The 129,158-nt window shown below is 33.3% G+C and overlaps 13 protein-coding genes, 1 long non-coding RNA gene and 2 other non-coding genes across 22 annotated transcripts; 9 read left to right on the top strand and 7 right to left on the bottom strand.

Moving 5' to 3' along the window:
• Positions 1–3,320: 3,320 nt before the first annotated feature.
• On the top strand, positions 3,321–6,176 carry LOC123919035 (NAC transcription factor 25-like). The gene is made up of 3 exons (XM_045971257.1): positions 3,321–3,870; positions 4,020–4,375; positions 5,358–6,176. The coding sequence occupies exons 1-3, from the start codon at positions 3,687–3,689 to the stop codon at positions 5,880–5,882; spliced, it is 1,065 nt and encodes a 354-aa protein (XP_045827213.1). The 5' UTR covers positions 3,321–3,686; the 3' UTR covers positions 5,883–6,176.
• A 2,510-nt stretch (positions 6,177–8,686) lies between these two features.
• LOC123916327 (serine carboxypeptidase-like 31) lies at positions 8,687–14,243 on the bottom strand. Its single transcript, XM_045967763.1, has 10 exons — positions 13,678–14,243; positions 12,534–12,647; positions 12,267–12,362; positions 12,025–12,117; positions 11,793–11,875; positions 11,029–11,328; positions 10,567–10,697; positions 10,094–10,189; positions 9,874–9,979; positions 8,687–8,986 (listed from the first exon to the last, which is right to left on the bottom strand). Exons 1-10 carry the CDS (start codon positions 13,985–13,987, stop codon positions 8,840–8,842), a joined length of 1,476 nt encoding a protein of 491 aa, XP_045823719.1. The 5' UTR covers positions 13,988–14,243; the 3' UTR covers positions 8,687–8,839.
• A 1,094-nt stretch (positions 14,244–15,337) lies between these two features.
• On the top strand, positions 15,338–16,262 carry LOC123914670. The gene is made up of 2 exons (XM_045965859.1): positions 15,338–15,557; positions 15,733–16,262. Exons 1-2 carry the CDS (start codon positions 15,338–15,340, stop codon positions 16,260–16,262), a joined length of 750 nt encoding a protein of 249 aa, XP_045821815.1.
• A 12,775-nt stretch (positions 16,263–29,037) lies between these two features.
• Positions 29,038–30,747, top strand: LOC123916367 (caffeoylshikimate esterase). The gene has a single exon (XM_045967820.1). It carries the CDS (start codon positions 29,302–29,304, stop codon positions 30,274–30,276), a length of 975 nt encoding a protein of 324 aa, XP_045823776.1. The 5' UTR covers positions 29,038–29,301; the 3' UTR covers positions 30,277–30,747.
• A 2,012-nt stretch (positions 30,748–32,759) lies between these two features.
• Positions 32,760–34,295, bottom strand: LOC123916366 (transcription termination factor MTERF6, chloroplastic/mitochondrial-like). The gene is made up of 2 exons (XM_045967819.1): positions 34,154–34,295; positions 32,760–33,981 (listed from the first exon to the last, which is right to left on the bottom strand). The coding sequence occupies exon 2, from the start codon at positions 33,973–33,975 to the stop codon at positions 32,968–32,970; it is 1,008 nt and encodes a 335-aa protein (XP_045823775.1). The 5' UTR covers positions 33,976–33,981; positions 34,154–34,295; the 3' UTR covers positions 32,760–32,967.
• A 30,702-nt stretch (positions 34,296–64,997) lies between these two features.
• On the bottom strand, positions 64,998–65,070 carry TRNAK-CUU. The gene has a single exon. It is a non-coding gene; the product is annotated as a tRNA-Lys (tRNA).
• Positions 65,071–66,368: 1,298 nt separating this feature from the next.
• On the top strand, positions 66,369–70,362 carry LOC123918062. Its single transcript, XM_045970000.1, has 2 exons — positions 66,369–66,969; positions 69,824–70,362. Exons 1-2 carry the CDS (start codon positions 66,688–66,690, stop codon positions 69,995–69,997), a joined length of 456 nt encoding a protein of 151 aa, XP_045825956.1. The 5' UTR covers positions 66,369–66,687; the 3' UTR covers positions 69,998–70,362.
• A 3,592-nt stretch (positions 70,363–73,954) lies between these two features.
• On the bottom strand, positions 73,955–74,713 carry LOC123914669. The gene has a single exon (XM_045965858.1). The coding sequence runs from the start codon at positions 74,711–74,713 to the stop codon at positions 73,955–73,957; it is 759 nt and encodes a 252-aa protein (XP_045821814.1).
• Positions 74,714–75,446: 733 nt separating this feature from the next.
• LOC123919023 lies at positions 75,447–77,682 on the top strand. The gene is made up of 2 exons (XR_006813007.1): positions 75,447–76,195; positions 77,404–77,682. It is a non-coding gene; the product is annotated as an uncharacterized LOC123919023 (long non-coding RNA).
• Positions 77,683–82,894: 5,212 nt separating this feature from the next.
• On the top strand, positions 82,895–88,016 carry LOC123914492. Of its 4 annotated transcripts, none has more exons than XM_045965691.1 (6): positions 82,895–83,284; positions 83,397–83,543; positions 84,909–84,958; positions 85,117–85,194; positions 85,444–86,047; positions 86,993–88,016. In XM_045965691.1, the coding sequence occupies exons 2-6, from the start codon at positions 83,397–83,399 to the stop codon at positions 87,581–87,583; spliced, it is 1,470 nt and encodes a 489-aa protein (XP_045821647.1). In that variant the 5' UTR covers positions 82,895–83,284; the 3' UTR covers positions 87,584–88,016. The 4 variants fall into 4 exon arrangements, with proteins under 4 accessions (XP_045821647.1, XP_045821649.1, XP_045821648.1 ...); XM_045965693.1 differs by having other exon boundaries at positions 82,899–83,284; positions 83,367–83,543; positions 84,909–84,952; XM_045965692.1 differs by having other exon boundaries at positions 82,953–83,284; positions 84,909–84,952.
• A 2,280-nt stretch (positions 88,017–90,296) lies between these two features.
• LOC123915711 (protein POLLEN DEFECTIVE IN GUIDANCE 1-like) lies at positions 90,297–97,327 on the top strand. 2 transcript variants are annotated; one of them, XR_006811956.1, is made up of 12 exons: positions 90,297–90,593; positions 92,739–92,878; positions 93,163–93,266; positions 93,794–93,882; positions 94,004–94,077; positions 94,797–94,947; positions 95,029–95,196; positions 95,660–95,757; positions 95,877–95,999; positions 96,165–96,233; positions 96,535–96,833; positions 97,049–97,327. XR_006811956.1 is itself a non-coding variant. In XM_045966920.1 (11 exons), exons 1-11 carry the CDS (start codon positions 90,440–90,442, stop codon positions 96,739–96,741), a joined length of 1,377 nt encoding a protein of 458 aa, XP_045822876.1. In that variant the 5' UTR covers positions 90,297–90,439; the 3' UTR covers positions 96,742–97,042. The 2 variants fall into 2 exon arrangements, 1 of the variants encoding a protein (XP_045822876.1); XM_045966920.1 differs by lacking the exon at positions 97,049–97,327 and having other exon boundaries at positions 96,535–97,042.
• Positions 97,328–97,834: 507 nt separating this feature from the next.
• LOC123915712 lies at positions 97,835–103,324 on the top strand. Of its 2 annotated transcripts, none has more exons than XM_045966921.1 (15): positions 97,835–97,973; positions 99,531–99,632; positions 99,745–99,852; positions 99,964–99,999; positions 100,217–100,327; positions 100,490–100,573; positions 100,645–100,763; positions 100,920–101,021; positions 101,325–101,441; positions 101,529–101,594; positions 101,787–101,853; positions 102,050–102,103; positions 102,270–102,365; positions 102,863–102,901; positions 103,005–103,324. In XM_045966921.1, exons 2-15 carry the CDS (start codon positions 99,630–99,632, stop codon positions 103,158–103,160), a joined length of 1,158 nt encoding a protein of 385 aa, XP_045822877.1. In that variant the 5' UTR covers positions 97,835–97,973; positions 99,531–99,629; the 3' UTR covers positions 103,161–103,324. The 2 variants fall into 2 exon arrangements, with proteins under 2 accessions (XP_045822877.1, XP_045822878.1); XM_045966922.1 differs by lacking the exon at positions 97,835–97,973 and adding an exon at positions 98,368–98,685.
• On the bottom strand, positions 102,596–102,669 carry TRNAI-UAU. The gene has a single exon. It is a non-coding gene; the product is annotated as a tRNA-Ile (tRNA).
• Positions 103,325–104,938: 1,614 nt separating the features above from the next.
• LOC123913870 (secretory carrier-associated membrane protein-like) lies at positions 104,939–109,969 on the top strand. 2 transcript variants are annotated; one of them, XM_045964765.1, is made up of 14 exons: positions 105,025–105,145; positions 105,290–105,351; positions 106,534–106,599; positions 106,725–106,847; positions 106,942–107,004; positions 107,289–107,322; positions 107,561–107,683; positions 108,499–108,561; positions 108,672–108,765; positions 108,906–108,951; positions 109,040–109,107; positions 109,234–109,282; positions 109,432–109,497; positions 109,603–109,969. In XM_045964765.1, exons 2-14 carry the CDS (start codon positions 105,295–105,297, stop codon positions 109,687–109,689), a joined length of 939 nt encoding a protein of 312 aa, XP_045820721.1. In that variant the 5' UTR covers positions 105,025–105,145; positions 105,290–105,294; the 3' UTR covers positions 109,690–109,969. The 2 variants fall into 2 exon arrangements, with proteins under 2 accessions (XP_045820722.1, XP_045820721.1); XM_045964766.1 differs by having other exon boundaries at positions 104,939–105,351.
• Positions 109,970–110,479: 510 nt separating this feature from the next.
• LOC123913871 (glycine-rich cell wall structural protein 2-like) lies at positions 110,480–111,485 on the bottom strand. The gene has a single exon (XM_045964768.1). It carries the CDS (start codon positions 111,174–111,176, stop codon positions 110,697–110,699), a length of 480 nt encoding a protein of 159 aa, XP_045820724.1. The 5' UTR covers positions 111,177–111,485; the 3' UTR covers positions 110,480–110,696.
• Positions 111,486–111,938: 453 nt separating this feature from the next.
• LOC123913869 (PAP-specific phosphatase HAL2-like) lies at positions 111,939–114,644 on the bottom strand. Its single transcript, XM_045964764.1, has 3 exons — positions 114,032–114,644; positions 113,167–113,836; positions 111,939–112,441 (listed from the first exon to the last, which is right to left on the bottom strand). The coding sequence occupies exons 1-3, from the start codon at positions 114,375–114,377 to the stop codon at positions 112,138–112,140; spliced, it is 1,320 nt and encodes a 439-aa protein (XP_045820720.1). The 5' UTR covers positions 114,378–114,644; the 3' UTR covers positions 111,939–112,137.
• Positions 114,645–129,158: the final 14,514 nt, after the last annotated feature.

Raw genomic sequence — 129,158 nt, 5'->3', positions numbered from 1 at the left:
GCAAGATTAGGAATTTTTCTTTGGGACTAAGATTTATAATTTCAGGTTCTGCCAATGCTTCAAATTTCTTTCAAACACTAAGTGTCTCTCTTTTGTATGCTATGGTATCACAAAGTATTGGACAAGCTATTAGTGCAATGCTGGTAAATAATCCAAAGTTGGTTGTTACATCTGGATCGCTGATTATGACATTACTTGTTCTAACTAATGGATACTTTATTCAAAATATGCCAGCATTTTTATCATGGATTAAGTACTTATCTCATAGCTATTATTACAATAAGCTCTTGTTGGGGTCACAGTTCAAGAATGATGACATTTATTCATGTGGTGAAAATGTTACTTGCTTAGTTGGGAATTATCCTACAATTAAGCATATTGGTCTTGATAAACAAGGTATGTCTGTTGCTGTCTTGGTGGCAATGCTTGTTGGCTATAGAATTATTGCCTATTTTGCCCTTATGGTTCGCATGACACGTAATTAAGGATTATATTCTAGGCGCAATAAAAAAACTCCTTTGGGGGTTGACACATTGAGTTGAGTCATCCCTTTCGCTCGCTCTTGTTGTGATTTAAGTGAGATTTTTGAATTCTATATATGTAATTCCAATACGTATTTTGTACTATATAAAAGTATACGTCTAGATAAATTATGCCGTCTGAAAATATACATTTGAAATATGTGTGGTTTTTTCATAGACAAGTATATTTTGGGCCATATATATACTTACAAGAATGGTCTCTAGTGGTAAAGTTCTACTTACATCTACATAAGTTCTGTTAACCATAACTTCCTAAGCCCAATGTGATCTCTAGTGGTTTTTTCTTGAGCTATCAATTTTATTGCTTTCAAAAGAGGGCATTCTATTGAGTAGTTGAGCTATCAAATCCTATAAAGAGAGGCATCTAATTTGCAGAGGATTGTTCTGCATTTTGATTTCTAAGGCCTGCCATGTCAGCAAAAATGAAGATTTTAAATCCAAATGGAAGTTGAGACAAAATTTTCAATGTATATCGAGATATAAAACCATAGTGCTTTCTAGAAAGATAATTGGAATATAATCAGAAATAAATAAATGATTGTTTTGTTGTGCCTCCATTAACGTCATGAAGGACAGGACAAATGGTGCAGATGGATGCCACTTATGTGTTCACGTAAGCCATGTTTGGAATTTCGGCTCATGGTTAATTAATATACCATATGTTGCTTCTTTTTTCTTTTGACCGAATATACCATATGTTGCTTGAGAAACAATTAATTGGTTCTATACTCACACAATTGTCTTCATTCTTCTGCATATTATATAGGCCTCTATTCTTTAGTTTCTTTTTATGAATGTGACGGTTCTGTTCTTATAGAAGAAAATTAATCGATCTGAGGAAAAATGTTGTATGACTCGGTTTTCCGCATATGCCATATTGCACGTTTGACATGTGTTTGTTACATTACTTTTTGGGAATGTAAAAGCTAATGTAATTGTCACAGTCAACAAACATTGAAAGTTCAAAAATGAAATATAAAAAATGACACATATTAAGATATCTTAATATATAAATTATAAATTTAATAATGTAATACCTTTTTCTTATAATAGTCACAGGCTATAACATATGGGAGAGTGAATTTTCTCCCATTAAGTTTTTCTCGAGTTTAATATAAGTTTTTTTATTGGAAAATCAAAAAATAGAAAATATGAAAAATTAAGATTTTAATAGTGTTGATCAATACTACTCCCTCTCCAAGGAATGGTACACGAGACTTTCATTCGTACACAAACTAATGACAATTTTTAAGGATGTAGTCGTTAATGGAGAGTACGTTTGATACATGCCTAAAGAACCTTAGTGTTGGGTCATCACGAGGGGGCAGCCGAGGATCATCCACATTGGGCTTAAGAACAACTCTACAAGTGAGTTGAACACCACACTCTTCTTGGATATGCTCCCCCTCAAGCGGAAGCTTTCTTCATCCTACACTTGTACCGCCGTAAGCCACAAGCCACACTGCTCCACGGGACTCGCCGCCTGACCACCTTTGTCAGGAAGACTTTCGATACAAGGAGTCAGTTCAACCCTTCGTCAAACCATCGGCTCTGATACCACTGTTGGGTCATCACGAGGGGGCAGTCGAGGATCATCCACATTGGGCTTAAGAACAACTCTACAAGTGAGTTGAACACCACACTCTTACCCAAAACCTTAAGGTGTTAGGTTTATGGGTTATCTCACTTATAAAGTGTTCAACCTCCACTTTTCTAAGCAATGTGGGACTTAACCACTCACACTTGCCACAACACTTGGTTTTGATGTGGAAGAATTGGAGTGATAGTGAATGTGCAAATAAACTTGAATGAAGTGTACTAAATAATTTATGCAAAGGCTAAGTAGAGCTATGTAGAACATGTCATGCACGAGTTCAAAAAATATTACAAAATTAACTCCACTCGTTATGAGATTTTTTATTGAATTAATGGAACATACTTTAAAGTCTTCTAATCGTATGGTTACAATGTTTTTAGTTGTTTTAGGCCACGAGGTAGGTACGTAATAGAATGATTTAAAATTGTTATAGGAGTCATTGATGCTACACATGTCATGTTTAGTTAGTGCTAGTGAACAAATCAAGTTTATCGAAAGAAAATAATATCCGACACAAATAATATGAATAATATGAATGTATGTGATTGAAATATTTGTTTCACTTTTGAATTAGCTAAGTTGGAATGTACTGCTCTTGATTCCTGTGTTTTTAATCAAGCTCTTACAAATATGACCTTAGTTTTCCACATTCTGCTCACTTTTGTCTACCTCTAGGGTGTGTTTGGTTTTCTGAGCAACTCACATCCAATGTGAACACATTCTCTCACGCCTAATATTATTGGACTTTGTGGGTGGATATAAATGGCGAGTGGCCCAATAACGGGTGGCTCAGCAGATCTTGGAGGGACTTTGATATTATCTTAAAATTAGGAGTTGGATCTAACTCAATCCTACGAAACCGACCTTTAAGGTGATGATTATCTTTTACTTATAAACTGTTATTCGGACCAACTTAAATCCGATGTGAGACTTCTTAACAAAACATCCATAAATGTTGAGAAAATTATTATTATATCCAAAATCTTCAACTTATTTTTAATCAAAATCATTTCTACAACTATCAAAATCATTTCTTATCACCTTATAACCTAAAATCTTCAACTTATTGTTAAAGCTACTATTTTTCATGAGAAATATATGAAAGCACATGCACACGTGCCATGAAGTCTCTGTCTAAACAGTGGATGTAGGGTATGTGTGATTACGAGAGGTGATGCCTTGTTTTGTTTACATAAGAAAAGCATGACATCCAAACTATTACATTTCCAAACTCCCCCAACCCAACCTTTGCTTTCCCACAAAACCAGCCTTCCCATCCTCATTATCGTTTCATGGTCCCCCCCTTACACATGTCACATGATCTCATCCTTCATTCTCCATCTGTTACAAAAACCATCCTCATCCCCATCCCTTTTTTCATCCATCATGCATACACTACATGCATTCCACTCTTCCCAATAATCCTTTTTTTTTTACATAAACGATAAGAGTTAAGACCATACAAAAAGCTAAAGAAAAGTTCAAACAAAAAAGTTATGCATGAGACATAGAAATTTGATCAATTCATCATCAAAATCTCATCGATCATGGACAGTACAGATTCATCATCATGTTCTCAACATCCACACCTACCACCAGGCTTTAGATTCCACCCAACTGATGAAGAACTTGTCGTTCACTACCTTAAGAGAAAAGCTGCATCAGCACCTCTTCCAGTAGCTATCATAGCAGAGATTGATCTGTACAAATTCGACCCATGGGAACTCCCAAGTATGAAACTTTTTCACACCCAATTTCATCTTTTCATCCATTTATTCAAACCCACTTCCTAAATTTTTCAGTTACTTGTTTTGCATATGAAATTTTGAACCTTGTTTTAACTTGAGATATTGTCCTGTTTTTTTTTCCTCTGTTTTTAGGTAAAGCAACTTTTGGGGAACAAGAGTGGTACTTTTTCAGCCCAAGGGATAGGAAATACCCAAATGGGGCCCGGCCCAATAGGGCTGCAACTTCTGGGTATTGGAAAGCTACTGGAACTGATAAGCCTATATTAACATCTGATGGGAATCAGAAAGTTGGAGTTAAAAAAGCACTTGTTTTTTATGGAGGGAAGCCACCAAAAGGGGTTAAAACTAATTGGATTATGCATGAGTATAGGCTTATCACTGATCACAATAATATTAGTAATAATCATCATTCCTATAATGCAAGTTCAAAAACTCCACTTCTGCCTTCTGATCATCCTCCAAACAATAACAAGAAGAATTCTTTGAGGGTATGTATGTATATCACCACACACATAAATGCATTTTTTTTTTCTTTTTTCCACTAGTATTCGGTTCGCTGGAACATCTAATCTAGTTCGGGGTCATTTCTGGCATTAATTGGTTCCAGCTCTTTCCCGATCGCATTTGCGAAAATCAAACTGTGGTTCTCCCTACCATGTCGAATGTCATTCACCAGACCAACTAAAGATTAGTTGCATTTTTTGTGTTTACATAAATGCATGTCATGTACATTTGTTTCATTAATTCCAGTCCATCAAATTATATAGTCCCTCTGTTCATTTTATCTTCTCTTTTTCCTAAAATATTTTTAAGTATTTATCATCTCATTCTACTTATTTCTATGCAATAAATAGTTAATTTTATTATTTATAAAGGTCTTAATTGAATTTTTGCCCCCCTATTTTACATGTTTCACGATTTTGATCCCCATTTAAAAATCAAACATTCTTACCGCTGTTTTTTTTTTTTTTTTCAGTTTTGCCCCCATAACCCCATTTTGTCATCTAGAAACGCTAATGCGTCGCATTTTTTAATAACTGACACATAAAGCGTTGATGTGACAATACATATGTGATAATACATGCATTTTTTAATAATCAACACATATGTGATGATACATGCATTTTTTAATAACCGACACATAAAGCGTTGATGTGACAATACATATGTGATAATACATATGTGATAATAATGTTGCATTTAATTTTGAAAATGATGGATAAATATAAACAATTTTTCGTACAAACTAACAACCAAAAGAGAAAATAATAGTCACAATGTCGAAATTATTAGGCTGTCTACTTTTTGTGGTTACCCTGCATTCAAATCCAATATTTCTCAATTGTGTGCGAGTTTTTGGGAGGTGCTTTTTACTTCATTTTGAAAATAAAAATAAAAATACTTACTATATATATATATAAAGAGTGACACTAAAATATAGTATTTGATTAAAATATATTGGTTTTGTAGCTTGATGATTGGGTTTTGTGCCGAATATACAAGAAAAGCAACAGTAGCACCATGCCAAGGCCACCACTAATGGATCAATATGATAAAGAGCTTTCAATGGAACATACATATAATATGCAACAAAACTCTAAACCTCTTCCATGTTCAAGAAGCACAAGTTATGGACTAGAAAATGATGACAATTTCTTTGATGGAATCTTAGCAACTGATCAAGTAATGCAAAATGGTTGTGAAATAAACTCAAATAAGGTTGATCATAACAATGAATCATTCCCTATGAAACGTGCACTAAATGCATCATCACAATTTTGGCATGAAACAGGTTCACCAGGGTCATCTTCTTCAAGTAAGAGATTCCATGGAGATCTTAATAATAGTGGCAACAACAATATTGAGGAAAATAATTCATTTGTTTCTTTGCTTAGCCAGCTTCCACCAAACACAACTTTTCATCAAAATTCAATTCTTGGAGATGCAGGTGTAATGAGGCAACAATTTCAACTTCCGGACATAAATTGGAACTAATTATTATATTATATTATTTATATAGCTAGCTAGCATGGTTAATTTGGCTTAATAGTTTACACATACCTTCTTTAATAATTGATTCATGCTAATCTTACTATTGTAATCATTGATATACAGAAAAAGGAAAACACAGGACTATATATGTATATTTTGAATTTGAAGATTACAAAGTTACAATAATATATTAAGTTGGTATAGTACTCCCATGATCAAATATTATGTTTGGGAAGAATTAGAGGGAAGGATTCGGTTAATTAAAGTTGGTTGTCAGCTATAAGTTGATATATACTGTGCAGAATATTCTGAGTTTAAATCTATGTTTTGCCAATAAACATCGATTTCATTTACTATTTTATTTATGATTTAAAATATTGTAAAGTTGTCTAGATCAAACCTGAGTTTCAACCAAGGGCAATGCCATGCCTATTTGGTTACTATTTTAAATACAAGATTGTCAGGAATTGGTTCAAACATCATGTTGTTAAGGCAAGATGTACTATGACGAAATTTTTCAAAATATAATAAGAAAGATATTTGGGTTGTAGTCAATAGCATAGTCTCATATCATTCTTCCATGGTCCAGACACTTTACCCCACCAATAAACATCATATGATCCGTCAAGTTTGCGGGCATTTTCCACTATAAAGCTTTATTAAAATCAACGGTGATGGATCTTCTATTGGCAATCCTTGTTTTAGAGGTCTTTTGAGAAACGATAGGGAAATTGGATTCTTGATTTTTCTGGATCATGTGGTAAAGCTTCTAACCTATTGCTGAACTTTCAGTTATTTGCAGAGGTCTTTAACTGACGTGAGATATTGGATATCGGTCAATCGTGGTGGAATCGGATTCTCAAGCATCCTTGGATGTTATTGATGATTTGCAACATTGTTTTCTCTCGTTAGGAAACTCTCTTCTTTTTCTTGGGAGGTTTCTTTTAATCATACTTTGAGAGAAGACAACGAATGTACCGATTGATTGACCAAATTTTGGACTACTAATGTCGAATCTTTGAAGATGTGAACTTCTCCTCTATGCATTTGGATATCATCCTACTTGCGGATACCTCCGGGGTCCTTAGGCAACAGATTGGCTAGTTTTTTTTTTTTTTTGTTTGTTTATTGTTTTTTATTTCCTTTTGATGAAAAAATTTTTTTAAAAAAAAAGTTCTGAGAAGAAAAAAGAAATTGACAAATCCAAAAAAAAAATTAAAAAAAGTCTTAGGGCTCGTTTGGCCCAGCTTTTTTAGAGTTTATGCAACCAGCTATGCAATATAAATTAGGTTTTATGGTATTTTATAAGTTCACACTAGTAAAAATTGTAATTTTATAAGCTATATTATCATAAACTACCTTGACAAACTTATAATAATATATAAAAATTGCATAAGCTGTTTGCATAAGCTCTAAAAAAAATTGGGCCAAACAAGCTCTTAGTACTATTATTTATTGTTAAAAAGTCTTTTAAGTCTATTAGACAGACTTATTTAAATAAATATGATAAATACTTTTTATTACTATTATTATATTAAATTTTATTAATTTGTTCAATAGTTTTAATTTATTAGTCTATGTTAATATTTTTTTTTTTCACATTTAAATGTATTATTATAATTTATAATTGAAATATGATGTAATAGTCAAACTCTCAATATCATGTTAAACATAAAATGAGAGTTTAATTTCATTGTTCAATTAGTCTATTTAAATATAAATATGATTATTTATTTAAACTCGTTCATAATAGGTTTTATGTTCCCATAAGTTTAACTCAATTGGTAAGGACATCGTATTATATATACAAGGGTCGGAGTTTGAACTCCGGACACCCCACTTATTTATCTTATGGGTAAAAAATTTAGCCATTAGACTACTTAAAAAAATGTTTTTTAAACAGCTCTGCCAGAGCATACCAAATTTTCAAAACATCAAATAATAGATTACAAGTTAGATTTAGGTCTTAAATTTTTTTATATGCCAAACTTAAACCTTATGAATCCTAGTTTGGTCCAGTCTTTTCTCACTTCTAGTCTCAAGCTACCTAATTTGTTGGATTAGGCATGGGAGAAAAAAAATGTAAGAGGAACATATAATGATAGTTTTCAAGTTACATAATTGTGGTTAATGATAACTCTCTGTCTAAACAGGTATTTAGAGTATTTTATAGAGTTTTTTCTTAAAAGTTATGGCTCAATTTAGAGATTTTTAGTTGAGTTTTGTATAGAGTTAAAAATAATCGAGAATGTGTTAAAAGTGTACATGTGAGGTTTTAAATTTGCATAAAATAATCTAAACCACTCAAAGCAAAGCAAATTTCAAACCCCTAATCCTCTATTATCAAAACCAAACCATAGTAGAGGTCTTAAATGGTAGTACAAAGAAGGTGGAGGACCCTATAGCTAGGTTGATCTTAATTCTTAAGCTTCTTTTTTCGTCCAAATTAGAGTTCTAGCTTAGCTTTTTCCCATTCTTTTCCCTTGCTAGTTTACTAAATAAAATAAATAAGGTTTACTAGGCACACCCCTTTAAAGTGATTGCACCTCATTTCTCTATTTAAATCGTTTTACTTCTTGCACCTCATTGTTGTACCTTTATTATTTTTCATTATTAATTTGATACCATTTTAATTTTATGAATATACTTCATTAATATATTTCACTAAAGCCAATTTTTACAATTATTATGTGAAATAACATATATCGAACCTACAATAATAAGATATTTATAACCAACCATACACGACTTGTGCGAATGCATGAATATTTTACTAATACTATCATGTAAAGAATAAAATAAGATGATGATTTAGTAGGCCGGGAGTGAAACTCTTTTATTTATTATCTTAATAATACTTGGCATTTTGACAATATTAGACTATTAGCTATTGCTATGTAATAGCAAAATTTTCATATGGGGTGACAAAGAGCACCCAATATGATTAATTATTCTTATTCTTATTTTGTAGAAGGAGGTGATTCTCCATGTAGAAAGGAGGTGAAAAATGCAAGTGAGTTGCTTGGTTTAAAACATGGAACTGCATGACCAGCTCCTCTAAATGTTGCAAATGTAAGCCCTTGATATTCTTCATACCATCCACTAACCTGTTTATTAAGAAGGAACATACCATTAATTAAAAAGTGAACAAAAATATAATAAAAGGTATCTGATGTTACATATTCCCTCCGGTCACTATTAAGTAAATTTGATTTTTTCTTTTTACATTAAAAAATTAATATATTTAGAAAATAATATGGACGAGATAAATCACTGAAACTTCTAAAAAATAGCCCGTCAAAGCCCATTTCTATAGTTGGGCTGGATTCCATCTTATTATTGACTTTTCTTCTTAAAAAGGCCATTTAATATTGATGTGGAGGAAAAACTATTTACACCCCCTTTTTCCATACAAGCTAACATATTTTTAAAAGATTATTTTCACTGTATGAATTTCGTCAAAAATAAATAAATCAGACTGTATGAATTGTCTTGAAGTTTATTTTCACATAGAACTTCTAAATCATGATTTTTTTCTCATCTATGCATTTTGAGCCTCAATTTTGATGACGCGGTAAGTGACATGTTATGTGACAACTCAGTTGATGATGATACACCGTCTATATAAATGGATTCTTATTTACATCTTACAATAATCTATATCCCAAAAAGACTCAAATTTTATATAAAACATTGCTTAGGTAGATTCTCGCTAATAACTTAATTTTATATCATTAACTCAGTGTATCACTTGCGAAATCATAAAAAATGAATCCCAAATATACAAAATTACAAACGGAAAAATGTCAAATATTTTGAAAATTTGAGGGACCAAAATCATAATCATAATATCACAAAATATAGAGACTAAAACTGCATTTAAGGCAAATGGTATGAGGTTTTAATAGCTTTCCCTTGAATTAGTGCAGATTAAAACTAGATTTTTCTTGTTCTTGAAAAAACAATTAAGTCAATTTTCCTTCAATATTCTTACCTCATTTTCATGGTACCAAGGCCTCCATGGTTTAGTAACTGGCAAAGCTAGAGTACTTAAGCTGTACCTAGTTGAAAGAACTGGTACTCTACCATCTGTGTCTCCACTGAACCATAATCAACAATTAACAATTCATATGAAGCACAAGAAATGTTTAGAAACTGCTTAAACACATGACTATATATGAATTTGAGGTTTGATAATATTCAATTATATTTACCTGTAAACCCAAATCCTAAGTCCTGCTGAAATAAGTTTCTTGTAAATTGGTATAACTGATGGTTTTGAATCTGCCCAATCATTGAATATCTTGTTGCTACATTTAATAATTAAATAAAAAATTGTTTAGTAAAGGATAATAACATTAAAGTGAAACATAAAACAGATTAAACACATGTAACCAAAAAAAAACCAGATTAAACACCACTAAATTCTTGACACATTGAGTAACACTTTTTTGTTGTTAAAGAATGTTTTAAAACTCAAACCGGACATCGAATCACAGAGGTTTTGGATCATTGTTTAACTACTTTAAAGTTCGAACAAGATAAAACCACAGACGAACTACTCGGATAATCAAATAGTACACAATACCGGTTTATGGTTCAACTTATTGAATCGTCTTGTTCGGTTTGATTTTAAAAAAAAATGTTCTAAAGTTGTGAAAAGAAAATGAAAAGAAGAGAATATTACTTGCAAATACTCCAATTCTTTAGATTGTGACCATCACTAGCATGAAGGGCCTTCTGAACATCTGGTCTATTATAAAAAGCTTTCGCATAATCATCCAAGCATGGGTCATAACCACCCATCATTCTAGGCATCTAGTCAACCACATCAATATAAAAGTGTCAGAATATATTATAGTAAATCGGAAAAGGATTTTGCGAGTAACTGCGTTAGCACAGGAACTGACCAGGACTGTCCGATCTAAAATGACAGGTTGAAATCTTAAACTGTGAAAAATCATAGAAATTTGTACTACATATACATCTGCAAAGAGTTTTATGCTGTCACTCAATTATAACTGTTAGGTCATTAGACATATTAGACTTTTATCATAATTAAACTCGATAGGAGTAAAACTTTTTACACTTGTGCTATTTGGATAACAAAATGTTTTGCATGAATTGTTAACATTTCCAATAAACTCACCATTTTGGATGAACTTTTAGATGAACGTTTGGTGGAAGTTTGCATTGTTTGACCATTTGAACGTGCTGTAGAGGCAAAACAGACAGAGGTATAAAGACTATAGATATCAATTTCATGATACTGTTTAAGTACTTCATCAACAGCTTGATCACAATCTTCATTTTTCCATGGATCACTACTATTAAAATCACAACTTTTTTTTATTGTTTTATGTGTTTCATCAGATATCACAGCATGACTCCAAGCATAATCAACTAGTCCCATCCAATCCTCAGCATCAGATGTTTCAGGGTTACCTAGCTACAAAACAATAATAATAAAAAATAACAAATAATTAAATATATTATTTCCTTCCTTTGAAGCACAGATACTCCTCAAATTAGGTGTGTTCCGTGTGGGATACCGAGACACTAATACTTATAATTACAATAAATTGTGTCTTTTTTTAAAATTATTGTCAGTCTCCTTATCGTATCCGATGTTCATGTCTCTGTCCGTGCTTGATATTTTCCTTCATATTTATGTTAATTTGTAATTTTGTAATATCTACTAAGTTTGAAAACTAGTGATCACAAGTACAGAATTTGTTGCTTTATAAATATACTTTAGATTGTGGTGGTGGAACATGATGTGGATAAGAGGTCAATTTTCAAAACCTACTAAATGCTGACTACATAGAAAATATTCTTAGTAAAAAAATATTCTTTATGCCATGAATTTTATTTAGCACATGGTTTAATTTTTATATATTATGTGGGCCATACCAAAATACCCTTGAGATCAATGTAAAGGGATGGGTCCTTGTTCCTATCATGGATAAGTTCAGCAAGTTCTGGTACATACTTTCCTGAAAATATACATTGATAAAATAAATAAAATTAATCACTATTTTTTATTCGAAGCGACAATGGCTGAATCTCGGTTAATCGTGACAGCAATGCCACAAAATTACTATTGATTAAGAAGATTTGACTAAAAAATAAATTATTTACTGACCTGCATAACTCTCCCCTGCTATGTAAAATGTCTTAGTTCTATATGATGGAAACTTGAGGAACCAATTGTGTAGAAAATTGTAAGCATCATTAGCTGTTGTTGTTAGAAAAATATATAATATAATTTGTCAGAGATTTGCTTTGCTTTGCATAAACCTCAAATAATAGAAAATGTAACCAACAACATTAAAGGCATGTTATTTTATGCAACATAGTATATAGATTTATAAATTAAGTAATGACCTGTTAAATCATCACCCAATTGTTCATAATCACTGGTTGTATTTGAGTATGAAAAGCCAACTCCGACAGGAGATTCTAGGAATAACATGTTGGCTTCTGCAACATCACATATATATATGTCAATAATTGTTAGCATCAATTAATAATAATAATCCATTTTGTAGGGACAAATATTGGAGCACTAGTTGTGGTTCACCAAAACAGAATTTTTAATTTATATTGGCATAAAAAGAAGTGAAGTTGTGGTCATCATATTAATATTAGTACCTTTGTTCCATGAGAAGTTATTAAATTTAAGGCCTTGTCCATCATTATTATTATCCACTAAAAATGGACCAATCTCTTGTGTTGCTCCATATCCTACAGAAGAGCACCCAGGACCTACAACAATATATCATCTTGTCACCTTAGCAGAGACCATTTAATGAAATTACCACTGTTTTAAAACTGTCCGTTTGGTATGAAGGAAAGAAAGTGGGGGAAAAGAAAATTACGCAAATCAATGAATGAATTTGGACTAAAGTTAGTCTAGATTCATTCATTGGTTTGCATAATTTTCTTTCCTCTCACTTTCCCTCCCTCAAACCAAACGGACCAGATTACATGCCACCTTAAAAAAAGTTGAGTAAGATAAAATAGAGATTATGACAATAAGTTAAAAAAGAGTAAAAGATTTCAATTTTGTCTCTCTTCTGTTTTTTCTTAAGGCCTTACTTTCCACTTTTCATAGTAGAAGTTATTTTATTTGTTGATAAGGACATGCTTTCTCCAGACACGGATTCATTGCTGTCAAACAATGGACATGGATTCACTGCTGTCAAATAATGACACAGTTTGATGCATGAGATTTGACGGTTTTGATTTATAAAATACAATTTTATAAATCAAAATGATCTCAGCCGCCTCTCAGAAATCGAACGGCCTCAAATCAGTTACAGCACCCTGCTGTAATTGTGGGAAATCCAATTCCACTTTCTCATATATATATTATACCTATGAGTGAAGTGAAATGCCATTTGGGTTTGTGATGTTTAATTATTATTATTATACAAGGGCTAGCTCCTAAATTTTGAAGATATGATATATAGTTTAAATATAGTATCTTACAAATTATTTGATAAAAATTCCATGCACTCAACTTCTGTTTTGACAATTGTCTATAAAATCCAAATGATGTTAACTTTTTTTACATAGGCAAATGTTAGTGATTATTTTGTTAAGAGGGTCGAAAAAATTTAACGGTTGGAATCAAACTATGAATCTCCTTTTTAATACTCTTTCAGCGTCTCAACTCATACCACTAGACTTCACTTTCGTAAAGACAAATGTTGTTAACTTGTTAATTATATGTCAATCAAAAAGAAGAAGAAATTAAGCATAAATAAATTGATTAATTAGTATATATTTTTACCTCCATTAAGCCATAACACCAATGGTTTCTCTTCTGGCTTAGTCATAGCCTCATAGAACCAATAAAAGAGTTCTCTTCCATTAGTTTCATTGACAGTGACATAACCAGCATAGTGCTTAAAATCTACCTGAGGCTGACCAGGCAAATTAGTCACAAGATCACTACCATTATCACTAGAGCTTCTCAATTTTCTTCCACCACCATAATAGTGTCTATGTGATCTAGATGAAACAGAAAGCTTAAAACATAGTACAAAGAGTAAAATAACCAAAGTGTATAAACTCTTTAACTTTAATACTAGATTATCCATATTGTGGAAGAGAATGAAAGATGTTTGTTCCACTTTTGATTGGAAATATTGGTTGAAAGACAAAGAGAAGTAGATGGCTATTTATACTAAGTTAAGGGTTCCACTATGCCTCATAATGGGTAGAAATTTAGGAAAAAAGGAGATAGGATGAGAGAGCCCTACCTGGCAACACCTTTAATTTTAGGTCCCTTTTTGAATTTGGTTGGTTTAAGATGCTGTATGACGTTTGACATGGATTTTAGGTGTAGCTATTAGCTTCTAGACCATATTCATGCATGCTTGTTTATATGAGTGATCAGTGGAACCACCATCATAACTTTGAGTGATAATATGGGTTGTTGAACATTGATATATCATGTTTTTGACCATATCCATAAACATATATACTTGATTTACATAGATAGATGTTTGAGAAATATTTTAGTAACTAATCTATAAAGTTGTATTAAGAATTGATTTGATTATATTAATCTCTTTATTGTATATACATTCATCTCATTTTACAAATGTTTTATTTGTTTGGGTTTGATAAATAAATGTTTACCCTACTCTTTAATTTTGTTTGGGAGTTTGGTATTAACTCAAGAAAACGAGGTATTCAGAGTTCGATCGCTAGATAAATAAAGTCGATATAAAATTATTTATAGATACATATATCTGATATGATTGAATGTTCCTATATATCCAAATAGCTAGATTCGATAGATAGATAGATATATCATGTATTGGAACTAATAAGGTTTTCACATTTTTCTTTGGTGCAAATTTATCAGAACCAACGTACATATGTAAGTGCCATGAGGAAAAGAAACATAAAGTACATATATGAATACTCTTTTCTTTTCCTTTTTTTTCACCCCAATATCCGATCAACTAAACCGTCGGGATTCGAACCCATTACTTTTTAGTTATATTTCTTTATATACTTACCACTAAGTCATATCAATTATGTTGAAACAATATTTTTGATTATAAAAAAAAACATTATGTTGAAATAATTTTGTAACCAATAAGTAATCAACATCATTTAACTACACATTTTATTTTTCTTTCTAGAAACAAAAACCACTTTTTCCATCTACAAGAATCAAATATGTTACTGCGTTTTTTTAACCTTTTTTTAACCTTTTTTTATAGAAAACCCTTTTTTTTGTTTATACATATTCATTTTTTTTACTAAATAAAAATCATCAATTAAAAACACATCAATATATAGTCTTAAATCATCTACCTTTCATCTATATATATATATATATATATATATATATATATATATATATATATATATATATATATATATATATATATATATATATGAAGTTTCACGTGTTTTCTGTTTTCATTGCCAATATGGATCATCAAAATAGAGAAACTCAACTTGCGCTACGTTGTTTAAAAGGTTTTCAGAAAAGGGTTGAGGAAAAAAAACCGGGTCTTTTCTTTCTTTATGGATATAGAGGAACCGGAAAAACATACATTTTGAGAGCTATGTCTGCAGCATTAAGAACAAAATGCGAGATTGTTCTAACGGTAGTGTCAAGTGGGATAGCTGCTTTGCTAATTCTTGTAGGTAGAACTACACACTCAAGGTTTGCAATCCCTATAAATGTTCATGAGGCATCTTCGTGTGAGATACTACCAACAGATGATTTAGCAAAACTGATTCGTCGTGCAAGGCTAATCATATGGGATGAAACACTATGATGTATAAACATTGTTTTGAAGTCGTTGATCGTACTTTGAAGGATATACTACAGAAAAAGAAAAAAAAAACTTTCCATTTGGTGGAAAAGCAGTTGTTTTGGGTGGAGATTTTCGTCAAATTCTTCCTGTTATACCAAAAGGAACAAGACAAGAGGTTGTTAATTCCACTATATATTCTTCGAGATTTTGTGAGGTGCTTACATTGACAACTAGACTACAGACTGGCAGTTCAGATTCTGACATTGAAGATGAAAAGAATTTTTCAGACTGGATTTTGGGTATTGGTGATGGAAGTATTGGGCAATCTAATGACTCAGATATCACAATACAAATACCACTAAATCTGTTGGTTCCTAACTTAGGTGATCCTCTTTCAACTATTGTTCAGAGCACTTATCCAGATCTATTGCACAATATGAATGATCCAACTTTTTTTAAAGATAGAGCTATATTAGCTCCTAAAACATGTTGGTATGTATCTTCCACGGTCAATTTTCTCCCATGGCTAACTATATGTTGCAGTGTCAATAATAACTTCAAGGAAAGGCTTGAAAATATTGATAACCGATGAAAAAGGGGAAGACACGGACGAAACTGGAAATGTGGTTTACAAAGAAGTTTTCCATAATGTTTAGTAGTTAATTTGTAAATTATTTATCTATATCTATGTTGTACTGAATATTATTATTTTTATCATCACTATATTTTGAGTTGTTTTTATTTATTCTTTTTGCAATTATTATATTTTTTTTAATATCATATATGCTGGTGTATAAAATCCGTGCAATAGCATGGGCCGTGACTAGTTACTTATAACATATAATAAGATATGATGAAATTAGGACTAATTGGGGCTACCTATTTGTTTCATGTTTAGAGTACTAAGAGTGATAAGATAAGATATAACCAATCAAATCATATTACTCTATCTTATTCTATCTCTAGTAGGAAGTAGAATTTAGAAACAAAGGGAAGGAATACTTATAGAAAACACTCTGAAGGCAGGTCAGTATAAGCTTAGAGTGGAGCTCGAGATTAGAGTGAGACATATCTTGTGAGGTTGCGAATGGTTGTATATATACAAATGGTGTAGAATCTGGCCAAGGGATGTGATATTGAGTTTGGTTCAAACCAAAAGTCCAGTCCATAACAATTACCGTGATTTAAGGACAAAATTTTCACAGCGCGCGATTAAGCTGTGACTAATCTCCACCAAGAAATAAGTTGGACGTACATAATGTAGATTCTTCCCTCTAAATCAGGTTTTTTTTTATATGCAAGAGTTGGAGATCAAACATCTGACAATGGTCAAATCTCTAGCTACATCAATTTATTGTCGATATATATTTAATTAAACTTTTAATATATATAATTGAGAGAAATATAAAACAGTTGGTACCAAATCTCATACTCTAAATCTATTTTCATAGGCAAATGTCACGGAACAAACTCATAATCACTTGCTATCAAGAAACTCAAATTTCATACTATTTAAATAATTCATTATTATGTACCAAAACATAATAATAATAATTCATTAATGATTTTGTAAAAAAGAAAAAAAAATTCATTATTGATAGAGTTTATATTGTCATTATCACATCATATATTTACTCAATGCTTCTTTTTTTTATTTTTGGTTTTCACCACACCACCAGTATTCGGTCTACTAGATCGCCTAATCTAGTTCAGCGGTCAATTCTAACATCAAAAGGCTTCAGCTCCCTCTCGATTGCATATTTTTTATTTATTTTGTCAGTACAAAATTAAAAATTGGGATCCTCTCTATTATTTTTTTCTCTAACTATTTATCTCTCCATTATTATAGTTTTGAATAATTTTCAAATATATATTAAATAATTAAACCTATCAAATATCACATTATTGCATTTATATTCTCATAAAACATTAGTAACGAGTTACTAACGACAAAATGGAGAGAATAAAAAATAAAAGTATCTTTGACTCCAAACTCAACTCTTGTATTTTACAGAATATAAATCATATCCTATCCTATATTATGACAATTAAATTTTTAAATGGACCCTCAAAGAATAAAGGAAAATGGAATCTAGGAGAAATTTCAAAATTATACATCACTAATTAGATTATTATTATATTAAAATTTGAATGATTGCACAATATCCATCTTTGCTTCTGCGTTTTTTTGCATCCTACTTTTCATATTCTGCGATCAATCCATTAAATGGTTTCCAAAATTTGTTTATTTTCTTACATTTGGAAACTATATTCCATATGATGTAAGAGTGAGTAGCGTATAATAATGGACACACCTGTTCAATACTTGATGGGAGAGAAGGAGAATCAATTGCCTGTAACTTTGACCTTAAAGCAATAGTTAGCAAGTCCTTATCACTTGTATTCCTTCTTGTATTATTTTCATAAGAGACAAATGTATTAACAAAAATTTGTATATTGTGCACCACCATATATGATAAAAGATAAAATAGGATATAAATAGGATAAGAATAAGATAAGATATATGTATAATATAATTGTTTTGTCACGTGTCTGTTAAGCAGCCAGTGGATAAGGTAAAGTTTTTTTAGTGAAAATTGTTTTTTCGTAAGACTTATGGTTATTCGTGTACTTTTTAAGTAAGAGAAACTTGTTCTTTGTTGGAATATGTAGAGGTTTGTGAGGAAAAACCGAGTTGGGTCGTCTAGAGCGTAGTTTGACTGTTTTTTCTTTTTAAATGGAAAATATAATATTATATAGGGTAAATAGGGTTTTATCCCCCTACAAAATGGGTGAATTTTGCATTACCCCCTGCAAAAAAAAAAATTTGTGATTACCCCCCTGTAATATAAAGATTCATTCAATTACCCCTCTAATTCGCCAACTAGACATGGAATTTTTTTTTTTATGATGTGGCATGCATATGTGGATTTTCTTAGAATTTTTATTATTATAATTATTCCAAATCATTGTTATTTAAAATAAAAAAAATAAAAAAATCTTCATCTCAAATCCCACAAATTTTTTTTCCAAAAAACAACCTTCATATCAAATCTCAGGAAGCAACTTTCATCTCAAATCCCTAAATCGAAAAAAAAAAAAATCATCATCTCCACAATTCCTCCAATTCAAACTCTTCCTCCACCTCCTCCATAACCACCACCACCAACAACAAACCTAACATAATCAACTTCTTCATCCCTCTCCTTCCTGGTCTCTACCTCTCACGTGTTCATTCCTTTGATCTTGGTGAAGGATATGAGTTGGGTTAGCAATTACAAGTTCAAGAAAAATAACAACACATGTTCTCCAAACATCATTAATTCTGATTTAATTTTAATTTTTTGGAAAATCAACAAACAACAAAATTGAGAGTGATGTTGCAAGGAAGAGAGATGCAATTGGTGGGAAAGAGAGATGGACGACGACGGTGGTGGTGGCTGGTGGTGGAGAATGAACTGTGGGATTTTATGTTTTGAGAAACTTATGAGTTTTTTTATGGTTTTGGATTTATGAGTTTGAGATTGAATTGATGAGATGAAATTTAAGATTGAAGATGAAGTTCGTTGTTGTTGTTTGTTCTTCCCATGAGAGTGGTGAAGATTGTTGATGTTTCTTGCTGTTTGTTTTTCCCCTTTTTTGTTTTTTATTTTTTTTAAATGACATAGCTCAATATGTGGCAAAAAAAATTAAATAAATAAAAACAGTAAAAACAGAAAAGCCATGTGTAAAAAAAAAGCCACGTATGGTTGCCATGTCAGCAAAATTAAGATTCCAAATCCATGTTGTCAATTCAGGGGGTAAAACAAAGAATCTTAATATTACGAGGGGGAATCACAACTTTTTATTTTACAGGGGGTAATGCAAAATTCTCCTATTTTGCAGGGGGTAAAACCCTATTTACCCTATTATATATACGAAGAAGACAAGAAAAAGTCCAAAGGACAACAGGAAACTAGATGTACACACAACTGCTAGAAAAAAGAAACACAAAAAAAGAAAACAAAGAAGATCGAAAGGATCAACAATGAGAAGAAAAACAAAACTGACACTCCAAAAAACAAAGAACGCCGCAGCACTTCACGCATGAGAAGACATGACTCCCCTTGAAGAAATGATCAACCATTAAGGCAAGACATACACCAAAAGGACCTCTAACCAACTAGGATCACTAAAACTCAACCCCACACTCCAACAGACTCTAATATGGTTCAAGCACAAAATAGGGTGCATCCCCCATTTATAGAAAAAGGAACATAAGGTGCCAACATTTTCACCCATAAACCATTTCCAAGAAGTAAGTTTCACCTTATCCACCAGATTCTCGACAGAAAAGATTCCCTCTAAAAGATTACATTGTTTCGAGAGTTTCAAATAGTTCACACAATTGCATGTCAGATTAACAACCACTCAATCTATTTTTTCTAGCCACATCGATGTCTAAAAATATCTCCAAAAGCCCAAGAATATCTTGAGGAGGCACCAACTTAAAATCCAATCAACTAAAAATATCATATCAAACTGGTGAAGTTTTACTACAAGAAACGAACAAAGAATCACCAATATCCCCAATGACGTTGCGATGACAGAGATTCTAGCTAATCGAAAATCTATTTGAAAATACTTGCAAGAAAAGGTTGTCACTTTTGAAGGAGCCCAAATTTTTCATACTTTTGCAAAAAAAAAAAAAAAAACTCACTTCCTCAATTCTGAAACACGACAAATAACCAAATAAACAGACTTTACCAAGAAACAATAAATTGAGTCATTTTATCAAAAAAAAAAAAAAATTGAGTCATACTTTCAAAACCAAGAATCAGTTGCTCTTAAGATTGGTTATTTATGGCCCTTTTATGGCAATTTATGTGTGGTACTCTGTATATTTATATATTGATTTATTTATCTCACTTATAAAATCTTATATCATGTAGTTTACATTATCTTAAGTGATTCTCGTATTTTATGCTGTCTTTTTATAACTAAGAGACATGTTAGTTAAAAATAAAAATTGATATAATTAAGAGCTATATTATGAACCAAATAAATAAACTTATAACAAATTCTCTCATATTATTGTAGTTTTGGTCCTATTTTTAATTACAATTTGAGAGAATTAGTTTCCTTATTTTAATATTTGACAGTTTTGATCTTTCAATTAAATATTTAAGGCCCGTTTATATTAGACTTATTTTTAAGCTTATGAAAATAATTTATGAAAATAAATAAATTTTTATATTAATTTATAAATTTTCACTAAAAATTTGAAAAAAAATTTAAGCTTATGAAAAAATTGTGTTTTTATAAAAATTTTATATTATTTTTAAGCTTATGAAAAAATTGTGTTTTTATAAAAAAAAAATTATAAATTACTTTGAAAAACGTATAATAATATATAAAAATTTATTTATTTGCATAAACTATTTCATATTCATATAAACTAAAAAATAAATCAATTCAAACCTACTCTTATTTTAAAATATACGTCATAGCTTATTCTCACTCTACCACTTAGCAAGAAGGGAAATGCATGATAGCATATATTCCAAAATGGTCGTTTCTCTATAAGAAAAATAAAAAGCCAACACTGCGCTTTCAAGAATCTCATCATAACAAAGTAGAAAGGTGTGTGATTTTTGTGGCGAACCTTGTGCGTTATGACTCTTGAACTAATTGGGGAAACCTAAGTGCTGTTAGGAATGGAAGAAATAATATCAACTAATTGATTGATTGTTGAAGAATGACTTGGATTCCAACTTTATTACTAAGTTCAATAATTAATGGAATTTACTGAGAGATGTACATGGGTCGGATTAAATTAAATTTAGCCAAAATTAAAATTCTGATTATATAAGAAACTTTAAATTGATCCCGGAACCAAACCGTTTAGTGAGTCGGATACTGATGGTAAAAACCACCCAAAAAAATGATATCTCTTTTTTAGCATAACTATTTTTGAAAGACTCGAAGGAGATGATCAGATGATGCGTTGAAATTATAAAGTACCGAAAAGTAATGTGTTTGTCGTTTAGAATATACACGCATACAACTTGTTTTAGAAATTGAAGTATTGAACCTTGGACTTTTCTCTTTTATTTATCAAATGGAAAAGGCAAAACCTTTGGTATTAATATGAAAAATATTTCAAAAAATCATAGCACTACCGTGTAAGAGGGTCGGTGGAATTTTTTAGTCTGAATCCAGTTATATTTGAAATCCAATTTTTGATAAGATTTTATTTTGAACTCGAAACACATTTTATGACTCAACTCAACCTATTTTTTGGGTTGGATTGAGTGGGTTTGACCGGATCGATTGGGTTTGCCCAACCTATACACCCCAAGATTTGCATTTTCTTTTTTGTAATTAATTAATTTTTTTCTTTTACCTTTCTAAGTTCTAATTGCCTTTTTGGAATTTAAAGGATTAATGTTATAAAATAGTTATAACAAAAAAAAAGGACAGATGTGAAAAACCAAAAAAAAAAAAGGACAGATGTGAAAGCAAAGCTAGCTAGATTGGTAAGTTTATCTGATATGAGACATTTAAAACAATATTACGTGATGGTGTCGATTCTTAGTTCTTACCTCCATACTCAAGTAAGTGGGCATGCATGTTGTGACTTTTAGAGTTTTAGGTAATGAAATGATATATGAACTATAGCCATAAACCAAATTATACCAACCAGTCAATAGGGTTGCAAAATTTAAGTTTGAGAGGTCTTAATTTGCAATTAATTAATCACATTAATTTTTTGGTAACATAAGGAAAGAGATATCTTTTTTTTTTGACAAAAACATAAGGAAAGTCGCATTATTGTGCAGTTTTGCCTTAAAATATACTCCCTCCGTCCCAAAATATAAGTAAAAGTGGGTCAATGAAACTTGATGTATTTGGTTAAAGATTTGGACCAAATACATCCACTTTTGGTGACCAATTTTTACTTATATTTTGGGACGGAGGGAGTATGTTTCTACCTCATCTGCATCGTGGGATAAACACAACCGCGAGGTGCATCAATCAGGAAGGCTGGCGTGCATTTTCATTCGAAATATTGTGAAACTGTTGGTGTAGTTTGTGAGGCGTTTCTTCGCCCATGATATAAAAGGAGCATATTTTGAGTAGTTTGAGATATTACTAAAAGAAGTAACTCTTAGAAAACTTAAAGGATAAGGGTTGAGAGTTTTTTTGGTGAGATTTTAGGGTTGAGAAACACATCCTAAATACATTGGATAGCGAGAATTTATTTGAGGAAGATCTGAGTTTTCTCTCTTATTTTCTTGAGTGTTCTTCTTTGAGGTTGAGAGAAAGGGAAATTGTAAAAATTGGAGTTTGTTTTTTGTGAACTCTTGAAGCTAATTTCTTGCAATTCTTTTATATTTTTTGTAAAGACTCGTTTGTGGTAAATCAGAGAGTTGTTTTCTCTGCTTTTTTGTATTATTTAGATTCATTGTCGGGATTTTTCCGACATATATGTCTAGATTTGTTTTAGGTTGAATATTTTATTGTTTGGATTGTTTAGTTTAATTTGGTTGTTTTATTGTTTGTTCCACTTTGTTGTATTTGATTCACATTCGCTTAAAACATTTGGATGGAATCGCAATTGAATATCAGGTCAACATAGATTTTTTTTCCCTCAAGTTTTTTGGGAGTTTGGGTGAGCATGCAACATATCCACCAAAAACTTTTGAAGATATTAAGTTTACGAGGCACCGATCTCTTATATCAAATATTTTACAAATTTATAAGTGATTTAGGACTAACCACTCACACTTGATCCCAAGAATTTCCTCTTCAAGTGTGAGACATCATCTTCTATATTTGATTCAAACTCCAGGATCCAAGTTTTGCCTCATCACCAAGCCGAACCAGGGTGTGTACCACTTGTTGGATAATTCTAAAAGAGCATCAGAAATAACTACGAATCAATGCTCTAAAACCAAAAAAAAACACATATATTTTCACTCAAAATATTATGACATTAAGTATATATGTCACCTCCAACATTATAAGATTCATAAACGCGAAAGAATCCAATAAAATGGAAACATTTTCATGTAGTTAGATCATTATGTAGGTAATGTATTATCTAATATGATCCAATGTAATGAGATTTAAATAATCCGATTATAATCTCACATCTTACATTAAAACTTTGATGAGGGCTCTTGTACTCAACAAAGCATTTAGCACACATAATTAACTTCAACATAAGCATTTGTTGGCCAATAGATATCCACCTATTTCAAAGTAAACTCATTTTTCTATATTAATTTATTTGTTGATCGACTCAGCACCACTAATTAAGAACGATAAATGTAGAAATTTTGTTGCAATCTTTGTTAGGCTCAATGGGCAAGTAAATAGTAATCTTAATTGTTTAATAATATATTTCAACATAAATAAAATGTAGATATTGCTCGTGTGGGGAAACTATGGCCATTTAACTCGATGCATAACGTGACACGTCTTTGTATGCTAACTAGACACTACATATGATGATCAGTATAATTTCCTTTTTCATACAGTAAATTACAAAAGAAGTTCCATTTTTGCAAGAGCCAGAGCATTCCATATTTGGTTAATTTAGTGATAGTCTCATTGGCTCATAAATTCAATGATATAAAAATTATTAATGTTTTAGTTAAAAATAAAGAGAGAGAAAATATACACCAATAGTATAATTTACAATGTCAATCAATTATAATTAACTATATTTTCCACCATATATCATTCCACTTAATTTTACTTTCTAAATATGACAAGGAAGGTTAAATCATTTTTATTGGTTGTCAGTGTAAAATTAATTTACACTAACTATCATTTGAACTAAAAAATAAATTGAGGGGAAAATAATTTATGTTTAAATATATTTAATTATATAAAAGTGAGTGTAAAAAAAAATGGAGATTAAAAATCAATTCTAGAGGTAAATATTTGATTTCTTGTTTTAAGTTAGAATACATTCAAACATATGTTGTAACAAATTTTACATTTCTAAAATAAATTTTGGCTCCTCTATAAAGAAAACCAAACATACAATAAATTTGAATTCATGTAATTAATTTTCATGCTATGCATGTAGTCGGATTGAGTGGTAATGAACTCCGGCGGATTGGCATCTTTAGTGGGTTGTTAGGAGTTTAAACTCCGACTATTACATGTGAAGAAAACTTACTTGAGAGAGCATATAGCGTGCTTTGTTGGCTCAACGGTTAACAAGTTTTTCAAAGAAAATTAGTATTTTTTAAATGACCTTGAATAATTTGTATCGATAATATGTTATAAAATAAATTTTTTAAAAAATTATTACAGTAGCTGTAGTAATTTTAGGCTTTGTTGTGACATTTATTTTATTTTTACGGATTTTTTTACCGAAAGTAATCATATTTGAAACATTGTGAGAGACTAAAACTTTTTCTAAGTTGTAATTCAATCATTTGTATAGAGAAAGTTCGTTCTTTATTTAAAATAAATTGTCACAAGTAGTCTAGTAGTTAAATTGACTTTTTATATCAACCGCATATTTTTTTTATCCGGTAGTGGCTGAAATTTCACTTTTTAAAATGACTAAGTGAAAGTATCAGGATTCGAGCATATTATAGATAATATCCCTACTAACTCAGAGGAAAGGTATCAACCACGCACATATTTACATATTTTAGATCAATATCCTTATAAACTACCAACTAAATTGTAGCTAATTAAAAACGTTTTATATAACCACTAACATTTTGATTATAAAAACATTAGTAATTTAAATTAATGTGTATAATAGGCGTTTGTTTTGACTTCTAAAAAATCAGTTAAAGTTGCAGCACTAAATGCATCCTAATAAATTGAGCATTGTGCATTGAAGTATGAACAGATTATAACAGTCAACCTTTACTTCATGATTAGTTCTAGATCAATTAGTACAAGCCTAAATTATTTATTTCCATGCACTCACTTCTCTCAGTTCGAAATTCTGAAGTAGCTAATAGACGTAAATGTTAATTCTAATACCAGTTAACTGTTATTGCTAAAAAATAAGAGATCATAACTATATGTTTAATTTTAAAATTATTTTTGGGACTTAACAAACTAGGGTCCAAGGAACCTAACAAAAATTGAAATTTTTGTCCTCCACTTAACCACAAGAATTTTTATTTTCATTTACACAAGTTGTCTAAAATACAAAATAAATTTTTGCCTATAAAATATCGTATAAAACAAAATTATTCAATACCTTAAACTTTATTTTATGGTGTACCTATTCTGTATAACACTTATATTTTACGAATTAAATGAATCAATAGTATAAGTTTTGTGAACTTCTTGATGTAATTGTTCTATCATTATCAATGTAAATTTTATTTTACATTTCTTTTATTAATTGTTAAAAATTGGGACATCTTTATCCACTAAGTTCTCAAGAGAAAGAAACTACAATGTGAATATTCTTACCAAACTAAGAACTAATTATAGATTTGTCAAAAAAAAAAAAAAAAAAAAAAACTAATTATAGAGAAGTGATGAATGTGCATGAGGAGCTATCTTATCTCTTTGAACGTCGTTAGCAAATGTAGTTTCTTTCCCTTTTACTTTTCTTTACCTCTCATGTTAAAAAAGAAACTTCTTTGGTATTTCAGTCTTTTATATCCAAAGTGTCACTAAGCATTTTAGAACACAAAAAGTGAGTTCCATTCTCTTCCTAAACTAGTGACATGACGATCAAGATTGTATACAAAGTTAATTTTGGAAACTTTTATAGGTACATGGCAATGCAATCCACCACCATCTAAATTAATTGGGAATGATATATTTTTCAAAATCAAAGTATGACTCACCCTATACAAAAAGTACCTTATAGCCAAGGTAGAGACCATTTAGCATATGGTACTATTAATAGGCAAATGTATAAAATCAACACAATTTCTTTGTCATCACAAGTTTAATTGGAAAAAAAAAAAGTATAACTAATATATATGTCTCTTTTTGAATGGTTGTTAGACCAATTTGAAACACGAAAAGACACATTTTGCACATAGGGTGGGGTAAACTGTGTGTGAGGATCATCATTGACTAAATAGTAGTGGAAAATCAGATAACCCTCTCTTTCACACCACCACTCTTTTGTCTTGATTTGTAGTATAATCTAAAATACATGTAATTGATTACACTTGACTTGAGAATATAAAGTGCAAATTAGAGTGGAACATTTTATGGCATCCTTTAATTATTCTAAAGTCAACAAAGAATAGTAATGCTACTAGCTATTTATACCAACTTTTGTGGTAATACTTGTTTTGATGAGAACTTAATTGTGTGGTAATAATAAGTGAATTAATTAGCTCTTCTTAAGTTCAAATAATGTTGTTTAACAAAATCCATTGATCAAATGGTAAACAATACAATTGTGCATAGTGCAAGATCATTTCAATTGTAAATATCAAAGTCCTCTTTGATGGCCATCACAATTCACATCATGTTTTGATTTTATAGTGTGTTGGTGATTTTATTATTTTAGTTAATTTGAGACTATGTATTAGTGATGATCCTATAGATCTATTAACAAAGAATTTTAAATATAGAAAAGTTATACAGGTGTTGGCGTAGCCGACGACAAAACTTACACTATAAAATAAATACAATGAGAGATTAATCTCCACGGTGATTGTCGTTGGGTCGCTAATAATAGTGTCGGTTAGACGCCATAATTGACGATAATCACAAATATAACGTCTAAATAAGCTAATGCTATTTAACGTTGATCATTTACATATTATTATCTATATCATCATGTAGTGTCAACTTTAAGCGACACTATTAGCGCTAGCCACAACTCCTGCACTAGGTCAATGCTTATAGTTAGCGTTGTTTTCCTTTGCTGCGTCGATTATTGGTCGTCGCTAAATCATGCATTTTATTGTAATGTCTCTCTCAACTAGCTTTGGTCTCTTCGAAGGAGAAGAAGAACAATCACTTATGTTTCGCGTTTGTAACAAATAAGTCTTTTAAGTTTTTTAGGTAACAAACAAGTCTTTTAAATTTTTTAGATAACAAATTGGTCCTTTAAGTTTCTAATTTATTGCATTGTTGTCTCTCCAGCATCTGTTACAAAAGTGCTGACATAAATAACCGTTAACTTAGTGAGGTGACATTGAAGTATTGAACACTACTTGTTATTCGGAAGCCAAAATGTAGTGTTCATTACCACCTCACTAATTAAGTTACTTCAGTGTTTTTGTAACAGGGAAAAACTTGAAGGATAATGGTACAATAAATTAGAAATTTAAAATATCTATTGTTATCTTAAAAACTGAAAAGACCTCTGAATGTAGTTATATTTACCCATCAAATATAACTTCCGATATAAACTCAAAAAATCATATATTTTTTAGATAAACTCACCATGTCTTCTAAAAATTTACTTCAAAATGAACGTAAGTTTTGTAAAAAGAAGAAAAAAAATTGAGTTGTTTTAATAGATAATAAAGATTCAACTCAAACCGCACATATAAACGAGTTTCTATCTCGTTAGTTAGTAATATAATATGCAAGTATTTATTGAGTCTTGCAATAAAATCCATGACCCTAATTAGCTGAGACTTAATTCACCTAAATTATTTTTCTAAAACACACACAAAAAATATCCCGTAAGAGTAGCCGTAACTACTAAGGACATTATTGTAAGAGGTATGATTTTCCGATCTTTAATTCTCTATTTTATCACATTGTGCGAGTCTAGCCACTGCCCCAGTAGTAGTATACGTGTGAAAGTAAAAGTATGTGTTTTTAGAAATGTGGGGTGCGAAAATAAGCATAGCTAAAGTGATAAGTAAATCTGTCAAAATAGTCTGGGCTATCGGGCCGGTTCATTGGCCCTATATTTTAAGATGGGTTGGGATTCAAAAAAACATAGGAAAAAACTATCATATTTCTGGGCCGATCCACCGGGTCAATATTTTTTATGGGCTGGCCCGTCGGACTTATGGAATGACCCACTAAAAAAATAGTTTCTTTTTTTTAAAAAAATAGTTTAGAAAAATATATTGCATCCTTAATGGTTATCATTCTTAATGACAAATTTAAAATTTTCCCTAATTTTTGTTTGGCATGACCCATTCTTTCCTATTATTCCTTGTTAAAAGAACTTTAACTTTCATCAAAGCTTCGTATCTCAAACTTTCGCGTCAAATGATTTTGATCCAGCTTTAGAAGTTATTGACAAAGAGTCGAAGGATAACGATGATGATTTAGTAATGTTAGAATTTCCTCCAGTTGCTAATACAGAAAATATTATTGAGGGAGACCCAGATGAAAAAAATACTAAGAAAGAAAAGATAAATACATCAGTTATGAATTCATGAGACTCACTCATTTGATGAATAATAATTTATGTGATACGTAGTTTTACTGTCTATTACATTTTTTTAAAATAAAAAATAATAATATGAAAATTAGTCAGATCGGCCTATCAAGCCACATAGACCGTTACTAATTGGGCCGGACTCAGTTTACCAATTCATGAAGCAAACACGCCGAGCCACTAAAGCCCATTTATATGTGTCGGGCCATCGGGCCGAGACGGGCTGGCCAGATCTAGACTGATAAGAATTGAGTGAAGCTGAAGCACAGTGAAATTTTCTCCAATGGAAGAAGAAAGAGAAGAAAACCAAACTCTTCTTCAATCATCTTCCTATCCCTACTACTGGGGCTACACACCAGAAGAACAATTCTACAAACAACAAAAAATCACATCAACAAAATCATCATTCACAACACCAAGAGGCCTTACTCTCTTCACAAGATCATGGCTTCCATCTCTCACAACCCCACCACGCGCTCTCATTTTCATGATCCATGGCTATGGCAACGATATCTCATGGACCTTTCAATCAACTCCAATCTTCCTTGCTCAAATGGGTTTCGCTTGTTTCTCTCTTGACCTTCAAGGTCATGGTCATTCACAAGGTCTTAAAGCTTTTGTCCCTAGCGTTGACCTTGTTGTACAAGATTGTCTCTCTTTCTTCAATTCCATCAAAAAAGATGAAAAATTTATTCGGTTGCCTTGTTTTCTTTATGGTGAATCAATGGGTGGTGCTATTTGTCTTTTGATTCATTTTGCTGATCCAAAAGGGTTTCAAGGTGCTATCTTGGTTGCACCCATGTGTAAAATTTCTGATAAGGTTAAACCCAAATGGCCTATTCCTCAGATTCTTACTTTTTTAGCTAAGTTTTTTCCAACTTTGCCTATTGTGCCTACTCCTGATCTTTTGTATAAGTCTGTGAAAGTTGATCATAAGAAGGTTATTGCTCAAATGAACCCTTTGAGGTATAGAGGGAAACCTAGGTTAGGGACTGTGGTGGAGCTTTTGAGGGTTACTGATATTTTGAGTAAGAAGCTTTGTGATGTTGAACTTCCTTTTATTGTGTTACATGGTAGTGCTGATGTTGTTACTGATCCTGAAGTTAGTAGAGAATTGTATGAAGAAGCTAGGAGTGAAGATAAGACTATTAGGGTGTTTGATGGGATGATGCATTCTTTGCTTTTTGGAGAAACTGATGAGAATGTTGAAATTGTTAGGAATGATATTTTGAAGTGGTTGAATGCTAGATGCAAGTGAAGAATAGTTTGTGTGGCTATAGATTAACATGGTTCTTGTGCTGTGATGAAGTGGAAGATTTGAAAGGTTGTTTGCAAATAGTAGTTTTTTAAGTTCTTCATTGTATTGCTATTGGTTCTTGATTGATACATTCCATGAAATTCCTCAATGAGGATGAATTAAATTGATGGTGTATAGTATACACAGTTTTTTTTTATCAAAGATATTATTCTTGGAAAGACAGGAGGTGTTGTTTTGTACTAAATTGGTGTGAATATTTAAGTTTATGGTTTGGGACAAAAAAGGGCATGTTCTGTGTTTTGGGTGAGTGGTTTGTGTTTAGATAATATTGGAAATGAATATGTTCTGTGATTGCTGTCCTAGAAGAATCTGATGCTGATCTTACTAATGCTCATTTGAGACAAAAAGATGTAGTTTGAGGTTTTGAGTTGAATGATTCCTCACAACTTGAAATCTCACATAAAAATCTTATATTTACATTGTTCTGTAGAACTCTTCTTTTTTTGTGGATTTTATGCAGAACTCTTGTAACTAGTAATTAAAACTGTTCGGAACTTCGGAACAATAGAGAACAATAATAATCCAGAAAATGCAGCACTACCAAACTGTTACTATTTGAGTTAGTACTTTATAATGCAGTTGGATAGTGTAGAAGGTTTTAGTTGATAGTTAGAAGATAATAACAAGTAGTGTGAGGACTTGAAGCAAGAATAGATTGTATTTCCCTAAAATTGGATGCTATTAGAAACAATTAGTGATGGAATTGTAGTGTTGGAGTTGGAAACAATTAGTGTAATGTTAGCAGCATGAGACAACAGGCAACAGTTTAGTATGTGAAGCCTTCAATGTTAGTGACATTCCACCTAAAAAACTTGAATATAATTGTACATAAGTTTACCTGTTTATAGGTGTAAGAGATATATTCTAGATACTACATTCCAGAATTTTTATAACATTTCCTGATATATATGCTATTGATTTATTCTATGCATTAGTAAAGTATTCTATAAAACTCTATAAATGTGCATCATTACTTAACAAGTACTAGTTATTCTATAAATTACCATTGCATTCTAGAAATGTGCATTATATTTCAACAAACCATTCACGAATGTATTTGTACCATAAACCACCAAACTCTTAAAGATTGACTTAAAAATCCGAAAAATCATTTTTTAAGAGCATTTTACGCCCAGTCGTTGCAGGTTTGTGTCCAGGCGTGGAAGACTGGCGCCGAGAGCTAGGCTCAGTTCTGTCTTTTTTTTTTATTAGGTGCTACCGGGTAGCCTAGCCTAGTGTATAAAAATCTGATTTTTTTTTTTCCCTGTATTTTTAGGACTGAGATTCTCTATATATATAAAGGCATGTTAAACAAGAATTCAATTAGGGGAGAGAGAGGGGGGTGTAAAAAGGAATTCAATTAGCAACAAATGGGTTTTTCTTGGTACTACACTAGGATTGAGCAAAGGATCGACGAATCACTGAAGGTTGATTCTTATAATTGATTTTAAAATCTCTTTGTAACGAAACTTTTTGAATTAGTGGAATGGAACATTGATGACCATCTTTGGACCAAATTGGATAAACAAATATTGTCTGTTATTTCTTTGTTTTTATCTTGCTTTCTTCGTGATTATTATTGTTTACTTAACTATTGGTCGTTACTAATTTTGCTCCACATATACATCAAAGTATCGGTGAGTTTTTCAATCAAATTCACACTGTATGAAATTTAGGTTCATATACAATTTCTGAACATTGTTGAACCCCATCTTTGCTGCCATGTAGCTACTGCTCTCTACAGCCTATACAAATGTGAGAGATTAAACTACAATTTCCAGGTCAAAGAATGTAACATCTTATTTTAGCTAAAATACACCTCACATAATCTTCATGTCAAGGGACACTGAAAACCTTGTTACTTATATTAAATCATCCATTGTTAGAAAAGTATTTTGTTTCTTCTGCTGTCATCATAAACCAACTTACGATGAGCCTGCCCCGAGTGAAATAATCACTAATCTGAAATAAAATTGTAACTGTTTTCCAAAAATATATAAATCACATCATGAACAAATAATATAAATCATCAACTGTCGTGCAGCTCTCACAACCAGTACCATCCCCCCGAATTGCAGATGCAACCATCGTTCACTTCTTTAGCTGCAATGTAAAACAGATTTTCTAGCATTGGTTCGTGCAATGATATATTGATTTAGAAACAGTTAGCCGGTTAACAAAATATGTGTCAGGTAACATGTCACGTTTGGACGGAAAATCATTGTTATGAATAACCTATTAGGCAGAAGTGTTAAGATCCAACATCTTGACTAGCAAACAAGGGATAGGGATAAAGTACTTCTAATAAGGACTTGTGCATTGCTGCTTACTACTTGAGTTGGATTTTGAAGTTGAGTTAGAAGCAAATTATGAGCCTGTCATGTATATCTGATATTCATTTGAATCACCTACAATACAAATACTCAACCAAAAAAAATTGTCTTTTTAAAAAGTAAATAATAACTTTGGAATAACCTATCATCTTAGTTACAACAGACATGAATTTCAATAAAAGATCAGAGACATACAGAATCACAACAATTTCAATACATAAGGTACTCCACATGAGAGGAAAGAAAAGCGAGTCGACTAATTATGAAAATCATAAACAAACTAAAATAGTGATGAGACCTAGTTACTCAAGGCATGTCCTTCTAACAAGCCAAACTTCAAGTGAAACTTCTTCTCATTACAGTCCAGCATTTCACTCAAGCTGCAATTCAAATTCCTCTTCTGTAGGAGTTTGTGCCGCGACACTAATTTTTTCTTCAGGCCATGACGAAAGAAGCATGGATAATCAATGATTTCATCGACTTCTCTCCCCATTACATCTACTAAGAACTTGATCCTTGGTTCTAAAGAATTTCGGATACTCTTGATCAAAACAGGAGGAAAACCAACTACCAAATCAACTATCTGTCGCCCTTGAAACCCACAGTTCTTTAAATAATCGTAATTGTGTACCAAGACCTTGTTTGCGTCTCTACTCAAAATCGACGGGAAGTTCAAGGCCAGCACTTGAAGATCCTGCTCAGTCAAACCAATTGACTTCAGAAACTCGGAAGTAGGGCGAAGCCTTTTATCAACACTATAACCCATAATAAACGGGTCCTTGACCATAATTTTACCAATCATTCCGTCTTTATCAAGACCAATGCTGGCAAGGAATTTCACAATTTCCCTCATCTTTATCTCAATGCTGTAACTAATAAGCCTAGGGTTTAACAGTAAAATTTTCCCGATTTGTTTTTCGGGGACGCCTAATGCCTGAAAGAACGCCAAAAGGGGACAAAGCTTCTCTTCGACACTATAAGAGAGAATGTGAGGGAACTTGGCTATGGCAGATGCAACTTCATTAGGTTTTGTTGCAAGTGTGTTGAGACATTCAACCATGGGGAGAATTTTCTCATTAAGACCAAGTACAAGAATCTTAGGACATTTTGAAACAATTGAAGGAAGTTTCCTTTCTAGAATGCCAATGGTTTTCAAATACTCCCAATTCTCATCTGCTCTTTCGCGATGCGCCGTCTCGAGACGCTTGCATTTTTTGAACATTCCTTGTATGATGTTATCATCAAAGCCTCTATCTTTGAAAAACCACATCATGTTACTGCTGTTATTGCCGCTACTGATTTCCATTTCACTCTAAAATTTATTCATTGAATTTAGTTTGCATAATAACATAATATGATTATAATTAACTCATAATTCAGCAGAGTACTCAAATAAAATGTTAAATTCCATTAAAGCTTCCACATGATAAAATAATAAAAATAATTGTAAAAAGAAAAGGAAAAACAGAAATAGAAATGTTTACCAGAAGGGTTGTTGTTACATGGGAGCAGCAGAGGGAGGACTCACAGTCATAGCGCAACTGAACTGAGAGTGGAGATGAGATGACAAAGAAGAAGAGGATAGATAGAGTGTACTGTTGTAAAACATATTCCTAATCCTACCCACACACGACGTCGTTTAATCACAATTGAAATAAGTTAAGATTACTTTGCATTAGTTTTTTACCCGTTGAGGCATTAGTTTGGTAGAAAAAAAAATATTTTTTTTATAAAAATAATCACTTTTAATTGTTTTGTATATGTTTATTACAGATTTTTAAAATAATCAGAAGCTAAGAATAATCAAAAAAATAGCTAAAAATGATAAGCTACTAAGAGTAGCTTATAAAATAATTTTTTTTTTTAGCGGAGATAGAAAAGAAATGTTAAAAGAAGAAAGTTATTTGTAATTAAAAAAATCACTTTAATAAGTTGTATCCAAATAAACTAAAGATTATTTTATTTAAAAAAAGTGTTTTTTATTATAATAAACAAACACAAATTAAATTCAACTTTTTTAAAAATCTCTAAAAACTAAACTCTAAATTATTTTACATCAAAATCACTATTTTTTTAATCTGTAACAAACGGACCCAATGTCAAATAGTTTTTACGGGTTTGTTTCTTATTGATTAAAAAAATAGTAATTTTGGTAGTACTTAATAATTTAGAGATTAATTTTTAAAGATTTTATAATAGTTGAACTTATTTTGGGTTTTTTTGTTAATAAAATAATCTTTAGTTTGTTTTTTTAGCTGATCTTTAGCTTACTTGGATATATATGTAAAAATGAATTTTTTAATTACAAAATAACTTCTACCTTTTACGGTAACATTTATTTTCTCTCTCCTTTAAAAGAATCTATTATTTGAAAATCTTTCTCATTTTTAACTGTTTTCAGGTTTTTTCTAAATTTTGATTTTTTTAAAAGATTTGTAACAAACAGATGCAATATTTTTAAAAGTGGTTATTTTAATAAATAAATAAAAAAGTGAAAGTATATTTGTGGTTTTCCAATGAAGCTAAAAAGTGGTTTTTTGCTTATATAAGTCAGATACATTAATTTGTTTATACTAATACATTCGTCTTTCAATGAACTTTTTTTTTCATTTCACCGTCAGTTTAATCTGGTTCGAAGGTCAGTTTTGATATCAAATTGTTACAGCCCCCTACTAGTCGTAGTTGTGGAGGATTGAACTGTGGTCCTCCCTACCAAGTTTAGCAGCGTCAATCGCCACTGAACCAACTAACGATTGGTGTTTTTCAATGAACTTAAAATGTAATTTCTTTTTTATAATAGTGACCGGAGAGAGTATCATTTAACAGGGCCGATTCCGACAATTCAGAGGCCCGTGTCGAAAAATAAAAATGAATTCCTAATAAATAAAAACGCACAAAATTTAGTATTTACAATGAATAACTATCTATTTAATTTAACATAAAAAAATAGTCAATCATCTTTATAACAAACCTAAAATAGTCACTCATCTATTTATTTTGGATCTTATTATCTTCTTTTAGATTAAACATACACATATATTCTTCTTTTAATTTTTTGTGATTATTTAGATTGGACTATATCTCTACCTAAAATATAAACTTTGAGATCCTATTTTTGGAGGCCCAAGGCTATATCCCTGTTTGTCCACCCTTAAAACCGGGCTTGTCATTTAATTATTCCAAAAATATATATATTGTATTTACTATTTAGTTACTTACTCGGTCTACTTTTCATCAAAGTGAGTGACCAAATAGAGGGACCAAATCTTTATCTATGTGTTTGGTTTTGCGGTGGACAGAATTGATTTTGACAGAATTGAGTTTGACATAATTGATTTTAATAGAATTAAGTTTGATAGAATTGATTTATGTTTGGATATATTCATACAAAAGTGAGTTGAACAAAGAATTTGAGTGTAAAAATCAATTCTAGAATGAGAAGCTACAATTTCTAGCTTCAAGTAGAATCCATTCTGGAGGCAGAATAAATTCTACTTTTGAGGAACCAAACAAGTCAGAATCCATTCTACATGTCCAGAATCAATTCTGGCTACTCCAGAATTGAAACCAAACATACACTATGTCTACACAAGAATTAAATGATAACATGTATATCACCTTAATTATAGACTCGCTTACATTAATTTTCTAATGAATATAAAAAGTGGATATTTGCTTATAATTAAAATTGGATAAATTAATTTGTGAGTATTTGCTTATAATGGAGTGAGCAGTAGCTTCGTGCTAAGTGATTATCATATGTTTGGTAAATGCATGGAATTCATAAATTCATGCATTATTTAGGGATATCAGACTTGTCTGATAAAGAAGGATATTGGACTTGTCCAATAAAGAAGGATATCAATGGTAAGTTCCTTGATAAAGAAGATGGTACCACATGCATTAGTCGTGTCTAGGTTGGCATGACATTGAATGTTTGGCATTAGTCGCATTTGAGTAAATGTGCAATTATGTGTTATGTGTTATGTGAGTTCTTTGTGTTGTCCGAAACGACGTGAAACTATCTGGTTGTGTATTTGTGAGTATGTGTTATCTGGTGTATTACTTATTGAGGCATGTGTGTGAGTTAGTATACGTGATAGGTTGAATATAGGTGCGTTTCTATATTCGTATGTATGTGATTATGTTTACTAACTCTCTACCTATTTGTTATGTGCTGGACCTTTGGGGGTTCAGGTATTCAGGTCGTGGTTTCGATCGAGCTTTAGCTGTAGATCGTTTTGGTGTGGAGCACTTTTGGTGAGGAGCTAGTGTAGGCTACCTTTGTATAGTTTTGTTAAGTTTAGTTGGGCTGTGATGTATATTAGTGCTCTGGTATTTTGTAACATCGAGTCGGGGATCGTTTGTATTCCGTCGTATATCGATGCGAACATCTTAACTTATGTTTTATGCTAATGAATTATCTTTTGAACTATCATGTTCATTGCTTTGAAAATCCTTTATGTAATGTTTTCCGCTGCGACGTTTCGTGTCATGTGCACGATCGTTTTATAAAATGTTTTTCGTAGCTGTCATACCCTAATTTTGTCCTACCCTTTTCATAAATTATTTTTCATCATATTTTCACATATTCTCTCATTTTCTTTTTATATTTAATATTCAAAATCTAAAAAAAATGTTTTTATATAAAAATAAATAAAAACAACACAACAACAGCTTGCTGTTGCTGCTGCGTGCGTCCATCCCCCTTAGCACTTCTTGTTTACTTTTTATTTTTATTATTATTATTATTAAAAAAATGAAACAAGAAGGACAGCACAGTGCACGTTCCCTTTCCTCCATGAACAGTGCTGCGCCTCTCCCTACTATGCTGTTAGCCTTACTCTCTTTTTCAACTTTTCATCAAAACCATGCTGAATCTTCACCAAATTCACAAGCAAGCATGAAGGACCAATCACTTCATTTCTTCTTTTATCTTTGCAAAACCAAATTTTCAGCCAAAGCACACTTTAATCAACACTCAAAATTATCCAATGGTCATAGGCATTGATCAATTGATCCTATAAATTGATCCAAACGAATCAGAACAAGAGGAGGACGATTTTTGAGAGAAGAACAGAGAAGGAAAAAACCAAAAAAAACTCATCTTTTCATCACTTTTCCAAAAGTTCGAAATCCATTAAAACCACCTCCAACCTTCAGTTTTCTTCACCCAAATCACTCCAAACACCTCCCTAAGCTTGAAACCACAAGAAAAACGAAGAAAAACCATCAACAAAAGCTTACACAAGGTTCAAAAATAGCAAAGAAAAGAGTAGGTGTTAACCCACCTAAGCAAGCTTCAAAACAAGTAGGTTTCTAAACGTTTTCTACTCATAAGTACCTACTGAAGCTTTTCCAACCTTTAATTTTGTCTAAATCGTACAAATGTAGATTTTCAAATTTTTTGGGTTTTAAAGTTTCGAACTTTTTTTGAGATAAAAACACCTTTTAAAAAATCTAAGTTTATATTCATGATCTACGCATGATTTCGAGCGAAATGGTATATAAACTTTTGATTTTTGGTCAAGAATTGATGATGTTGTGTTTGGCCGTGAGCTTCACTTGAAGCTTTCATGGCTTCTTGTTGTTGATTCTTCAACGTGAAGAAGGTGAAGGAGGTTGAAGACGATGACGTGTCCGCGCTTCATTGGCTCCCTCCCAAGTTTAAAACATGTCTGTTGGATCTGGTGAAAGGTTGAGATCTGTTTGATTATTTTAAAATCTAAGCCATCTGATGAATCAGAAAGCCCAGATCTGTGAAGCCTATCCCGCACCCTGATCCTGATGACACGCTGAATCATTTTTGTTCTGCTTGTTTTTTTGGACGAACTGGGCTGGGCTTGGTGTTGCAGCTTTGCTATTGCCTCACCGCCAGATCCCAATTTACACCCCCAGCGGCGGTTTATTTATTTTTTAGTGCTTATTCATATAAGTGCTTATTCAAATAAGAGCTTGTTGTCTATACTTTGTTAGCTTGATTTGTTTCTTCTTCGTCTTGCTTAAATTTATTCAATACTTAATCACTAAATAGAATGAAAAAGGAAGGGACTGACGTATGACTTTCGCTACCCGGATGGTTTCGAGGCCCTGACGTATGACTCGTGTCTCGGACCATTCTCATTCTCAAACCTTAAAACACATAAAAAAAAACATCTCTTAATCTTTTCTTTTGATTTCGTTAAATCAAACTAAAACGACTTTAGATTAAAAGGATGAAAAAGAAAGGACTGACGTATGACTTTCTCTACCCGGATGGTTTCGAGACCCTGACGTATGACTCGTGTCTCGGATCATCCTCATTCTCAAACATTTTCACAAAAACTCATAAAATCAACTCAACACATTCAAACCTTTTTCACTGCCCTCGCGCGCAGTAAAAGTAAAACCCTTTTCATAAAACGGGTGACGTTTTCGTCCTTTCTCCGTAACACAAACCACGCTTAAGCCTCCAAAGTGCGAGCATACAAGCAGCGTTTAAATACGAGAATGCGACTTAGACGTCATGCGTCTAAAAAACAACCAACCCACAAACATTTTTACCCTGAACTACGAAACCCTGATTTTCCCATTGCACCTGGGAATACGTAGGAGCGAGATTCAACATCTTGTCGGGCACAATAATAAAAAACAAAACTTTTTCTCTTGTATCCATAATCATAATAATAATAATAAAAAACAAACTTTTTCTCGATGAAGCAAGAAACGAGTAATCAAGCAAATATTAAAAAACACGTTAAAGCAAACAAACATTTCCCTCTAAAAGGTTCCCGTTGAGTACAACGGATGTGAGGGGTGCTAATACCTTCCCCTCGCATAACCAACTCCCGAACCCATTTCTCTACCCCTCAAGGTTTTCTCGATATTTTCCTTTCCCTTCTTTGGGATAAATAAAATTCGGTGGCGACTCTGTTACTTTTCGAGTGTTCACACTCGAGGTTTATTTTTCGCGCCGCGACAGCTGGCGACTCTGCTGGGGAAAACAAACCTTTTGAGAGTTAAGCCTAATTTAGGGGGTTTTCGCTTGTTTGCTTTAACATGCGTTATTTATGCTTTAGCTTTATTGCTTTGGATATTATATTGCATATTTGTTTGAATATTATCTGTCTCTTCTGCTTCGTCTCCTTTCTTTTTCCTTTTTACCACTTGGGCCGGTTACTTGGTTACTGAGTGAAAAGTCCTATACCCGGACTTGAGGAAAACTTAAGACACATCGGGGGTTGATTGCTAGCTCGCCTGACGTATGACTCGAGGGTTGGCATGATACTCCCACTTGGGGTAGATTCGTCTTAGGGATATCGGTTCGCCTGACGTATGACTCGAGGACCGAAACGTTCCCTGGATGGATCCGTGACCTTGGGGACCTTTTTAAAAAACCTATGACCTTGAACCTCTGTTTAAGAACCGAGTCGATGGTTGCGTTATGTTGACCTCCCCGGTTGATGTACCAACTTCACCTAGAGGATGTTTATCTTTAGTAGATGTTTGTTATGAGCCGTTGCAACACGAACATCATCTCCTAAAGATTTATCTATGAATTTAGGAACGGTGTCAAACCTAGAACAAGCATGTGAGATTGGGATGGGTTGCAGGTAACTCTGAGCCGTTGGCCTTCAAAATTTACACCTAATCTGTTACGGTTCGCTTGATCTGCTGCATGGAATACTACTTGCATTCATGCATTCGTAACAATAATCATGCATGTGCATTTTGGTTTTCAAGGAACTAAACAAACACTAGTTACATAAGCATAAAGTTTTTCAATCATGGGAAGTAAAAGTTTGAATTTTTCTTATATCCCGGAATGCTTATGATAACAATTTGTCTACGGTTCACTTAAACCAAAATGACTAAAAAAAGGAATTAAAAATTTTGCATGCATTTTCATTCATAAATTGCATCTCATTCCATTCGTTCATATAACCAGTCATATTCCTGACGCCGGTATTTGACAAGAAACGTCTCAAGACTAGTCATGGAGAATTGGCAAGACCAGCACGATGCTTTGAAGGGCGAGGTAGCACAATTGACTGAAAAATTGGACAAGGCTCTTGAGTTGTTGATTAATCTGAACAAACCAGCGCAGCCAGTTGTGGTTGAAACCGCGGTTCCCGCACCCCAAGGAGGAACTTCAGCAGTAAACAGTCTCCTCAGAATCGGGTATACTCCACAGAATCGGGTTGAAGTTCAACAGTCTCCTCAGAATACCCAGACTAGAGTCCCTCTGGTCCAACAAGGTTTTGTTTCACAACAAGAGAATCTGGATGATCCCAGAAATGCTTATCAGAGTCTAGGGTTATTTGATGATGTGCCAAAGGTTAATTCTAATGTTCCTCAGCTGGAGGAAGCTCGACAGAAATTCAAGGCTATTGAAGACCGTCTAAGCATGATGGAAGGTGGAGGTGACCCCATAGACCTTGCAAATATGTGTTTAGTGCCAGACTTGGTGCTTCCGCCAAAGTTTAAGGTCCCTGATTTTGAGAAGTATAAAGGTCTTAGCTGTCCAAAGAATCATCTGATTATGTATAGTCGGAAGATGGCCTCATTTGCTAAAGATGACAAACTCATGATGCATTGCTTCCAAGATAGCCTCACTAGGGCATCACTCAACTGGTACATGCAACTGGAGGGGAACCGAATCCAATCATGGAGAGATTTGGCAAATGCTTTCATTAAGCAGTACCAATACAACATTGACATGGCTCCAGATCGTACTCAGTTACAAAACATGTCTCAAGAGGAGGGCGAGTCATTCAGGGTTTATGCTAAACGTTGGAGAGAGTTGGCTGCACAAGTACATCCTCCACTCTTAGAAGCCGAACTAGTGGACATATTCACTAACACTCTACAAGGGGCGTATTTTGAAAAGATGGTTGGCAGTGTTTCATCTGGTTTTTCTGATATGGTGAAGATAGGTGAGAGGATTGAAATGGGGATCAAGAGTGGTAAGATTCAAGCCACTGTGGGCAATCAATGTACCTCAAAAGATCTTGCAAACAGTTTCACCAAAATGAAGGAGGAGGAAACCAATGCTGCCACTCCCAAAAGAAAGGTCTTTGATCTGATTCCTATGTCATATGGTCAACTTCTTCGATATCTAGTGCACAATGGAATGGTAATTCCCAGGGCTCTAAAACCCATGACACCACCGTTTCCGGCTTGGTATGATGATAAAGCTAAATGTGAGTTTCATATGGGTGCTGAAGGTCATTCCATTGATAATTGCATAGCATTCAAACATCTAGTGCAAGAGCTCATCGACGGGAAGGTCTTGACTTTCAAGGATGGCAAGCCAAATGTGAAAGAGAGTCCGCTGCTAGAGGCCGTCTAAAAGTTTAAAGGTTGCCAACCGGTCAAAAGGGAATCAAGCTCAAGGATTGATTATCATTAGACTGTTTTCATTTTTGTAATTTTCCTATTTGCAAGAGTTTGATTTGTGTTTAAACTTGTTTATTCGCAATAGTAATCATAATGGAATAATAATGCATGTTTTGAATTAATCTTTTCATGTCCATTCACTTTTCTCTTCTTCTCCACAAAAGCAAAAATATATATTTCACTCATTTCATTCATTATCGAATCTGTTTGAACAAAGATTGGAGGGAGGATGACGAAAAACGAAATAACCAAAGTTGTTATAGTATGCTTTCGGATAAAACTTTGCTGATGATGTAAGGCATTGTTTCAAATCCCCGAACACCGGAGAAATAAGGAAGATAATCCGTAGTCACCCCTGTTGAGCCTAGAAGTTGGTGTTTCTTTCTATTCGAAATAACCCGCATTTTTAACCCGGGGCAGGGTAGTGTTCAGTTAATTCGGCCATGCGTTCGAGTTTCAAGAGAACAACATCTCATTCGAGGATCAATCACATTTTCTTCCTTGAACACATCACATGACGTCAGGGGAATAAAAGAGAGTCAAAAAGAGAATTTGTTTTCCTCAACCATTGTCGAGGCAGTCACAATTTCCAAATAAAAAGAAAAAGAAAAGAAAGCCCGCTAAGTCAAAACTCAAAAGGACTTAGGCAAAAATTAGGGATTACAAACAAAAAAAAGCGTCACCAATGAAGTCAAAATCATGTGACCAAAACAAAAAGTAAGTGACTGTCACGTCAAAGAGCATCATTGACCTATAAGCCATCGTATCATCACCATCGCGTTTCCAAAATCTCTTGGAACATGAGAGCATAGTTTGAATTAACTGGACGTAGGACTGAAGAACATCATGGAGAATGGGTTGGGTCTAAAATAAAATTTTGAGCCTTATATCCTTTTATTCAAAAACCGTGAACCAGGCCACGTTACAACCCTCAAAAGACCTAATTGAAGTAAGGTTTATTTTGAAAGCATGCGGTAGCAAGGTTGTGTTAACCTGACTATACATCAATTACATCAATTACATCTCAATCTTAATTTCAAAACTAGCATGCACATTGCATTAGAATTACTATTTTGAATAAACAGGTTTATCTGCAAATCAGCACTTAACAATAAGGAAGTTTCAGCTATGAACGGTCACCAAGTGATCAGCAAGAAGTTATGTCCAATCTGGGGCAACTATCTTGAAACTTCAATCAACCAAGAGGCACATTCCCTAGAAAGGTCATTCAGTATGAGGAAAATGATCCAAGATCATATCTTGGCAAGCTGCATCAAAACCCAGGTGTTCAAAACCTAACGAACTGGTTCAAGATGTTCCTAATTAGGGGCAAACCACCTTGGGATCCTGACAATCAAGAGTGAACCCTTGTGACTAGGGGCACCTGAAGATCTCGTTGGTCCGGCCAAAACATTTCAAAAATGGGGCAATCAGGGTTGCACCTCCAAAATGCCAGTTTGATCAAAGAACATACCTCCTAGAAAAGGGGCACCAACATCAGTGAGTTGGCTAATCACTTCAAAGACGCAATTGACTGGGGCAAGACAGGTTACACAGGGGCAACTCCTCCTCATACCTTCAAGGCGGCCAAGCCAAATCTAGCATACATCCGCAACTGTTGAGTCCGGAATGGGCGTCGGGATTATGTTGACACAACATCAGGCCACATTTCTACAAAAAGCCTTGAACATTCACCGGTTCTAAACCAATCCTCACCCACTGCAGGGGCATTCATAGTAACATGCAAATCATCGCATTAATCATCTTCATGCATTAATCATGTCATTTCATTCTAGCAAATCGACATCACGCATTAATCATGTCATTTCATTCATATGGTATGCCCCATACCACAAACTCAATAACCTCGAGACTAAACAGCAAATCAAATATCCTCAAGCAAAAGTCCAATTGTTATTGGCACCCATTCAAAAATCCAATTGTCATTGGTATCCCATCAAAAGTCCAATCGTTATTGGCACACTTCAAAAATCCAATTGTTATTGGTACCAACCCAAAAGTCCAATCGTTATTGGCACCAACTCAAAAATTCAATCGTTATTGGTACCAACTCAAAAATCCAATCGTTATTGGTACCCAGCAAAAAGTCCAATCGTTATTGGCATCCACAAAAAATCCAATTGTCATTGATATCCCATTAAAAGTCCAATTGTTATTGGCACCAACTCAAAAATCCAATTGTTATTGGTACCAACTCAAAAATCCGATCGTTATTGGTACCCAGCAAAAAGTCCAATCGTTATTGGCATCCACAAAAAATCCAATTGTCATTGATATCCCATTAAAAGTCCAATCGTTATTGGCACACCTCAAAAATCCAATTGTTATTGGTACCAACTCAAAAGTCCAATCATTATTGGCACCCTGAAAGTCCAATCGTTATTGGCACCAACTCAAAATCCAATCGTTATTGGTACCCTTAAAAGCCCAACCTCGTTTGGCACCACCCGCAGCCTAATCACTGTTGGCAATGTTTAAGCCCAATTGTCATTAGCACCTACTCCGCAGCCTAATCACCATTGGCACCTGTTTAAGCCCAATTGTCATTAGCACTCACTTTGCAGCCTAATCACCATTGGCACCTGTTTAAGCCCAATTGTCATTAGCACCCACTCTGCAGCCTAATGCCATTGACACCTGTTTAAGCCTAATTGTCATTAGCATCAGTTCGTAAAAATTCAATTTCTACGCATCCCAATAATCATCACATGCACTAGTCATGCATTCCACTTCATGCATTTCATTACATGCACCAACAATGTGCCCAACAAACAAAGACATATCATGCATATCATGAGTCAACAAATTCATCTGCGTTAACTTTGCATCTTTAGGCATTAAAACATGCATAAACATTCATTGCATCATCCAAAGCATGCATGCATAAAAGCAGATTCGAAAGGTTTCTCCCCGCAGAGTACAACCTTCAGTTTTCAACCACAAGCAAGTTGAAGTCACCTTTTCCCCAGCAAGTCTGAATTGAAAGATGTTCAGCTTTCTCCCAGCGAATCTTTTGAAGAATCCTTAGACAGGACATCTTAAAAGCACATCCCCAGCAGAATCTCCTGGAAGAGCATCACCTCATCAGAAAGGATCAACCTTCGGCAAAAATGGCTGAACAAGATTATCTTACCCCCGGTGGGATCTCAAGATCACCTTATTTGCAAAGCTCTCGAAGTGGAGTATCCAGTATTTCAAAAGCTTTCAAAGGAAAGTGGAGAACAAGTGTTAGGTTTCGAAACTTACCAAGTGAAGTGGCGAACAAATTCAAAAGTTGGTTGACCTTCAGCATGGGCGGCTGAATAAAATCAAGCAAATAGATTGACCTTCAGTGTGGGCGGCTGAATAAAATCAAGCAAATAGATTGACCTTCAGTGTGGGCGGCTGGATAAAATCAAAAGAAGATTGACCTTCAGCGTGGGCGGCTGAATAAGATCAAAAGGGATTGACCTTCAGTGTGGGCGGCTGAATAAGATCAAAAGTTGGTTGACCTTCAGCATGGGCGGCTGAATAAAATCAAGCAAATAGATTGACCTTCAGTGTGGGCGGCTGAATAGAATCAAGCAAATAGATTGACCTTCAGTGTGGGCGGCTGGATAAAATCAAAAGAAGATTGACCTTCAGCGTGGGCGGCTGAATAAGATCAAAAGGGATTGACCTTCAGTGTGGGCGGCTGGATAAGATCATTTTCAAAGATTGACCTTCAGTGTGGGCGGCTGAATAAGATCAGAAGAAGATTGACCTTCAGCGTGGGCGGCTGGATAAAATCATTTCCAAAGATTGACCTTCAGTGTGGGCGGCTGAATAAGATCAAAAGGGATTGACCTTCAGTGTAGGCGGCTGAATAAGATCAAAAAGGATTGACCTTCAGTGCAGGCGGCTGAATGAGATCAAAAGAGGATTGACCTTCAGTGTGGGCGGTTGAATAAGATCACTTACTTTCAAAGATTGACCTTCAGTGTGGGCGGCTGAATAAAATCAGGATAATCTCTACCTTTGGTATCCAGCTTTCAAGGGAGGTAGATCTCATTCTCTATCATCTTTGAACTCATTTTTTTCCTTGGAGCAAAATTAGGGCATTTGTATTTAATTACCTCGCACCACAAGAATATGAAGACAATGATGTCATTCATACTCATGGGTCCAAGATAATTAAATAGGGGCAGCTGTCATACCCTAATTTTGTCCTACCCTTTTCATAAATTATTTTTCATCATATTTTCACATATTCTCTCATTTTCTTTTTATATTTAATATTCAAAATCTAAAAAAAATGTTTTTATATAAAAATAAATAAAAACAACACAACAACAGCTTGCTGTTGCTGCTGCGTGCGTCCATCCCCCTTAGCACTTCTTGTTTACTTTTTATTTTTATTATTATTATTATTAAAAAAATGAAACAAGAAGGACAGCACAGTGCACGTTCCCTTTCCTCCATGAACAGTGCTGCGCCTCTCCCTACTATGCTGTTAGCCTTACTCTCTTTTTCAACTTTTCATCAAAACCATGCTGAATCTTCACCAAATTCACAAGCAAGCATGAAGGACCAATCACTTCATTTCTTCTTTTATCTTTGCAAAACCAAATTTTCAGCCAAAGCACACTTTAATCAACACTCAAAATTATCCAATGGTCATAGGCATTGATCAATTGATCCTATAAATTGATCCAAACGAATCAGAACAAGAGGAGGACGATTTTTGAGAGAAGAACAGAGAAGGAAAAAACCAAAAAAAACTCATCTTTTCATCACTTTTCCAAAAGTTCGAAATCCATTAAAACCACCTCCAACCTTCAGTTTTCTTCACCCAAATCACTCCAAACACCTCCCTAAGCTTGAAACCACAAGAAAAACGAAGAAAAACCATCAACAAAAGCTTACACAAGGTTCAAAAATAGCAAAGAAAAGAGTAGGTGTTAACCCACCTAAGCAAGCTTCAAAACAAGTAGGTTTCTAAACGTTTTCTACTCATAAGTACCTACTGAAGCTTTTCCAACCTTTAATTTTGTCTAAATCGTACAAATGTAGATTTTCAAATTTTTTGGGTTTTAAAGTTTCGAACTTTTTTTGAGATAAAAACACCTTTTAAAAAATCTAAGTTTATATTCATGATCTACGCATGATTTCGAGCGAAATGGTATATAAACTTTTGATTTTTGGTCAAGAATTGATGATGTTGTGTTTGGCCGTGAGCTTCACTTGAAGCTTTCATGGCTTCTTGTTGTTGATTCTTCAACGTGAAGAAGGTGAAGGAGGTTGAAGACGATGACGTGTCCGCGCTTCATTGGCTCCCTCCCAAGTTTAAAACATGTCTGTTGGATCTGGTGAAAGGTTGAGATCTGTTTGATTATTTTAAAATCTAAGCCATCTGATGAATCAGAAAGCCCAGATCTGTGAAGCCTATCCCGCACCCTGATCCTGATGACACGCTGAATCATTTTTGTTCTGCTTGTTTTTTTGGACGAACTGGGCTGGGCTTGGTGTTGCAGCTTTGCTATTGCCTCACCGCCAGATCCCAATTTACACCCCCAGCGGCGGTTTATTTATTTTTTAGTGCTTATTCATATAAGTGCTTATTCAAATAAGAGCTTGTTGTCTATACTTTGTTAGCTTGATTTGTTTCTTCTTCGTCTTGCTTAAATTTATTCAATACTTAATCACTAAATAGAATGAAAAAGGAAGGGACTGACGTATGACTTTCGCTACCCGGATGGTTTCGAGGCCCTGACGTATGACTCGTGTCTCGGACCATTCTCATTCTCAAACCTTAAAACACATAAAAAAAAACATCTCTTAATCTTTTCTTTTGATTTCGTTAAATCAAACTAAAACGACTTTAGATTAAAAGGATGAAAAAGAAAGGACTGACGTATGACTTTCTCTACCCGGATGGTTTCGAGACCCTGACGTATGACTCGTGTCTCGGATCATCCTCATTCTCAAACATTTTCACAAAAACTCATAAAATCAACTCAACACATTCAAACCTTTTTCACTGCCCTCGCGCGCAGTAAAAGTAAAACCCTTTTCATAAAACGGGTGACGTTTTCGTCCTTTCTCCGTAACACAAACCACGCTTAAGCCTCCAAAGTGCGAGCATACAAGCAGCGTTTAAATACGAGAATGCGACTTAGACGTCATGCGTCTAAAAAACAACCAACCCACAAACATTTTTACCCTGAACTACGAAACCCTGATTTTCCCATTGCACCTGGGAATACGTAGGAGCGAGATTCAACATCTTGTCGGGCACAATAATAAAAAACAAAACTTTTTCTCTTGTATCCATAATCATAATAATAATAATAAAAAACAAACTTTTTCTCGATGAAGCAAGAAACGAGTAATCAAGCAAATATTAAAAAACACGTTAAAGCAAACAAACATTTCCCTCTAAAAGGTTCCCGTTGAGTACAACGGATGTGAGGGGTGCTAATACCTTCCCCTCGCATAACCAACTCCCGAACCCATTTCTCTACCCCTCAAGGTTTTCTCGATATTTTCCTTTCCCTTCTTTGGGATAAATAAAATTCGGTGGCGACTCTGTTACTTTTCGAGTGTTCACACTCGAGGTTTATTTTTCGCGCCGCGACAGTAGCGCTCCGGCTACTTATCTTTAAAAAGTTTTTAAGATCACGTTTTTAAGGGTAGTTAGTTCGGGGTGTTACAATAGTGGTATCAGAGCAGGTCGGTTCATGTGAGCCATTAGGATTTTCTTTCTCTTGTATGAAGCATGTGTTGGGTACACTGTTAATACATTCTAACGTCAAGTGGTTAGATGAGGTTGAGATCATCTTTGAAGCAATGGGTTGTTCTGAGGAGAACAAGACTACTTTGGGAACTTATGCCCTTAGAGAGGAGGCAATCGTTTGGTGGAGGAATGTGAGACTCAGGATAGGAGTGGACGGTGTTGCCATCGTTTGGGAAACTTTCAAAAGGGAATTTTTAAGGAAGTACTTTCCGGCTGATGTGAAGAACAAGAAAGTGATCGAGTTCATGGAGCTCAAGCAAGGAAATTTATCGGTCGCCGAGTATTCGGCTAAGTTTGAAGCGTTGTGTGTGTTTAGTCCACACTACAACACGGTGGGAGCCGAAGAGGATAAGTGTGTCAAGTTCGAGAGTGGACTTCGTCCGGATATCAAGCTTTTGATTGGATTTTCTGAAATCAGAGATTTTCCGACCCTTATGACCAAGGCAAGGATTTGTGATGAAGATAGCAAAGCCAAGACCAACTACTATAAGGTTCTGAATGATAGGAAAGGAAAAGGTTTGGATCGTGGTAAGCCGTATGAGAACAAGGGCAATGGAAGTGGAAAGAAGAAGCAAGGAAGTGGAAGTTGTTACAAATGTGGAGAGCGGGGTCATATGTCATATGATTGCCCGAGGAAAAGCGACAAGTGTTTCAATTGTGGACAGTTTGGGCACAAGGCCGATGCTTGTCGGGTGAAAGTGTTTTGTTTCAATTGTGGCGAGGAAGGTCACAAGAGTCCGGTATGCAAGAAACCGAAGATGCCGCGTTGAGGGTTCGTTCTCTGTTTTATCTCTTAGGAAATTTCGAGGGCGAAATTCTTTTAAGGGGGGTAGAGTTGTAACGACCCGATTTTTAGTAAATCGATATTTTATATATTTGCATATATTTTGGGTTAGTGTTAAATATTTATTTACGCGACCTATAATTATTTATCGCGAACATAAGTTTGTGAGCGAAACCTTTGTCGTGTTAGTGGGCTTGGGGCGTGTGTGAGAGCTTAATGGGCCTAAGCCATTGGGCTTGGTTCATGACCATTAGGAAGTGGTATAAGTAGCAAGTCAAACCAAGGAATAGTATCATAACTTGTTTTTCATGAGAAGTTAGAAGTTGTAGGCTTAGAAGCAAGAACAAGCTAAGCTAGGGTTTTGGCTAGAAGAACTCGAGGAAGGAGAAGAGATTTAGAGGCCAAGAATCATCATTCAATCTAAGGTGAGAGTGGTTAAGCATAAGCTTGGGTGATCCAAGAGAGGGGAGGTGTCTAGCCTCCATTCCCAAACTCTCTCACCCAATTTCTTTGGGTTTTGGGTGAAATTTCTTTATCATAAACATGTCATTTTCATCTTAGTATGCTTAATGAACATCTAGGAGGGAATATGTATATGTTTGATGATGGTTTTGCATGTTTATGCAACTTTGCTTATTTTGCAAGAAATTGGCATGATTTTGTATGTGTGATGTGTTTTGGTGTTTGTGAATGTTAATACATGTATATATGTATGGTATATACATGATTGATCACTTGTTATGCATTTATAACATGTTATAATGTATTTTGGATGGATTTGAGTGTTAAACCGCCTTTGGAAAACTCAAGAACAGATATTTTTCTGGTGTAGTTCGCTAAGCGACCAGGAGTTCGCTGTAGCGAACATGTTCGCTGAAGCTCGCCAATGCTCGCCATGAGCAGGTGACTTCCTGGTAAGGTTCGCTATGTCTCGCTAAGCCCTCGCTTAGCGAAGGCCTCAGTGACAGCAATTTTTGCTAATGTTTGTAAAGTGTGTGTATCCATGTATTTGGTTTCGTTTTGGTTTGGAATTATTATATGTTTAATAATTGTGTTGTGTAATGGCATTTATATAAAATGTCAAAGAAGTATATGTATTTTTGTATATCGGGTTGTCCGATAAAGAAGAATATCAGTTTGTCTGATAAAGAAGTTTAATGGATTATGTTATCCATGTAGTGAGCAGTAGCTTCGTGCTAAGTGATTATCATATGTTTGGTAAATGCATGGCATTCATAAATTCATGCATTATTTAGGGATATCAGACTTGTCTGATAAAGAAGGATATTGGACTTGTCCAATAAAGAAGGATATCAATGGTAAGTTCCTTGATAAAGAAGATGGTACCACATGCATTAGTCGTGTCTAGGTTGGCATGACATTGAATGTTTGGCATTAGTCGCATTTGAGTAAATGTGCAATTATGTGTTATGTGTTATGTGAGTTCTTTGTGTTGTCCGAAACGACGTGAAACTATCTGGTTGTGTATTTGTGAGTATGTGTTATCTGGTGTATTACTTATTGAGGCATGTGTGTGAGTTAGTATACGTGATAGGTTGAATATAGGTGCGTTTCTATATTCGTATGTATGTGATTATGTTTACTAACTCTCTACCTATTTGTTATGTGCTGGACCTTTGGGGGTTCAGGTATTCAGGTCGTGGTTTCGATCGAGCTTTAGCTGTAGATCGTTTTGGTGTGGAGCACTTTTGGTGAGGAGCTAGTGTAGGCTACCTTTGTATAGTTTTGTTAAGTTTAGTTGGGCTGTGATGTATATTAGTGCTCTGGTATTTTGTAACATCGAGTCGGGGATCGTTTGTATTCCGTCGTATATCGATGCGAACATCTTAACTTATGTTTTATGCTAATGAATTATCTTTTGAACTATCATGTTCATTGCTTTGAAAATCCTTTATGTAATGTTTTCCGCTGCGACGTTTCGTGTCATGTGCACGATCGTTTTATAAAATGTTTTCCGTAGCGCTCCGGCTACTTATCTTTAAAAAGTTTTTAAGATCACGTTTTTAAGGGTAGTTAGTTCGGGGTGTTACAATAGTGGTATCAGAGCAGGTCGGTTCATGTGAGCCATTAGGATTTTCTTTCTCTTGTATGAAGCATATGTTGGGTACACTGTTAATACATTCTAACGTCAAGTGGTTAGATGAGGTTGAGATCATCTTTGAAGCAATGGGTTGTTCTAAGGAGAACAAGACTACTTTGGGAACTTATGCCCTTAGAGAGGAGGCAATCGTTTGGTGGAGGAATGTGAGACTCAGGATAGGAGTGGACGGTGTTGCCATCGTTTGGGAAACTTTCAAAAGGGAATTTTTAAGGAAGTACTTTCCGGCTGATGTGAAGAACAAGAAAGTGATCGAGTTCATGGAGCTCAAGCAAGGAAATTTATCGGTCGCCGAGTATTCGGCTAAGTTTGAAGCGTTGTGTGTGTTTAGTCCACACTACAACACGGTGGGAGCCGAAGAGGATAAGTGTGTCAAGTTCGAGAGTGGACTTCGTCCGGATATCAAGCTTTTGATTGGATTTTCTGAAATCAGGGATTTTCCGACCCTTATGACCAAGGCAAGGATTTGTGATGAAGATAGCAAAGCCAAGACCAACTACTATAAAGTTCTGAATGATAGGAAAGGAAAAGGTTTGGATCGTGGTAAGCCGTATGAGAACAAGGGCAATGGAAGTGGAAAGAAGAAGCAAGGAAGTGGAAGTTGTTACAAATGTGGAGAGCGGGGTCATATGTCATATGATTGCCCGAGGAAAAGCGACAAGTGTTTCAATTGTGGACAGTTTGGGCACAAGGCCGATGCTTGTCGGGTGAAAGTGTTTTGTTTCAATTGTGGCGAGGAAGGTCACAAGAGTCCGGTATGCAAGAAACCGAAGATGCCGCGTTGAGGGTTCGTTCTCTGTTTTATCTCTTAGGAAATTTCGAGGGCGAAATTCTTTTAAGGGGGGTAGAGTTGTAACGACCCGATTTTTAGTAAATCGGTATTTTATATATTTGCATATATTTTGGGTTAGTGTTAAATATTTATTTACGCGACCTATAATTATTTATCGCGAACATAAGTTTGTGAGCGAAACCTTTGTCGTGTTAGTGGGCTTGGGGCGTGTGTGAGAGCTTAATGGGCCTAAGCCATTGGGCTTGGTTCATGACCATTAGGAAGTGGTATAAGTAGCAAGTCAAACCAAGGAATAGTATCATAACTTGTTTTTCATGAGCAGTTAGAAGTTGTAGGCTTAGAAGCAAGAACAAGCTAAGCTAGGGTTTTGGCTAGAAGAACTCGAGGAAGGAGAAGAGATTTAGAGGCCAAGAATCATCATTCAATCTAAGGTGAGAGTGGTTAAGCATAAGCTTGGGTGATCCAAGAGAGGGGAGGTGTCTAGCCTCCATTCCCAAACTCTCTCACCCAATTTCTTTGGGTTTTGGGTGAAATTTCTTTATCATAAACATGTCCTTTTCATCTTAGTATGCTTAATGAACATCTAGGAGGGAATATGTATATGTTTGATGATGGTTTTGCATGTTTATGCAACTTTGCTTATTTTGCAAGAAATTGGCATGATTTTGTATGTGTGATGTGTTTTGGTGTTTGTGAATGTTAATACATGTATATATGTATGGTATATACATGATTGATCACTTGTTATGCATTTATAACATGTTATAATGTATTTTGGATGGATTTGAGTGTTAAACCGCCTTTGGAAAACTCAAGAACAGATATTTTTCTGGTGTAGTTCGCTAAGCGACCAGGAGTTCGCTGTAGCGAACATGTTCGCTGAAGCTCGCCAATGCTCGCCATGAGCAGGTGACTTCCTGGTAAGGTTCGCTATGTCTCGCTAAGCCCTCGCTTAGCGAAGGCCTCAGTGACAGCAATTTTTGCTAATGTTTGTAAAGTGTGTGTATCCATGTATTTGGTTTCGTTTTGGTTTGGAATTATTATATGTTTAATAATTGTGTTGTGTAATGGCATTTATATAAAATGTCAAAGAAGTATATGTATTTTTGTATATCGGGTTGTCCGATAAAGAAGAATATCAGTTTGTCTGATAAAGAAGTTTAATGGATTATGTTATCCATGTAGTGAGCAGTAGCTTCGTGCTAAGTGATTATCATATGTTTGGTAAATGCATGGCATTCATAAATTCATGCATTATTTAGGGATATCAGACTTGTCTGATAAAGAAGGATATTGGACTTGTCCAATAAAGAAGGATATCAATGGTAAGTTCCTTGATAAAGAAGATGGTACTACATGCATTAGTCGTGTCTAGGTTGGCATGACATTGAATGTTTGGCATTAGTCGCATTTGAGTAAATGTGCAATTATGTGTTATGTGTTATGTGAGTTCTTTGTGTTGTCCGAAACGACGTGAAACTATCTGGTTGTGTATTTGTGAGTATGTGTTATCTGGTGTATTACTTATTGAGGCATGTGTGTGAGTTAGTATACGTGATAGGTTGAATATAGGTGCGTTTCTATATTCGTATGTATGTGATTATGTTTACTAACTCTCTACCTATTTGTTATGTGCTGGACCTTTGGGGGTTCAGGTATTCAGGTCGTGGTTTCGATCGAGCTTTAGCTGTAGATCGTTTTGGTGTGGAGCACTTTTGGTGAGGAGCTAGTGTAGGCTACCTTTGTATAGTTTTGTTAAGTTTAGTTGGGCTGTGATGTATATTAGTGCTCTGGTATTTTGTAACATCGAGTCGGGGATCGTTTGTATTCCGTCGTATATCGATGCGAACATCTTAACTTATGTTTTATGCTAATGAATTATCTTTTGAACTATCATGTTCATTGCTTTGAAAATCCTTTATGTAATGTTTTCCGCTGCGACGTTTCGTGTCATGTGCACGATCGTTTTATAAAATGTTTTCCGTAGCGCTCCGGCTACTTATCTTTAAAAAGTTTTTAAGATCACGTTTTTAAGGGTAGTTAGTTCGGGGTGTTACACACACACAAATAAAAAAATTTAAATGTAAAATACATCATGAAACATTATTTTAACATCTTTTCAATTAGCTTATCAAAAAAAATAATAATAAAATAAAAAAACCATCTTTTCAATTAATTTTTTAAAACTTTTGTGTGTGTGCCTAACTTAAAATTATTTAGGTATGTGCCTAAGCAAGTATACCTCATTCCAAGCATTTTATTTAGATAATTGACAAATTCAGAAGTGTTAAGATCCGACATCTTGACTAGTGTTAGAAATAATATAAAACCATTGATATGACTCTATCCTAACACCTTAAGGTTTTGGGATAATCGGTTATTTGACATGGTATCAGAGTCTATATGACTAAATGGTCTAGAGTTCGATCCCCGCTCCCCTCACTTTCTAATTAAAAAGTGGAATTTAAGCATATGGTAGGTGGACCTATGCATTATCCACGCTTCAAGCCCATTGAGCTCTTGCGTGAGGAGGCGTGTTAGAAATAATATAAAACCATTGATATGGCTCTATCCTAATACCTTAAGGTTTTGAGATAATCGGTTATTTGACAACTAGCAAACAAGGGATAGGGACCAAGTACTTCTTATAAGGACTTGTGCATTGCTGCTTGCTTACTGTTGTTTGTAATACATGTTTTAGCATTGTTGTTTAGCAAGCTTATTAGCCATTATGTTTAGTTAAAGCTTAAGCTTTTAGGCAAGATTGGCACGAGTTGAACTTTGGCTTGGCCTATCAGGTAGGCGCAAGTTGAGCTCATCCGTTTGTAACCAACTTTTTTGAATTTTTGGGCTATATAAGCTTGATCATTCTAAGGGAATAATACACAACACATTTATTTCCACTATAATCTCTTAATTCTCTCTTCAATTCTTTCATTCATTTTCAATTTCTTCAACCCCAAGAAATCATATATATCTGATATTCATTTTAATCCCCTACATTAATACAAATACTCAAAGCAGCTTTAATTGTGGCACAAATATTTAAAAGCAGTACTTGAATACGGTCTTCAAGTGTATCTCTCAAACACAATGGTTAGTATATCTCACTCCAAATTTCAATAGTATTTCATGGCATGGTAAATCTAGAAATGCCTTGATGATCTCAAGGGGGGTATAGTACTACAACTTTAAAAATCTCAGGACAGAATGGACAACACTTTGTTCAACAGCAGAAGAACAGAATGACAACACTTTGTGACTTAATCTACCAAGTCCACTAAATAGTTCTGCAACAAATATTCTCTTCCTGACTGAACAAAAATGAAAACATTCATACAGGGACACTCTCACTTATTCACTCTTTTTGTTAGAGTGACCAAGTGAAGTGACACTAAATTGACACATCACTAGCATTTTCCATTACATAAAAATGCTAGTGTTTACAAAACAAGAAAATACTACTATTATTCATTCATTATACAGTAAATAAATAAACCATGAATTTCAAAAATGAAAGTAAAATAATTTGTATAATATATTAGAAGCAACCAACTGCAGAGCTCATCTTAATTCTTAACCCTTGAAAAAATTAAAAGGCTAATGTTCTACTCACCGTCTGTTTTGGATGGTGTTAAGAATAATGGTGATTAGTTAGTAGCCATTAGTTAGTTAAACTTTATATTAGTTTGATATAGTTTGTTATTAGATGGTTATAGGATTGGTTCCGAGATTTTGAAGGCCCGAGACAAATAATAAAAATGACTCTAATAAAAAATATATTAAAAAAATTGCATTTTAATTTTAAAAATTAATTTTTCAAAGAAATAATAAAATATAATTTCTTTTTTTAAAAAAAAGTAGTAAATTACTTATAAGCCATATAGTAATTCTTTTTTTTACTAATGCCATAGAGTAATTCTATTTATAGAAAAACTCATTCCACACACTAAAATCTTAACACACATGTGCAGACCATTAGACCAAATGACATTTAATGATCTTTGTCCTCCGAAAAAAATACTTAAGACCAATGTTTTAAATGATGGACTTGCAAAAAAAAAAAATTGAGGTCCCAATTTTTGAGAGGCCCTGGCTAAGGCCCTGCTTGCCCTGACCCAAAACCGATCTTGAATAGTTAATTAGTTAACTCCTAAATATCTCTAAACTATGCAAGTCTTAACATATGGTTTTATGCAAGTCTTAACATATGGTTTTGTCATTTACTATTATTTATACATACAAATGTCTCGTTGAGTTAAGAAGTCTGAGTCTTATCTAGCACTAACTATATATCTTTAGCTTCAATTTTCAAGTAATGTGAAACTTTCTTAATTGTAATCGTCTAAATTTAATATTTTCTTATCGTAGAGAATCTCAATCCATCATCCAACTCTCTTGAATTTAACCTTCCATATTTTATCTCATTATTTTACAAAAAAGAATATGGAAGAAGACACCATTCATTAATTAAAATTGTCCTCCCAAAAAATATAAAGATTGCTTGGTAGGTGATGTGAGGAGTACAAATATTAACGTATAAAATATTAGACTTGACTATCGACTTATTTGCTATTTAAGTAGTAGATCTTGATTTTAACAAAATAAAAAATAATTTTTATAACATTCGCAATTTAAATAATTAAAAATTAACGGGACGCACCAGGAGAAATTCTCAAACATAAACAGCCGAAGCCCACACAACACATGGAGGCCCTCCATGTTTACAAAAAAGCCCAGCCCCCAGCGTTGCTTTTGTCTCGTAATTCATTCTAGTGGTTGATAATCAAAGAAAAATGAGAAGCTTTTGCAACCATAAAAAGAAGAGAAAGGTTGGTAGCAACAAATTAAAGTGTTGATTGTTCACGTGAGCCATGAGCTCAGAGCCTCAGACCCAAGCAAGCAGCAACACAACACGGCTTACCTTGACCGTGACTTAACTTAACACGAGCCAGCCACTCTGGCTGTAAGTGGTCCCACACGTGCGCGGTAACTAACTCAAAGATAAATCTTTGCACGTGTGAGGTGTGGCATGCAATGCAATGCAATGCAACATGCAGGCGTGAATGCTTCACATCATCGGCTCCGGTCTGTTAGATAATGATGTGTGTCATCAGTGATGATCTGATGTTGTTGACCCCTGTGACTTTGACCGTACACGACATTAAATTAACGGTCAGGATTTTTTATCATAATCCTTGCCGTTCATATAGGAGACAATCTCGAGGAAGACATCATGTTGGGTTGGGTTGCTGACTCAAAACCCCGACATACATTGAGCTACAAGCCTACAAGTATTAGATATTGGAGGGTGGATTTGGTACGAAGAAAAGAAAGTGAAAAAACAAGAAAAACACGAATATTAATGAATGAATTTAATTAAATCTTAAGTTTATTAATTGATTTTCGTGTTTTTCTTCCTTCTCACTTTCTTCTTTTTAATCAAACGGAGTAGCAACTTGCTAAGTGTTACTACTTACTAGTAGTATGTCTATTTTGTTTAATCGGATATCCTTCTTAGGATCTGTTTGATTTAAGAAAAAAAAGATGGAAAGAAAAAAAAAACACGAATTCCAATACATGTATTTAGAATCAAATTCAATTTTTAATACTTCTACTTATCATTTTGAAATGAAAGATAATCAATAAACTATTTAACAAAAAAAATGTGAAGAGTGACAAAATTAATTAACACTATTGTATTTTTTGGTTGAATTCTCAAACTCAGGACCTCTAAGTCAAATTATGATTTTCTTTTGTCTACTCATCCAAATGTTCTTAGATCTATTGTGATTCGGTATTTGTGTGAGCAAATAAATTCTTCTTACTCATTTTTATTATTTTGAATAAGATGACAAAAATTTGTATCATTTTTATTTTTCATTCCATATAAAAAATGCAATAATGTGAGGAAGACAAGGTACATGTGCTCGGTTTTTATATAATTTGATTTTATAAACGTTTCCATTTTCTTTGAAGAGAAGGGAGGGGAACATAGAAACAAGGTCGGTCCTAAATTTTCATTTTTAAATCTATTAATGATTTGTTCATAAATTAAAGTTTTCAAAAAATGATTTTCAATAGAAATGGAAGGGGGGCTATTTAATATATTTTATGAAGTACTCCTTCCGTCCCATAATATAAGCAAAAAAAATATTTTCACGCTTATTAAGAAAAATAAAATATGATAATTTGAAGTATGATTTTTTGTGTTTTTCTTGAAATAAGTTTCATTGAAAGATATAAAAAAAAAATTATTGGTTATTGATTATGGGGAAAAGAAAAGAGAGTAAATTAAATGCAATTTACATTTAATTTTTTGAGAATAAGTAAAAGTAAATATTGAAAATGACAAAAGTTTGTTTTTTTGCTTATAATTTGGAACATGAAAAAATGATTTTTTTCTTGCTTATATTATGGGACGGAGAGAGTAGTAGATTACAAATAAAATTTTAACAATTTCAGTTTAAAAAGATTTAGTTTGAATCGATTTCAATTTGAACACTCTTAGACAATACGGGTTAAGCTGACGGTTGAATAAAAATGAATGCGGAGATAGGCCATAAATATAGTTGTTAGCAATTTATGATGGATTGATTATAATTCAGAATCTCGGTCGGATAGTCGATTCATGTGTTAGGTCAAGTGAGAAGTCAAGTGAACGAGCCCTATTTTTCGATAATGCAAGTTCCATTCGCAAAGCCCAAACCAAAAGCGAGTAGACCACTATCTATGTATTTTTGTGAAGTTTTGACTTTAACTAAAAACTTGCTTCTTATAGTAGTGCTTCAACTTCAAATGTTGGGGAGAGAAAAATGTTTTTAGACTGGGTTTTAGGTATTGGAAGAATTGGTAAAATCAATGATATAGATCCTGTGTTTTTTTTTTATGTCCAATGATGTAATGCCCGGGTCTGACGAGGGCGGGGAGTGATTGTCGGTGCATGAGGCATGACAATTAGCAGCTTCTAGGCAAAAATTAATCACATCGGAATGAGAGGGATCCTGAGACCGTGCAGATATGAGATTGCATGGTTGAAGGAAGGCATATAAAAATTGTTTGGTACTACCTATATCAACAAGATGCATCTTCTTTTTGGTAGCTCATTCGATAAGAACTTCACAGTTAAGCGTGCTTGACTCGGAGTAGTCTTTGGATGGGTGACCTTCTGGAAAGTTTCTCGGAAAGCGTGCGAGTGAGGACAAGATACGCTGAAAAGACTCGTGTTGGTTTGTAGGGTTAGTCGAAAATGTGTAAAGCCTTCTAGGATGTTACAATTGGTATCAGAGCATACCTCTCCAGTACGATGTGGTTCGAGGACGAACCAAGCGGAAGCTGGTGGGCATGTAACGCCCGGGTCTGACGAGGGCGGGGAGTGGTTGTCGGTGCATGAGGCATGATAATTAGCGGCTCCTGGCAGCTTCTAGGCAAAAACGAATCACATCGGAATGAGAGGGATCCTGAGACCGTGCAGATATGGGACTGCATGGTTGACGGAAGGCATATAAGAATTGTTTGGTACTACCTATATCAACAAGATGTATCTTCTTTTTGGTAGCTCATTCGATAAGAACTCTACAGTTAAGCGTGCTTGACTTTGAGTAGTCTTTGGATGGGTGACCTTCTGGGAGGTTTCCCGGAAAGCGTGCGAGTGAGGACAAGATACGCTGAAAAGACTCGTGTTGGTTTGTAGGGTCAGTCGACAATGCGTAAAGCCTTCTAGGATGTTACAAATGACAATCCTCTATTGAAAGCACTTATATGAACTTTTTTTGTAACATCCATGATATGTCCTTTTTTTCAAATTGGGGTGTTTTTTCAAATTAAGAATGTCGTCGGTGATTATTTGGGATCAATATTGCTATGGGATTTTCTCACAGTTTCCCACAGTAATCAATTACAGTCATTCAATTCAAATCAGACAGTTCATATTAAATACACAGTTAAATAATCTGATCTGTTGATTCAAAACGGACGATCCACAACTATAATTGTTGTTGGGAAAAACAGGTATAGAGAAAATAAAAGAATGCAATCACAACACAAGAATATAACGTGGAAACTCCAAAACCGGAGAAAAATTCACGGTCGTTGTCAAAACCGACAACCAGAGAATAAACATTATGTGAAAATTGTTACAACACATAGACTTCAGTCTCAACCACCCAATGCCCTAGTACACCGACTCTCTCAAAAGTAAATATTTGAATTACATCTCAAATAATCTTAAACAAGAGCATAAGATAAAAGAAAAAAGACACAAATATAAACTTAAAGTGTTTACAAGTGCTACTGTTTGGTGTGTTGAAACAAGGAACTTGAGGTCTTTATATATAGCATTGAGCTCATCCACTCTTCACTTTTCTAAGCAATGTAGGACTTCTGAAATATAATTTCATTGACATTTTTTCCTTCATTAGAAATGTGGGACTTACATTGCAATCAACTCCAATAATCTCCACCTTGATTGTAATGGTCTTCAATCTTCATTGTCTACACCCACAATCATTGTCTTCACCGACAATCATAATTCTCATTGTCTATACCGACAAATTAAATTATCATGCTCCACCATAAAGAGTACACTACACTTGGAACTAAACCATCCAAGAATTTTATTTACTTGGAACTAAATCATCCCAAAATTTTGCTTCACTTGGAACCAATTCATCCCAAGAATTTCATCTCGAAACCTTGCTAAAAATTTATGGTGCAACTTCCATGTTGGCTTTCTCCGAAAGTTCATCATCAGCCATCGAGATAACTGCATACCTTGCATCAATGCCAACCAATGCCCGCATGCAGCACGCTATCATCACACACATTGCATCCATGTCAATCGATGCGCATGTGCCACCTGAACAACTTCAAACTACTCTAGAACCATCTTCAGGCCATTGTTAGGTTCCAACAATTCCAGTTTAGTTACATCACCTAGTAAACCTTGTTTCACTAGTCCAACTAAACTCATGTCACTAGCAAGTACCCACCCGAAGATCCATAACTTAATCAAAACATGAGAATCACCACTATTAACCGATGCATAACCAATAATAGTAGAACTATCTAACAAGTATCTACCTACTATGTATGCATCAAAGTTCAAGAAAATACCTCGCATCGTGTTAAAAGAAACTCACTCATACCTTGAACCTTATAAGTTTTCCCGTCTCCAAGATGAACAACTCCACCTTCAACTAGCTCTAGGGATTCAAAAGTATTTCTTCTTCAAACACATGTGATAGGAGCTTCCAAAGTCCATGACTCAACACTCTACCGATTCCCAACTTCCACTAGCACCTCCGCATCCTCATAATATGTTGTTGTTTCAGATGTAACCCGGATATTCTTAGCACCGTATCTCTAGACTGATGTCGAGTATTATTACCACCCGCCTCTCCATGTTGACCTTGTGTAACCCTGATTGCATCAACACATCCTTGACTTGATTTTCCACAAGTAAAACATGATTCTTGCATCAATTTTCTTTAGCCTAAACTTCACGGCGGACTCCCTACTCTTGAATCAAACCAGAAGCTCTGATGCCAGTTGTTGGGAAAAATAAGTATAGAGAAAATAAAAGAATGCAATCACAACACAAGATTATAACGTGGAAACTCCAAAACCGGAGAAAAAAACCACGGTCGTTGTCAAAACCGACAACCAGAGAATAAACACTATGTGAAAATTGTTACAACACATAGACTTCACTCTCAACCACCCCATGTCCTAGTACACTTCACACTCTCCAAATTAAATATTTGAACTACATCTCAAATAATCTTAAACAATAGCATAAGAGAAAAGAAAAAAGACACAAATATAAACTTAAAGTGTTTACAAGTGTTACTGCTTGGTGTTGAAATAAAGAACTTTAGGTCTCTATATATAGCATTGAACTCCTCCACTCTTCACTTTTCTTAGCAATGTAGAACTTCTCAAATATAATTTCCTTGACCTTTTTTTCTTCCTTAGCAATGTGAAACTTACATTGCAATCAACCCCAACAATTGCATCACACAGTCTAGAAATCCATTTCTTATTTGTTCGTTCTACTCCTCACGCGGTGAAGAAAAAATATATATAAGCTTTGATACCCCACAAACAACTAACTTATACATTAATGCACTAAATATTGTCAACACTCCAGAATTTATAAACACAATTACACTACTTCAAGACTTCAAGATTATCTTTCACACTTTATGATGTAAAAATTTCTTATAATCCAGTTATATTTTTATTTTTTTAGGCAGCTTAATATAAGAATAACTTAATATATCCATCAACGGAATCCACACATCAGCAGCATAATTTAAACTAAGTTCTTGTAAGATTTGCTCAGAACCCATATCAATTGAAACATTAGGTTTTTTTTTTATAAGCAAAGAAACATTAGTTGACAATAATCAAAGTAGGAGTATATTATTAAAGGACCTGTCTAGATAAAGTTACACTATTCATTTTTATCTTCTTCCATTTTTATATTTATAAAACACACTATTAAAGGATACTAATTAATACTTTTGAAAGAAAAGAAAAAAAAATGTATTATTGACGGTTGGGTGCTGGGCTTTTATGCCAAGAAGTCACAGCTAAGATGTTGTTTGTCCTTCTTTTATTTTTTTTATTTTTTTTTTTTGAACGGCAAATATATTATTAACCAAGTCTCTGCACAAGATGAACAGAGACTGGTATAAAAGTAACTACATAACAAGGCGCCGTATATAAGCGGAACGCCAAAATATAACACCAAAGCAAACACCACCTAAAAAAGGTCCACCTCCTATTCCCAAAATCAGCAAGGCACCCCTTAGATTTCAGACCACCAAAAGACACCAATCCAGCCACAAAAGTTGCCACTAGATCGACTCTAACTCCCGATCTCGAATAAAACATGACCGGCCCATCAGAATCCAAAAAACAGCTTCTTTTATTATAACTAACAGATACTAAAAGAAAAGATGCAAGTGACATTTTGTGTTCGGATATGATGAAGAAATTAGCCACTAAATTTTATTAAAGTATATGTCGAGTTCTGATTAGACACAAAGTTTGAATAATTGAGGCTTTTAGAGGCAGAAAATTCATAGGCAATTTTTTTTAATCACACAAATTAGACATGAAAAATATTATTTTACACTATAATAGAAAAGAAAAGGTCCAAATCATGATCATGATCAAAAGTAAAAAGATTCATGTGTCGAGAGAGACACAAATAAATAAAAACTAAAATGATTTGATTAATTCTTTTTTAAAAATTATTATATTATATCATCTTTGTACTTTTGTAGTTACTCAATTATTATGCACACATTTTGTCACTTTTTATAGTAGGAAAAGAAAAAGAAAATAACTAAAGCTAAGCACCCTTGGGGAACAAGCTTCCCCCTAATGTCCTTTAACAAAAATGAATTAAACAAAAGGAAAAGAAGTAGTAGTATCTAACACAATTAACGAGAACGAGGAGGAATGACCGTGTATGATCTATTTGGTAGGAAGGAAAGAAAGTATGAAAGAAACAAAACACGAAAATTAATAAATGAATATGGACTAAATTTTAGTTTAAATTGATTCATCGGTTTTCATGTTTTCCTTCCGTCTTACTATCCTTCCAACCAAATGGAGTTTAAAAGATTAGTACACGAATTAGCTTTACAACTTACAAGAAGCATGCAAAATATGAACTCTTCAACATTGAGCATGGAGGATGGAAAATAACCTCTTCCACGAGAGGTTAAATGAAAGTTAACCCATGAAACTTATTAGCCATATCTATGATGGTTGCAAAATCAAACTCAAATTTAAACTGCGAGAAGGACATCAATCAAGATGGACTAAGACTTTATTTGATAAAAATAGCAGATAGCTGATAAGAATTAATTGATAGCTTATAGTGTATATTTGATGGTTGATGATTTATTGTCAAAAAATGGTTATATAATATACAATATATTTCTTTTTAGATACAATTTTTTTACAAGAGATATGTTGATTTTTTCATCCTGTAACTTATAAGTCCAAAGTTTGTATTGTCAAACAGAGCCTAAGACCATGCCAAACAATCGTCATCTCATTCAAAATAGCAAGCATGCTAAAAGCCTACAGTAAAAAAACAAAAAATTATCCACGAAGCTTAACTCAACTAAAAAAATATTGTTAGGTTAGACGCCATAATCAGGATTCGAACCTCTGCTCATCCACTTGTGTGTGTGAATTTACAATGATTATTATCATTTCAATTATTTAAAAAAAAAATATGTAGAAAAGATATTTTTAGAACATTTAAGATATTTGCGTAAAAAAAAAATAAGACATCGACTGCACTATTTAATTTCCAATTATATCTGTAGAATTAGTTTCTTAACATAGGCCTCAAGTTCTTGTAAAAAAAAAAACATAGGCCTCAAGTAAACTTTGTTAGCAATTTCCTTTTATAAAAAAAAAAAGTAAAAACAAAATTATCTCAAAAAACATATCGCCCACCGTGGGGCTCGAACCCACGACCACAAGGTTAAGAGCCTTGCGCTCTACCAACTGAGCTAGACGGGCTTTTTAAAAACACATGAAAAGATGAATGTTTAAACTTTCAATATATTGCTTAAAAAAAAACTTTCGATATATTGAATGTATTATTTTTAAGTTTTTTTTTAATCAGTGTTATTTTTAAGATTATATTTGTACATGCCTTATTTTAGCTAAATAGAGAGTATTATCTTAAGTGAATCGATTCGACTAAAATCAAGTTTATGTTACAATGATAGTTAAATTAGAAAATTGATCTCTTAACTTATTTATTGGTTTCATATTTGGTCCATTAACTAATTAATGTTACAAATTGATCCATTATATTTGTTATATTGGTAATTTTCGTTATATTTTGCAAATTTGTTATTGTTGCAACTGTTACATGGAGGATCATTATCCACTCCATATGGAATCCGGCTAATTCACTTCAGTTGAGGGGGCAATTTGTTTATAATCTAAAATTTTCAGGGTGCATTTTGCTTTTAGTTTGTTGAATTTAGGGACTGATTTGAATATTTTACAAGATTATTGTTGTTGTTGTGGTGGTGGTTAGAGTTGCTGCCGCAACTATTCCCTCTCTCCACTATTTCCTTTATGTTTTCTCCCTTTCATTCTCTCTATTCCGCCTCTCTTCCTAGTTTCCTATCTTATTCTCGGACTAATTTGTTTATTTCACAAGGATGTTGTTATTATTGCAACTGTTCTCCATCTTTTTCGGCCGCTCTCTTTTCTCCTCTCTCTACCCCCACCCCCGCTCTTTCTCTCTCCATCTCCCTCTGTTTCTCTCTAACACCCCCCTGTTTAGACAAATTAAATTTCAAGTTAATAGGCATCACATGTACTGTTAACGATCATGTCATCATCGCAGACTGAATCAACGAAAGTAGGGGGCAACTTCACATATGCCACTCAATTTATTTGACATTTCAAAAAATTTAAAGGGATATTTGACAAATTTTACGATTTCAAAAGGGTATTTTGCTATTCACTATAAATACTCCCTCCGTCCCATTTTATAAGAATTTCTTTGACTAAATGCATTATTCATATGTCTTATTTTGATCGTATTTTTCTAAAAATATATGAATGTAAATATTAGATCTTGTTTGATTTGTTTCGATGTATATTTTTAAAATATCAAATTTCTATAATTTTTAGTAATATAAAATTAAAAATATTCATAATCAAAAATATGTATTGACATACATGCGATGGTCAAAGAGTTCTTATATTTAAAGAGTTCTTATATTTTGGGACGAAGAATATAAAATCAAATATACATATAGACGGTTGAAAGTACTCATAGGAAGTGGGGTAAAAGGGCAACCCCAAAAGTGGAAGGAAGAGTTGTTTCTTTCTTGTTTTTATTGTTTTTCACAAATATAAAAAAAGGGTGAGAGACATACATACATACAACAGAGTATTCCTATCCAAATTCCAAAGTTTTTCCCTTTCTCTGATATACACCACTACTACTTTTTCATCCTCTTCTCTCAATCCAAACAACACAACCTTTAGTACTGTCATAGACAATTACTATGTTGGAAGTACTTCACATAACCCACAAATGGTAACAAAAACAACAATAACAACATCATATGATTCATAGCATAACCAGAACCCTCAATTTAGCAACAAAAAATGGCTGTTGAAGAACACAACAACAATGAATGGCCACCAACAGGTTCACCACTTGACCTTCACAGAGATGAACATTGGACTAACTTTGACAGTTCAGTCAATGCTGTTTCCTTTGGTTTTGTAGCTACTGCTATTCTCATTTCCATGTTCTTAGTTATGGCTATTTTTGAGAGATTTCTTAGACCCATTTCACCTCCTATTTCACCTTCCGGTCGCCGGAGCCACCGTCACGTTGAGTCTCAGATAGGTTCCAATGGCAAACTCTCTTACCCATCACCCAAAGTAAGTTATCACTAAAAAAAAATCAATTTTTTTATCTCTAATTTGGTTCTAGCAAGTGATGAAAGTAGAAAGACTTAAATTTTTAGTGCTACTAAAAGTGGTTTCTTTTTCTATGATTCCCAATTTTTTATTTTATTGTTTAGTGTCAGATTTGTTTTTCTAGTTTAGCTGACAATGCTGTTAATTTTTTCTCTCCCCATTTGGTTGGTTGTTTTGATTTCTTAATAAGTGATTATCTTTAACTGACTTACTTTAAAAAGTTGTTTTTTTGTTGTTGACTAATTTTGTTGTTCTGTCAAATATAGTATGTTTCTTCTCTCAGAATGCTAGATCTAGTGTTTTTCTGAGAATTTATTGTCTTGTTTTGTTTCTGTTTCTTGATGAAATTCTCTGACATGTTTAATTCAATCTGTATTTATATTTGTTCAGTGTCTTCCTTATTCCTTAGCATCTCCATGCATATTTTTTAATGTTCTTTGAAAAGTTTTGAGCATTTTCCATGTTCATTTGGAATCATGGTTTCCCACTAGAGGTTTCTTTAGTGTAGCTAATTGTAAAAGGTTGTTACTTTTCTCTTATTTAATTTGTCCAAACCTTCAATTATTATGCATTGTTTTGCTTTTGTGAAATTATATAATAATGGATTAATAGTTTGGTTTCATAATTAATCTCCAACTTTCCCTTGAAATAGAAGCTAGCTAGAGCACATATCAGATCTGAATTTAGCAATGGCTCATGATAAATCATTTTTTTCCTTCTCTTTCTAATGAAGTTTTAACTTAGTTTGTCCACACCCTATTGGTATTTTTCAATTTGCACGTTCTGTCAACAATCTTCATCATCAAAATTTATGATGGAACTGTAATTGTCTTCAAGTTTTATGATGGAGGTGGGAGTGGTCCTCCTTGCAAAGTTTCAACTTAACAATTGGTCCCTAGCCATAAGACTAGTGATATTTATTTGTACATCTTTTTGTGGTTAGTGTTGAGACCCACATTGTCCTTTGGTTGTTCATTTGCTATAGCACCACCTCCATTCTTTGATGATTGATACCGTGTACGGTTGGTCCATGTCTGTGATTATAGACACATGGTCAACTTTTACGTGCTAGGCTTATCTTTTTTTGACGAGTATGAATCGAACTCAATACCCCACCTATGGTTTACAACACTCATATACACACTGCGCACCAACCACTTACGCACTAAACCGTGGTGGTAACTGCCAAACTTACTCCCCCCGACCTTAATTATAAGCAATTTTCCACTTTTTAGATTCATTGGATAACTAATATATCTGACCTTAATTATAGACCAGATACATTAGTTCTTCGATGAATCTAAAAAGTGAAAATTTGCTTATAATTAAGGCCGGAGAGAGTATCTGCTAATAGAGAAAGTAACCATATGATATATTTTACTCTTTATTTTATGTATTTTTCTTGGATTATACACAGCTTTTAATATTTTAGTTTTTAGTTTAGTATCCTATAATGAGCTAGTTCTATGTAACTATAGTGTTGTCTACCCTATGCCATTTCATTGGTGGAACACCTTGGACCTACCACCTTCTTATCCAATCTTTGTTCAGTAGAAGGGCACAACTTGATAGTTATTTGATAGTTGATTAGGACATTGTCTGTAATGGGTCTGTTTCTTTTATCTTTAACAAAATTATTAATGATTCTTTGGTATTGGCCAATGGGATTTGGCAGTGAAACACTTCTCAATCAAACTATATAATTTAAGAGCTTATTTGTTTGGTATTTACATCACATTAAAGGATCTTAGTCCAGTGTTGATGGAATACAGATTAAAAAATATGAACTTTGAGCAAATGCTCCATGCACTTAGAATTTCTACAAGGATTCTTTTTATTGTTTATGACAATGATACTACCTAGAGATCATGTTGGATTTCTTTTTCTTATTATAAAAAATGTGATATAAAAGTCCTCTCGACATTATTACTGTAACAAATCATTGCCCGGTAGTAAATTGGATTAGAAAAGAATCACATAGGAAAGTAGAAATATAGAATGCGGATCTTGATTCGGTATATCTGAAACTGTTATTAATTGATGGGATGCGCCTTTATCACTATCTTGATAACGTGGTGACTTCAAGCTCATAAATTTTATCGCTGTAATGTTTGAAGAGTTAAAACTAGCCTGTTAACTATAACTAAATTGTGAAAGACAGAAAGCTCTCAATGTGTTCTATATGCGCAAAACGTTGACTTTTTAAATCCAAAAGCAGTTATATTGTATATTTTATTTCTCTGAGCCATATGTTTTAGATAGTTGCATTTAATATCTGGTGTATTGCTGTCGAATTTATGATACATTGTTTATTGCTTCATTTCATTTGATACACAAGTGAGGGCTACTAGGAGTAGTTTCTGTGCATATTGAATCTCACTGTAAACTTTGATTTTTGTTGTTGATTGATGCCATATATTTCATTAGCTAGATCTTGGTTCATATGTTTAGCATCGGTTCAGTTGTCCGAATCTTTGCAGGATCTTAATGCTCTTAATTAGCTAAGCCTGATTGAATATTTAGCTAAAAATTTGTAGGGTCTATTTGCATATTTAAGCCTAATTTGTATCACCACGTAGTTCGCTTCATCTGTTAAATAGTCTAACCGTGATCGATTTCACGTGGTTGTTATCAATAACATGTTTTATTCTATAACACACAAGGTTGTCGTGTGCTGTTGAAAGTCATGGCTTTATACACACTAAGCAAACAAAGAAGCAATTGTTGGTTTCCTCTATTGTTACAATGTTCAATGGTTTGTCAAGTCCTTGTTAGTTGTGTATTAATTTCATCCTGGTTTTTCTACACTCTGCAGATGACTGTATATTCAAGTGAGGTTTCGGTTTTAATGCCTGGAGATGTGATTCCTACATTCATTGCTCACCCTGCTCCGTGTTGTCCAGAACGGATTTCGTGGCCTTCTCATCAGCATAACACGTTACCTTGTTCGACTTCAAACACTAGGCCTAATATGACCAATGAAGTTTGAATGTGACAATGTTCACCATATTGCATCAAGGGGTTTATATGCATTTTCTGTGAAGATCAAGGGGTTTTTCTTCATTCCATTTTTACCTTGATGAATTCTCTTAATAGTTTTTCTTACATGTAATATAGGATTTAGTTTAGATTTTGCAATTGAAGCACAAGATCAATTTCTGTCTAAACTTGCTTTCTTAATTTTGATGATGCTTTGGAAGCATTTTCTTAATGATGTAAATCTCAGTTATCAATAGATTTATCTTGTATGAGTCTCCTCTTGCACACTATATATAGTATTGTGAAGAAGGCATCCCATGTACTGTACTTCGGTTCCTGTCAAGTGTCGTTTAAGGTTATGAGCACGCACTTCTTAAAAAGTCATCGAGTGTGCCAATTTATTTCGGTATAATAAAACGAGTTTCATTTACCAATATATAAATGTTTATTAATGAGAAGGAAAAAAAAAAAGCAATTAATGTTTTATTGATATTTAAAAAGACCAATAATATGAGATAGATGGAGTAAGGAAAATGCTTAATATCACGAAGCCTTTTTTCGCGACAGAACACGAATGTGGCGGCAATAACATTAACTTTGCCCTTTTGCTTCTTGTTAGTAGTTCTCTCCTCAAATATGAAAAACACCGAAAATAAATGTAATGGTCTTCTTATTCTCGCCGAACATGAAATTAATTTTGATATTCTCAAGTTCTTCGACAAGCATTTTCTCGACCTATCAAACTCCTCCTCACTACTAACTCTTCTTGCAATCATCTTTCTTATTAATGAAAACCTCCCCCTCTTCTGCAACATTGCTATTTCTTTGAATTCTGTTTGAGCCAGTATTTTCTTCTCACTCGCCTTGAGTGTTTCAATCCATGGTTTTTATAAATTGGGGTCCCGGTTACAAATGTGTTTGTTGCTATTTCGGTCATTGTGATTGCGCATGTGAATCGCACTACGAAATCATGGGATGGTTACTCTGGATCTTTTTTATCAGCAATTTCTTCTGTTGCAGCTGCATGATTAGTTAGATACTAACTCATGTTCAAATTTTGACATAGTAATCAATGAACTATGTTTTGGTGTAATTAAAGTCTTTCTGTCATGGTAGTCTAGTCTCAAAAAGTGTTTTAAGTTTCTCTAAAAGCTTCAGATGTTTTTGCTTCTTCTAGCTCTTTCATTACTTGTTAGTCATATGTATGATCTAAAAAAGGTTTCATAAGTAAAATTTGACGAAGAATTGTTCTAGTAAAGATTTGAATTTGAATTCTGTTAATGAAAACGTCTTGATATGAGTATAATACGGGTATGATTACTTATTTAGTACCATGATTTCTCTAAAATTAGTGCAGTAATTATAGAGTGGGACTGGCCCGGAAGGAGCAGGCCACCACCTTAGGCCGCGCAGATATGTTTACTTAACCTAATTGTATATAGAAATTATTTTGGTCATCACAAACCTCACTCGTCACTAACCTAAATTTTTTTTAGAAGATTCGTCGTCTTTCGGAGGGACACCTAATGGAAGTGCTCTAGTTCAGAAGATTCTTCGTCTTTTGGAGTTGGATTGGGAGGTGGTTGTGTACTACTCTTATCGTGAGGCAAACATGTGTTTGGATGCACTTGCTAGTATGAGGTGCTCTTTGGGTTATTGTACAAAGTTTTATGATAATTGTCCAAGTCAGTTAAGTAGCCTGTTACTTGCTGATATGTTGGGGATTAGTGGATTACTACCCCTAATATATATATATCGCTATTTTTTTTTTTTAAAAAAATCTTCATATTGTTTATACATTCAAAACTTAGAGTAAACATAAATCAATAATTTCTTAAAAGAAATTGAGGTTGAAGCAAACATTACTCACACTTCTTTCTCTTGATTTCAAGAGTGTAATAAAAACCATAACCCATTTGAATTTCAGTGGAGGCAGATATTGACGAATTTCTCCAAAGGTATGAAAAACATAAAATATTATATTCTATAGTGTCCACCACACCATGGATACCAAGTTGGTGCTTTTATGGTTTTGGGCTCAATTTTGAACTTAGAGATTTGAGCCTCCAGACATTCCTTCTTTCTACATGATTGATGGCAGATAATTTATTTGTCTCTTATTATGCTTCAGAGGAATGAACCTATGAAAGAATCCAAATTTTTTATTTTATTTTTATATAGATGGCACTCTAAAATATTATTCAAACTATAATCCCACCAAGATAAAGCAGCAGTAACGAATTTGATATAAAAAAAATTAAGGACCACTATATTGGTTGTAAACGGTACAAACATAACATGGGTTTCCCTCCATCCTCAAATCAAATTCAGTACTAACACTTATCACATTTGCTCAAAATTAATAAGCCTCTTAAGTAGTTTATTTATGGCATTTTTACTAGTACCATTGTTTACGTTAAAATTAACTAATGTGCAGTTTTTAAGCCATCTACATAAAAGAGATAGAATAAATAGTTAAGACTAGATGTGAATGAAAAAAATAATGAAGTGAGATATCTATTTATACCAAACATGATTCAATTTTTTTAAAATAAATGGGATATAGCCGTTGCAGTTCTCATTTATACCATGTGTCAATTTGTAATCGTTGGTAAACAAAGCAATGCCTTGCACTGTAGCAACGATGGATTGCTTTGAATTATCCATGTGCTCCTGACATAGAGCGTTGCTTTTCATGCTAAAAAACACCGATGTGTATGCTCTAACAATACTTTAGTTTTGAAGATTCTACTCCCTACACTCACCATATCTAGCCCCATACCCCCACAAATTATGTCAACTTCTAAACTAGTCCTCCAAGTATTTTAATTAAAACTCCTATTGTAAAAAAAACAAAAAACATTTAAAAAATAATCCTGAACAATAGTAAGTGTACTTCCTCCCTCTTAAAACTAATAAAATATAATAAAATTAAGAAATATTAAGGTTTTTATATACAAATCAAGAAATATAATAAAATTGTCAAAAAGATATATCACTTCTATAAAATTAAGCTTATTAACACAATAACATGTGATGTGACATAGATAGTAGATGTTTGATCACTTGATGCGTGATATTTGGTTATTGATCGGTGCATATGAAAACTAATTTCTCGAAGCAACTTAAATTAGTTTTTGCAGTTGCATGCGGTTAACAAAAATAAAATCAAATGAATATAATGGTGTTACATATTAATTAGGGTAAGTGAAACAAATCTTTCATCAATCAATGCATTTATAAATTTGTTTTCGCCATTAGATCAATAAATCTTATTATCGGATCAAATGATATGTGATATTTTATTCCAATGAAATATTTGTCTCATTTGTGCTTGTCAAACAAAATCAGAAATCAAAGAACATACTGGAACGATGTATTAAAATAAGATTCATTTATCCTTGTGAGCTTAGCTCAATTATTAGTGACATTGCATTATATATATATACCAGAGTCGGGATTCAAATTCAGACCCCACTTATTTACGTTAAGAGTAAAATTTCTAACCACTAATATTATTTTTACACATCTTTTGTTGCTAAAGTGAGCATAGAGAATAATTGACAAAGTTAGAAATCATGGATTAATAATTTTTATGTTATTTTATTAATTATCAATATATTCGGTCCATTGGACCGCCTAATCTAATTTGGGGTCAGTTTTAGTATAAAGTTGTTCCTTCTAATCCGCTCCCAATCATAGTTGCGGAGATGATATCGTGATCCTCTCTACCAAATTCAGCGTCAATTATCACTCGACCAATTAACCATATGTCAAAGATGACTTGTGAGTTGTGATTAATAATGGTAACAGTAATAGTATTTACACCAAAATGCATTAACTCCAAAGATCTAACAAGGTACAGAAATAAATATAAATCACAATCAGTCACTTTCACCCGGTCAACGGTGGCTAACTGGTGGCGCCACCACAACTACCACCACAATCACCGGAAAATTTCAGAAACCTATATAAAAATAAAACATTCCAATGACACCGATGGATTTTCCAGCGACTCATTAACACTAAACCGTTTACTCTCCATTGCCGGTATCTCCGTTTGCCGGCGACCTTTCTCCGGCAACACTGTTCTCGACCTTGCAACCGGAGCTCGATTCGTTTTTCTTGCAGACTGGCTCCTACCCACGACTGATCTAGCCGCAACGGTGTCGGCTCGAGTGACCGGTAACCGAGACCGTCGGAAAGAATACTCACCAAGATCTCTCCGGCGATGTATTCCGTCGTTGACCATTTTCTGACCCACTTGCTCTCTGCACTGAACAAATCTCGCAGACCCAAAATTCCTTGAACCATGAACCACCGTTGTAACACTTCTGTCGTCAATATCACCGGGAAAGGAACAGTTTTTAAGCAATTTGATCGGAGAACCGTTGACCCTTTTGCCGGTTTTTTCTCTGCTAGCTATTGGCATTGTTGGCATGGTTTTTCTTAACCTGCAAGATTCTGACCTATCATGGCCTTTGTCAATGGACAATGTTTGTTTCTTCTGATTAACCTTGTCATAGGCCTTTATGTTTCTATATGGCTTTAGTGGTTCTGTTTTGATAGTGTTTTTTGGGTTCTGTTTGGGGGTTTCTAAAAGCACTTCTTTTACTTTTTCTTCCTCTAGTTGAAAGTTTGTTCCATTTGTTTGTGAAGATTTTGGTGGTTGAATTGTTGCTACAGAAGTGGTTAAGGCTTTATTACTGCTTACACAGCAACCCATTTGGTAAAAACTGCTGAATCAAGTTGAGGAAAGGTTTGTTAATGGTTTTGAGATTGGGATTAGGATTTTCTCAAAGAGGTAGTAGTAGCATTCATTATAGAGTATACTGCATTCTATAATTAGAGGGGGCATATAGTAATGTTAGTTGAAAAGAGTGTGTGTTTTGGTGAGTGTGTAGGGGGGGGGGGGGTGCATTTATTGGGACATTTCTACTAGAATTGGGGTGAGCAAGCATAGATTTTGACAGAGTCATACTCACACACCAAGGCATTAAAAAGACAATAAAGAGTGATAGGAACTTTGGTTAGAGTGAGAATCGAACTTACATCACTCAGAAATAGTGCTTTGTAGTACTAACCCCTTGTGCTTCCAAATGGTGGAACTTTGGTTAGATTTAGACAAAAAACAATTCAACTTTTTCTTAATGGAATTAACACTGGATGCCAAACTGTTGTTTTGTTTTATTCACCTTGCTCTCTCCCAAGTGAATGCAGGGTTTTAAAATAGAGAGAAATGATATTTTGATGTCAAATGGAGGTCTTTTGATTTTCATGTATATTTTTGGTACAATTATATTAGTAGTTCTTTATCTTATTTATTTATAACAGTTTAATTTTTTTATTTTATTTTTTCGTTTAAATTCTTTATCTTTTGTGAAGCGCACATTAAATCCTTCTTTACATTTTTTATTCAAAAAATACTGATACATTTTGTGATATTTTTGTGAAGCGCACATATAAGTTCTTTATATTTTGCGATTTTTTGTGTGTGCAGAGGATGATGTAAGTGGAGCTGTGATATGTGCCCCCTGCAAGTTTCTATGTGATATTAAGTTCATATTAGTCTTGTTTAAGAAAATTTATCGGTTAGCAAAACTGTTAAACTTGTTTCTAGTCACACTTGTGTTATGTAAAATTTAGCAGAGTCACAAAGATAAATCTATGCAATGTATACTAAATTGTTATGCAGATGAATTAACTAAAGTATGCAGAAATTAATTAACCTCATCAGATTTTTTGGAATCTCTCTTCTCTTAGATTCTTATCATGAATTAATGTGATTTCTAATAACACATCATAAAGTCAACACAAGGTGTTGAGGAAATTGGTAGGTCCCAGATTGCAAATTTGCAACTCATCATTTGATTATTTCCTTTCATGAATTGAAAAATGAGCTATTCATGGACCTCACATGATCCTTAGTTGTGTGAACAACAATTGCTAATACTTTATCTACTCTATAAACAACAATTTTCAATGAATGAAAATAGAATTGGAAGTTGGAACCAAAGTTTGAATTAGTCACTGTGTAGTGTGTTGTAGTTAGCTGTCACTTTTGGATGTCTCTTTCTATGTGTACATATACTTGACTCATTTTACATGGAGTTTGGTTGATCAGAAGCTTCTCTTTTCTGTCTTTTTTCACTCATCTTGGACCCTTCCTGCATTTATATCTAGTTTATCTGACTATGATCTCTAAAGGGTAAGTTTTCCTTTATCAAATATACTCAAAGTTTATCCCTTTTTGTCTCCTTCTTTTGGAAATTTTTACATGGAAGTGATGATTTTACAGATTTCTCATATTTTAGCTATTTGCATTATGATGTCTATAACTTTTGAGTAAACACTAAATTTAGTAACTAATGTCTCAAGTATGTGAAATATGTTTAGTTAGTATCTGTTGAATAGATGCTACTAAGTACTAACTTAACTGACAAGTTTCCATATATATTAAAGATTAATTAGGGGAGAGAGTGATACTTTACTAAATTTGAAATTTACTCCTAAACATTTTTCTCTTATCGTGATTAATTATGGTTCACGGATGCAGCAATCGGTAGCTTGTATGTGGTTCTGAGGTCACCTGCATTCCCTGGTGTTTTTTTAGCCAATTTCCTTTTCTTATAACTTGGCTCAAAATATTATCATTTTGATTTTCAAAAAGAATGTTACATTGAAAACTTTTCTACTGTAGTGTCATTTCATTATAAATAAGATCTTCCAAATGGATTCTGAAATGATATGCTAGGATTATCCTTTTTCCATATGATCAAAGCATATTATTATTGTAACCAAACAAGCATATTATGATTGGCTTAGATTCTTTGAATCTAGTGGAGGGTAAAATGTATTGATTCCATTATCTCTTTTCTACTAGATCTCTTATTATAGCAGGGATTTTGCAGAAAAGATGGGAATCCTTTTAATACTGCTATTATGATTTTGTCAACAGTTGGTTCATTCCCTTTACCTTTATTGGTATTTTAAGTATAAGAGTCTCAAATTAGTTGGAAAAATGGATGTTGGACATTATATAAGTGAGACGATCCATAATGCCTTAAGATTTTTGGGTCAAGATGTGATGTCTAAGTCACTTATGTGATTGCTCAAAGCCCAATGTGATGACACTGGACCACTTCATGACCCAACAACCTTTTGGTATAGCTCCTTCAAAAGAACACACGCCTAGAAAAGTAAGAAAAAAAATCATCTACTATCAGATTTTGGTATACCAGATAAAAAAATCCTTTTGGTATACGTGTCACGCAGTTTTTGATCTCACTGCCGGATCTCAAAAGAATGGTAGAGATTGTTTTGAACTGATTTTGTTTTGTGTAATCTGAACAGTTCGATCTCAGATAAACAGCCAAATCAAAAATTGCATGTAACCGCGTTATTTTTCTATTGCAGCGGGTCCTTGTCCTCTACTATCATGGAAGCACTGATGCCTGTAATTTCTAGGTGGTCTTTCAAATCTAAGAATAGTTTGAACATGTCCACATTGGACTTGTGGAAAGAGGTGAATAACTTTGAAAGATAAGGCAAGTAGTGTATGCAAATGCAACCGTAAAATTACTATGTTAAACTTAAATAGTTTTCATTCATGTTTCCGTTATAATTGGGATAATGTTCATTAAGCGCAACTCTTTTCGGTTTTGTAACTTTGTTAAATAAACTTTATATTCTTCATTTTGTTTCTGTTTATGAAGTGTCTGCTATTTTTTTGTCGCATAATCCAATTTGCAGAGAAGGGGGAGTGGTGCATTTTTTAATGCTAAAAATGATGAGTGATAGAAATTTAGCGAGTGTACTAAATAGTCGTCAAGTAATAAAATCAAAGTTTGTATTCACATTAATTGTTTCAATTTTGACAAAACAATTAAATTAATTTAGGATTAATAATTAAACTGCAAAGGGGGGAGTTTAACTTAGTTTGGATTTTTATCATAAACTTAGAAATAACTTGGATTCAAATCAATGGAAGAGAAGCGATTGGTCCTTGTTGGTTCATCTAATTACTACTTCTCTTGGTAACTTTATGTATGATTACAAATTGCTCCATTTAGTTTCATGGTTAGATTAAATCTCAAGTGATTATGCCCAATATCTTGGTAACATAATCCTCTGCATTGATCATCGATTCCTAATGTCTTAAGTAATCTATGATCAATTGAGGATTACAGACTTTAATTTGTTAAATCTCAATTAACAATATGAAATGTCTTAAGTGAAAGTCAATTGATTAATTATTCCTAGATCGATGATTCATTCCTATCGTCATAGTAAAACAAATCATTGAAATCATCATATAAGTAGCTAATTCATATAAAACACTAAGCATAAAGAATAATCAAAGAAACTAACTTCGTAATTCATTGATCATATCAAATGATAATCACATTGTTCAAGAGAAATAATAATCAGAATTCCCTAAGGACCAATCTTGAAAATTTAGTTACACATAGTAAGGGATTTGGTTTTTTTTTTATAAGCAAACTTTGTATTAATAAGGAGTACAAGGAGTACTCAAATCCTTACAAATACAATAAAATCCCTTAATTGTTCAGTAGACATACTAAGGGATTCACACACCAATCATAATAAGAATAATTACAAAATTTTCCCGAACGCCCAATAAACCATAACCATGAAATGAATTTGATTTGGTCAACCAATTGAACGTGGTTAGCAATAGCTCCCTGAAACACAATGTTATTACGAAGTTTCCAAATGCACCAAGTTGTAGCAAGTCAAATAAAATGTCTTACCTTTACTCCCTTTTTGTCTTTCAAAATGTCTCCAAAAAGAATTAAAATGCTTCCACCCTTCACCCTCATAATTATACTCATAGCACAACCAACAGGAAATGGAGCTCCACACTTGTCTAGTGAAATGACAATTGTAAAAGAGATGTTTGCAATCCTCTAAACAGGGACGGACTTAAGAAGGGTGCTATGTGGGCCTATGCCCCCACTTTGATGTGGATTTTTTTTTTATATACTGCTACTATACATATATATTCCATTATATAAGAAATAAATTAGTAAATAAATTTATAGCAGTCTACACTCAGGCCCACACTCACTTGATCCAAAACATCCATAAATTCAACTCTCATATTTACCTTTTTCTCATGTCTTCTTCTACTGACCAGCGACAACACGGCAAGTGCCGACGGCAACACGTCATTTTGCCACCGTCAAAACTTCTCTGTTCAGCATCGTACACTCCCTTGTTCAACATTCCTCCATTTTTTCTTCTCTTTCTCCATTGTTAGATCTTCTAAGAGGTAAACCCTTTATTTTACTTTTTTAATTTAACTATAATTCTTTAAGCTTAATTCTTTCTTATGCATTCATTACTTGTTTTATTATTGTAATCAAAACTGAACATATATTATCACCTTGTTGAACTTGAATTTGTGTTATCGGATGAAATTCCATTGTTAGGGTTTTTTAGTATTTGCCATGAATGAAAATAGTTTTAATTGTGTCATTTTTATTTTACTTCTAGTTCTAGCAATAAACAACAATGGAGAGATTTTTCAAAAGAAAATCATCAGAGCAATCATCGACTTCTAGGTTAAGGACAAAAGAATTTCATATTATCATCCAAGTGATAGAGATTAAATTAGAAATGGTTGAGGAAGAAGGAACAGATGCAAATCAAAAGGGTGATGCATTGAGTTATATGCAATCTTTTGAGTTTATTTTCATATTGCACTTGATGAAAAATGTTTTAGGACTTACTCATGAATTATCTTAAGCATTACAAAGAAGTGATCAAGATATTGTAAATGCTATGAAATTAGTCAAAGTGACCAAAGAGAGATTACAGGCCATAAGGGATAATGGCTGAGATTCTTTGCTCAATGATGTTTCATTATTTTGTGAGCATAATGAAGTTGACATTCCAAATATGAATGATTTATTTAAACCAGTACAAAAAAAGTCAAAGCGAAGAATGGAGAAAGTTTCTAATTTATATCATTTTCAAGTTTAATTGTTCTATGAAGTGATTGATCGACAAATTCAAGAGTTGAATAATTGTTTTACAGAAGCGAATACTGAGTTACTTCTTTGTGTAGCTTGTTTAAGTCTGAGGCATTCATTTTCTGCATTTGATAAGGGAAAATTGGTTTGTTTAGCGCAGTTTTATCCTTCAGAATTTTTCCCGATCGAACTATTAGCACTAGATTGCCAGCTTGAGAATTACTTCTTAGATGTATGCTCTGATAATGAATTTTCAGAATTAAGGGGGATCAACGACCTCTCTATAAAGCTAGTGGAGACCAGAAAACATGTTGTGTACCCGTTGGTATATTTACTTTTGGAATTATCTCTGATGTTATCGGTGGCAACTGCAACAGCTGAAAGAACATTCTCTGCAATGAATATTATCAAGAATCGGTTGCGAAATCGCATGAGAGATGACTGGTTAAATAATTGTTTAGTTACTTATATCGAGAAAGATATTTTTCTGGATGTTGAAAAAGAGAAAATTATTCAATATTATTAAAATATGAAAGGTCGTAGAGAACAATTATGATGTATTTTTATGCCTTTGAAAGTGTTATATTTATTTAATGATTCAATTTTATAGTGACCCCACGACGCAAAACTTCTGGGTCCGTCCCTGCCTCTAAATCAGTAAAACAAAAAACACACGTTACATCATGAGAATTGTTTAATATACCTCTATATGCTAAATCTGCTCTTGTTGGGAGTTTTTCAAAAATTAATCTCCATCCAAAAATACCAACTTTTGATGGAACATCATTCTTCCAAAGGGACTCTAATGCTGTTAACGTATTCTGGTTTAACTCGGACACAATCCTACTGTTCAGCAGAAAACCATAAACGGATTTAACAGAAAAATACCTGAATTGTCCGGTATCCAGCGCCAATTGTCCTGCTGATTTTCTACTATTTCCACGCCAACCAGCAGCTGCCGCAAATCCAGCAGCTCTACCTCCTCCTCTGATATCAAATTAAAACACCAATTCCAATTCCACATTCTATTCGCACTACTACCAACCAACCGCTTAGCAACCTCAACATATTGATCGAATTTTTTTGCATATAAATTTGGAAACAACTCTTGAAGAGGGGCAGCCCCTATCCATTTTTCATTCCCAAAGCCAATTCTTTTCCCATCTCCTAGAACGCTACTGACATGTTTTGGAAACCAAACATCGTCTTCTATTTTGCCCACCTTCATCATATCCCTCCACCAAAACGAATCCTTAACACTAGGAAATACACCACCCGACTCAACAAATTACGTAAATGATTTCCATAACGGAATTTCAATAAATTATACCACATCGCTTCCGTATCTACCACACACCTCCACTTCCACTTGCTCAAGATTGATTAAAAATTTCCAAATTTTTCACCCCTAAGCCACCCTTATCTTTTGGTAAACAAATATGTTCCCATCTAACCCAACACAATTTTTTTTCATCCATTCCTCCACCCCACAGAAAATTGCGTTGCAGTTTTATAAGATCATTGATAACTCCTTTAGGAATTAGGAGGCTTAAAAAAGGAAAAGAAATAAAGCGGCAAACTAGAAAGGACCAAATTTATCAAAGTAACTCTACCTCCAATTGATAGATGACGTCCATTCCAACAACTTAGCCTTTTTCTCATCGACTCCACTACCGGCTTCCACGTGATCAACCTTCTCGGATTGGCTCCCACCGGCAATCCCAAAAATTTAAAAGGAATTGTTTCAGCCCTACAAAGAAAAAAGTTGGTTGCAGCCTCCACGAAATACTCATCAACATTGATCCCATAAAGGTAACATTCTAAGGTAATAACGACTAGCTCAAGAAATAATCGCTTTAACAAACTTATGGACAACCATATTCGTTTGTCGTTTAACAAACTTCACGTTAAAATTCGAATTTAAAAACAAAATACTTTGAATATTATATATAAGGGACTTATTTAAAAAGTTTAAATTTCACATTCACCATAAACTTAGGTAACACTTATTTAAAAAGTTCAATTTTTTTTTTTATCGATTTATTTAATTTATTATTTGACCATGATTTTTTTTCTTCTTTTTTTGAATAAGTTTGTTTACCATTATGAATTACTTTATTTATTTTAATTAAGGGACATCGTTATTATACTCTCATGTTCTTTCTTAAATGTCATTTTTTACCACTACACATATGTCAATGCAGAATTTTGATCAATAATATTTTTAATTATGTATTGTTAAAAGAGTTTTTCTATCATGTGCAACTTTACACATGTTAATAAGTTCAAAATAGTAAGTTTGCATTGGAATTTGTGAATTTCATATTAAATGTTTGATTTTTTAATAAATAATTATTGTTTTTCATTAAATAGTTTCTATTTTTGGTTACTTTAACATGTACAATATTGCACATGTTAGACAAACCCTTATTAAAAACTATTCGTCGATACAAATTGAATAGTATCTTACTCCTGTATGCTAACATTTGTTTTATATATTAATAAAAAATTATAGTGAAAGTAAATTATATGAATAGCGCACAGTAGTTAGAACTTAGAAGTAACACTTAAAAAGTATTTTTTCAGTCCTTAATATAAGATAAATATAACTTTTTAAATTAATTAAAAATTTACGTTAGATTTTCAATGAATCCAACAACTAAATTTTCTCTTATATTAAAAACCGAAGAGAGTACTGTATAGATTGTAATCATCACAGATCTGTTAGATTTGTGTATACATCTAGATCCAACGGTTTTAAAGCCACATAACATAGGTACAATCTCATCCATTCCATAGTTTGAAATTTTAGGACTCCATCCCTTCCATTGGACTAAAGCGCGCAATCTTTAAAGACAACATTCATTAATTAAAGAATATATAAAGCCAAAAGCAACCATCAAGACCATAATCGTCATTTCACCAAAATATCCCCAAAATACTATAAAAAACTACGCTACTATACATACAAAAAATGCAAAAAAAAAAATACAACATTTTTACATTATTTATTCTCTATCATCTTTATCGTCCATCGTTTAGTTTTGTCCCTCTTATTACATCATTTCGTAATTTCAATTTCAATTTCAATTTCAAACCTTTTCGTGTCCCTCTCCATCTAATCAATTCCTTCAACCCCTCTTACGCAACCACTCAGTAACAGACAAAAAATCAAACTTTTTTGTTTTGGGTATAATAAAACCCACCCAGAAATGAAGAAACCGCATTTCATCTGAATTTTCCGTCGGGAACATGTTTTTAAGGATAATCGGAGAAGGTGGTGGTTTTTAATTTACGAGGTTAGTTAGTGTGTTTCTTTAACGTTAACCGGGTGCGTAGGATAAGGAAGTTAAAAATAGGAAGTTTTTTTTTTTTTTATAGTTTTAATCGTGAACGTACACGTGTACGAAGATGGGAGCGGAAGTGATTGTGAATTGGGGTACGTGGGAGGAGCTTCTTCTTGGTGGTGCTGTTCTCCGACACGGCACTCGTGATTGGTCCGTCGTCGCTGCTGAACTCCGAGCTCGAACCCTTTCTCCATACGCTATCACACCCGAGGTAATATTAAATAAATAAATATTAATTAAATATTTTCCATTAGTATAATATTTTTGAATAAATATTTTTATTACAATGTTTTAAAGTCAATTCAAAAGTAATTTAATTTAATACTATTGGTTCAATTTTTTGGAACTGTAGTACATTATTGTATTGCTGCATAGTCTTGATTGACAACTCATTGAACATATTCATTGTTTAGATTATTCTAGTAATTGTAATTTACTACTAATTAATACTCCCTCCGGTTTTATACGATGAAAAAATTTACTTTTTAGATTCATCGTAAAATTGATGTATATAATGAATCTAAGAATTAAACATTTTTTTTATATATACAACCGGATGTAGTATTATAAGAAAAAAAAATCACTTTCTAAGTTCATTAGAAAATTGATGTATCTAGTTCATAATATAGGTCATATAATGAAGTTAAAAAGTGGTATTTTGCTTATAATAGTGACCCGGGGAGTATTGATTTGGCTAGAATTTAATAAAAAAATGTGAATTTATGTTTGGACTTTAGACCCACCTTTCTGACTGGAACCGAAGAATGTGACACAAAAACTAATAATAAATGGAAAGTGCATGCATATGTATTGAATATATAGATAGTTAAAGTAATGTATGATGTATGGAACAAAAAGAGTTATATTTGGAGAACATGTTTTGTGTATGAATTGGGTATGGGTAGTGTATTCACGTGGTGTTAATTGTTTTGGTGTGCTACTTTATTCAATTTGTTGCATTTGTTATTGTATATGTATCATTGTATCATATGCATATGGTTGTTAAGGTTTTATATACCCTTTTGTTCAAGTATTTAATAACTGCCAAACCTCTCTATTGTAAGCACATGGCTTGGAGTTCCTAAAAGACATGTTTTTGTTCTATAAAATACTATTCTTTTTTGGTATTAATCCTCTGGTTCCCAGGGGAAGGGGTTCCAGTAATCCAGAGAGTTCGGATGCAAGGTAAGTAAAGTCTGGTCAAGAATTTTTACCACCAAGAGTCGAACTCGGTGTAAAATACTACTATTCTGCAGTTCGGTTCGGTAAAAAACCAGTTTGGTTCAATTCGGTTTTCCAGTTCGGTTTAGTTTTATGGATTTTTGCCCACCCCTAGTATTATGCAGTGTAACAATTATAATCATAGTTTAAGTGTAAAAATTGCAGTGTCTATTCTGCAGTTCAGAACTTCTAAAATGTTCACATCACAGTTCATGAAGTTAGTATCACATATATTTAGGTGCTGTAAAACATATACCTAATTTACTTTGTTAGGTTTACTTTGTTCCTAATTTATGAACATGTATGTCTTTTGAACTGTTGAATTTATTTTTGACGGGGAATCATCATTTTGCAGGTTTGTAAAGCCAAATATGAAGACATACAACAGCGCTATTCAGGGTGCACGTAATTAGAATCGTTTCTTCTCATTTAGTTTTGTTTAAATTTTGCCAATTTGGCTGTACATTTTTTTATAGTTTAGATTTAATGAGATACCCTCCAAAGACAGCATAACACTTGTATACTATATCTCATTGTATTATATGATAACATGATACTCTTAGGGCTTGGTTTGAGGAGCTTAAGAAGAAAAGAGTAGAAGAGCTTAAGAGAGCTTTGGAGAAATCCGAAAATTCAATTGGGTTAGTTGCATAACTATCTTCCTCTTTAAGTTGAGATTCTGAAATAAATGTTGTCTCAATTTCTTCTAGTTTTTTTATTGAATGAAATGTCCACCAAATCTATAGGTTGTTGTACACACTAGATACTTTTTTCTTTTCCTTTTTTGAACGACAAATCTTTAGGTCAGTAATTATTCAGAAGACTTCTATGCTCCACTGTTGGACTGCCATTGGTTTGGGTAGAGTTTACGGTAAACATCTTTGTTTCAGGTCTCTTCAATCAAGGCTTGAATCCCTTAAAGCTGACAAGAACGAGAAAAGAGATGATTGTCATGTTGAAAACGACTCAGTTGAACCAGAATTACGCGTTCCTTCACAGAAATTGGAGAGAGTCGAATCTTCCACCAAAGAGACGTCAAAGGACGGGCTCTCTGCTGGGAGTTTTACACATCAAACCGAGACAAACTGGTCTCATGAATGCCAAGTTCCAGCAATGTCTTCTGAAGACATGGAGATTACGCCAGGTGTTTCAGGGTCTACTGAACATGAGAAAGTTCTGAATGTAGATAAGTTGGCAGATACTGTATATGAAGGACAGGGAGGGTGTTGTAAAAAACGGAGAGGGAAGAGAAAGAGGAAGGATTGTAGCAGAAATATTAATGAAGCGAGTGTAAGAGAAAGTGATTTTTCAATTGATGTGTCCAGGTTGAAAGAAAGTTCTACCAGTAACTGTGGCGAGGTTGTTAAATCTTCTGGTATAACTGAGGAGAATACGAACTTGAAAAAGGATGAAATGAAAGATATGATGGAGATTTTAGATTCTGTTATGGAAATTAAAGGCGCTTCTTGCTTTACTCGCAAGCATGATAGCCAGGTATGTGTAAAAGTTCCGTTCTATCCTCTTTAGTTGGTTTTTCAGTTTTTATAGCACAATAAATCTTTTGATGGTAGGTCCACTAGGTTCTTAGGATTTGCATTTCTTTTTTTTTTGGTTACAAAGAGGGCATAAAGCCCAGAAAAAAGAGAGATTACAACGCGACTATGCGCGGAACAGAGATTCCTAACATAGTATATTAGCAGTCACCGAGTGATTCGTCTGAGGACGACACTCCTCAAAATAGCGAGTTTCTTCACATAATGAACACCCCTCGTCTGCGAGAGCATCAGCACATAGGGTGCTTTCCCTAAACGCATGTTGCACAACCACCTCCCAATCAAGTTGCATAAGCTACCAAATCCGATTTATCAAAGCCCCTCCTGAAACGTCATCATTGATTTTACGCTTCAATGCCTCCACCACCACAATGCCTCCACCACCGCATTTCACCTTTGGAAGAAGAATTCAGTGTTCAATGAATTAAACAAACTAATTTAATGTTATTACTTTTTACTACTATGTTTCTATATTTGGATTGAAAATTTGGATTGAAAATAATTATCATCCACTAATGTCGATGATTATAAATTCCAACTGTTTTTTATTGTAGATTTAAATATGTTTTTTTATCATGCAAATATAGGATTTTTCTTCTTTTAGTTCTTGCAAAAAAATACTTCCTTATTGATTTCAATAATTTTCTTTTAAGAAAATTCCCTTTTATTGTTGATTTGAATCTTTGTTTATTTAGTGCTGACATGACTAACAGAAATATGTCATTGCTGCTACGTACGAATAATAATGCTATGTGCTATTAAGTAAAAATGAAAGTTTTCATTTTATTCCTACTTTTGAAATTGTTTACCATTAAGCAAAGTAGAGATTTGCTGCAAAGAATGGCAAGTAACATGATTTGATATGCACAAATTTTTTTCATAGCAGAAGCGAGCAAGGTACAGGCAGTTAATCCGAAGACACATGGACTTCGACACTATAAGGTCAAGCATTAGCAACAAAAAAATTAATTCAAAGATAGAACTTTTCAGAGACATGCTTCTACTGGCCAACAATGCTTTGATTTTCTACTCCAAGAACACTCGTCAATATAAATCTGCGCTACTCATGAGAGAAATTGTCACTGAAAAACTGAGGGAGAATGGCACGGTTTGCACTAAGAGTGACATACATGCACTGAGGGAGATTGGCACGGTTTGCACTAAGAGTGACATACATGCTGATGTCGACTCTAACTCTATGGTATTACCTGTTCAAGATCCTCCTGTGAAAGTCAGAAGTGTTCGTTCCGGTAACCGAAAGATCGATGTTGCAGAGACAGCTGATGTAAGCAATCCTGTTTCTGGGCTTTCACATGTAGCCAAGAAGAAGCCTAGTAGTAGTAAAGAGGATTCTCCATCTTCAGCGAAACCCTTACACATCAAGAAAGCTTTTGGTGGACCTAAAAAAATTGAACCTGCAACTCCAACTCCAACGAAGGAAACAAAGGAAAAGAAAAGAAGAAGATTTGGCTCCTAAAAGACCTCTTTTTGTACAAAGGTTTTGCATGCATTCGGGGTGGCTTTTTGTTGTGACAGCATGTGTTTCAATGCAGGAAATGCAGATGGAGCAAACTGTTCCATCCGTTTGATTTTGCGTCTTAACATTGCATCAAATACTCACTCCGACTTTTTCATTAGACTTTCACAGCGATTAACTTTCATGCAACCGCAAGGAATTTGGACAGGATTCGTGATGGAACGTAACTACCTCAAGCATGTTGTTAAATGAAAAATAGCTCTAGATTACAGTGACTTATCTGCAGTAGGTAGTTTTACTTTGTAGTTTGTAAATGTGAATTTTTGTTTTTGCGACAAGCATGTTGTTTGTACTCCATCTTCATGTTTGCTTGTGCTCATTTACAATTTCTTAACCAAGCTTATTGAATATACTCTCATTGTCAATGGACAAACAGGAATTTTTAGCATCATACATAGATGCACTTTTAACAACAGATCTGTAATTGGATAAAATTTTATTTTAGTCAACTAAATATTCACTACTATAATTAATGAGGCATATGATTATATATTTTGTGACAATGTTAAGCAAATAAAAAAATGTGAGGCATTGAAAGCACTAGCAAACTTATTTAAAACTAGTAACATTTGGATTCTATAAATATTGCAATAAAAAAATCTGTACTAGGAGGCAAGATATATGTCTTTTTGGTTTTTTATGCCATGTCTGTTTGGGTAACCCAATCAATGATCTCATTCAAATTACTATAATACCCCAGTGTTTTTTTTTAATATGAAGAAGTCACAAACATTACTTAAAAACGTACAAACATGAAGAAGTTATGTCTTTAACCCAGCCACATGAGTTGTTCAACCTAATAATCACAATAACTAGGACCGTCCAAAAAAAATTTGAAAATTGAGCTCCTAACCGAAAGAAACACATTTTAAAAAGAGTCATTTTCTATTTAAATAATATAAAAACAAATACTTATAAATAACATCAATAACAAAAATGAGTGATATTCTAATGAATAACATCAAAAAATTGTGGAGAAATGAAGTAGAATCAGCCAAATATTCTGTGTGATCGTAACATTAATCTCTTAACAAGTTGGAACCAAGCACAAGAAATGAAACAAAAGCAAAGCAATATTCAACCAACTATAGCGGGTACTAGGTGGTCCAAATCATCTATTGGAAGGTATAAATGCAATATAGATGCATCCTTCTCCACTACTCTCAATAAAGTGGATATAAGAGTATGTGTTAGAGATGATCAAGGAAGTTTTGTACTTGCTAAGATGGAATGGTTCTCTCCATCAATTACGATACGTGGACATTGGTGAGGCATTGGGACTGTTGCATGCCATGAAGTAGATTCAAGATTGACAACCGGAGCATGTGGATTTCGAGCTTGACTCACAAATTGTTGTAACTAAATTTCATAGTAAGAATAAAGATGAGTCTGATCTTGATGATATTATTAAGGACTTTAGGACCATGTTTAACACACATTTTAGAAACTCCCGAGTCGAGTTTATTAGGAGACAAGCCAATGAGGTCGCTCATATATTAGCAAGAGAGGCCACATCCCTAGCTAGTTTCCACATTTTCATTGATGTTTTCCTTTGTATTCGTGATATTATTATGAATGAAATTGAGTAGATACTTTACGTTAAAAAAAACATCAAAATACAACTTCTAGCTAATATCATTATTTGAATTTTTTTACATCATCATGTTTCTTCTCCACGCCACGAACGCTGCCAAGACTTTTAAACCACATAAATTAATACCCTTCCATGCGCATATCAATCAAAACAACGTCAAGAATAGCATCCTAGATGCCACTTATCAACCAATCTGGTCTGTCAACTCTTCTATTTTATTCATTTGACGAAACGAAATGATATAATTAAAATCACCAATTATACACCACGATAAGTTAAAGACCTGAGACAATTGTTTAAAAATAATTCCACAATATTTTCTTCTACTACCACTCGAAAATCCGTAAAAACATGCAAGACGCCAAATATCTCGTCTTAAATCAGCAAACTACCCCCGTGAACATGATTATTATAAAAATTGATAATCTGAACAATTATAATGCTTGTGCCAAAACACTACAATCCCTTCACCATCCACATTAATAAAACAGTAATCAAAGCCGAAACCATAACACAATTCTTCACTTTTCTATTCTTAAAACAATAATTTTTTGTAATTATTGAATAAAATAAAGAGAATAACTTTAATCTTTGACCATCTATTTAAAGGATTGAAGACCAGTGAATCAATTTATCTTGATTTTAGCAAACAATTGAAAAAAATAATTAATATTATAAAAAAATGATGTATATCGATTGAGACTATTTTCTTTTCTTTTCCTTAGACATTGCACATTTAATAGGAATGAATAATACTCTCTTTGTACCAATATAGGTAGTTTTTACGCATATTAAGAAATATAATTAATGTTGTATGAGAAAGAGAAATTTTGAGTTGATTTACAAAATTGTCCTTTATTTATGGTATTGAAAAAATAAATTGAAGAATTGAAATAAGAGAGTAATAAATAGTTAAAAGTATAATAAAACAAATAACATTAAATGTTTCATCAGTAATATAAAGCGACTTATATTATGGTACAAATTTGTTTCGAGAGTGATATATATTGTTTTACTGAGAGAGTAATAAATATGCAAACTTTGTTCTTCTGTGTCTCAACACCGTCAACTTTATTCAAACTGGAAAAAGTAAATGAAACACCGCAGTTCAGAGAAACCACCGCCGCGATCTCAATATTCCCCGTCGGAATCAGCTAACTTCCACGAGCTCAATAGTGACGTGTCACGTGCATTACAAGAAGATGTCTAGCTCTAAACAGCTAAGACAGAGAAGCTTCAACACTGACGGCAGTTTTGGTGATTCGGTCGTTACAGCCGTTCATGATAGTTGCGAAAAGGAAGGTAGTTCTGCAGAGCCGTTAGAATTGAAGCCTCTCTTGACGGAGGAATTAACTTGTAAGTATAATCAATGCTCATGCGCTCTCTCTTTTCACAAACTTTAGCTTGAAAAATATACTCTATATGTTAATCAATGAAAACTATTTTACTTCATATATTAATCTAGAGTTCGTATTAGGGGTGATATAGTACTAGCTAGCTACTACTATTTATGTCTTTGATTGATTATAGGATAAAAACATCAGGAGAAAAGAAACAAAAGTTGACATAACAATATGTTTGGTAAGCCCAGATTTTGAGCTTATAGCTTATAAGTTCATATGTTAATAAAAGACCTGTTTGGTAAATGTTTTTCAAAAAGAACTTATAGCTTATTTTACTAGCTTTATAGCTTATTTTTCAAACGCTATTTCAAGTAGTTTATAACTTATCATTTTTTCTTCCAATTTTATCCCTGCCATCTTACTTGAAAAAAATTAAATATTAATTAAACATATCTTTTTTATGTCATTTCATACTTATAAGTTAGTTCAACCGCTAATTTTACCAAACACTACAAATTCAAATTCAATCGGCTAGCTTATTTGCTATAAGCTCATCTGCTATAAGCTATTTTTTACAAGATGATTCTTATTTTAGCAAAGGTAAATAAGTTCATTTTCTTTCTTTTCATGACACCATATATAACCACACCCTAATAAATTTTTTAGGGTGCTGCAAATGATAGGTGATGATTATGGGGTGCCAACATAGTTGGGATGTCATGGTTATCATGTGATGCTTATGCACGCTAATGTTTTATAAAAAAAAAATGACACCATATATAACCAAACAAGATGTCAATTTGTATCTGCAAGTGGGGAAACCCGTTGGGACTGCCTATTCGAAGCCCTGCGAGTAGGGAACTTTTCTCCTTGGGGATGAGGGAGGAAGTCCTCCCAAGGGTGGGTGGTTTGGGGATGGAGATCATACCTCCCACCCTGCGGGGGACTCCGTGCCCTAGCAATTCACTAAAATAAACGACATTTACATTTTTCATTTGTTTTATGAATTATCATTAAATTTTAAATTATTTTACTACCAATTTAATTTTTTTTAAAAAAATTATGTTGATGGGTCTTTGCAAAGACCATGGGGATCCGTGGAGAATTCTCCCTGGGGTGGGGGAATGAGGATGGGGAACTTTGGATGTTGGGGACTAGGTGAGGGCGAGTACTCCCTACCAATGTAGTCAGGTTCGAGATCCTACGTAGGATCGGTAGGCTGGTTGAGAATCGTAAGATCGGGATCGTAGCTCGATTCGTAAGATCCTACTCAAGGGTAAAATTGTAACTTCACATACATACATATATACATAAACACAAAAAAATATAATACATGAACAAAATAAACTTAATTAATTAATATTTCTTAGACATCATTCTAAATGTTCATAAGTTCATAACCGAGGGTTAGAAGAAGCAACAACAAGGTTAAAAAAAACAAAATGAAAACAGAGGGTTGAAACTTGAAAGTGAAAGAGATGAGTTCAGAAGGTTTCGGTGAGGACAGAGGTTTGAGTGAAAGGGATGGTTGAAAGTGAGAGAGGAGTGAACGAAAGTTAGAAAGGAGTGAGAACAAACATACACTAACCGCCGGCGAGGTTCACGACGGCGCCGTCTAGAGCTCAGGTCAAAAAACCTCTAAGATCGTAAGAACCTATGACCCGGTGCGAGAACCTGACTACAGACAGGTCAAAAAAGGAACCTACATGGGTTCTAAGCTCGTTGGCCTTCACGAGCTCGTAGGATCGTAAGAACCTAAGATCCGGTGCGAGAACCTGACTACATTGCTCCCTACTCTCGCTCCGCCCTGTTGACATCCCTATAACCAAACAAAAAGAGAGAAAAATTTACATTCCTTTCTTCTTTTTTTTTTTTTTTTTTTAAATTTTCTCTCCATAGCTGAAACAAGATACAAAACTCATCCATTTTCACTTCTTTCTATTTTCTCTCTATCCATTTTATCTCTTCTTGTTCTTACCCCAAGAGTTGAATAGGTTTGTCCAGTTTCCCCCAAAATAATGTGATGTGATTGGTCTGACTTTTACTCATAGGAAATCCTTAACATGTAATGGTCTGTAATTCTGATTATTTAAAGAAGCCTATTGTCTTTTTTTTGTGTCTTATTCTCTTAAGGAATTTATACTGTACATGTTTTCAGTGAAGCAATCACCTGTAACATACTTCTTGGACAAAGTGTACAATGGAAATTCTTTATGGAATACAACAACTCTTGGGAATGAAAAGGGAAGAGAACGAGTTTATGACACTATCTTCCGCTTGCCATGGAGATGTGAATTGGTATATTCTCCTTTTCTTCGTAAAAAATAATAAAAAGGAACTGTATTTGCAGTTCTTCATGTTGTATATCGGTATGCTCCAGTGTTTAGTTGCTAAAGTTTTCCTTCAAACTCATCAATTGATCAGAAGGAAAAAAAATAAAATGTAGAAGTTTTGAGGGAACGATGTAACCTAAAGTTCTCCACTTACTGTGAAATAGTTACTGCATAATTATGTTTGTGTATTTCTGTTTAGGCGTTGTATGTTTTATGTCTCAGTATCTGAGATGCTGAATGCATTTGCAGCTTATAGATGTTGGCTGCTTTGTCTGCTTCTATTCATTTCTATCATTGTTAACTGTGGTTCCAACAAGGGTAGTAATGACCTCTTGGAAGCTTCTGAAAACAAGGTTTACCATCTTTCTTCAATATTATTTTTTTTTTGAAAACTTGGTATCCGGCCTTAGGACCGACTAATCCAAGCTTTCTTCAATATTATTATGTTACTTTGATATCAATTCAATGTACCTATTAGGATTTAGATGATATACTTATCGTCTTATTTGTTTAGTTTAGAATTGTCACTTGAGCAGTCATCATCTAGTTCAATCTTACATGCGTTCACTTTCGAAAATTGTATTAAATTTATGAAGGAAATAGAAGAGGATGATTTTTATTGGCCCATGTCACTCAGATGATGAACTTGGTTTAATGAGACATTCCACATGATACAGGCCTAAATTATTAATTTTTAATTAGACTAGATCACCCTGATTCTGTGTTCACCAAAGAAGTTGAATCTATCACCCACTTCATGATACGGTCTGCTAATTCATGTGCTTTGATTTGTTTACTCTACTACTGATTCTCATGTTCTGCTTCAAAAAAATTGGTAATGATTCATGATTCAGTTTAATATTATCAATGCTCATGGCAGGAAGTTCAAGAGGCCGTCTCCAATCGAGTTGTCTGATTTTGGCTGTTTCATTATTGTGGCTTGTGGAATCACTGTTTTGCAGCAAATAGGTTTAGCTCTACTCTGCTTCCATAGTTGTTTCATACATATTTCCTTTTGGTATTGATCAGGTTCTGATTCTTATACTGAAATTTGTGTTATGCTCACGATCCCTCATTTTTTGTGTTTTAGATATCAGCTTAATATACCATATAATCCGTGGTCAAGCAACCATTAAATTGTATGTGATCTACAATGTTTTAGAGGTGAGCATAAATTAATCCTTATCCAAGTTTTACTGATTAATTTGGTCCCCTTCCATACCAAAGTTTTGGACCCCCTTATTGGAAATCAAGACGGACATCCATGTTATATTTCTTACGTGGCATTTGCTCGCCAAATTTCCCGGTCGTAGATATAGAGCAATAACTTAGTGTGACCGGCGTGATTTTCATAATATGGAAGAATGGAATTTTGCACTGTGAATCATGAAACTTTGAGATAAATTTTTTGTTACTTTAGGAAACTAATATCTATATGTTTTCTCCCGTTCTATTTTTATGCGTTGTCAGTACTCCTATCCCATCCCCTAGGAAAAAAATGTACAGTCGTACTCTATTTCATAGTTACAATAAAAAGAAACGCTAAATTGTGGTGAAAATTTGCTGGAAGCTCTAATTGATCTATGCTGAAAGAGCATGTAAGTCTTACTCAAGCTATAGTGTTGACTTTAATGTGATCTGAGATTTGGAGCTACTCAAAATGAAAAAGTAACAAAACGAACAGAATGAATGGTGTAGTACGTATGGGTATCTGTAAAGGTAGTATACAGCTATTTGACAAGTTTCTTTTCTAGACTACTCAAATTGTAAGCTCAGGAGTTCGAGGATTCTATTTTGGTCATCTGTCTTATGTCGATTGGCCAAGTCTCATAGTGATCTGGATCGAAACTTACATTGTTACTCGTTCTTGAACCTTCTTGCAGATATTTGATAGATTATGTCAAAGTTTTAACGGGGATGTGTTGCAAATGTTATTTCATTCAGCAGAAGGACTTGCAAGATGTTCCCCTGAAACGCAAAGTACGAGATTCTGGAGATTTATTTCTGACCAAGTTTTAGCTGTTGTTGCAATAAATATCCTTTTTCTTTAGGATGATGGTAGTTTTTTTTAACCTGTAGTAGTTACTTTGGGTTAATTTCCTTGACTAGTCATACTTGTTCATTCTTTTATCTTATTAGCTCAGGCAATCACATTATCAGCCTGCATTGTTGCTCACTACAATGCACTGCCAGCTTTACTGGTGTCAAATAATTTTTCTGAGATCAAAAGCTACGTGTTTAAGGGATACAAAAAGGATAATGTTCATAGTATGGTGTACTTTGGTGAGTTATCTTTCCAACAACATTTGTTTCTCTTTCGTTGTTATTAGAGTATTTAGGACTCATTTCAAACATGAAAAAGGGTCTTAATGCCATGTTTCATTGCCCATTTGTTAGAACTTAGAATACTATTTAAATGGGTCCTCAGAAGCTAATGTCTACAATGTATCTGAGTATCTCCCAAGTCTCAATTGTCGATAATGATAACATAGTAACGTTGCTTAAATATTGTGAACCATAAAACTTGACTGATTTTTATTTTCACTGCATCTTGATTCTAGTATATATGACCTTCACATTGATCTTCACCTTACGCTTGTGGTACATAATACAGTTGCTTCTAATAATTCATGTATTTGATAAAGTGCCTGTTCTGCATTTCATTTTTAATCTTATTTATGGTGTAGTTTTATATTTGATCTATATTATTTTCTGTTTGTCCCTTTCACTTATTGCTGACAAGCAGATTCTATAGAGAGATTCCACATCTCAACATTTATCTTATTCGTTTTGGCTCAAAATATTATGGAGGCAGAAGGCCCCTGGTTTCAAAGCTTTCTCATTGTAAGATTATTTGGAACTTCATAGCACCTAATATTTATTACATAAATTTATCAAAGTGCATATCAATTTCCTTTGTTAGCTCAGTTTTTCTTAGGTTAGAGCTATTTTGTGTGGTGCAGCATACACTTTCGGTTTATCTATGTGAAGTGGCTATTGATGTTATCAAGCATTCATTCATTGCCAAATTCAATAATATTACTCCCATTGCATACTCTGAGTTCCTTGAAGCTTTATGTAAACAGGTATCAGTCGACATTTGACATATCCTTCTATTATGTGTTAAGAATAACTAATTCTGTATTTTTTCAGTTTGTTTTGTATCAAGACCATCAATTTTCTGCGACATTTTATCTATTTTCTTTTATGCATCTTTTCAAATACATAACTTTGATGTTTTTATTTTGTAGACTCTACATACGCAAACCGAGGATACAAAGAAAAATTTGAAGTTTGTCCCTCTTGCTCCAGCGTGTGTGGTGAGATTAAAATTATTTTAGGGCATGTCTGGAAGGACAGGTATTGTGGGAAAGGGAAATGAAGGTTAATGTAATACGGAATGATCATAAGGTCATATAAAAATACTCACGCTATTCCATTAATTTTAAAAGAAAAGTTATCAAATATGATTATTTATTTAGAAGGGGGAAATTTACCCTCCCTTCCCTTTCCCTTCAAGGTCCTCCATCCAAACATACCTTATTTATTATCTTTAGGATCCTGGTTTTTCCCCCTGGTTTATGGCTGCTGATTTAATGCCTTTTTCTTTCTTGTTTTAAGGTTATTCGAGTTCTGGTTCCAGTATACGCTGCTAATCTTCCTTACAGTCCCCTTCCGTGGAAGCTTTTTTGGATTATGCTATTTTCAGCAATAACCTACATTTTACTCACAAGCCTCAAGATTCTAATTGGCTTGGTTCTAAAGAAACATGCCACTTGGTATGTTAATCGCTGTCGAAGAAGGAATCATCATCTTCATGCAGATTAGTTTAGGGACCTACTAATTTGATGCCCTCTACAGTTAAAGGATCCCTTTGCTTGTGCCTGAAGATTACATATGGAAACAACTTTGTCCATCTAGTAAGTTTTTGAACTTGATGGCATGCATTTAGGCTTCCACCACCAAGAAAATACAGAAACTTTATAATCTATGTGTTGTATTATGGCTATAATACTTGGTGATGGAACCTGAGCTCTGATTTTTTGTTTTTGTTTTGAATCAGAGTTCTGATTGTTGTATACTAATTATGTGCACGTTGTGTTGTTTATGATGATAAAATCTCTGTCAATTTCAGCTGATAGCATTCTCTAACTCAGTGCGTGGACTCTATTGGGGCAAGTACAAAGATTGGGGAACATAAGCACACTTATTTTTTATTTTATAGACAAAGTAGACAACATAAGCACACGTTTTTTTTAGTAAAAAAAACATAAGCACACGTTTTCATCTTCAAATTATAGGTCAATCACATGCGAATAATCTATGTACAATGATGAGATCCATTTCACATAATACTATCCCTCTGATCATGCTTTCTAAATTAGTCCTTTTTTTATGTCACTTGAGATAAAAACATAGAATATAGAATATGAGTCTTTGCGGCCAAATTATTAGTAACACGTACAAAAAGTCATCTCTAATTCTTCACTCACTCACTCATTATATAAACATGTACACCTCCTCTTTCATTCATCACACAAACACGGTTCAAACCTTTCTTTTCATTTTTCTTCCTCTTAATTCGCTCACTAGTCTCACTCTCCATTTCATCCATATGACTCCAAAGTATGGTTTCATGAAATGCCTTTGTAAGCTATTCAAAGGTGGGGTATGGGGATAACATTAACTCATCTACACACCCTTTTGTACTATTTTATCTCACTCAACATCGGTAAAACATTGTTCTAACATATTTGCCAACTTTGATATTGCAGCAATATTTATTAATCGTTTCAATGAATCAAAGTTGTTGAAGGAATCATTATTTCATTAATTTTACCTCCCAATACATGAATATATAGCAAGTTATTTTGGTCTCATTTACAATTGATAATCTTTGTTTTGGCATTGAACAGAAGAATATGTGGTGGATGCAACCAGTACATAATGTTTTTCCGTACGCATCGACCAGAGGTCGAACCTATGACCAAATGGTTAAGGGAACCAAGTATCTACCACTTGTGTCACATTATGTTGGTTACTCATTCATTTATTTATATGTGAGTTTTCAACGACTATTGTCATTTTATCTATTTTTTTTTTTGTTTACAATGGAGCTGAAAGTCGAACTCATAATATTTAACATACTATCCAAATCTTGACCACTAGACCAAACCTAGTTGTTTATCATTTTTTTTTTCTGTCTATATTAAATGATAATAATTAGATGCTTACTTTATCCCTTCATAATTTGAAGGTATTTACCCATCAATCAATAAGAACAAACCAGATAATCGGATTTAGTATGTGGTACTCACAAGTAACTTATAACAAATTTTTAAATTTGCATATGTAAATTTGTATATGGCTTGTTCTTTTGATCGTTAGAAAAAAAAAAACCTTAATTAGACGCACCTCCTTTAAAATAAATATCAAAAAATCAATTTTCATTGCAACTTAAAAAAAAAAAATGATTAAGGGTAAGCAATGTGAATGAATAGAACCACAAGAATAGCATGATACGATACATTACATAAGCAATGCAATGTGTCGCATGTAAGGTGTCATCAACAACACTGTAAATCTGGTCGTTGCCAAGCTAACAACAAACAAAACAATACAGAGATATTCATGGCTATTTACCATCAATGCATATTTCTTCCTTTCCTTTAAACCTTCTCTCTCTCTCTCTCTCTCTCTCTCTCTCTCTCTCTCTCTCTCTCTCTCTCTCTCTCTCTCTCTCTCTCTCCTCTTCATTCTTTTTGCATCTGGGTATGTCCTCAAATCTTCAAAGTTTCTTTCTTTTCGTTTTTTCATCCTTACCCTTTTCATTTCTCGCCATTTTCTACAACCCGATTTCCTTTTCTCACTCTTTTACGCTTTTTTCTATACTGGGTTTCTAACATCGATTCAGGGGAAGATCTCTATGTCATTCAAAATTTTCCATTTGTTTTTTCATCTCATGAAAATAATGTTTTCATTTGTTATTATTGTTAAAAAAGATTGAAACTTTATTCTCAATGACGAGTAGTAAGACTGAAACTTTACAAGGGCTTGATCTGATTGATACGCTCATATTTATTCTCTCTGTTCTTTAAAGTGATGAAAATTGAAAAATTTAATATTGCATTTCATTTTTATTTCAGCTAATGTTATTTATCATTTGTTTTACTTTTAATGTTGATATCAATATCAATTGCAATTAGCTCCTAAGATTGGAATTTTAATTTTAATGTATAGTTTAATGTCTTGTTCAGCTGGATTTTTTTCCCCTCTTGCTATTTTTATTTTTCATGTGACTATTGGTGTTAGTAAAGTACCATATTGCATGCAGCTATGTTTTCATGTAGTGTCATTTGATGCTTGTTTAGGAAATTGCTTTGGTTGGTGTAATTTGTTGCTATTTTTTGAAGGTTTGGTTTGGCTAGTTTACACTTTAGATATTAGTGTAGATTAAGCAACATAATGTACTTTTTGTCATCATTGTTAATATTCTAAGCTTGTTTCTTAAATTCACATGTATTATCTCTTTTTTGTCACAATGGGACATGTGTATGAGTACCTTGCTTTAGGTGTGTTTTATAAGATGAAATATTTTATGACACTTCATGTTGCAGCAAGCATTTTGTGATGAAGACTGAATAAAAGCGTTCATTTTTCTATGAAGTCAATCAAATTATGGAAGTGGCCAATGACAAAAAAGAGTGTCTTGTTTGATGGTCTGTTTTATTTTTGTTCAAACTCATCATTACTTTCGATATTTCTAAAAGTTTTTCGTTGTGGTGTTCTGTTTGTAACTTGAGTTTTTCATTGTGAATTTTCTTTGACCAGGGAAAACCAAGTTTGAAGATCAAAAGGCTGCCTTTTATGGCAGTTGCATGTACAGTAATGTTGTTCGTTTTATATAGGACTTTCAAGTATCAATATAACCAAGAAGAGGTATGCGATAGTGTTACTTATACTATAATGCATCATTAAATGAGATTATATTCTTGCACTTCATTTGCTAATTTCAAACTTCCTTTTTTGTTCACCATCTGCATTGATCAGATAGACAAAAAGTTGAGTATCTGGAAGGAGGTAGAGGTATGCTGCTTTGAATTTTCCAACTTGTTTTTGTATTCTCCTTTCCAAATTTGAGCTTTGTTGTGTTTAAGACAAAACCTATTCCAGTTATGGTAAATGTCTGCATTAAGTTCTTTTTATGATACACTACCAACTTTACAATTCTTGTATTAATTCGATGACGTAACTTGGATGTGTATTCTTTATTCACATTGGTATTGTTGATGCCACCGTGCAGCGATATTCTGCACAAGCTGGAAAGTTGAAAGGCTTGCCGCGAGGTATAATACACAGTACTTCAGATTTTGAGTTAAGGCCCTTATGGTTGCGAGGTGATAAAAGATCAAAGGTCAGCGAGCTTCTTTGCATTGTTCTTTTACATTATAGATTGAACCTGACAGACGGTGGCAAGAGTTTGGTACTATGTATCGGACAAGCCTGCAGTTACCAAATCCGCTTCTAGTGAACTAAGCTAATTAGTGATTTCTTGGTCGTGATTATTTGTTCTTAGGTTACTGTTTACTCGAATCGTAACTTGCTGGCAGTTCCTGTTGGTATCAAACAAAAGGAAAATGTAGATGCTATGGTGCAAAAGGTATATTTGATAATTTGTTAGGTTACGGCAATTATTTGAAACAGTACTCAGTCTAATTTCATTGATTTCAGTTTCTCACAGGAAATTTTACAATTATTTTATTCCATTACGATGCCAATGTGGATGGATGGTGGGATCTTGATTGGAGTAGCAAGGCCATACATATTGCTGCTAGAAACCAAACAAAGTGGTAAGTATAAGACTTGTCAAATGAATCTTCTAGTTACAAATGATTTGAGTAATCTTCCACTACCTGACCTTAACTCTGTTAGTAGACTTTTGAATGCATGTGTTTATATGAATTATCGCTCTCAATTTAAATATTAATTCCCGAGTTCTTTCCTAGGTGGTTTGCAAAAAGATTTCTACAGCCAGATATAGTTGCTACTTATGATTACATCTTTCTCTGGGATGAGGATTTAGGAGTGGAACATTTTAATCCGTCAAGGTATGACTGATGTTTTTGTTGATCTTCCTCTTCTGGCAGTGTTTTGACATTTTTTATGCTTTTTTCTTCTAGAAGTTTATCGACGTTTTAAATTTAAACAATATCTTATTTTTAATTTTAGCCCTTGTGTTTTACTAAAACAGATCAAAACCAGCCTCGTCTAGTCGTCTGCATATATAATCAGTGGTTCACTTGATAGTTTATAGCTCTTGCCTGTAATACAATGTTGGTTCATATATACATGTATGCAGGGATGCATCAGTGCATGTGTGTTACTTAATTAATTTGGCATCTGTTTTGCAGATATGTTGAGATTGTAAGGGAAGAAGGATTAGAGATATCTCAACCAGCTCTTGATCCAAATTCGACAGAGATACATCATAGAATTACAGTCAGAGCTAGGACCAAGAAAGTGCATAGGTAACTTTTGTTTTAGAACACACAATTGTACTTACTAATCGTTGCTTGTCACTTTTCATACCTAAACTTGAGTTTTCTTACTTGCAGGCGAGTGTATGAACGCAGAGGTAGAACTAGGTGTTCCGATGAAAGTGATGGGCCACCATGCACCGGGTATATATTACTTTCTTTGAACACGGCTGTGCTGTGTATTTTAATATTTTCTTAAGACGATGTTCAATATCTTACCGTCCAAATATTTCTTTCATTAGGATGGGATTTTTAAGTTTGTAGATTTATTATACTTCTATTTTCATATTTAATCATGTTATGAATGACTTAGAAACTTCAATACAACTTGGGCAGGTTTGTGGAAGGCATGGCTCCTGTTTTCTCTCGAGCGGCATGGTACTGTACTTGGCATCTTATACAGGTAATTTTCCATGGCTCTTAAGAATCATAAAAACTCTCAAGTTTTACTCACAAACAACACTTTATTTCCTTATGAAGTTTGGTCTTGTCTCTTTTGTAATTCTAATATTCAACTTTTTTTTTGGACTATTAATAGATCAAAATAATCTATAATTTTGATAACTTAATCTCATCATTATCATTTTCGTTTTTCTCAGAATGACCTTGTCCATGGATGGGGAATGGATATGAAACTAGGATACTGTGCTCAGGTGAGAATTACACAATTTCTGGTAACTCATGATCGTAACATTTGATGGTCTTGAAGTGCATCGTGTTTTCTATTTAGTGAATTCATCATCATAACTTCACCTTTTCTTTAAGCTTCATTTACTGTATTTCAAGTATCATTAGTATTGAAATCAATGTCATTTTCAGGGAGAACGCAGTCAAAATGTGGGTGTTGTTGATCGTGAATTTGTTGTTCACAAGGCAATACAAACTCTTGGTGGTAGCCATCATGATACAAAAAAAGTATTTTTACCTCCTTGTCTCTCCAAATATTTGAATTGATTTTGTATCTATTTGCTTTCTTGCTTTAATACTACGTCTTCGGCTATTTGCTCCCCAAAACATGAATATATATGTTCAATGCTTACAAAATACCCTGTATTCTACTCCTTTGATGTTTCTTGGCAAAAAAGGCAACCCATAGGAACTATGATTTTGTTTTAAAAAAGAAAAGAAAATTAATGCAAAATAAGTGGTCCCGGCGGGGCTCGAACCCGCGACCTTCGGCTCATAAGACCAACGCTCTAACCAACTGAGCTACGGGACCTCTTTGAAGGTATGATTGTTAGGTACATATATATTATTTATGTTGCCCCTATATTAATCGGTCTTGTGAAATTTATTACCTTTGCAATGTTCAATGCCATTTACAAGAGTTATTTTATTCCTTATAATCTTATTTTGTTAACTAAGCAATTAATCTTACATTCGTCTTCTTTTTTATTTTGGTTCCTAATTAGAGACGTCGCCGCTCACCAGTCTTTGATCAGAGAACCGAGGTGAGACTTCTGAAGTACATTCAAAACCAAATTTTACGTTGATCGTAAAGTAGCTTGCAAACATACGACCTTGTCTAAAATTGTAACACATGCTTGTGAGCAGATAAGAAGGCAGTCAACATGGGAATTTGAAATATTCAAAGAGCGGTGGAATCAAGCGATTGCTGAGGACACAAATTGGGTCAAGCCATTTATGAGTGATAAAAGACGCATACGACGAAGGCGCAGCCGTAGCCGCAGCCGCCGGCTGATTTCTTAGCAATTCTTTCAAACTATCCTGGTTTGATATGTTAGCTTAGCTTCATTCATATTCCTTGGTCTTATATAAAGTTATAGGCAAAATTAGTTTTTGTAACTGAGTGGATTCTCAATTCATTCAATTTTGGAAGAATTCATATTTCTTAATATTCTTTTGTTCTTTCATACGACCGAGGTTTTGTTTATCGTCTTTTTTCCGTTATACGAGTCCTCTCCGGTCTTTTCTATTTTTTGATATAGTTGTCATATATGTAGGGGTTAGTACACTACAATGACCATCAAATGCTATAAGGAATAAAATAGTGCTTTTGGTTTTCATATTCTATGTTTATTTACTGAACTATGTATGATTTCTTGTATGTGGGATACATGTATATTAAGTTGACATTTTATCATATGATATTGTTGACTCTCTCAATCTTCATAGAATTGTTCTATTATTTATTTATTTATTTATTTATTATTTTATCTTCTAATAGTTGCTTCTTATTTTGAATACGGCATGGGTAATTTCATGGTAAATGATATATTTTTCTGGGGCATTTTTTTTTGTGGCTTTCAAGTTTCACCACAGGTCCGGTTTAAACCTGGTTCGGGGGTTAGTTCTTGCATCAAGTGGTTCTAGCCCCTCCTGATCGCAGTTGCAGGGGATCGAACCGTGATTTTCCCTACAAAGTTTAACGTCAAACACCATTGAACCAACTAACGATTGGATGAGGGGCATACATTATATCACATAGAAGGACATTAATATAAAATGCCTTGAAAGATAAGTTGGTGAATTATTCAACAGAGATAGAGAACGTGCAAATGTCTCATTTACCTCTCTCTAAGACAATAAACTACTACTACCTACAGTTTTTCTGTTTACTTGCTTTATCCTTGGTGTTTAGGAAGATAAATTTAATCTCAAGATTATCACAAAATCATTTTTGTATAAGTTCATTAAGTTGTGCAATACCACAAAGTGCCTAATGAAATTGTTTGTCATTGTACCCCAAAAACATTTGTTATCAGTTATTAATCTAACTTTCTCATTTTATCTCTGAAAGCATCAAGAAGCATTACCATACAATTTTACTAATATACCATCCCATGTAGACAAAGACAAATCATTTTGAATAAAAGTTTAAGATCTGACAGCACACAAATTTGAAATTATGGCTTTAAACATTTGGACAAAAGTGAAATTGATAACCCATTATTTTGATTTTTGAATCCTGGGTAAGATTTCAAAAGAACATTTCATTAAGGTTTTTTTTTTTGTCAAAAAGTGTAATTTTTTTGGTCAAATAAAAAAATGCAAATTGACTTTTAGTTTCATCATTACCTATATGAACCATAATATCAACCATTAATTACTAGGAGTATTTTTTAAATTTAGAAATATACTCCATTGTGCCAAAGAAAAAATAGTAATAAAATACCAATAAATTACAATATATATTTAACATTACCCTCTCTATATATAAAAAAAGTACCTTTCATCAGTGAGAGTCCTTTTTACATGTCGTCGTCAGAGCTCAAGGTCCAAAATAAATTTTGATTGCGAATAATCTAACACATGAATTACGATCACCGTCTGATTGCTATTAGAAAACCGACCGTGATTCAATCACGAAATTTGGTCATGTGTGCTTAACACGATAGAGTATATGTAGTTAAATATGAATCTATTTACAAAGTTAGGCTACATCACTTTAGTAGATTGGGTCTTGACCTAATCCATAAGAGATTTCATTCAAGTTTAAAATTATAATTAAATTTAATTATTTGAGTAGATAAAAGATAATATAATTAAAGATAAAACGAATTTTTAAAAAAAAACTAATAAAATTTAAGTCAATGTTTTTTCTTCATATCCTTAACATTTTTTATTTTTAAAAATCTCCCAATTTATATTTTTGTCTGAATAACAGAGTCTTCTCTCTGTTTCTGTTTATGTGTTGTGTTTTATTCTGACCAAAGACAATTTCTTTTGTAGCTGTAAATCACGTTTATTTGCAACCTTTCCTTTCCCTTCTTGTTTCTTTTACAAGTTTCAAACTTTCAAATCTCAATTCTTCAAAATTCATTATTTTTGGTGACCCATTTGATTTGACTTTACTTTCTGCTAAACCACCGTCACAGATCTCATGGCTGGTCGCTATGAAAGTAACCCTTTTGATGAAGAAGAAGTTAACCCCTTCTCTGTAAGTTCTTCTCCATACCTTCTTTCTGTTAAAGTTTTGATTTTTTGAATTGGGTATGAAGTGTTTTGCGTTGATCTTGATTTCATGATCTTCAAAAGGGTGTTTGAGAATTCAACTTTAGTTAAATTATTGTTTGTGAATTTTTGTTTACTTGTTGATTTTTGGTTGACTTGTTTAATACTATGATTGATGTGGTTGGGGAAACCAGTTTTTTAGGTTTCTATTTTTAGGCGGTTCTAGTTGTTATCTTTTTTTTCTTCAAGTAGGATTTTGTGTGTTTTAATGTTGTTTTGTGTTTGCCTTGCCTTTAGAATTTAGTTCAGGCTTTTAGGATGATGCATCCTTCACATATCCTTGTGATTTGCTTCTAGATGCAGATGATGTATTTTTTAGATTTGAATTGTCTTGTAATTTTTATTGAATTAGCACGAATAGATCAGTTCGGGACGGGGTGATTCTTGAAATTTTCAAATTCATTCTTCATGAAAACATTTGAAATAACAGGCCATGTAACAACAAATGTTAACTTGAAACAGAAATTCATGATGATTTATTTGGAAACGATTGTGAGAGACAGTTTCTTCTTTAATGGAGGATACATATTGGTGTGTGTAACTATAATTGGTTTTCATATTTTCGCTAAATTTTGATTTTGGGTCCTCTATTTCAATTTCATGATGATGATGTCGTAATGCCCTTAGTTGCTCTTTTATTTACTTTGCTCATACTTGCATTGTAATGTCACATACATCTTTCACCTTACAAGTCGGTTTCGTGGGGGTGAAGTTTAGTCCAACCCAAATTTAGATCGTATTAGATCCCATCCAAGAATCGTTGGAATACCATCTATCGAACCACTTGAGTCACACTCTAGATGTTCAGTCTTGGGTGTGAGACGTGTGTGCACATTAAAGTGTATATAAATGGAAGGCATCTCTCACTATAAGTCGGTTTTGTAGGGCCTAAGTTACACTTGGTCCAAATTATAACAAAGCTAATGCACTATGAAGAGATGGAAATTATGAGCTTTTGTATAGTTGTATGAAGATATGATCTATTTGAAGTTAGGAGATTAGATTTTATGATTGAGGATTTTAGAACTCAGTTGTTTGGATTTCGAGATAACTTATTCCCTGCTGACATATTGACTATGTTTTCCTTAATTTTGGTTTGGACTAACAGGAACCAGCTGTAAGGGGAAAAACATCAGGCCAATCAAACTACAGTGGTGGTGCATTTTACACAACAGTGAGTTTATTAATCAATCAGCCATTTTTTTGTAAGATATATAGTACATGTGAGATGCCGATAAAAAGGCTGTAAATTATTTGCAACTTACCTTATACATCATCATATTGTTTTTAAAATGTCAGAATCCTGGAAGTGTGCCAGCTGCCACAAATTCAAGGCTTGCACCTCTTAAGCCAGAGCCTGCTGGTTATAATAATAATTATGGCTTTGGAGAAACAGTTGATATACCTCTTGATACATCAACGGTATGCATATCATTGAGATTGTTGAAATCCTCAGTTTTATTTTTCTTTGAAGAATTGAACGTGGTTTTTCTTATTATCTATTTCAACATTATAGGATTTGAAAAAGAGGGAGAAAGAACTCCAATCCAGAGAGGCTGATATAAGAAGAAGGGAACAGGTATACAGTGGGATTTTTCGGTGTCTTTCTGTTCACTTTAGGGTTGAGAGTTCCCTCGGTGGATATTTACTGAGATTGGAACACTTGCCCCTTTGATGTTCTCCTTTGTTTTCATTTCTTATCCCCCTCCATATCCATCTTTCTGTTTGAGCTGTCTTCAATTTCTCCACCATTTAACACAGAACATAAGGGTTTATCAACCGACTTCCCTGTAACTATAAATGTCTGGAAATTCACACACATTATTTATTTATTTATTTATTTATTTATTTATCCAAATGCAGGAAGTTAGACGGAAAGAAGAAGCTGCTGCACGAGGTAAATTGCATTTCTTGTATTTATATTTGTTGAGAATGATTCAGTTGTTTATTTGGCTATCTATCCCTTTTTAAATTCAATTGTTTACATTGCTATTACTGTTAGGGGTGGCATTTTTTTTCGTGAACATTCAATTGAATAGTACTGCATAACTTTATAAATCTTTGAAGTTTGAACATTTTGCACTAATTTAGTTCTGCTTAATTCTTCTAATAGGCATTTGCATTTTGTTTTGCAGCTGGAATTGTTCTTGAGGACAAGAATTGGCCACCATTTTTCCCAATTATCCATCACGACATTGCTAATGAAATTCCGGTTCATCTTCAAAAGTTGCAATATGTTGCATTTACCACACTGTTAGGTACGTATTCCTGTTTTGTTGTGAGGGGTGGGGGATTGATCTTGGTTCCAATTATTTGTATTTCTTAGAATTGAGTATTAAGCCTAACTCATCCTTACAAAACCGGCTTGTAAGGTGAGGATTGCCTCTAGTTTATAAACACTTAGTCAGGCCATCTCTCAACACACCCCCTCACGCCCAGCACTATTGGGCTTGGTGCGTGGATATAAACGGTGGGTGGCCCGATAGCAGAAACCTGATAACAGGTGGCCCAGCGGATCGTGGAGAGGCTCTGATACCATCTTAGAATTGAGTATTAGGCCTAACTCATCCTTACAAAACCGGCTTGTAAGGTGAGGATTGCCTCTAGTTTATAAACACTTAGTCAGGCCATCTCTCAACCGATGTGGGTCTCTTAACAGTATTGTTTTTTAGCCGGAAGTTCTTGAGTCTGTTGCATGCATATTCATTATCATTTTCATTATTTTATCTTTGTTTTACTTCTATGGTGGATTGTATTTCAAGGATCCCTTGTGTGTTCTCTGTAGATGATTGTTGTTATTACCTTGCTGCCTTCTGATTTATACTTTTTGTGAAAATATAATAAAAAAGGAAGGATTCTTCTTTATTTAAATTTTCTTTAATTGGCGTCGATGAATAAAACTAACATCTTACACTATAATGGCCTTGTTAATGCCATTATCTATTTATTTGTTCTCAGTGCAGTACCACTTTTTAAATTAATTATTATGGTCACAATAAAATATATTTATTGTAGTAAAGTATCGTGTGCGCCGTGTTATATCATGGTCTTGATTAAAAGTTATATTATGCAGGACTAGTGGTCTGCCTTTTGTGGAATGTCATAGCTGTTACTGCAGCTTGGATTAAGGGAGAAGGTGAATTTAAAAATATAGAAGAAGGTTTTATTCAGTTATTTAACAGATCGAATTACAAATCTGACATTTCCAAATCCCTTGCATGTGGAACATGGCTTTGTTTGATGTAGGTGTAAAAATTTGGTTTCTGGCTATTATCTACTTCATATCAGGGGTACCTGGAGCATATGTTCTATGGTATCGTCCATTATATCGTGCTTTTAGGTAAAAGAAATCAATGCTTACCTGCATGTTGTTCTTTTTTTTTTCTTTCTAATAAGTTATGCAACTGCAACAAGTTTGGATTTAGTTTATGTAACTTAAGCCGTATTCTTGATTCTAAATATGCTCCTTTTTCATTGCAGGACGGAAAGTGCTTTGAAATTTGGATGGTTTTTCATGCTTTATCTGGTACATTATTTATACTTCTTAATATGCACAAGTTATGCTTTGAAAACTGAAGAAATCTAATCATCTTTGTTTCTTCTTCTGCTTACAGCTTCACATAGGATTCTGCATCTTAGCTGCTGTTGCTCCTCCTATAGTTTTCAAAGGAAAATCCCTGACGTACGCCAACTTACTATATGCACTCAATTTGTTTTTTCGACTTTATTTTGGTTCATCTCTTCAAGTTACTTAAGTTATTATCATTTTATAATCTAATGTTGGCACTGTTTATTCACACTGATGCAGGGGCATTCTATCTGCCATAGATGTGATAGACGGCCATACTTTGATTGGGGTAAGAATAAGAGCAATTTTAGACATACTACACTAATTAGTACTTTGATATTTGTTTGCACGTCTGTTAATACACGATCTTATTCCAAATATTGCAAATGTGACCAAAGTAAACTTCTGATTTGTTTATTTTTCTGCATTTGCTTGTAGATTTTCTACTTCATTGGATTTGGATTCTTCTGCCTCGAAACATTGATAAGCATTTGGGTTATTCAGGTTAGGTTATATTTTTCTAAGTTTCCAATTATTTTAAGCAGCATTTGAAAGCCATGATTTTATTACAACAAATAGTTGCTCATATTTTCTTTGGTTGGAATACAGCAAGTATACATGTACTTCCGCGGCAGTGGCAAGTTTGCTGAGATGAAACGAGAGGCTGCAAGAGGAGCAGTGAGATCTGCATTCTGACATGTCATTGTGGAGAAAGACAGTATGGATGATTATCTTTTTATCGATGAATATTGTATATTACTAGCCACAAATACTGTGAAGAAAATATTATAGTGCGCGTGATTTTTGTGTACAATTTTTGTTAATTTGTTTTTCTCTTCAACATGTTACCTATTTATGTGGTTTGTTAGTGTACATTATAAGCAGAGCTTAGACATAACAGTGGCTGGTAGAAAAGTGCAATAGTGAAACTCATATCATTCTCTAGATATCATACTAGTGGTGGTGTTTTTTCTCATGTTTCTCTAACAGGTTTGATTCCTAGTCTTGTTAGACATATTTCAGGTCTCTTTTTGTCCTAGAGTCTCAAGAACTCATATTGATTAACATCTATTTCTTTAATTCCACGAAAATATCTTCCGGTAGTGTATTTTACCTGTGAGCAACACCGAGGGAGAAGAGTAATCGCCAACAAGTAATACACTAGTATGACATAAAACCCTTAAAACTATTCTTAGATAAATATTCTTTAATTGAGATTAAGAAATGTAAAACAGAAAGAAAAAAAAAAACTCCAGTTAGGGTTGAATGAAAAAGACACTTCAAGATAATGAAATTATTGTAGTTGAGTAGTTAAGTAAATAAAGACTAATTAATCTGCTATAGTTTGATGATATACCAATAAATCAAAGGAAGATGGCCAAAGTAGTGCAAACTAAACCTCCCTCTGCCAAAATACAACTCAAGATATACTAATAATAACTTTTTCACATAATAATATTAGAGAGAAAAAGAACAGTCCAGTCCAGAATCAGAATCTCCTCAGGAATGTCCCATAATTTAATATACTATATAATATAACTATATAATAGACATTACAAAAACCATATATATAATAAAAAGCAAGTTCCAACTCAGATCAACCCATATAGAAGCAGTATTATATTTTTATTTATCTAATAAAAGGGTATTGGAGTTGATCACAAGTTAAACTCAAACACACAATATATAGGGGCTTCCTTCCCTCAACAATAAGCAGTGCATTTCTTTTTGCAATCAACAGTGCAACCACCACCTCCACCGCCACCACCATAGCCCTTGCCGGAGCGGCTGTAGGAAGTAAAACACCTTGCTGGACAGGTAACTTTCTTCTGGAAACATGGTCCTCTATCTTTGCAGACAACAGTTGGCCTAATTACACCATTTGTAGAGTGCCCTCCATTTGGACCACCAAATCCACCTCCATAGCCTCCCCCAAATCCTCCTATGTTGTTATCAAAACCTGGTATGCTAAAACCTCCTCCTGGTCCAAATCCAAAAGAGCCACCATAGTCATTGCCGCCGCCAACGCCGCCACCATCATTGTTTTTGTTGTCAGCAGATGGTGAAGATTTGGTTGATGATGTGGATCTGCTAGAGGACACAGAGGTAGTAACTGTTAGCAAGATGGTGAGAAAAGTAAGGATGCTTATCTGTTTCATTTTTGCTTTGTTTGTTGTGTACATGAAATGGTAGAAGAGAGTGTATGTGTTTGCTTAGAGGAATATTTAAGGTATAGAGATAGATAGATAGATAGTGGGGAGGAATATTTAATTCATTGTGTTAGTGGAATGAAAAAAGCATGTGGATGGAGTACAGATGGTGAATTTATGATCCTTTTGGTTAGTTGGCTGCAATTATGATACTCCTTGACTTAATTCATCACAACCACGTACTATAAAGCAGTGTTATAGTAAACCTAGTTGGTTACTTGTTCAATTTTCATTTCCCTTGGACTATGCTATTAGTTAGGCATGAAATGTGAAGTGGTGTTTTGATTAAGGATTAAGGATAAGTATGTGACTAATTTATATCCCAGAAAGGTAAAGTTGGCACGTTTCAATGCAGTCTCATGGTTTTGGATCCAACCATTGTAGGACATGATGGGTAGGTATTCACAATAAATGATCACTGAGCTGTAGTAAAGAAGGGGGACCTGGATTGTCTGTGTTAGTTATTTTACACAATTTAGAGTTGTAAACTATCTCGGTCGTTAATTTAGATCAGATGACTCATATACAATAATAGAATATGCTATAAACGATCTCGACCATTGATTTGAGATCAGACGATTGAGATGCAAAATATTTTTAACAATAGTTTGGAATCCTCCAGAGTATATTTCACTTAGGTACCGTAAGTGGGGACTGTTACTTTTCAGGGCCTGAAGGCGGAGAATTTTTCTCTACGGAGAGAGGTTTGAGTGTTGTTGAGTTTTATGGATTCAATTTTTCAAAAACAAAGTTCTAATCCATATATTTCAAACCATTTCATTACATGCTATAGCAAGCTACTAGTACAAATAGTTAAAGCAGGGTGATTTGTATGATAGCTGTGAAGTAAAACATCAAATATAATTCACAAGATCACACAACAATATGTTTACATTACACACACATGTAGTTATTATAAAACACAAGTCTGAAATCAAAGGCAAGAAGAGGCCCAACTAGCATCAACAGCATCTATGACCTTTTCATGTAATGTGGCTCCAGCACAAGCAACTATACCACGATCAATCCCTTCTAAATATGAACCTTTAGAGAAGTCTAAGGAACTCCCCCTAACATCTGTTACTGTGCCTCCTGCCTCTTGTATGATGATAACACCAGCAGCATGATCCCATATTTTCTCCTTGTAACCAGTCCTTGCAAACTTCATAAATACCTCAGCATTCCCACAAGCTATTGCAGCATATTTCATCATGCTGTAAACTCTTAAGGGCTTATTGCTGCATACAACAAATGATGAATATGAGCTTTCTTATAAACTAGTATAAAATTATAGAACCTTTACTTCAAAAATAAAGTTATAGAAGTTCATGGTCATCCTCATCCTTACGACTGAGAAGATGATATACATAAATATGAGTTGAGTTTTTAGATATACATATTCATTTCCCCCTTTTTTTTGTCAAACTAACACCAATCAAATCAACGTCTCAACTGTGAGAACGTGGACGACCGTGAGCTTCTACTTCCAGAAGATAACATTTGTTGTCATTGGAGTTTCAAACGATTTTCAGGGCTACAGTGGACCATCTATCAAAGTGGTCGACTGTATAATTTGCCGGCATATTACACTAATTGATAAAGGTTGGCGGTCACAATATGAGCCGTAACTTCAAGGGTTTTTATGTCACTACGACCACAAGTGAGACTGTATTTTACTGCAATTCTCAGCAGTATCAAGGATCAAGACACAACAATAATCCATAATAATATCCATGTTGGAATAATCCACAACAATCCATAATAATATCCATAATAATTTTCAGCAGTATCAAGCTTTAACTGCGACTGCAATTTAAAGCTTTACCAACTGAAAACAAATAGAAGGGAAAAGTCACAAGAATAATCCATGTTGGAATGTCTAGAAACCTAGAATCCTGCAAGGTAAAATATCCAAAGACATGAAAGATAACAAATATCAAAAGAGAATGAAATAGAAATGCACCTGAGACCAACACTATGAGCCAGTCCATCAGTAAAAGAGTGGCTTGAATTAGCCTTCTCAACTGATTGACAGAAAGTAGCCAATCCTAGGTTATCAATAGAAGACACAGAAACTTGTTTTGCATGATTTGGCCACACAAACTTCTTATTGACATGGATCACTGGTTGAATCCAAGCTTTGCCACTACCCTTTTTAGCATATATTACACAACCTTCATTCCATGTTTCAGATGTTGGAGGAATCAACTTGGATACAATCCTATGATAGCTTTGCTGATAACTAAGCCAATCCTTTCTCATAGGATAGTTAGGACACCCAAGAACACCAACCACCACTTCTCTATCCTCTATGAGTGATAAAGCTACAGCATATTGATCACCACTTACAAACCCTAATGTCCAAAATCTTCCAGAAGGACCCTCAATTGAGTTGCAGGGACGAATGATTTCAAGTACCTCTGAAGTTTCAAGAGCTGATTTTGGTGCTTCAAATCCAAATCTAGGTGCTTCCGCTAGACATTCATTCACAATTTTTACCACAGTTTCTAGCAGTTCAGTTGCATTAGGTTTGGAGAGAGTCTGAACAACATCCTCTTCAGTTAGAATAGAGATATTTTCACCCCCTAAACATTCGCACAGTATCCAACCGATGATTGCTTTAACACTCCAACCTACATAAATAGTATATTGACACTGTAATATAATCAAGTAGGAAGCTTGATTGGTAAGTTAACGGACACCGAAGAAATTTTAACCAAGATGTCTAGGATTCAAACTCTGAAAACTAACATAAACGGAGTATCTTATTACGACAAAAATAACAAACAAACAAGAATCAACAAATTTTTACAATTTGGGAAATTCACCTGCAACTGTGACTGAAGAATTACAATCCTTCGAAATCAAATTTGTTTGCACTTTGTTACGTAGAGAACAAGCAATCTGCACTGCTCTGACAGCAACATCCAATTCTTTGGAAAATTCTTCTGACTGTGAGATAAGACTAGCCATTTTTTTGTCCTCCTCCATCAAGGGAGAAGAATAATTTTGTTCGAATTTCGACACAAAGCCAATATGACTTGAGAATGAGAGTTTCTTATAATGGAAGGATAAGAAGCATGAACTTGTTTTTGCTTTTAAGAAGTTAATTCTCTTTCTATGTCTCAATATATGTGATATGTTTGCACCTAAGATGGAACAGTATAAAGACATGTAGAGTACACAACAAGTTATTGATTTTGTTATAAGAAAGAGGGAATAGAAAATTGGGATGGGAATATCAATTACAAGAATGACAATGATATGCCTATGAGAGTATCATTATTTATAGGACATAGTTTCCTAGCAAAAATTCCATTTTCACTTCATGTCATTCTCATCAGTATATACAAGAGAGTAATGACAAAAATACTGAAATTTGGTTACTAATTAGTTGTTGTATTCCACACCAGTATGCTTCATCACTTCTGGCCATCGTTCAAGTTCCACCTTTAGTCGATATTTATGTTTATAAACAACATTTTTTTTTGTTTACAATGGAGCCAATGATGACTGAACTTAGAACCTCATGCATACTATCAAAACCCCTCAACACTAGACCAAATTTAGTGGTTTTACAAACGACCATTTTGTTTATGAGCAAATATTTATTAATGAGTGGAGAAATTTGTACAAGGTCACAACTGGACTTTATGCAAGCCCGACCCACACCCATGTGTCAGGTGAGCGACGACATCTGACCTCAAAATTTTGAGACCCTATAATAATAACTATATATTATCAATGTTCATGAAATATTAGATGAATATCAATAGATTAATAGTAGACTATAATGTTTTTGTGCGCAAGGTCATTGATTCAAATTCTCACAGTGCCTTCACAAGCTCAAGCTCAACCATCCCACGGTGCCTTTCATAAACTCAACTACTAAGTCATTTCAATCTTTGCATCAAATTTAATCGTTGATTTAGATATCTCTTTTTAATGTTTTATACAATGATAATTATTTTGTGTTTTTTTATGTCATTTACAATTTAAATAGAGAATATTTTTTAAATTTTTATTAGAGATCCATTTTTAATACTGAAGCATGGTCGGACCGGTCCTTGAGTTTATGTTAATTGAATTATTCATCATTGGGAAAATATTTAGTTACAATAATCATTTTAAAAGCCATTCAAGCTTGTAATATCAATACAAGTACGGTATACATAATTTCTCCTAAACTTGACTCAAACACTTCATTCTTCATCAGTTTTTGTTATGAAGGTGTGATTTCATTTTCACAGCTATTTTTGACCCCTTTTTAATTTGGAGCTGTTCTTTTATACATGATGATCATGTTCATATGTGTAAGATTTGAGTCATAATGAGCTAATCATCAATAAGATACATTCTAATTCTAATCTATTTCTCATTCACAACATCAATCATAACTCAGCCTCATTCATCATTTTATCTTTGGCTGCAATCGGAAATTTAGCCAATTAGAGACCCAATTAAGTCAATAATTATGGCTGCTCATGACACTGTCCATAGGGACTAAAACAAACTTTATAAATGTGACCAACTCTTATTTGTCGTTTGTGTTTCACTGTTTCTTTAAGCGTTTGATAGACATCATTTTGAATAGATTTCATCTTACAATTTAATTTGGTTAAAATTAATTTTAAAGTGGATTGATTATATTTTAATTATTTGATATCAGCTGGGAATTTGCTGTAAAATTTAGTATATATTTGTAAGAAAATTTTCAATGGACCACTTGTACAATTGTTGTATATGAACCGGTACTTAAAAAAATATTTAAAAGTTTAACGACAATATACATTGTTATTTGGGTATAGTTCAATTGTCATTTTTATTTTTACGATTAAAATAATAATTTAATTAATTTGGTTTAACGATGACATACATTGTTATTTGGACGTATAAGTCAATTTGTCATTCTCATGTTTAAAATTGAAATAATGACTTAATTAATTTTAGTTTAAAGATGACATAAGTTAGGATCAAGATGTCCCGCAGTAGTAAATCACAAAGTTACACGCTGTTTTAAATCTCATCTGTCCATTTCAGATCGGTCGGTTCATATTGCATCTATACAAAATCAGTCCAAATCAATCTGAACCATTCAGATTAGGTCGGACGGTCCTGATTTTACACGGTGTGAAACTGCGTGAAAAAATTACAGCAGGAAATCTTGTTCCATTAAACACCATGTGGTAGTACTAGCCTAGATTTGTATATCTAACAAACACCGTAGGAAATAGAAAAACAGTGCATAACCGATAGAGAGAAAGGAAGCAGCAGTGTTGCACAGATTGAGGAAGAGATTGAGAGGGGGGACAATTTTCCACACCCTATCCCATGCCTCGGATGGATTCCCCTATATTCCTACTCTTCTGTATATTTCTTGTTAGGCCTTCTTTCCCTCATGCTTCTCTTAATTCCCTTCATGTTTGGATCAACCTCTCTCTATTTTCCCCTCACCGCATGTGCTTCGGTTACGCACACTTCATGTTTCAAATGTATTGGTTGATGGTTAAAGAGAAATCAATGATTATGAATGGATAAAATATTAGATATGTTTTAAAGTTTTTTTTTTTTAAAAATGTGATGTCTCACTCTCTTATGGTATTGAAATATTGATTCGTTGTAGTTCGTGATGCTCCCCGGGACAATTCAACGCTCTTTTACCCTTAACAGTATCAGAGTTCTTGTTCTGCTAGGTTGGCAGTAAATCTTGACATTGTATCAACTATAAGACGTAGGAACTCATTTGGGAAGAAATTGTTGGATTTCAAAGTTTGAGTAATTAAGTCTCACATAAACTATTGTACAATATGTTGGATATGTAAGAGATGCTTAATTCCTTCAAAGCTTAATGTCTTAAGATTTGAGTGGAGATGTGATGTCTCATACTCTAGTAGCCAATGACGGATCCAAGATTTTTTTTGGTGGGGGCTTGAAAAATATACTACTTCATTATTTTATTATAAGATCATCCAACAAAATTGACGGATATTAAAAAAAAAAGTAGTTATAATAATAAATTTGTCAAAAAATTGTGTTACTTAAACATATTTATCCATACAATTATTGATATAATAAGAGAAAATTAAATTTATGTTTTCCAATGATATTTAAATCTTTTGTTAAGATTTTCATGGTTTGGGGAAAATGAATGAGAAGAGTTTAGAAATTCTTCAAGGTAGTAAAAATCATAAAGATTCATATTGATAAAAGATGATGAAAATAGTATAATAATGGCTCTTATATAGAGCAATTTGAAGGCTAGTTAACTAACTAAACCAACTATTAACCAACTCTAATAAACTAACAAACTAATAAAAAGACTAACTAACTAATGAGAGCTTTTGACTAATTATGAATATTCTTAACATCTTTTGCACACAAATTAAAAAATCTAATGTTGTCAAAAAAATATAATAAACTTAGGGCCCGTTTGGATTAGCTAATTTTTGAGTTTATGCAAACAACTTATGCATTTTTTATGTATTATTATAAGTTTGTCAAGGTAGTTTATGATAAAATAACTTATAAAAATACAATTTTCACTAGTGTGAACTTATAAAATAGCATAAAATTTAATTTATATTACATAAACTCAAAAATAAACTAATTCAAACAGGATTAAGTAAACAAACTTTATTTAATATTGATGCAATGTTTTAGAAGTAGTGTACACTCATTTTTTTTTTATCCAAGTAGTGTACACTCATTTTAGGTACAATTAAAGGTACAATTAAAAGTAAAATAATAAATAATAAATTATAGGTACAATTAAAAGTAAAATAATAAATAATATAAATGACATTCACTTTGTGTTTTTGGCTTTCACCATCAGTTTAATCTGGTTCGGAGTTCAGTTCTAGCATCAAGTGATTTAAATAACATTCATTTTTTTTTGTCAAAGTAGCCTAGTGGCTAGAAAATCCACCTTAAAAGTGAATAAATTGAGTGTTTCGGGTTCGAATCCGGGCTCCTGCACATATAGTGTGACGTCCCTACCAACTGAGTTAAGTTCACGTGGACAATAACATTCATCTATTACTAATATATTAAAATCGATTACCACCAAAGTTCCTAGTTTATCCTTATTACTTTTAACCACGTTGCAAGTTTTCTACCATTCATTGTAATTTCACTAAAATAAATATATAAAAAAAAATAGAAAGATGATATGCTTAAAAATAGAAACAAAATAAATTATAGATAGGAACAAAACATAACAATCTATACATAAAAATAGAAAAAAAAAACAATAATTAATAATAATATAATAAAATTAATTAATATCAAACTTACTAAATTACTAAATATTCATAATAAAATTTCTAATTTTTGATTAAAAATATACGTGGGACCATTATTTGTCACTAAAACATAAAAAATTGAATAAATAAGTTTAAAGAAATAATTAACACAATAATTCCACTTATATTTTAATATTATATAATAAATATTTAAGTATTTAATTTAAAATAAATTTTCTGCATTAATATAGCGATAAATTCAAATATCGAATAAAAATCAGTGGACCCGTGCAAATGCACTAGTCTTTAAACTTTTAAAATGAAGAGAATATACCTATCGATCTTTTTAATGCTTCTTGAGACACTCCAAGTCCAAGACATCATATTTACCTATACATATGATATGTGTTTGCTTGATTGTAAGATTCATGTTTATCATTTGATACTATTGTAGTAACTTTGATCTAACGCTCAATTGCGTGCACGGGTGTGAATGACACTCATTTGAAGTTACCATCATAATTTAGTGACTTTCTGGGACTGGGAGAAGAGAAAACAACAGTTGGATAGTAACATAAAGGCTCTAAAATGCTGATCCTTTTTTAGGCTATAGTAACAACTAAACATTATATATTCTTATCATTCTCATGACGTGAAGCATATGCAAGTGTGATCTCACTCTGTTGCTTATTAGGAATAAATTGAGTCTAAGATTAAGATTAAGAAGATAAGTTCGTTAATAAATTATCTAATCTTAGAATCATTCATGACTAAAATAGATGATCTTATCTGACTAGAACGATCGTGATCGGTGAACGTCTCTTCAATATAGTGGTTGTAAAGTGAGAGTGTATCTGCAAGACACTCAGACGCTCAAGTAAGTATTTGCATGAAGTGAGAGATTGAGAGAACATAATGAGATTACCTTACCCTTCTACATGAGAAGGGTATGTATAGCCCCCAGTGCAAAGCTAAGGCCATCAATGTAAGGGTGAATCTTGCGGCTTGGACATTGATAATTGCCAGAATAACAACTGAAAATCCATGATTGACGGTAAATATCAATCATTCTAATGTCGTCCGTTACAGAAATCCAGACTTCTGTGATCGTTGGGTAGGAATGCATGGCTCTGGGCTAGCGCATAAATGTGTCAAGTTCGACACCTGAATGGGTTGTGCTCAACACCAAATTGGGCTTAGACCAAGTCCAGGAAATTGCTTTTTATATAGTTGAAACAATCCACTGTATAGCTTTTTTTTGGTGTGAATATGCTTCATTCATATTTTTACTTGTGCAAAACTCTAGTTGTACTTATGAAATTATATTGGAAGAGTTAATCAATGATTACTCTTCTCGTCCATGTTGCTTAAAATCCCCTTAAATTCTACTAGAAGTTACTTTGAGCAATCAAGCTAATTTGAACAGTTTTTTTTTTTTTTTTTTGTGTGTGTGCGGGGTTAGTTTAATAATAGGAGTATGTTGATAATTGGTAATTGTTCTTCTTTTCCTCTGCATTACTCTAAAGCCCCCCACTTTAACAGAAGATATTTTCAGTTGTGTAAACTCGATTTTAGGGTGTTAAAATCGCACAATTGAAATTTAAGGGTCAAAAGCGCATAATTGTGAAATTTTATGAGTCAAAACTGCATTTAAACCAATTTTGAGAGAAGAGCAACCACAACCTTAATAGTTGAGATTTTCTTTTGTCGCCCAACTTACGTCTCGTGGGCCCGCTACTTAAGTATCGAACGTTATAAAAGAGAGAAATTTTTTGAGGAGTTTTGAATAGTCGCTCGCTACTTAAGTAGCGGACGATATAAAAAAAATTGGTCGGGGGTATTCGCTACCTAAATAGCGGACAAGTATTTTAGTGAATTTGTAGAGCGCGCTAGAAAATAAATAGGGTGACAAAAAAACCCTCTTAATACTTTAATGAAAAATCCTCTAAGAACAAGGGATCACTTGATTAGGCCTTATTACCGCAAAAAAAAAAAGCGATATTTTCTCTTCCTGAATTTTTTATACCCCCCAATATTCCAATTTTGCCCTTGCAGAAACATTCGGTTCGCAGAAACCGAAATTTTTCTAGTGCAAATTCAGAGTAAATTTCGGTTTTTAGAAACCGAAATTTTTTTTCAAGGCAAAAAAAAACTTCGGTTTCTACGAACCGAAGTTTTTTCAAGGGTAAAATTGGAAATTCAAGGGGGATAAAAGATTCATGGGGGGTGGGGAGAGAAAACATCAAAAAATGCATTGAGTTAGCCCAATATAATTTAGGCCTTGGGCTACCATGGCTAGGTTTTTTTTAAAATGAACGGTTCAATTATTTTAAATGAACGGTTAAAAACCATGGCTAGGGTTTTTTTTTAAATGAACGGTTAAAAACATGGTGGAGAAAAATTCCTCACCATAGTTAGGCTATAGTAAACGGTTCAATTATTTTTAGAAAAAAATGTTACTTATATACTCCCAATACCTTTTTGGATAAACCAACATTAAACAAAGATAAAATTACCCTTGTATTTTATTTTGCATTAATCTGAGTCATTCATCCATTTTTCTCTTTTTTTTAAATACTTCATCCGGCTTTAATCATAAGTAAATGTCATTTTTTGAATACATTGAATAACTAATGTATATAGTCTAAAAAGTGGACTAAATATATTATTTATTCAATGTATCTAAAAAGTGACATTTGCTTATAATTAAGGCCGGAGAAAGTATTAATTTTTTCTCTTTGTGGCTTATGGATTGTTGGATGAAAAAGAGAAATGACCGAATAAAAAAAATAGCAAAAGTTTCATTTATCATCTTTAAGGTATAACTTTTCTATAAAAAAATTGTACTTTGAATTTTATGAAATCATTTGTCTTCAAAACCAAACCGAAATATTAAAATGGTTCGGTTCTATGATTCTAAACCGAACCATAATTAACTTTTAAAGAAATCAAACCAAATTGAATATTAGGACTTTTTTAAAACGAAAACTTATCTGAACCATTAAACTAAACCGAACCGAATCAAACTGATAATCATGAACCGATCCGAATTGTTTCAGTTGAATTTTAAAACTATTAGTTATTGCACAGTTTTTTTTGTTCAAATTGGTTCAGTTTGGGAATGGATTTTCTTCCATGACTTTTTTTCCTAGTGAAATCTCAACTCTTTCTTTTTTTCACCAATTACAATTTTAATTATTAAAAAATAGAATTAAAGATGGATTGATCACACCGGAGACAACCCTCACCCACCTTTATTTTACTTTTTTTGTTTTTTTTCCACCATAAGTGTCTACAAAAGTTACAAAAAAATAATTAATTTCAAGAGCTCAACAAAAAATAAACATAATTTATGTGCCTTTCCTTTTTCTTAATCTCAAAAGAGCTATATAAGTGACAAGTAGATTATCCTCAAACGCTCAATAGACCCAATGCCTGCAGTAGTATGCAACTCAGAAACAGTAACATGATACGAATCCTAAATTGCATGATTCAAATTCCAACTAGAAGAAACCTTAAAAGCATCAATTTAAAGGCATATTCACTGCAAGTTACATTATCACTAACATAGTCATAATCATGAATAATTAGTTCTTTTGTACTATTCACAGTATTAGTCGAACACAATCAATAAAAAAACTTAAGATAAGTATTAAAGTAACATCAGCATGAACATGACCCTTAACAAATCTTTTATTATTTTAAAAATTCTAGTGCTAGTTAAAATAAAGATGCAAGCATCACTGCTGACTAAAATCTAGTGCAGTCTATCTTACCAAGATATTAGAAATTGTTGTCTGTATACAATGTATATGTAACATCAAAGATGGTACTATAAATTAATAAAAGCTACTTCCCCACTTATTTGGGGTCTATAATGATAACTAAATATAAATTAGTTTATTTATTTTATTGACCACAAAACACTGAATCTGCACATTTTGTGTCGCCATGTTGGGGCTTGTTAACTAAAATATGTCGTTTTCAAACTCAGGTGAAAGCACTAATTAGCCATTAAATAGGATAAGAACAAGATAGAGGGAAGTGGAGCAGCCTGGTTTGTAGACATCATTTCGATCAATATCAATGACATTCTATTTCTCCATATGAAAAATATTCAGCAGCCAGCATGTTACAAAACAAAAACAGCACGAGATTCTCAATTATAAAGTTAAGGGAAATGCTAATAACAGAACACATACTAATTAATGATTTAGATAAAGAAATATTTTACTGAAATTTGTATATTTAATTTAACTTTTAAACTTTTTATGAATTCAATATATAAATTTAAAGAGAATATTTTACTTCGTATGTATCCATAATCCATATATTGATTTATTGGTTGGGCCTAACTCAACCATACAAAATTGGCTTATAAGATGAGGATTGTCTCTAGTTTATAAACACATATTCAGGCCATTTCGCAACCGATGTGAGACTTTTTAACACACCGCTCACGCCCGGCTTGGTGCGTGGATATAAACGGTGGGTGGCCTGATGGCGGAAACCTGATAACATGTGGCTCAACGGATCGTGGAGAGGCTCTGATACCATCTTAAGAAATGAGTGTTGGGCCTAACTCAACCCTACAAAACCGGCTTGTAAGGTGAGAATATATATTCAGGTCATCTTGCAATCGATGTGAGACTTCTTAACATGACATGTACGTAGTATACTTGCTAAAAAATAACTCATGCATCAAATTACAATACATCATGAAAATAAGGCTTAAATATACAAATTATCAAGAAAAACTTTAAAGAGAAGATGTGGCCTCTTCATCTCCTAAACATTGACATGTCTCCGTCTCCCAAACTTCTTAGGATATAACTTTTGTAACAAAAAATAAAGAAATTACAAATTATTTATCAGATTTTACTTAATTTGCAACCGAATTTTAAATTAACAGATAAGGTTAATACAAAAAAGAAAGTAAAAATTTCTAAAAAAAAACCATTTAATACCCTCAAATTTCAAGAGTTCAGAATCACTTTCTTTTTGGTTTTGCGAGAACCCGAATTTCCTATGAAACAAATCATTTGAGAGGACCCGAGCTTCTCGAAAACCATTTCGAAAATACTGAACCTCTTTTCTTGAAAAAGTCACATTTTTTCTACGTTGTCACTTGTAGACAGACAGCGGAGATTGCACAGAACCGACCATTAAAAGATTTTGTCCTCCAGTCCAGGTAATATAACAGTTTCTTTCAAATGGATGAATCCAAACGACTTTAACATTTGAATAGATGTTGTTCATGGTACAGTGTATATGGGACATAAAGCAATGCCTTCTAGGCTTACTTTAAGGCCCCGCTATCATCTTGTGTTTTTTACCGGCTAGTAAGTTTTCTTGTGTTTTTTCATTTTGGTGTAAGGATCCATTAAAATGCATTATCAGCATGTAATGATTGCTTTATGAATTGTAAGGGTTGAATACCCCTTGTACTTCTTATAATTCAATTTTTGCTTATAAAAAAAAAAAAAAAAGTGAGATGAAAATGATTCAGTTGAACTAAAAACTAAACCATTATAACATGGTTAATTTCAAAAATAAATAAATAAGATGAACACTCAGTTGAGAATCTGGATCGCACTACGCACCCGTACACAATTTACATAGTTGGATATTGTTTTGGACGAGAGCAGATCCTCTCAATTTGTTTTTTCACTACAAGGGGAGCAGTTAAGCATCCCACCATTAAAATTTCAATTTTTACTTTTTTATTTATTTATAAATTTTCAACTTTTTAATCTATAGACAGGATTCTACTCTTTTCTCATATCACGGGAAGGAATCTTCTCTCTGTTTTGGACTAAATCTAAGCTCATCTTGGCGTTGATCTAGGTTATTTAGACGGCGAGCTTTGCCAAATTGCACACTGGGCCTAGAGTCACACTTTCCTGTCCAACGGTCACATAAGTCCCCACTTTTATAATGGTTGATAGGGTTGATTCGATAGTAAGGCAGCTCAAACAAAGACTTTAGACCTCTAAAAAATAAAAAAATAAAAAAATAAACAAAATTATCAATGAAAAAATGCATCTCACAAGTCATAAGATCATTAGTCCAAAAAAGAAAATAAGACTCTGGAAAAAAACATAAAGACCTTTGAGAATAAAATAGTATAAAAATAAAATAATGACTTTGCATCTCCTAAAAAATTCAAGCAACTACGTAACATTTAAATCTTAGCAAAAATTAAATGTTAAATAAAATTTATGAAAATAATTTAATAAATGATTTTGTTTCGAAAACTGAAATTTAAATATAAATAAAATAACTTTGATAAAATATCATTTTTAAAACAAAAGGTCTCACTTTGAAGTCCGATCTCATTTAGTGTTGGTCGGCCCTGACGTATGACATCAGAATAATTGACATTTATCGTCAATCATAACTTTTCAGCTGTTATTTCGACTAACATCAATGTTGATGCTGTCGAATTTGTCTTCACATATATGATATATTGTTTTGGCTTTGTACAAGGAACTATATACCTTTTTCATGTAGAAACAACAATTATTCTATTTTTACTCTAACCTTTCAATTCGCGCAAATATTAGTTTAAACGTTGGAGTATCTTGCAGGTACACTCGTCATTTACAACCATCGTGCGAAGAGGCACTTACTAGTCACAATCATTCTAATTAAGTATGATAAGGTACCAATATCCTTCAAGCAAAATTCAAAATCATATCATATTTTAATATTAATATATCTATATTTAAAAAATTTGATTAGTTGGATGGGAACACCGACGAATTGAATGCAAAAGAAAAGAAAGATTAAATGTGTCCGTACACACTAATGCAGTAGTAATAGTATGACTTAAGACAAAGTCAGTCAAGACTAGAGACCACTGTGAAACAAGTCAAAAACCAACCAACCAACCAACAAACGAAACAGTGGCAACCATCGTAATTTTAGCCAAAAACAATGGTAGTTTTGACAACCTCATTCTATATAACACCAATCTTCAAACCACAACACAACACAACTCACTATAACCAACAACAACAACAAACACATCACAGCTCAAATTAGCATCTTTTTTCCGTAGAAAATCACACAGAGATGGGAGGTGCAAGAAGTAATGGGATGATGAAGAGTGGAAGAAGAAGCAATCCTCAGAGAAGTTCTAGTCGTCCAATTCCAAAAAGAGGACAAGTCAAAGTTGGAATAGTAGTTGGTCTTGCCAACTCTGTTGCTTCCATTTTCTCTCGTGCTGGTGCTGGTAGGAATATCCCTAGGGGGTGTCATCAGTAACTTGCCCACAACAAAGTTTTGATCATCATTTTAGATTTTTGTACAAATTGAGGGTGTTTTTTTTATAATTCCTTCATGTTCTGTTCATATGTACAAATCTCTTGTTTTTGTTGCTAATGACTAATGATAATGAATCTGTTGGGTTTTCATTATTGAGTGCAAATTTTCTGTTTATTTTCGATTATTTTTATGCCTACACAATTAATTCAACACCACGATGCTTTGTAGTTTGAAAAATTCAACTCATTGCGATCTCAATAGTTTGGAACCTATAATACTTATAATAAAACATTGTTAAATTTACCTAATTAAATTAAAGATTGTCACAATTAGATCACAACTCCTTTGGTTCTACTTATAATTTGAAGTTTGAACTCTAGCTTTAGGTGAACTGCACATGTCTTCCGGGTTTTTACCGGAATCATGATTCCCTACTGTTACAGAATTCCACGGTTACACACAGTAGTACATCCCAATCATATGTTTTAAATTGATCGATCATATTACATCTTAACAAAATCAGTACAAAACAATCTCAACTGTTAATTTTAGAATAGACAACCTTTTGATTAAAAACTACATCAAAACTGTGATCAATTTTATAGCATAAAATCCTATTATTTTTTTACCTTATGATTTTACAGCATAAAATCGTTTTTTTTTACCTTATGATATTTTATGTTTTTGGGCAAAGATATTTTTTCCACCTTAGTTTTTTTATTTTTTTTTCAAGGCTAAGGAGCAACTAAGGCTCTGTTTGGTAACACAAATAAGCTAGCTTATAGCTTATTATATGAGCTTATAAGTTTGTTTCAAAAAATTAGAGGTGTTTGGTAACAAGCTTTTTGTACTAGCTTATAGCTTTTTTTCAGATGCTATTTCAAGTAGCATTTGAGCTTATAGCTTATAGCTTTTTACACTTTATTCCATTTTTACCCTTTAATTTAATAACTACCCACTCTAAAAAATAAACTACCCACCATCAATTATGTAATTTTATATTTATTAACCACTTTAAAAGCTAATTTTACCAAACATTTTAATTTCAATAAGCTAGCTTTTCAGCTATCAGCTAGCTTATAGCTTATTTTTACCAAACAGACCCTAAATAAAGCAAATGAAAGCAAGAAACTAGTACAATTTTAGGAAGAAGGTTCAGATAGTGTCAACTAGTACTAAAAAGTCGATCGATATTGAAAGAAGTACCAAACTTGGTCACAAAGTGTGCATAATTGTTGTCTTCATGAAGGTTGTAAAAGAGCCTAAATTGAATATTGTCAACGCATTAAATCGTTTATATTTTGGATTAACACAATATAATTATGGTAAACTTGTTGATGGGAGCTTTGATGAAATTAACACACAAATAAAGAATTTGAGTAGCAATGCGATTCAAGAAGACCTATGTCCTTGGCTAAGGATAAGTTAAGGATATAAGGTCATATTTAATTTATCCATCGATTTTATGGATTAATTAAAATATCTTTTTGTATATAGCTATTTTTAATTTTAGTAAGATTAATTGATATTTTTTTTTTGACGCAGATTGATATTTAGAGAAAGAAAGAAAGAAAATGATAAATAAGTCTTACCATTTGAAATGAGCTTATACTTAGAGATGAATATTTTTTTCTTAAAAGACGTTTATATAAGTGAAAATAACCCATAAATTTTTAAAATTTTGTGTTTAAATTACATATGTACCCAAAAAAATTACTTATGTCACACATATACACATATGCACACATGTACATTTTTTGACGAAAATGCACACATGTGCTTATATATATAATACAATTATGAAATAATGTAAATGTTAGTAGATAATTTTTTTTCAATTTGTTATAGCAATATTATTCCTTTCTTGTACTGTGAATTCCTTTTTATAAATGCACACTTATATAGTACACTTATATAGTAGTATAATACAATTATGAAATAATGTAAATGTTAGTAGATATTTTTTTTCTTTTCGATTTGTTATACAATTATGTAATAATGTAAATGTTAGTAGATATTATTCCTTTCTTGTACTGTGAAATCCTTTTATAAATTAGTAGGATAAGGATTGATAATGGTATATAATGTCAAGCTGTGGTCCTTCAAATTAAGTGCATGACTAGGCTAAGGCTAAGCATCGACAATGCAACAAGTTGTCCTAAATATAATACCAATTATTGGCATAAAAATGGATTTAACAGTTGTCATCATTTTTTTAATCTTGCTTTGTTTTTCAATTCTTCAAATCTAATATTCCCTCAACAGAATCCGACATGATTAAACCAATGTTGTACTATTAGAAAATAATTAGTACGATATATTGTACTAGTACATTGTATTTGCATCAACAAGGACTTCATTCCCTTACAAGAGATTCAGTGCACTGCAACTGCAATTGCTCTCTGAATATATAAGATTTAGTAGATTTTCTCTCTTTTTATTTTTCACCTTTTTAACCCTTCTTTGTCACATTTTAATTTCTAAACTCTCTTTGTCGCATTCACACTATATATAGTCTATTATTAACATGTGCCAAAAAGATGAATAAGCACGAATGTTACCATCTTTTTCTTGTGTTCACATTATATGATTATTATCATGCGTCTTCTTCATTAACAACAAAAAATCATATGGATATGTAGGAAGTAGTTATCAAAGGGGGGATATGATGGATTTTTTGGAGCATGGATTTGAGCTAAGTGAGCTGAATTAGGTTGCACCTGCTGGGGCTAGGAAGAGGTACACAATCAGATTCATCAAATAATGTTTTGCTTATAGAAGTTAACTACTATAGTATTAAATAATGATAGTGGTGTACATGTAGGGACATTAAATAATAATTAAAGCCACAAAGCAACACTGAAAGAGACTCTAATACTCCAAAATCATAACCGTTTGTGTGTGTGGATTTAGCCTTTTGCAAATGAGATGAATTGTCCACGTGATTTTAATGCAACAAAAATTAAGATAAAGTACTACTTACTCCACATGATTATCCTTTTAATTTGAATATTTGATTAATTAAATAATGACATTGATTAAACAAAAATCCGCAGCCAGGCTTGCTTGGTATGGTGGCCTTAAAATATAGCCGGCATTAGGGACCACTACTTGTTGTCGTCTATTGAAAGTGAATGAATTATATGATTCTTTTCTTACATGTCTAATGAATTTTATTTTGAAATTGAAATGCATGATGCAGACATGGATGTATAGGGACTTTTTATTAAATTAAATTAAGATATATAGTGTAATATTTACGAATCTATTATTTATATATTTACAAGTTTCTCTCTCTTGATTATTTTCTTATGTGTCATTCTATCATTCTTCCTTTAATTAGGTGGCATTCTATCATTCACTTGAGGCCTATGTGGCAACCTATTAGGGTCATTTCTTTTCTTTTCTTTTTTTGTCAAGTATTAGGGTCATTTCTATATAACAA

Source organism: Trifolium pratense, linkage group LG3 (genome assembly GCF_020283565.1).
Source record: "Trifolium pratense cultivar HEN17-A07 linkage group LG3, ARS_RC_1.1, whole genome shotgun sequence".
Classification (NCBI taxonomy): Eukaryota; Viridiplantae; Streptophyta; class Magnoliopsida; order Fabales; family Fabaceae; genus Trifolium; species Trifolium pratense.
Note: the sequence above shows the minus strand (reverse complement) of the source record. Positions and strands in the feature narration are given on the sequence as shown.

Coding starts and splice junctions, on each gene's coding strand:
- LOC123919035 (XM_045971257.1), top strand. CDS start 3,687: ATGGACAGTACAGATTCATCATCATGTTCTCAACATCCACACCTACCA. Junction 3,871..4,019: donor CGACCCATGGGAACTCCCAA/GTATGAAACTTT, acceptor CTCTGTTTTTAG/GTAAAGCAACTTTTGGGGAA. Junction 4,376..5,357: donor ACAAGAAGAATTCTTTGAGG/GTATGTATGTAT, acceptor TTGGTTTTGTAG/CTTGATGATTGGGTTTTGTG.
- LOC123916327 (XM_045967763.1), bottom strand. CDS start 13,987: ATGGATAATCTAGTATTAAAGTTAAAGAGTTTATACACTTTGGTTATT. Junction 11,329..11,792: donor TTGATCTCAAGGGTATTTTG/GTATGGCCCACA, acceptor ATTGTTTTGTAG/CTAGGTAACCCTGAAACATC. Junction 10,190..10,566: donor AAGAATTGGAGTATTTGCAA/GTAATATTCTCT, acceptor TATTAAATGTAG/CAACAAGATATTCAATGATT.
- LOC123914670 (XM_045965859.1), top strand. CDS start 15,338: ATGGATCATCAAAATAGAGAAACTCAACTTGCGCTACGTTGTTTAAAA. Junction 15,558..15,732: donor TGCTTTGCTAATTCTTGTAG/GTAGAACTACAC, acceptor CGTACTTTGAAG/GATATACTACAGAAAAAGAA.
- LOC123916367 (XM_045967820.1), top strand. CDS start 29,302: ATGGAAGAAGAAAGAGAAGAAAACCAAACTCTTCTTCAATCATCTTCC.
- LOC123916366 (XM_045967819.1), bottom strand. CDS start 33,975: ATGGAAATCAGTAGCGGCAATAACAGCAGTAACATGATGTGGTTTTTC.
- LOC123918062 (XM_045970000.1), top strand. CDS start 66,688: ATGGCTGTTGAAGAACACAACAACAATGAATGGCCACCAACAGGTTCA. Junction 66,970..69,823: donor TCTCTTACCCATCACCCAAA/GTAAGTTATCAC, acceptor TACACTCTGCAG/ATGACTGTATATTCAAGTGA.
- LOC123914669 (XM_045965858.1), bottom strand. CDS start 74,713: ATGGGTTGCTGTGTAAGCAGTAATAAAGCCTTAACCACTTCTGTAGCA.
- LOC123914492 (XM_045965691.1), top strand. CDS start 83,397: ATGGGAGCGGAAGTGATTGTGAATTGGGGTACGTGGGAGGAGCTTCTT. Junction 83,544..84,908: donor CATACGCTATCACACCCGAG/GTAATATTAAAT, acceptor ATCATTTTGCAG/GTTTGTAAAGCCAAATATGA. Junction 84,959..85,116: donor CAGCGCTATTCAGGGTGCAC/GTAATTAGAATC, acceptor TGATACTCTTAG/GGCTTGGTTTGAGGAGCTTA.
- LOC123915711 (XM_045966920.1), top strand. CDS start 90,440: ATGTCTAGCTCTAAACAGCTAAGACAGAGAAGCTTCAACACTGACGGC. Junction 92,879..93,162: donor TGCCATGGAGATGTGAATTG/GTATATTCTCCT, acceptor ATGCATTTGCAG/CTTATAGATGTTGGCTGCTT. Junction 96,000..96,164: donor TTGAAGCTTTATGTAAACAG/GTATCAGTCGAC, acceptor TTTATTTTGTAG/ACTCTACATACGCAAACCGA.
- LOC123915712 (XM_045966921.1), top strand. Junction 100,328..100,489: donor GAGGTGATAAAAGATCAAAG/GTCAGCGAGCTT, acceptor ATTTGTTCTTAG/GTTACTGTTTACTCGAATCG. Junction 101,595..101,786: donor GATGGGCCACCATGCACCGG/GTATATATTACT, acceptor CAACTTGGGCAG/GTTTGTGGAAGGCATGGCTC.
- LOC123913870 (XM_045964766.1), top strand. CDS start 105,295: ATGGCTGGTCGCTATGAAAGTAACCCTTTTGATGAAGAAGAAGTTAAC. Junction 108,766..108,905: donor CCATTATATCGTGCTTTTAG/GTAAAAGAAATC, acceptor TTTTCATTGCAG/GACGGAAAGTGCTTTGAAAT. Junction 109,498..109,602: donor TAAGCATTTGGGTTATTCAG/GTTAGGTTATAT, acceptor GTTGGAATACAG/CAAGTATACATGTACTTCCG.
- LOC123913871 (XM_045964768.1), bottom strand. CDS start 111,176: ATGTACACAACAAACAAAGCAAAAATGAAACAGATAAGCATCCTTACT.
- LOC123913869 (XM_045964764.1), bottom strand. CDS start 114,377: ATGTCTTTATACTGTTCCATCTTAGGTGCAAACATATCACATATATTG. Junction 113,837..114,031: donor TTCTTCAGTCACAGTTGCAG/GTGAATTTCCCA, acceptor CTATTTATGTAG/GTTGGAGTGTTAAAGCAATC. Junction 112,442..113,166: donor GCTCATAGTGTTGGTCTCAG/GTGCATTTCTAT, acceptor TGTTGTATGCAG/CAATAAGCCCTTAAGAGTTT.